The sequence below is a fragment of the Styela clava genome, chromosome 12 (genome assembly GCF_964204865.1).
Source record: "Styela clava chromosome 12, kaStyClav1.hap1.2, whole genome shotgun sequence".
In the NCBI taxonomy this organism is placed as follows: Eukaryota; Metazoa; Chordata; class Ascidiacea; order Stolidobranchia; family Styelidae; genus Styela; species Styela clava.
The window spans coordinates 10,915,164-11,059,342 of record NC_135261.1 but is presented as its reverse complement, the minus strand read 5'-3'; the positions used below and the strand labels follow the sequence as shown (position 1 = coordinate 11,059,342).

General features: G+C 34.3%; 11 protein-coding genes and 1 long non-coding RNA gene across 18 annotated transcripts in view; 8 read left to right on the top strand and 4 right to left on the bottom strand.

The window, feature by feature from the left end:
* The window catches only part of LOC144430474 (uncharacterized), a 1,602-nt gene extending 575 nt beyond the window's left edge, over positions 1-1,027 (top strand). The window contains exon 1 of the mRNA XM_078118418.1: positions 1-1,027. This exon is cut by the window's left edge and continues 575 nt beyond it. Within this exon, the coding sequence (XP_077974544.1) occupies positions 1-1,027 (1,027 nt within the window).
* Positions 1,028-2,883: 1,856 nt separating this feature from the next.
* On the bottom strand, positions 2,884-15,081 carry LOC120329224 (aquaporin-8-like). 2 transcript variants are annotated; one of them, XM_039395766.2, is made up of 7 exons: positions 14,776-15,081; positions 6,649-6,856; positions 6,039-6,149; positions 5,460-5,586; positions 4,941-5,134; positions 3,420-3,560; positions 2,884-3,085 (listed from the first exon to the last, which is right to left on the bottom strand). In XM_039395766.2, the coding sequence occupies exons 2-7, from the start codon at positions 6,822-6,824 to the stop codon at positions 2,956-2,958; spliced, it is 879 nt and encodes a 292-aa protein (XP_039251700.1). In that variant the 5' UTR covers positions 6,825-6,856; positions 14,776-15,081; the 3' UTR covers positions 2,884-2,955. The 2 variants fall into 2 exon arrangements, with proteins under 2 accessions (XP_039251700.1, XP_077974842.1); XM_078118716.1 differs by lacking the exon at positions 14,776-15,081 and adding an exon at positions 7,371-7,391.
* Positions 15,082-21,656: 6,575 nt separating this feature from the next.
* LOC120329223 (uncharacterized) lies at positions 21,657-31,099 on the top strand. 2 transcript variants are annotated; one of them, XM_039395765.2, is made up of 5 exons: positions 21,657-21,932; positions 22,121-22,381; positions 25,175-25,333; positions 29,543-29,753; positions 30,232-31,099. In XM_039395765.2, exons 2-5 carry the CDS (start codon positions 22,143-22,145, stop codon positions 30,883-30,885), a joined length of 1,263 nt encoding a protein of 420 aa, XP_039251699.2. In that variant the 5' UTR covers positions 21,657-21,932; positions 22,121-22,142; the 3' UTR covers positions 30,886-31,099. The 2 variants fall into 2 exon arrangements, with proteins under 2 accessions (XP_039251699.2, XP_077974643.1); XM_078118517.1 differs by lacking the exon at positions 21,657-21,932 and having other exon boundaries at positions 21,985-22,381.
* Positions 31,100-31,565: 466 nt separating this feature from the next.
* On the bottom strand, positions 31,566-44,088 carry LOC120329222 (uncharacterized). Of its 3 annotated transcripts, none has more exons than XM_039395761.2 (17): positions 43,474-44,088; positions 40,850-41,001; positions 40,646-40,776; positions 39,251-39,416; positions 38,993-39,161; positions 38,294-38,365; positions 37,617-37,802; positions 37,261-37,390; positions 36,968-37,080; positions 36,421-36,599; positions 35,361-35,570; positions 35,025-35,225; positions 34,632-34,743; positions 34,232-34,428; positions 33,337-33,540; positions 32,585-32,710; positions 31,566-32,360 (listed from the first exon to the last, which is right to left on the bottom strand). In XM_039395761.2, the coding sequence occupies exons 1-17, from the start codon at positions 43,703-43,705 to the stop codon at positions 32,193-32,195; spliced, it is 2,748 nt and encodes a 915-aa protein (XP_039251695.2). In that variant the 5' UTR covers positions 43,706-44,088; the 3' UTR covers positions 31,566-32,192. The 3 variants fall into 3 exon arrangements, with proteins under 3 accessions (XP_039251695.2, XP_039251697.2, XP_039251698.2); XM_039395763.2 differs by having other exon boundaries at positions 37,617-37,799; XM_039395764.2 differs by having other exon boundaries at positions 39,251-39,413.
* A 5,011-nt stretch (positions 44,089-49,099) lies between these two features.
* Positions 49,100-54,229, top strand: LOC120330058 (uncharacterized). Its single transcript, XM_039396872.2, has 12 exons — positions 49,100-49,282; positions 50,251-50,304; positions 50,573-50,725; positions 50,884-50,967; positions 51,197-51,247; positions 51,639-51,692; positions 52,229-52,393; positions 52,588-52,665; positions 53,085-53,147; positions 53,345-53,440; positions 53,710-53,796; positions 54,016-54,229. Exons 1-12 carry the CDS (start codon positions 49,187-49,189, stop codon positions 54,088-54,090), a joined length of 1,056 nt encoding a protein of 351 aa, XP_039252806.2. The 5' UTR covers positions 49,100-49,186; the 3' UTR covers positions 54,091-54,229.
* A 1,544-nt stretch (positions 54,230-55,773) lies between these two features.
* LOC120329580 (kelch-like protein 5) lies at positions 55,774-67,007 on the top strand. Its single transcript, XM_039396237.2, has 11 exons — positions 55,774-56,051; positions 56,621-56,785; positions 57,555-57,751; positions 58,605-58,661; positions 58,838-58,993; positions 59,521-59,698; positions 62,250-62,474; positions 63,196-63,358; positions 64,180-64,392; positions 64,611-64,723; positions 65,323-67,007. The coding sequence occupies exons 1-11, from the start codon at positions 55,958-55,960 to the stop codon at positions 65,442-65,444; spliced, it is 1,683 nt and encodes a 560-aa protein (XP_039252171.1). The 5' UTR covers positions 55,774-55,957; the 3' UTR covers positions 65,445-67,007.
* Positions 67,008-69,131: 2,124 nt separating this feature from the next.
* LOC120330388 (uncharacterized) lies at positions 69,132-78,341 on the bottom strand. The gene is made up of 8 exons (XM_078118417.1): positions 78,296-78,341; positions 77,750-77,878; positions 77,620-77,645; positions 76,512-76,656; positions 76,231-76,395; positions 75,634-75,813; positions 75,210-75,421; positions 69,132-71,461 (listed from the first exon to the last, which is right to left on the bottom strand). The coding sequence occupies exons 1-8, from the start codon at positions 78,339-78,341 to the stop codon at positions 71,261-71,263; spliced, it is 1,104 nt and encodes a 367-aa protein (XP_077974543.1). The 3' UTR covers positions 69,132-71,260.
* A 205-nt stretch (positions 78,342-78,546) lies between these two features.
* LOC144430660 (uncharacterized) lies at positions 78,547-98,696 on the top strand. 2 transcript variants are annotated; one of them, XR_013479651.1, is made up of 4 exons: positions 78,547-78,663; positions 79,148-79,285; positions 79,513-79,580; positions 98,538-98,696. It is a non-coding gene; the product is annotated as an uncharacterized LOC144430660 (long non-coding RNA). The 2 variants fall into 2 exon arrangements; XR_013479652.1 differs by having other exon boundaries at positions 78,548-78,610.
* A 2,548-nt stretch (positions 98,697-101,244) lies between these two features.
* On the top strand, positions 101,245-104,469 carry LOC120329670 (uncharacterized). The gene is made up of 6 exons (XM_039396401.2): positions 101,245-101,313; positions 101,743-101,779; positions 102,031-102,138; positions 102,396-102,545; positions 102,773-102,984; positions 103,734-104,469. The coding sequence occupies exons 1-6, from the start codon at positions 101,254-101,256 to the stop codon at positions 103,938-103,940; spliced, it is 774 nt and encodes a 257-aa protein (XP_039252335.2). The 5' UTR covers positions 101,245-101,253; the 3' UTR covers positions 103,941-104,469.
* Positions 104,470-108,749: 4,280 nt separating this feature from the next.
* LOC120330387 (uncharacterized) lies at positions 108,750-112,268 on the top strand. Its single transcript, XM_039397352.2, has 7 exons — positions 108,750-108,896; positions 109,361-109,552; positions 109,812-109,927; positions 110,478-110,620; positions 111,099-111,182; positions 111,362-111,491; positions 111,795-112,268. Exons 1-7 carry the CDS (start codon positions 108,804-108,806, stop codon positions 111,913-111,915), a joined length of 879 nt encoding a protein of 292 aa, XP_039253286.2. The 5' UTR covers positions 108,750-108,803; the 3' UTR covers positions 111,916-112,268.
* A 151-nt stretch (positions 112,269-112,419) lies between these two features.
* On the bottom strand, positions 112,420-120,027 carry LOC120329893 (uncharacterized). Its single transcript, XM_078118927.1, has 9 exons — positions 119,937-120,027; positions 119,136-119,195; positions 118,743-118,910; positions 118,016-118,180; positions 116,748-116,829; positions 116,297-116,442; positions 115,383-115,595; positions 114,569-114,683; positions 112,420-114,294 (listed from the first exon to the last, which is right to left on the bottom strand). The coding sequence occupies exons 2-9, from the start codon at positions 119,176-119,178 to the stop codon at positions 114,201-114,203; spliced, it is 1,026 nt and encodes a 341-aa protein (XP_077975053.1). The 5' UTR covers positions 119,179-119,195; positions 119,937-120,027; the 3' UTR covers positions 112,420-114,200.
* Positions 120,028-122,729: 2,702 nt separating this feature from the next.
* Positions 122,730-134,564, top strand: LOC120329922 (TBC1 domain family member 5-like). Of its 2 annotated transcripts, none has more exons than XM_039396715.2 (14): positions 122,730-122,964; positions 124,764-124,928; positions 125,362-125,429; positions 126,300-126,506; positions 127,284-127,334; positions 128,055-128,217; positions 129,038-129,317; positions 129,710-129,816; positions 130,263-130,426; positions 130,794-130,861; positions 131,229-131,359; positions 131,759-131,872; positions 132,200-132,349; positions 133,621-134,564. In XM_039396715.2, the coding sequence occupies exons 1-14, from the start codon at positions 122,809-122,811 to the stop codon at positions 133,801-133,803; spliced, it is 2,007 nt and encodes a 668-aa protein (XP_039252649.2). In that variant the 5' UTR covers positions 122,730-122,808; the 3' UTR covers positions 133,804-134,564. The 2 variants fall into 2 exon arrangements, with proteins under 2 accessions (XP_039252649.2, XP_039252650.2); XM_039396716.2 differs by having other exon boundaries at positions 122,732-122,964; positions 126,312-126,506.
* The last annotated feature ends 9,615 nt before the right edge of the window (positions 134,565-144,179 follow it).

Genomic DNA, 144,179 nt, shown 5'->3' with positions numbered 1-144,179 from the left:
AAAGGCATGGGAAGGGAAAGCTGTGAGGATCAAGAATGATACTGGTAAAAAGGCTCAGATATGGGACTTGGCTGATTTCATAGAAAAAGAAGCTGATATTGCAGGTTCAAATACTGCGAAATCGTTAAACATCAGAAGACGTGAAAATAAGCCACAACTAAAACGGCAATCAACACGAAAGTCTACAACTTATACTGTTAAAACTGAGGATGTCAAAGCAACTTCTCATGTCCAGAGTCCTACTATTTTGAAATGTAAGTGTTGTTCCTTTTCCCATCTTTTGTCAAAATGTGAAAAGTTTAATGCGAAGTCGATTGAAGAACGAGTGAAGTTCCCTAAAGAATTTGGTTTCTGCTTCAATTGTCTACGTGGAGGTCACTTGGTAAAGGACTACAAGTCACAATATACATGCACCTTTAAAGGGTGTGGCCGAAGACATCATACTTTGTTGCATTTGAATACTAAGAAATCTGAAAATGAAGAAAATGCAAACTTCGAAGGGAAGGATGATAAACAAAGCCCAATTCAGAAGAATGTGACTTCTGCAGTTCAAGCTAATTCAAATGCATGTAAGAGCTCCATGTATACCTACAGGAATATTTTGCCTGTCAGGATTCGAGCAAACAAAGTGGAAGTGGAAACATATGCTCTGGTCGATATTGGGTCTGATACAACATTTTGTGAAACAAGCTTAATTGAAGAACTCAGTTTGACTGGAAAACAAAGTACTGTTGAAATCAACACATTAGGACAACGACCAGTCATGCATGATGGTGTTGTAGTAAATCTCACTGTTGCATCAATAGACGATACAGAAGAAATATTCATCGAAAATGTGATGTCTATTGACAAGATTCCAGTTCAACCAAATCCTATTCCATCTGAAGAAGAACTCAAGCTACTTCCTCATCTGCAAGAAATTTATCTACCTAAGACCTTTCTGCAAATACCCAAGATAACTATGATTGAATGCTTTCACAGCCTGCAAACACACACACAATTCACACACAATTCGGGTGTCTCTTGATGAACTTATAAACGCGTCATTTAGAAAATTAGCAATCGATTGATTTTTACTGTCACCTTTTTCAGAATAGGGTTGCAGGCTGTAAAAGCATTCAATCCGAGTTATCTTGAGTATTTGCAGAAAGGTGCCTACGAAGCTGCTTTGACTGATGAAGTAATAGCATCAAGCTTGCCCAAGTTAGGTTTGATATGTTTCAAAAGCAAATTGCTCATTTCGACTCAATTTAAAGCTCCCGCACATCTAAATGAGATGTTATCCGTCAACGGTCATCTACTTCCTAGCAATTGAAATTCTTGCTTTGAAATGCTTTCTCTTGTAGGGGGAAAGTAATTATAAAAGCATTAGAATTAGATGAATAGTTAAAGCAGCGACAGAATGTAAGTACGAAATTTGCATATCTGTTATAATATCTTGATTTTATCATCCCGACAATAATAAATTTCCAACTGTGCATATGTTTTGTGCGAACATTCATTAATGATATCGGCATATATCCGATGTGGAATAGACAAATAGAATTGTTTTCAAATCAAAGATTATACCTTCGTCGGGGGCATAACCGCGGCCCCGAGGCACAGTTTATTAACGTTTGAAAGTGAACGAACCTAAATAAGCTATAATCTCGTAACTATAGAATTTTATCTGCGGGAAGTAAAGTCATATTTATTTTACCAATCAAATCGGCGCACAAATAGAGATTTTTTAATGTCTCTTCATCAACGTTGGCGTTGAGAGGCCGGATTACGAGTCAGAGTCGGTTAACGAGTTTATCAAACTCCGGTCATGCAATCCTTGGTGCACTGAGCAGTCATTCATTAAAGAATAATTTTATATAATATTTTAGGCTTTTATTGTTAAGCTGTGTTAGTTTCATAGCTAAGCTACTCACCATGCTGCACAGCGGTCAAGCGCTGGGATACGGAAAATACTATAGCAATAAGTCGAGTATATATAAAGAAAATCCGGTTTATTCAATTATTAGTATGTAAATCGTGTGGATAGCAAAAGTAAATGAAATATAAAGTCGTTTTAAAAATGGCGTGATTATAAACTTTCAGAGAGGTAAAAATTTTGCCTCGTACTAGAACGCTAAGCATCAGTATTAATGTGTTAGAGCTTGAATTTGTATTATCAAACTCAAATCTATTCAAAGCTGTGGAATCGGAGAGTTTGGCATGTTTACTTGGAATTGGAGTCGTATTTTCAAATTATCCGGTAATTCTAAATTCTCCGAAGTCTGAATTTTAGACTTTCAGTGATAATTACAGAAGTAAAAATTTGAAACAAATGATAAACTGGAGGTGTACGAAGTGTTCTGAACAGTGTAAAGTCCATATATATGCGTCAAAGTAAATCTGATTTTTGCGGACTCCAAAGTTAGATTTCAAGTTAAAATTTTGCCTAACCCAGGGATTGGAGTCGGTATCGAAGATTTTTTCTAACCGAATTTAATTGTAAACTGCCCCGATTCCACAGCCATGTTTTTTAATAATCGATTTTGTTGTTAAAAGATAATCGATTTGTTGTATGGTGCGTAATAGGATGAGACCATATAATCAGTTCGATTAATTTAGCCTCAGATGATAAATTTGGTTGTATGTATAATATTAACAATATCAAATCAAATTACCATTCAATGTCAGAATCAATTTTAACATTATTGCTATAAATTATACTGATGTTAGGGCTGAGTAATGCGATTAAAATTACGAAATGACAATGCAATAACTCGACCAAACGGAAAAATTTGATCTTTTAAATTCGCTAAATATAGGCAGCTCGTAGTTAGAAACTGATTTAAACATAGATTCCCGCATTCCAACATTTTTTTTCTTATGAATATATTGAGTCTTGCGTCCTATTTTCGCAATTTATTTATAAAGAATTGACTGGAATGGACGGCAACTTCGGTGGATACGTTAAAAGAGTCATATTTTATCCTCGCCGATAGTAACTTCTTCTCTGCTTGTCCGTCTATGACCGCCTGCTTTGTTTGACTTACAGAAAAATTTTCCGATTTGAACGATCCACACTTTATCTGGCGGTGCAAAGAAAGCCCTGGAAAATGAAACATGTATTATACTTTCAACCTGAGTTCAACCTCAAGAGTTGACCTTTTGTCTTTATTACTTAGACTTATCTTTTTACGAACTAAAGTACAGATCAACGATCACAAAATAGAGTTTTATTTAAAAGCAGCATTTTTTCGTTTAAGTGCGACTCGAATTTTTTCTCGTGATTTGGCGTCGCACGAACAAAAAACCATGGCCCTAATCGGTTTGGTTTACCGTCAAACCCCTGATGCATCAACCCACAATCAACAAATCTTGCGTCGTTATTACTTAACGATCGCAGAAAAATTAATCTAGGTTTTAGGCGATACATTACTTACCTGTATATGAGCGCAAATACGACGCCTCCGAGGATATCACCAACCCACCAAACCCAATGATGTTTCCAAACATATCCACCCATTACAATTGCAGGTCCGACTGCTCTCGCTGCATTGAGACAACCAGCGCCAATCCATCGCCTTGTAAAAAAACAACAATAATTAGAAAAAAAATTAGAGAGTGACTCTCCATAACATAGTTCAGTAGATTCCAACAACAGATTATAACCGTCAAATTCATATATTTATTTGCGTCATACATGAATCAATATGAAGCAAAAAAACAACATATAGTAAAACTGAAATCATTGACGTATTGCAGTTGGTATGAGGTCGCAAGAGACTCACTGAGTCATCCAGTCAGCGACACTTTGATGCTGAATTACAGCAGCAAATTTAGCGACGAAGTAATCCGATGAAAAATTATTTCAAAAATACACAATCATGGGAAAACAACAATAGATTCAAATAAATGCAATCAAAGAGTAGAAAAAACATTTTGGCTTAAATATAAAATATTTGATAAATGTATTGCATAAAATGCTGCGTATTGCTGCGTAGCCCAATGTGTAGAAACCTAGCTAAATCGCTTAAAAACAGTGAAAATGTAGCCTATCATCACTTTTTTTTATTTGACAAGCCCCTTTTATTAAAATTCGAAATCGCATTATCCACACATGCAGTTGTGAAAAAGGAAGTTGTTGGAGGCATTTTTCGCAGTATTTGAAGCGTTCGTGGATATTCTCGCTAAAATCCGGTTACACCAAACTGCATAAAACTATACTAAACTACAACTGCCAACAAATGCGAAATATATAGATATATTTTCAAATTATATGTGTATAATGTGACCCTTTGCGTTTTATTAATGTCTCAAAAGAAAGTACATGCGTTGAAAGCACTTATCTCTCTCTCATCACAAAATAGTAGGCGTCGACTATGCTCCATTTATTTGATTGGCAGGAAATGCGATAGAAAGAGCGTGAACGATGCAAAATATATCGCAGAAAAATGCAACCTTGGATTAGCGCCAAATATGCGAAGTTCCCTGACTAAACGCCCTCTTTCAACGTAAGATTGCGGTTCAAATATTTTAGTGTAAAGCTTGAAACAACACACACGATTAACTCATAGGAATGTGATTTTAAAAATGGTCAGGTCCTTGAAAAAGTTAATTGATATATTATTTTTATTCATTTACGCGTAACGAGTTCCAGCAAAAATTAAAAAATATATAATAAATTTATTCCACCATTAAACCGGAAGGGCATGAAATATTTTAGGCTGTGGTAAAACAACATATTACCTTGGTAGTGAAAAACATCATGTATGCAGTTTCTGTTTTGTAAAGATTTCATGTTTGTATTGCCTATATCGAGTAACATTACAACCGGGTTGAGGTAGCTGTTTATGGGGTTTGAAATCAAGATCGACACAAAATAAAATAGCTATTCCAAAACTTCAATGTGGAGTATTTAACACATTTCGCAAATATTCAAAGGCGAAAAGAAATGTACTAACCCTCCTATTATGCCTTGAAAAACAGTCATTCCAATCGCAAAAGCTCCGGTCGCTTGATCGTATGATTTGTCCCCTACCATAACGTTGGTGAAAAAGCACATAATACCGGTAGCCATGATTTCATATGCAATAATCGCTGATATATTCGCATCGTCAGAAATCAAAAATGGACCGGGATCGTCATTCTTTATCGCCTGAAATTAGATAAAATATTTTCGGTATATTGAACCGAATTTGACACATACGCGACGTATTAGATTGGGTATTAAAAGTGTACATGCGTTTCTGTTATATTTTTTAAAACTTTTATGGCTATACGAATAAATCTGGACACAACGATACGTAGGAAAACAAACAGTATTGTAAAAAAAAAACAGAATCTTTTTCTTATAAAAACCTGATGAGTCATCGAACTCAGTTGAACGTATAATTATGAATGTCATTCATATATATATATCTCAAGTTATACATTTGATTTATGAAAAAAATTTGCAACAGTAAATATCGAATGCTTTAAACCTGAGCGATTACTGCCCCAAGAGCTGATCCGATTATTTGCATGATAATGTACGGAAGGTAGAGCCACGGATTTAAGTCCCCGGATATAAGGAGACATGTTGAAATAGCTGGGTTGAAGTTGATGACGCTGAAATTATTAGACAATGATATTATTGCATCGTAATGAATGTGGATAGCATGCAGATTCTGTGGTTGCAATAGATACTAAAAGTCGCATTACTTACAAATAAACATACTATTTTATCTACAGAGCAAAAGCACATCCTGCCCCAAAGTATAGGTACTATCGGCCAATGGTGTGTACTTTTATTAACTGGAAAGATTTAAAAAAAGATTCAATTCATTTGGTAACTTTAACATCAAAATACGATATTTTAAATGTTGTAATTAATGCTGGTCAATCTACGCTAGATCTACATGTTAAGGTTAAAATTGTATCAAATAATATATATATATATTATTTCCATTTAACCGAAATGCAACAATATTGTCAGCAAATATTGCGGATTTTTAGCGAATGAATAAATGATCATAAAACTATACTACTTGAGACAGACCTCTAAAAAAGTTAACACCCACCAGATTTTCCAAAATAGCACTATAAACATCCACACTGCAAAGCCTGCTTGAAAAGCGGGGACAAGAGTTGACGTCAGATATTCCACCTTCCATTCGTCGGGATGAATTGTCCTAAAATGATAAAAGTTTAAATGTTATATAATACAATTACATTCCAAATTTAATACTTGTTGACACAGTTAGTCTTTAAATAAATTTGACTTACAATTACTTAAACAAAGCAAAATATGAATAAATTCAGTTTAACCATGACGAGAGTTGGTATCTATAGTTAATCAAAAGTCTGCTTTTCACAGGGACGCCAATGTTTATTCGTTGGGTATGTCATTTGACTTACTGAATTGTTACGTTTTGTTTGCTTTGCAATCATATTACACACTTTGTAAATGTCCACAGGTTCAATATTTTATTTAATAAGGAGTTACCAATATCTGAATTTTGCAAAGCAAAATTTCTCAAATATATTTGAATAAGGCAAATAATATCTGACATGTTCTCGGTCTGGTGAATTGATGGTCAGATAAAATCCGAAGCAGATGAACAAAGTATGATTAAAGCCTAGTCATCAGTAAAATATTTTCTGCTTCGCTAAACTCTCTACAAAATTTACCTGTTTAAAGAAGCTACTGTTATGGTTTTCGTCGTTGACGTATACATTGATCCCCAGAAGGTGTGGAGAACCATCGCAAAAAATTCAGCAAGAAGCGGAATGATAACGTGCACAGCAATATCTCTGTAAGATGATTTTCTGTATTTTTGGAGCATGTCTTTAGGCGAATTCCCCATTTTGATTTCGTATATTGTTTAGTAGAGGTAGACTAGAAATACAAGAAAATTTCGAAGTTTAAGCAAGATATCCAAAACGTTCCGATTCTAAAAATATAGATGGAAAATGAATTTTTGTTGTATTGGTGCCTGATGAGCTTGCAATATTGCCCTCAATATTCAGCTCATTTTGAACTCAAACTTCTCATATTTATCCAACTTTTAAAATCTGTTTTGAACATTCCATCATAATGGTTAGGATATAAAATCCAATTACAAAGCTCCGATTATCTATACCCGAAGGATAGAACAAGGATTTGCAGAATATCAATCGGGTGGATGGTACCAACTCTTTTACATTAGCTTTATACGCTTTTCGTAATTTTTCTTTTTTCCTTTGACATCAATAAAACCACTGTGCGTGCTTCAACCTTCTTTTTAAAGAGATTAAGTATGTAATTATAAGATTGACAATAAAATATGACGCGTTTACGAATAACATTTACACAATAAACTGAAATAAACAGGACTTAGTCCCAATCTTATCTCATCAAAACTGAACAGTACGTGTATAGTGAATATGCAGGCATTCAGTGTTGTTAACCATCCAAATTTTGCAACTCATCTCGAAATCTCTTGCATAATCCGAAAGAAAGGGAATTTCAGCCAAACATGTTCACAAACAATGATAAATACTGTGGTCTTAATGCGTCAGGGTAATCTCTCTGATTACGTGTAGTCGATTATGATATGAACTTATATATTTAATTATGTAGATGTTATTAACGCCGTTGGCTATAGGAAAATAAGATATTAAGCATTTTTACACTGTATAATATTGTTCAATATTGTGGTAGATCTTTTATGTGAATTAAATCTTTTTTATTGATCCGTACCATTCAAGTCCGTATCGGCAGCACAATATCCGATATATTAAGACTCGATAACGGAATTCCTCAAGATAGCGTTTTATCTCCACATCTTTTTAATGTTATGACAAACGATTTGCCCCAGTGTGTTTCTTCAAACATAGCGCTCTTTGCGGACGACTGCAGTATTTGGGAAGTTGAGTTACGTATTGATCATCTTTTTACAAAGGTCCAAACTAATCTAGAGTCTAGACAATATTTATTGCTGGTGCAATGATTGGGGGTTTCGCCTCTCGAAAACAAAATCAAAAGCCATACTTTTCACGAGACGAAGAAAAGAAAAACCTACAATATTGAAAATAGAAAGATCTAGTCTTAAAATTGAGAAAGACTGCAAATACCTGGAAGTCATATTCGATTCACGATTGACATACAGAAAATACATTGAATACATAGAAAAAAGATGCAGTAAAAGCGTGAATTTGTTACGTGCATTATCGGGTACGAAGTGGGGTGCAAATAAGAATACCTTGCTCACAGTATATAGGGCAATATTAAAACCAGTCATCGAGTACGGCATGGAAGCAATTTATTTTACATCTCCGACTATATTGCGGAAACTGGCTGTAATCCAATCACAATGTTTACGCATTTGCTTGAGTGCATTAAAAAGTACTCATATTATAGCTTTACAATCCCAATGTAACGGAATGTCTTTACATATTATACATTATAGAAAATGTCTACATTACAAATGCAGAATGATTCCTCATGACAGCGAAATTACAGCACAATTATTCAAACAGTCGTGGGAAGAATATTTTCCGGACAAACCATCATTTGCAACGTTTAATATGAAAATAACCAACGGCTTTTTTACCGACTTCTTTGTTGCAAAAGATGTCAATTTTGAGATTCTTCCCTGAATAATGAAGCCACCGCAAATTGATACATCGTTAACGATTTATGGTACAACATGTTCAACAACAATACTTCAAACGTCATTTCTTGATCATATACACGAAAACTATCGAGGCTGTGTACAAATATTTACTGACGGTTCGAAAAATCCATTTTGGCGTAGGTGCTGCATATGATTTGCCTCAATCGAAAGTGGAGAAAAACTGAAATTACATCGTTTTGTCACTTCACATACATCGAAGCTATATGCAATACTGGGTTGTCTCAAATGGATCGCAACAACAAGACCGGAACGTGTATTGACAATAACGGATTGTCCCAATGCCCTTTCAGCTCTTCTTAATTATTCAGCAATCAAAAGCATATTAATTGCGAAAATAGATACAATAAACTCGATGTTAATAAAACAAGGAATACAAATTACATTCCTATGGTCACTAGCTCACGTAGGAATTATCGGAAACGAAATAGTGGATAACCTGGCAAAAGGAGCAATCAACAAACTTTTCCTTGATGCAACCCTGCCACTTTCCGTCTCAGAAGCAAAATCATATTTTGATACATTGGCTCGAGGAAAATGGCATACGGAATATGTTAATAGCGAATCAGCAAGCCATTATAAAATATTTCATCTTACCACGATGTCACGACTAGAAAACAAAACTTTATCACGTAAAGTCAAGCTCTTTTATTCCGACTGCAAACTGGTCATTAAGCCCTGAATGCACATTTACATAAAATTGGCTGTCATTCTGACGGATTTTGCGCACAGTGTTTCGTACCCGAGACCGTAGCCCACTACCTATTGCATTGTCAACGATATAACCATCAAAGAAGACCAGTCATTAACAAAGCCAGAAAACTTAAATTGGAAATGACTTTGGAAGAAGTGCTTAGTGATATGGACATCATTGACACTGTTATCGAATTTGTCTTGTCTACGGGCAGAAATGTTTAGAAATAATTACTTATTGTAATTGATTCAATTGTATAATTATATATTCGTAAATATTGTATTATATGTTAGTACAGTATTTTTTAAATTTGAATTGATCAAAGGCGCAAAAGACCACTGAAGTTATAAGCGCCATAAAACATATAACAACAACAACAACAACTGTATATGATCATTGTATCTGTCAGCTAATATGAGAAACAATATTTTCTAAAAACAGATTTTACATTTCGAGTGGAGTAGTCAAAGCCAACCGTGTACCCGAGGTCAAACAATAACCATTTCGAACAGACAAATAAAGGCATTAGTGTAAACCCAAAGCTTGTTACTTGCTGTCTGGGTAAATCTAGCCTCACTTTGTTAAATTCGAATTGATTTATTGGCGTAAAAGACCACTGATATTATACACTCGTTTAAACATCTTAACATATACCTTATGTGGCACTTGCCGCAACTATCCCGCGGAACAACTGAGACATACTGTAGACTCTGATCAAGTCGAGTTCCATGGTTGCACAAGGACAGGTGAAGTATGTGAACACCATACAAAAGGGTGCTAATTGATTGACCACGGAATTATTGTTTTAACGATACAGCCATTGATTGGAGTGTTCAGTATGATTCGCCATCTTCTGTCCATAGCCCAGTAGTCGCATTTGTAGACTGTCGCCATGGCTGCCCAAAAAGCCGGAGGAACTATAGGTGTAAGGAGTCTATTTCTAAAGTACCCGGTACTTTAACTTTACCAACCTTGGTGCAACCTCTACACTAAAATGCCAAAATTCGTTATATTTTAATTTATTGAGCAAGCATATGCCTACCATTCTTTCGTAAATTTTATGCCCACTTACTGTGGAGCGTATTGTATATATATATATATATATATATATACATATCAACGTTTTATGATTTATTAGAGCTTACCAACTTCTATTCAATTAGTCACTTACAATTTTGTCTTTGGTCTAACCATTTTCCCCTCGCTTGTCGTTTGTCTTTTATGTAACTTATATACATTTATTCAAATATGCCTTTTTTATAAATTTATAGTTGAGTTGTTTTTCTTGTTTTCTCTCTATTATATGATTTTAGTAAAGTTGCGTTTGCTGCGAATTTTTTCAATGATTCAAAATATTTTCATCATAACGACTATTACATAGTCAATGTTTGTAGCAAATGTAGTTATTTTTTTACACTGAACCAGTAACAGCGCTTTAGGTGTCGCTGCTTGAAGACCTAATATGGTCCCTCGCGACTCCTGTCGCACAAATATCATTATTATTATATTTATTTATTGTACCAATTTTTTGTGCATTTGATGTTTTTGTGACGACGAATAAATGATTGATTGATTGATTGATTGATAACGATACTCATTTTTTTAATTATTAATATATGCCTTTGGCATTATTATAATTACACCACCAGGTGCTATAGTTTGTAAAACTTGTCAGAGTGGTAAACTTGTCACTTGGTAAAACTTGTCAGAGTGGTTTGTTGTGATCGTCTTTATTGCTGGATAACCATCTTTTTATTCCTTGACAAATTTGTTAATAAAAACTGTGGAGGCAGAAATATTTGTATATAAGCTTGTGAAAAGAATCCATTATGAAGGCATATATCGTGTATTATTTATTGGACACTTTAGTGGACATAACGATCGTTTCAATATTATGTTGTTGTTGTTATTATTCTTCTCCTTCGTCATGATAAAAATCGCTTTTCTCTTCGAATACTGGACCAGTTGCTTCGAAATTTTCAGTGGTTGAAGTTTGATTATTTCTCCAGAAGGCTATTACTTTTATTTATTCTTAAATTTCCTATGAATCCTATGAGATCTGATATTTCATTCAAAATTTCGCTGTTCTAAAATTTACTCATGGGAACAGTGTTTTGAAACTTATTTCAAGCGGTTGCGTGATCGAGCCTGCAGGTACGGTACTGCTCAGTTACCGTACCACAGTGAAATTGACTTATTGGACACGTAGTGGACATAACGATCGTTTCAATATTATGTTGTTGTTGTTGTTCTTGTTCTTTGACATGTTTTTAAAAAGTCGCTTTTCTGTTCGAATACTGGACCAATTGCTTTGAAATTTTCAGTGGTTAAAGATTATTTTTTTCGCTAGAAGGCTATTACTTTTATTTATTTCAAAATTTTGCGTGAATTCTATGAAATTTGATATTTCGTTTAAAATTTTGCTGTATTATTTTTTATCCATGGGAACACGGATGTTAGTCAGTGTCGTGACTGGCTGTACGTTTTGATTCTGCAAAATTCTTGCTACTGGAAATTCAGAACTTTTTTGAGGGTACCGGTAGCGTCAAAGGTACCGGTAAGGACTGATTCGCTCTGGTCTAACGTTTCCATATATTTGTGCGTAGCTCTCTTGTTCCTTTCGCGATCTTACTATTGTAGTAATTCCTTAGGCTTACCATAAATCTGGAACAAAAAACCGGGACGGTGCGATTTGGCAAACATGAGATGAGTTTTTATATGCCAGAGAAGAACCGTTCCACGATCGAATAGCAGGCCTACAGTACAGCAACAGGTAGGCCTACTGGTACGGTACCTCTGTGAATTACGATCTCATCTTTTCGTTACAGTTCTGATGTAAACAACATAAATTTTGCATTCTATCTTTTTTTTTTTCATTTGATATGAGAAAATGAATTGAGTTCTTATATGACAAGGAAGAACCGTTCCGCGAACGAATATCAGATACTGGTAAGTGACCGTGCCGCATATGGTTATCGGCGAATCAATATTTTCTTCTTATTTTGGCCTGGTACCGTAATGGAGAAGTGACTCGGATCACTTGGTATATCAATTCACGTTGAAATTGAATGGAGAAGAATAGATCATTACCAAGGACATGGAAGAGCTATGACAGTCCCTGTACCGTTATTTGTACCCATGTACTAGTAAGTCAGTTACCATAGCCATGTAGCTGTTTTACTGTTCAGATTCGTGCAGGATACCGTACCGAAGGCGTAGGGTACCCTATGGTTTTCGACGAAGTGATGATAATATATTTCGTATTATTCTAAGTGTCCATATATTCGACCATAGCTCTCTTGTTTATAGAACTGAGGCTAATGAAGAAATTTATTCATAATTGAAATATTAGGTTGTCCCGGTCCAACGTCATTGGATATTTTCGCGTGCCCAAGAAATAGCGAGAAATAATTATTCTACTATGTTGATACTGTTTGTTTGCTGTCAAATTTCAAATTTGGTCACTGTCATGATAAGACAGTAAGTCGCTTTACATTAATCCATCATCAAGTACGAATTGGACTGTTTTGCTGATCTGGTATGGAATGCAACGGTGACTTAAGATTACCGACATTTGATAAAACAACAAGTTACATAAATCTTGGACACGCGGAGTGCACGTCACTACTTTGACGTTGTATTGGTCTCACAATATGTATGCGGCGACAATGCATCAAAAACAACACTTTCGGCACCTGTTTACGATCTTGCCTTTTTATAAGCCTGAACAGCAAGTTCAATTGGAATTTGCCATATTTTATATAAATATTTACCACGAACGCAAAAAGATGGCAAATGTATCTGATCGAATTGTTACAGCTGGATATTGTTGTATCATGATTTACAGACTTGTTTACGTTGACATCCATTAAAGTGATTATGACGCAATAATTGAGAAGTGACGTGGAGACTGAATATGTGGGTCACTGGCTTCTTTGTCTAGGGCTGCTGTCTATTTAGCTGTGTAATTATATCGTACTGAATCTTACTGTATACTGTTTAATAAAGGCCGTTCGTCCGGCTGATGAATATTTGGATCAAGTTTATTGTGTGCATAGAACCTCGGTCTAATCCTGACAACAATAAATCTTGACAGATATCATAAAACAAATTTATATTGCTCTTTGCATCAGAGATTCCTCGTGACTTTCTTGTCAGTGATCTATTAGCAATACCAATAATACACGCTATGAATAGAATATTATTTCCATTTGTTCAACAATAATCCAAATTTTTTGTGTTCAACTTTTCAGTAACTTTTGATATTTTAATCCAGTATTTTTGACATGAATCTGTCCGAAAATTATAAATGACTAAATATGGGGAACTACTTCTCGTTAAATGTCTTTTGTTTCTGAATTTACAAAAATGTTAAAATCTGTTGGCTGTTGCCGCGCATTACGCTTATTAGGAAAATAAAACGATATCACAGTAACTGGAGGTAAAACTCAATGTACATACAAGTAAATATGTCGACTGATCGACGTCGAAGAATTCGGCTTTTCGCGAGAGCCATGTGCAAATTCTTGCAGGTTTATCCGATGTCGATGAGAATCATGTGTTCGATTCCGCACTCGCGATTGCCGTGTTCAAGTCCAATGACAATATTATTTACCGCTTAAGCGACATGGAGCAATGCTCACAATCTTTATTGTTTATGATACAAGTAATCTTTTATTTTATTAGCAAATAAAAGACACAAGTACTGCTTCGAATTTCTGTAACATCCATGCGCCATCCCCCTCGCTTCCCTTATCAGAACAACATTCTGGGCCATTGAGATCTATACAAGTTGATGATGTCACAAAGATTTAAAAAAAATAGGCGATTAGGTCAACTACGCCACAAGTAATTGCCGGAATTCTATACGATTTTTATCATTTTTTATTTACTTATACAATGTATTCTTGCGGTGAATTTACAGTCAAAACACACACCAGCACGGCCGCAGATTTAGACTTCGACGACCGCAGGTTGTGCGCCGTATACAATTTTGATAAATGTGTAGTATTCGCCGAACTGTTTTCTGTTAACTATCTTTTATTTTTTTAGAAAAAAAAGGAAAGACCATTTACAAGCTTCTCCTGCAACAGGTAAGTATAAAAAGGTAAGTATCGGTTGGTTGAGGCCTACTATTTAAAAAAAAAAAAAATATATACAATTTTCGCCGACATGTACAAATATATACTTTTAAGTACAAGTTTCTAACAATGTATGTTGTGTACAACGTTAAAACTTATTCTGAGCCTGCGTACCACGTGAACTTGATGAGTACGTTCTGATCATAAAATCCTTAAAATAAATCACTATAAAAATTTAAACACAATAACAAAGACATGTAATATAAGCAAATTCGCAAAATAACATGCAAAAGTAATTTTAACTGATTTGCACTTATTCATAAATAATACAGGAATAACTTTAACGTATTGACCAATAATTACTCACGATCCAATGTGTTGTATGTGCTTGCTTTCCTTCGACTAGTTTCTTTCAGCGTGTATAACTTCCCGGCGAGACTAAAGCCCCTGTGAGGTCATTCCTGCATAAGCTTCTGAACGTAACACGATAGCTTGAATAGTCGATCGCGTCCAGCTTGCTGTTGACGTATATGTTACAGAAAAAGGGCGCGAAGATAACTATCTAGACAGATAACAATCTGCTATATTACACATATATTCACATGCATTGCAGTTTAAAAGCAAAAGAAGAAAACTTGAAGTCAACTTTACATTACTAAATTTCTTCATGTGGCAATTTCTGTGAAAACAAGTAGTAGTATTGGTATATCAGTTATGGTATGTGGTCTTTTTATAAAAAGTAATACTGGTAAACGTCAGAAATTGGCTACGTGTTAGCTGAAGTTGTCATTTCACGATTGGGGCACTTAAAACTCTATTAGCACCTCCTACTCTTCTGCAGTTTGGTTCTTAAGACGTTCATGATCAGATGGAATATATTTGTGCCTGGAACCGTGGCGAGCCACCATTACTAGGGCTGGGAATTTCAGGGAAAACACTTTAACCGTTGACCGGATGAAATTAACCGGTTTACCGCAGCGTTACGTTTAACGTAATAAATTATAATTTTGGCTTGTTACGTCACAATGGTTACAAAGCGTGATCTTATGACGGTGTCGCTCTATATTATTCACGAATCGAGATAGTTTTATGATCGCTCTGCTGCAAGATATATGCAGCGTGCTTCGGACATATGGAAGTCTTTTAGTAAAACCCGATTCCGTTATTAAATGTTCGACGTGCAAATTCTACCCTGAGATATCATAATGAAAAAAAGAATCAACTGCTGCGCACATGTTGGATGACATTGAATACACGATTTTCCAATAAAATGGTGAATAATATGTTTTGACCGAAAACTGATCTTGGATTTATCATTGTCAAATTTTATAATCAGCAATGTTTTTACTTCAATTATTTTTCTTATTCATTGGGTCCTTACCGATACAGTGGGTGATATTCTTCTGCATCAAACGCCACAAGAGATAAATTTGCGATGACGTATTCGTTTTTTAAAAAAAATTATACAATATAAAGATATTTGTACCTGAGATGTCAGTTAACGATTAAAATAAATTGTAACCGTCAACCATCTAAAATCGATTAACCGGTTAATCTTTCCCAGTCATAACCATTACTGATACCTGCTGTGTAAATCACTTGCCAATCGTTATGTCTAGACTTGTCCCTTGTTGCCATATTGCCATAGGCAATACTTTGCTACGCTTAGTGTAATATATGTTATAAGGAAATGATCACCCTAAGCCAAACGGAATTCGTATAATCCGCTGCTCATATTACACTCAATTACGATTGCACATTGCAGATTAAAATCCCATGCCCTCCGCCTTACCCAGCGTGTAAAAAAATGAGGAAGGCAAACTCTTGCGGAAAGATTCAGTCTTTTTTGGTATCTTCTGACATACCGTTAGATATCAGTGGTTTCAGGTACAGTCTTTTCTAGAGCGGAAGGAGCGATTAAGTGATTTATAAAACAACAACAAGGAGAACGAGAAGTTAGCGGAACGATCAACCCGAACATTTCGTGCCCAATAATACTGACCAACCTAGAAATAGTTTAAACATAACCACAAGTTTGCTTGAATGACTGTGGGACATAATAGCAAGTTCCGCTGCAATGACATATGGATTTTCCAACATTTGGGAAATTCTTCTAAAAAGCTGCTTAATTAACACTGTCACGATCCTCCATTACATAATTCTGTATAAATCATTTGTGAAACATTCTGACTTAACTATTCCCGAATCACTCTGTGTTATTGGACACGTAGTGGACATAACGATCGTTTCAATATTATGTTGTTGTTGTTGTTCTTGTTCTTTGACACGTTTTTAAAAAGTCGCTTTTCTCTTCGAATACTGGACCAATTGCTTTGAAATTTTCAGTGGTTAAAGATTAATTTTTTCGCTAGAAGGCTATTACTTTTATTTATTTCAAAATTTTGCGTGAATTCTATGAAATTTGATATTTCGTCTAAAATTTTGCTGTATTATTTTTTATCCATGGGAACACGGATTTTAGTCAGTGTCATGACTGGCTGTACGTTTTGATTCTGCAAAATTCTTGCTACTGGAAATTCAGAACTTTTTTGAGGGTACCGGTAGCGTCAAAGGTACCGGTAAGGACTGATTCGCTCTGGTCTAACGTGTCCATATATTTGTGCGTAGCTCTCTTGTTATCTATAAGCCATGTTACCAAAGAAATGCAAAGCTACATTTGATATAGGAAGATGCCATAACATATTTCAAAGGGGAAATGATAATCCTAAGCCGAACGGAAGTCGCACAATGCGCGCTCAGATTACATTTATCGAGATGATAAGTCGTTGAAAACAGTCATTATTATTGAAAGCTATCATTACTCTCCCAGAAGAAGTCATTCGAGCAATACAAATTTTAAATCAGAAATGAAAAACTTTCCAAACTTTAGTGGCTGACGTAAGTATGATTGCCGACGCTAAAGTTTAATAATCGTATAATAGCAAGCAAGAATTCTTTGTGCTTGATTGGGAGTTGTGTTGCCACATTTTTCTTCTAATACCTTTGTACTAAGTATCAAATCCTGTGTTCTCACGTTTTCATCAACTTGTAAAAATGGTGTTTTAGCATGATGCTTAAATACCTGTATTTTGTGTTTGTTACTATTTTTATCTATTGATAATAATAAATTAGTGATCGTTCATTACCATGCCAATTTTTTCTTGTCGTAATCACTGTATAAATAAGATAACTCAATGATTATTTTAATTTCTGGAGAGTTTTAATTTTGTTTCAGTAATAAAGGCATTTTTATGCCTTTGGGCCTAATAGAGGGTCAGCCGCTAATTATCAATAATTCCTTCAAGTTTTAACGTTATTTTTTAACGAAAGAACACACCGACGGTTATTATAGCTAAAATACGTACTGAGTAATGCTCAATTTTATTTACGGAATTACGCAAATTCAGCTGCCCAAATGCTTCAAAATTTAACAATTGTAATCATTTGCGATGATAATAAGCGCAACAATTATTGAACGAGTCAGTGTGCATTGTTACAACGAAATTTACGATTGATTTTACGTTCTACTGTTGACTCAATGGCCATGCATGGTCGAGTGAAATGTTTACATATATATTCGAAAAACAACATGGCCAAGAATGGAAGTGGTCACTAAAGAGCTCATAGAAAGTGCTTTGAAGGGTGTAGGACATGACATTTCTTATATGGTTACAACTTATTGAGTGTTTAATGCAAGTAACTCATACCAGCTTTTGGAAAACCTTTGACTGGTCATTTTTAAATCCATGCTATTTATATAACTCGAATTTTCTGACGACCTAAAATCGCCTTTTTCACAATGAAACGCCGAAAAGTCATTTTAACATTCGATTTTAATCAATTTTATGTTCGGGTCATGCAAGAAATCGCTAATGACTAGGGCTGGGAATTTTAGGGAAAACACTTTGACCGTTAACCGGGTGAAATTAACCGGTTAACCGCCGCGTGACGTTTCACGTAATAATTATAATTTCAGCTTGTTACGTCACAATGGTTATAGAGCAATTTCACGTGTTCTTATCCCGGTATCGCTCAAAATTATTCACGAATCGAGATAGTTTCATGATTCCTATGCCGAAAAAAATAGGCAGCGTGGTTCGGGCATGTGGAAATATTTTAGAAAACCCGATTCCGTTGTTAAACATCATTTATGTGACAAATGTTGAGTGTTCTATGTGCAAATTCTACTTCGAGATATATATCATAAAGAAAAACGGCATCAACTGCACACTTATTGTATGACATTGATTATCCGATTTTGCAATGAAATCGTGAACAATATATTTCGAAATCGACTAAAAGCTGATTCTGAATTCATCATTGTAAATTTTCATTATTAGCAACCTTGGTACTTCGATTATTTTTTACTTTTATTGATTCCTTACCCACACAGTTAGTAATATTTTTTTGAATTAAACGCCGCAAAATATAAATTTGCGGTGACGTAATCATATTTGACGAAATTGTACGGTATAAAGATGATTTGTACCTGAGATGTCAGTTAACGATTAAAATAAATTATAACCGTTAACCATATGAAATCGGTTAACCGGTTAACCATTCCCAGCCCTACTAATGACATAGAGTTTAAAATCTGGGAAATTTAATTTATATAGCTTATCTGGTTTGACGTTCCTAAATTTACGGAACGGTCGGTATGTTTTTTTGCAAAATATAGAATTGAAGCAATACGTTACAAAAAAAGCATATAACACCATAACGTAAAGACAACGACTTTTCAAATTTGTCGCTTTTTTTTTGGTAGCTAGCGCCGTGGGGAAATCTCACACAATTCACGATTGAGTTGGAGACACTCGAATTCTGTGTCCAAGCAAAGCGACGCAGGTCCCGTGGTACCGGATAATCGAATAGTAAAATGCCATTCGAATATTTTATTATTCGATTAGTTATTCGAATATTTTGCCCAGCCCTAGTTGTTACGTGTGTTGTTGTTACGATGACTTGGTATTTTAGAATACGTGCTTAAGTTTTGTTGCTATTTTAACTTGTGTTGTTTGTGTGCGCCTCTTCACAACTTTGAGGTTTCAAATTTGGCTCTGGGACTGAAAATGTTTGAGAACCACTGCATTAGAGACCCTGTGATTTTGTGAGCGTTTCATTTTCAAATTGGGTGACATTGAAGTTGCAACGTGTCTGAATTTGTCAAAAAAAGGGGAACAAGGTATAGTAAAATGATACTGTTGGAAGACGAAACCAAACCAGTACCAATCGTGGCTCCGGTAAATAAATTTGAATCCGGGAGCCAACTGAAAAAGTGGTCACTGTGGGCTGTGGCGATTATAAAGATTCTGTTTCTTCCCATCCCCGCAGTGTTCGAAATCAGAAAGGCCACATAGATAACAATGGACTAAGCATACTATGTCTGGAGATTTTCATGTCTGATCCAGTATAAAGTAAACTGGAAAGTGAGTCAGTTGGAAGATTGCCATTAGACATCAAACGACCCTATGATTGTTCAAATATGTGGATAAATTTATAACAATGACCAAACCAGAAAAATAAGAATATATTCAGTTTAACAAAACAATGCATAGGTCAATTCCGTGTCCAATAACAGTACATATATATTACTTGTAAGTGATTCGTTAAAAATGTATTCTTATCACTCATTGAATTGATGAATTTGCCGTAGGCTTATCGCTAACATCCTCAAACAGGCAGCAGAGAGCCATGGACAGACTCTTGTAAAGACAGTTGGCACCGCGAAAGGTCTGTGGAATAATTTACAAGCGACTCCCGAAACCGAGTTGAAAAAGGTCATAATCTGATTACGGTTTAATTGAGGAGGATTTGGGATTTCAGCTCCGAATTCCAAGAAAATATAATTTTGATAACAAAAACTTTGGCATAATCAAGCTTTTGTTTACAGACTGTTAAGGATTAGTAAACTTGGTGCTTTTTGAGTCTATGTGAAAAATTCTGACTTCTTTTATCATTAGGTGTCAAATTTAGAAAGACCAGGGAGTTTACAATCAATTGAAAATACAATTCTGAATCCAATGAAAATATGCCACAGTTCGACTCGAACAAAACATCCCTGCAACATATATATTTCCGAATTTCCAAGGTTTCTCACAACATCTATACTACGAACAACATTATGTCGTTACAACAGACTTTTTGGATTCTAGATATTAAATTATATTAGTTCTGGAAGCCGATCTTTTCATTATTTTGGATTTTGTTCTCGCGATGAGCATATATTTGCTCATTTAATTGGTTCCTGCAACTTCCCTTCTAAGAAAATTGTGTAAACACCTTTTTCCTTGAAATTTGTATTTGATTGATTTTTACTTGTTTGAAAAATTAAACTTGACTTTATCACAAGTTGATTTTGTGATATAAGTTCAGCCACGTGCACCACTGGTATGTTATGATTTTTATGTTTTTCGTTATTGATAATACTGTACTGAGAGTCTGAGATATAATAATTTTTCAAGGATAAGCAGTGGAAAAGTGGTTAGTTTGAAACAGAATATTATTTCTAATAAAATAAATATCAAAATCCAATATCAATCAAAATAAACACCTGGAATTTCGTAGTCTGAAAATGAAGGAGAAATATTTCCGAGGTCAAAGGTTATATGAACAGCTATTGATCTAAAAGTCGTGAGTCTTCAGCGCCCATTTATCTTCGGTCGGTAATCAGTCCACGATTTTGAAGCAAACGTAAGTCAATATCAAATTCGAACATTGATTCCAGAATAAAATCTAGAGTAAGTTACAGGCTACACTCCTCAATTATATTTGTAGGTTATGGTCTGTAAGTTCATTTAAAATATCCTTTTCGTTTATTAGAATGTTTATAAGTCATTTCAGACTATTCGTTATTATATCAATTAGACATGTTATATTAGACATTCTACTAGCGTGTTGCTGTTAATAAGGGAAGTCTGAATAACGAACCTATAGTCTGTTATGTGCGGAACACATGTGCAGTGACATCCTCACTTTCAGCACTCGATTTGTATTTATTGACGTGGGCCAAACTCGGCGGTATGTTGATCTTCAATGCGTCATATTTTCACACGAAATAATCGACGCGAATTACAATAACATAATGACTTGATTATCGTCATAATATAAGTCAGGTCTGCTACCAAACGATAAAGATAAGCCGCGTTTAGCCTGAGGCCAACAACACAGTGATGAGCTTGGCAGAGATGGAACTGAAGGTTTTCGTAACTTTCAAGACTTATTACCCTGCGGGTGTTTGATGTTTCAAGCTTGAGTGAAAAGCACTAGGTATATGAAAGGGATTAAAACTAAATTCCTTCAAGGAATGACTGATGGGCAGGTCGAGTCGGTACATACAGTGGCGAGGTTCTAGGCATAATGTAATTGTGCAGTTTCGTGTGAAGTGCTAGCTTAAGTCAAAATACCTATTATGAGTACAGGATAATTTCTGAAACTGTTCAGAATATAGAAAATCACCAAGAGAACATCTTTATGTTTCAAACTTATCGCGTGAAACGGACCGTAGTCTACTGAGCTAGAGTACAGGTAACGTTAAATTAATTCGAAACATGATTTGCCATATACAAATTTTGTGTACACGAAAATCTATATAATTAGAATAACAGCGTCATCGTGTAAAACTGAGAAGATATACTGAGCAAAATAAATTAAGCTATTTATATATATATCAGCTTTAAGCTTAAATGTGATCAATTATATAACTTTTGACGCAGTGAGAGCAGAGGTTGAATAACCATGACGCACCGTGACAGTTACTGCACATTGCTTTACCTTGTCATTGCATGTTCGCTATTTGCTCGGTATGAATCGGCAATTGAACGGGTTCCGAACAGCTCAGATCCTGGGGAAGCTATAGGTAGCTGCATCGGCGATACCGGGAATTGTAATGAGAGGAATTTGGAGATCAAAGAGAATGGTGGAGGCTGGCAACCCTTCCGTGTATCGACACAAGGCAAATGGATATCTTTTGAAAAGTAAGTGTATTTCAAGATACTGTAATTGTTGGTAAAAAACAAAGACAAAGCCAAAACTGCTCATATCTAGATTGCAGGGACCAAGGTACATGGATTTGACACTACTTTGATATTGTTTTGGTTCGAAATAGCGTTTCTACGTCAATTTGTGGTGTCTGGTGACTCACCTAATGACAGAATTGATAGATATGTCATGGGTGGTCTGAGTTACCTGCGCTAGAACTGTTGTGTTCATTCCCAAATCATGCTCGCTAAACACACAAATTCATACCAAATGCCACCGATAATACAACAATACTTTTATTAAACCGTATTCTCCTTAATATTGAACTTGAAATCGTCGCGTTGCGGTTAAACCTTTTGATCGGAGAATACACATTATCTCAAGAACAGGCACTTAACGGAAGACAGCACACATAGTCAAACACAAGTACATCTTTTTACGCAAGTACGCTTTCTAAGACAGATGTTCCTAATATGTCAATTCTTTGTGTCATCAGACAAAACTGGGGCTCGTTCTTCGTAATAATGAACAATGAATAGTAATTTGTTACTTTCGTGTTCAAAGTACCAAAATGTTTGCTTAGGTATCAGACTGTCTAAAATATACGACTTTACAATCGTTTTAATCGTATGACAAACATATATCTTTAATGTCGTTAACCACAAATTTTGGTCCGACTTGACGGCAGCCACGTACGCAATGTCAATTTACTGGGTATTGTCTCATCTGGAAATAAAATTGTAAATTATTATTTGCTAAAAGTAACCACAAGACAAATGAAGTGTCTGTATTGTAAAACGCATGATTACGTCGCAATTTTTTTCGAGTAAAGTAACAAACACAAATTGATTTGAAAAATAATTCGCATTGGGAACAATGTGAATTGTTAACGGTAGGTTTACTAGCTTTCGATTTTCGAAGACTAGACCAAGCACGGTTGCAAAAATCAGCTCCAAAATCTGAAATAACTCGTGTTTGCTATTGTTATATGGCCAATGCGATATAATTTTTGAGATTAAATACTTAGAATGAGATTTTGAATAACATTTTCAACTCAGCCTTGCTCGAACCGGGAATCGAATATTTATTGAAGACCTGAAGAAGATCCAACTGCTTTGGCAGCACAAAATCAAATATAGCCTGTCATCTTTTACGTGTTTTAAATTTCTATGTTCTGGCTAGCTCAATCCCGCAAACTCAAAAAAAAAATTACGTTTTCTTAAATTACTCCGATTGCTTCGAAATTTCGTTGGTCAAAGCTTGTTATTGTCGCTAGAAGGCTTTTACTTTCGTTTGTATTTGAAAAATTTTAGTGGGCTCTTTGGTATCCGTTTTCTGTGTATAATGAAATCATCAAAATTAAAAACTGCGGACATTGTAGCGGTTCCGCGTTCGCGATCTTCGCTATTTGGTGGTCAGTCGAAGTCAGGATCGTTACGTACCGTACCTGTATTGTGGATGATTAAATACCCATACTATTGTAGTACAGCACTTTGTGATGCTCTTCATCTCCATGTATTTGAGCATTGGTCTTTTATTTGAAGATAACAATTCCTAATAAACATAGTATTATGCTGTACGTACTTTATAGCATGTTGTATCTATTTTAAGCATCAATTTTATGTTTCTCCGATTTTCCATTTTTTATTCCTATTTACATTTTCACAACTAATTTCCTTAACCATTAACGTGACTGAATGTAGTTAACTATGTGGATATTTTCATGACGCAAAATTGAAATCACCATATCTTTCAATATATCATTAGCTACCGTGCAAACAGAAGTGGATTATTACTTGAGATGTTCAAACCCTTTTGGTCGGGTATTCTAAAATTTCGCGTTGTACTTTATTTGCTTTATATACATTTTGAATAGTTTAATACGGTCTTTTAAATTTTACTTGATAGCGTATAAGTACTACATAGAACTGATAGATCTCTTCAAATTTTTCTAAAAATGTGTTTTAATTGACAATTAGAATTACATGATATTTCAACTTTTGAGAAATTAAAGCATAATTTATGTTTTTGAAGTTCGTGTACACTTTATAGATTAATGTTTCATGTCACCGCATATATATATGTAAATGTATATGCGGAATTCTGTTTATACTTTATATTCTTGCAGAATACGTGTAAAGTTTTGCTGCCGAGTAATTTACGACGACCCCAGCACAATCAATTTTACATGTTTGCATATAATAGATATATAGTGTAATTTTCCCAAACAAAAAAAAATCGTGCTGTGCCGAACTTGTCTACAGCGGCGGAGCAGACCAGCCAATGGTAATAAATGCTGTGAATCACTCGATTCTTTAGTGGTCTTATTAGTATTTATATAATGAGATCACCTAATAATCAGTTATATTTGGGGTATTCAACAGTTGCAACGGAATTCTGAATTTATCATATTTAGTAATTGTTTAAATCAAAAAATGAAACATTCAGATTTTCGGATTATGTAAAAATCGAAATTTTGATCACTTCATGAAATATCGACAATCACCTGTCGAATATAATTATGACCAATAATAAAATTAGTTTTATTTTGTCCATCAGCATTGGCACAAAGTGCGAAGTATATTCGTTTGCACGCAACATTGATACGCAAATACCGAAGTCTCAGTGATAAAAACAATATAACTGGTCATTGCAATGCCATTGATCGGCCTCGTGATATAGTATTGTAATAATATACGATTGAATAGAGTTTTGTTTGCTTAGTTTTATTAAAGCGTGACGGTGTAAGTGCAACGTACCTGAACCCTAACTGATATTTATTTTTACAGTCTTGCTGGAAAGTATGCTGCATGGCACGAACGAGCTCTTAAAAATGAAGAGATACAATGCTCCGAAAGAAAAATATTAGTATTCACGCCCAATGCGGGACTTGGGGACAGTATTGGCGCATTGACGTCAGCGTATATGTACGCAATGCGAACAAGCAGGTACATGATATTTTGGTAATTTTTCAATTTTCTCCCAAGTAATAATACATGGGTGGAACATGCAATTGATTTATCAAATATATGCTGGGCATGGACCAAGACTGAGAGATGAGATGAGGTTTCTTTCATATCACAAACCAATAGCGATTCCTACAATATCTGCCCAACGGGACGCAAAAATATTTCTTTAATCACTTTTTGCATTAGCATGACAAAAACTGCCTTTATTGTATTGCATTACTTAGTTATGTACGTTACAACGTAGCAAGCGCCGGAAGTATTTCGAAAGCGTTCTTGCGGAATCTCAGTTATTATTACTGTCAAAGAAGGTTGTAAAAATTGTGATACATAAATGCTTGTTATATGGGATGGATTTATGATGCCAATCGCCGCACGACGCTACGTTGATATGTTCAATCCATTGTCGAACCCTGTTCCCTTCTGAGGTATAAATATGTGAAGGACCATGGAAAACTCATCAGGTCCATTTTAATATGTGTGGATGTGGTTTGCGAGGACAATTCATTTGCGAACAACCAATTATGTCATGAATCTGACGTTCAATACTTACTCCAACCGCATATCTCCAATTTAAAGTTTATGTCTACCATTACCCAAAACTTGTTATCAAATTTAGTATCTCAATAACCATGCTTCAAATCTGGTGTTCGTTCATAAGATTTACACGCAAAATGATATGATAACCGGAAAGCCCTTCATAGAAGAGGCCATAAATCCACTACAATCCCGAAATCCTTTCGATGAAGCTCTTGACAACTATATTATCCCTAAAACAGAGTTAACTCGCTGTATATTCTCATTCGTGCGTGCTTCGCTGTGTGTATGTACGTGTAGTGAACTTTGTAATTCATAAATATGTCCATTAGTCACGTGTGATAAATCAATTGAAATCGTGATAGTTATACATGATATTTCTTAGTGGTCGTTAATATATGTGTTAACTTTTTTCTTGAATAGTTTATATAATCGTAATTTTGAGAGTGATTCAACTAACGCTGTTAATAGCGATTGTTCTGTTTAATAGTATAATTGTGGAAAACTTTGTTAATATTAGTATTTCTGGTACTTTTTATACTTTTAATTACGAGGGAAATTATGGACATTATGACATTTAGATTTCCTGTTGGGTTTCCTGATTTTTAAATGTGCCGTTTAACTAAATTTAGGTTTGCCCGCCATATTATATTATCCAAATTTTCGTAAATCACTCAAAGTGAAGTAATGGAGATTTGTTTTTTAATACCTTTCGTCCGGGGATGTCAAAACTGATTCGAATATATAAATATTGTTTATATTCAATACAAAATTCTTGATGCGGAAATGCTTTAAAATATCTCAATTTCAGAATTTATCATTGTAAATATTGAACATTTGGCGGTCAGACAAAAATCGAAAATAAACCTACTTGAACTTCTGACACTGTGAAAAAGAGATCAATAATCGAACTGATGATAACTTTGTACATTCTGCACAATGCCAGATTCAATTTTCACAAATTAGTTTGTGTGAAAGTTTTCGTTGAAATTGACCAATATCCCTATTTTAGAATATATATCATATTTCAAAAATAATATTTCAGAATGTGTTCGATATAATTAATTATTTGGTATTGGCCATCCTCGAACTACTGTGCTTATAGGTTAGTTTTCCGCGTTAAAAAGTCGACTTTCCAATTTCATACTTTTTCACACATGAAACATATATGATCCGTATTCTATAATCACATTTTGTATGTGATTCTGTCGACATAAAAATACAAACTTCAGAGTGGACAAGGCTTCAAAATCTTCAAATTCAAAATCTTGTTGAATATGCTAGATAGGACGTATTCGCCGTTGCATATCTTTGTTTTGGCTCTGATGTTCAACGTTAAGTACGTTCGACATGTTGCATCCGAATCCACTTGCCAAAATCACTGTTTCGGAATGTTAATTGGCGCTGTTTCTGTTTACATATCGTCTAGCCAGCGTGATAAAAGGGTCTGACCTTAGTTTCATAAAGTTATCTATGCCAAGCTTGTGCCGTTCATATGGCTTTCTTTTTATTCGCGATCGCTCTATTGCCCAGCCCAATGAAGTATACCTTATTATAATCATTGAAAGTGAATTTAAAACATGTTTTGTGCGAAAGTACCATAACACGATTAACCGTGTTTTGTAATCACGATTTTCGCTTGAAATCTGAACAACTTTTTTCAATTTCTAATGGTTTTCTACTTATTCTGATAATTAAAGAGTTTTAGATTCGAATTTGGACATTAAAACAATAACTATTCTATTTCTGAAATCTGGTCCTGGCAAAATTTATAATCCTATATTTTGACGCATGCTCAGAGTTATATGGATGGTTTGACATTTTACTGTTTCGCGCAGCAAAATCATGATATACGCGGAATTTTCACTTGCATATTTGTCATTTTTAGTAATAAATACGTGATTCAGATTATCAAATTCTTGAAATTCGATTCTTCTAATTTTAATAAATAAAACGTTCCGCTAAATTTTATTTGAATTATTCAAGAACTTACTCACTTCTGAAATTTGCAACCCATAGTGCATTTAATTGATCGAGTATGAACTTAGACTGCCGTCTGAATTGGAACCTTTTTATACCATAAGGTGTCGGATCGCATAGAAGAGTGGCTAAGAAAGATTCAATTAAAGTTCATTGTCGAAAGGGCGTACTTCACATGTACGACTTGATACTACGTCCTTGTATAAAGTATTGCTTCCATATCTACACCGGTGCTCCCGCGACTGTTGGTAATACTCTTGTACAAAATTGTGAAAGGGATTTAAATATCTAATTGAGCTCAACTAGCCCAAAGCTGGCAAAATCTTCCTGATTGCCCAAATGCTTTTAGCAAAACTTGTATAAAATCAAAAAGTATAGAATTTCATGTTTGAGTTGTCTGAGTCTTCATTTTCATTCAATGGGCCATATATCGACAACGCTTCTGTGGAATCTGTGATAGTGAATGTAAAGATATATATCATTTTCATACATATATGTAACGCCATAACATTCAATCTTTTACTCATAACGCTTTTTAAATTCGGAAATCACACATGCGTGCATTATGCGTGTGTGGGTTGCACGAATTCTTTTTAAAATATGCCAAAGAATATTCCTACTTAAGCTTACGAATTCTTACAAAATCAAAACCTACCATGGGATATTATCGAGCATATGATTCTTTCGTTATTCCATTTGCTGATTATAGCGTTTCCTTTTCGCAGTCGTGCGCTATTCAGTTTGATTCCTGTTTTAATACTCCCGGATATCCCGTTTGCTGGTATGAATTGGCTCAATCATTTTTTTTTTTGCTATAATTAAAATTTGGAAATATATATGGTACTATCTTGGTATGTCCCACTAATTATTTTCTGGTCTGTTTCTTCGACTACGTTCATATCATGTTTGATTAGGTGGCAAGTTATCTCGATACTGGGACGATAACTTGATACGTAACTTAGCCTAAGATGGGAAGAATGTAATAAAACACTCTACCAAATTAGTGACGAGACAATAACAGGATAGTATGGAATATATTCATTAATTCCGATAGCAGCGGTTCCCATAGGGGGTGCCGCAGCGATTTGCTAAGTGCGCCCCGAAAATTAACAGAATTGTGTTATTTATAACTTATATATAATTGAATATTTTACACTCTAAGTGATTCAATAGTTTCGCTATTGCACTCTAACACAAATTTATTACTGTAACGTCTCGTCTGACCAAGGTCAGACTTCCCCAGACATACATAATTCAACTTTCTATGTTGGTTACTTTCTGTTACGTAGTGTCTGTCTCTATTGTTACGTAACAATTAAGGTAGTCACTACCTTCTGCCATCTCGACGGCTGCAGTTTATATATCTGGTGAACTGAGTTTAGCGAACATTTTTTAGTATTTCAAAGGAAAATCAGGCAGAGATGAGGAAGAAGAGTTGACATTGCTTTCATTTTATTAGGCCTACATGTTTTCAAACTTTAATGGCAAAAATTACACATTGACGATTACAAAATTGAGTGTTGTTTAACGGCTGCACATTTTCTCGCCCAAGTGCGCTTTAAGTTTTTTCCCTAATAAATTGGCGCGCACGAACAAAAAGTTTTGGAACCCATGTCCTGGAGCATTTAAACTGCCATGGATAACAACAATATTATTTTTTGATTTGCTGTACAGGTTGTTCTTCATAAACTGGCAACCCTTTCCCTGGACAGTGACATTTTCAGAACTCCCGTTTTTCTACGATTATCAGAAGGCTTTGAAACTCAAGATCGGATCTACCGAAGACCCAGTTTTATGCCCAGATCAGAACGACGAGGCATCTTTTATGTATGGCCACATCACGCATGAACATCCATTAGTTAAAGAAGCTGATAAACAAGATTATGTTAGTAATATTTTTCTAATTTTTAGCAATATGCTTGTTTTTTTTATATATTGCCTCTAATGAGTCGATATTATAATTGACATTGTTAAAATTAAAATCGTAAAACGAGCGCCTCAAGGCGTGATACATCTTTCACAATAACAGGAAATGTTTCTTATCTATTGATGACTGCGCGGAATTAGTTATTTTAAATGGTCTAAATACGGATACACGTTTCCAAACAATATAGCCATTGTGCGATATAGATTTAAGGCTAAAAATCTCAGGTAATGTGAGTTCAAATCCCTAAAATTTTGAGGGGAAAACAGTATTCCCGTTTACATCCTATTTTGAAACACCGTTTGCAATATTGTTTATTTTAAATTCCACATTCAACGACCATTGCTAAATCACACAACAGGTAGTAGGACATTAACTAATGACTAATTTTCCGTTTGCATCAAAATTTCGAGTAAAAAAGTTTTTATATTTTTTTTAGTACACAGATTATAACGCGGTTACAGAATATTTTATGAAGCCATCTACAAAAGTTCAAGAAGTTATGGATACAATTACAGAAGGGCCATTCAAAAACCAAGATAAAAACCAAAATATACATAAGGTTGCAATTGTTATGCGAACAGGAATAGGAGAATATAATCAGTTTTTATCCATTGGAGACGAGAAAAACTTTATCACGTGTTTTTTGAATTATGCGCGTAAAATTTCGCGGGAAGCTCCCAACGATGGCAAAGAAATCAAATTTGTTGTCTTTGTGACGTCAGACAACACTGACGCGAAACAGAACGCTATTGGTGCCTTAAAAAAAGAACAGGAAAAAATTAATATTGAAATAGTCACGCTTGAAGACTCTGCTATTCACGTGATGCATATGACGTCAGAAGAATCAAAATTAAAACGCGTTCGCACTAAGTTACGAAAAACTGTAGCTGAGTTTTTTATTATTGGAATGTGTGATGCAAAATTTTTGACCCACGGTAGCTTGTTCGGTCGTACTGCTGCCGAAAGAGGAGGAGGTCCAGAGCAAAACAATTTTTTCATTAGCGATAGTCATTGTGACGGAAAAAGAGTAAAGCATTCTTATTTATCTTGTCATAAACCAAAATATCCCTCTGTGTGTGAATTAGATTAGTTAGTTAATTTGTCTTGTCACATGCTTTTCCATAATAGATAAGCGAAGTTTTCATTTATGCCATATGAATAATAGTTGACCAAATTTTCTAAATTTTTTCTATATGTACAGTGCCTTTTTCTATACCAGTATCTTGCCTTACACTTTGACTATTTATGACAAAACACTGTGTTTATGTTAGTCAAGAAATATAAACATCGTACTATTATGGCAATTTGTTAAAGTTATTGAACATTGCTTTGATTTGAAGACGGGTGTTTTGAAATTGTATTAATTGTTGACAATTTGCGACTTACAAATAGAAGAACTTAAGATAGGACAACACTCCCTGCACTGATTTCACAAGCAACCGGAAAAGATTATGATTTTGTCTAAGTATATTAAACCTAAATATTCTATTGATTATTTGCAGTTGTAACTCCTGTAAACCAATTTAATACGATGACAACAAATTCGAAGTTTCCAAAACAAACTCAGCAACTCAAGTTTATAATCGATTGTTTGGCCAAGGCGTGTTTTTTAATAATTCAAATAATTACAGTAGACCTTTTTGCTAGAGTCTTGCTGATTACCAAACCCCTCTTCAAGTTCTGTCGTAGTTGCTAGTTATTACCTCATTATTCATATATTCCGTACCCAGTTGCGCAACAAGAAGATCAATAAAGGATGTATGCCTATCATATATAATCTACTCACTCATTCCTCCTTTTCAACGATTGCACCAACTTTAACATGTTATTACATTCTTCTGTTGGGTTGGGCAAATATCAAGTTTATTCATCTTTTGCTTCAGCCCTGACCACGTCGCTCTCCTCTCTTCAGTAACTATCAAAACCCTTTTGTTATAACAGAAGTAAACTGCGAAATAAACTCAGACACGAGTAGTAATTGTATTATGTGGAGGTGTTCACAGGACACGAATTAACTGAACTGTGCGTACATAAATTGCTTCTTCTTAGTTGCATCCTGCCTTTTCAACTCTTAACTATAAACGACGCACAACTATGCGTTGGATTGGACAATATGCTCGATATATACTATGCAACGTCGCCGACCACAGGCTTCATACACAGGTGAAAGTTTTAAAATATTCTTTAAGAAACAGCAAAGATAACAAGGAAAAATTCAAAATAAAACACGACGAGAAAAACAGTAATTCACGGGAACTGTAAATAAGAAATATGCTGAAAATTAAACTTGTGTACATCTTCATGCTTTTATCTTAAGCATCAATCCTCCTGGCAATCATATATTCACATAGACATTGAGCCTTTCAACTAAATTTTTTTCGGGTATTGCATATCTTTTTAAAGGGGTAGCCATAATATTGATAGAGTGCTCCATTCACCGTAGGACATATCATCGATTCTTCCTCGCACGCAAGTCATTGTGACGTAACAACGAGAACCCGCCTCAACAGTATGTGAACCACCTAGTGAAATACCGTCCCAATGACCTGCAGTATCTCCCAAAACCTATAAAAAGAGTCGGTTAATATCTTATAGCAATTGCTGTTTATATATAGGTATATCCTTGCTCCTTAGTTAAAGTACGTAGGACTTGCATTCTACAACAAATATTGATTGGATCTTCAAGGCATAATAGCACTTTCAAATTTGTTTTAATTCCATTGTTTGTGTGTTGTTTGCACAGTCACTTACTAAGACAAACCATGAAGATAAGAATAAAAGCGAAATACCTGATGTACAATTTCCACGGGTTTTAGCGACGGAGAACTGTTACCGATATAATGCACCGATACTTTTAGATAATCACACGAGTGTATTGTTCTTGTAACGTAGTTTATATAAACACGACCGGCTTCCTAAGAATAAAATAAAAACAATATATGTACTACAAATAATTTTAAATGCAGTACACGTATACAAAATACATAAAACGGATATATAATCAAATTTCTATATCGGATTTTGTATGGAATAAGTGTGGTGTAGTTTCTAAAACAAGTACTCGCAAAGTATGTGTACCAGGTTAGGCTTAGGCCATAATTTCATTCCAATTTTCCTTATTTTAGTTCTATTACGAGTTCGGGGACTAGGCAAGTGACTCCCGTAGTATTTGTACCTGATATTATGGCCTAACCTTAACCTGGTACAGTGGCACACATACTACGTTCCGGCGTACGCCTTCTTGATTCACCTCCTTTGAGAGTACACTAAAAAGTGTCTTCGAGTTGATTTTAATCAGATGTAGCCTACTGTTATAATTTGGGTTAAGCTACACACTACACCCCAGAGTAGCCGGCCGCTACGGTCGCCGCTGCTCTGCTTCACTGCAATTTTTACTTAAGGGAAACATCCCAACTCCTAATGTTTCAAATCAGTTCTAAACAATGGTTTCAACAGACTACAATCTCTCTCTATATATATACATATTGGTTAGTTTTCGAATATACAGTATGGAGCAAATTTACAACATAGCAAATTATACCTTGAATTCGAAATATGATGTTGCAACTAGATTTAACTTTGCAGGATTCGTGTTTTGCGTTTCCACAAATTTTAAAGCTTTGGATTTTACACTTCCCTGTATTTCATCTCTATGATCGAGTCGAGCGATCAAACTTGCACTCGAGTGCCGAGGTATCCATAGCAGGTTGACGACCCCTAAGTTGAGGTCACTCATATGGCGCACCTGATTCAAACACAGAATATTTTAACTAGATGAATTGTAATGATAATATTACGTTGGTTTTTAAATATTAAAAGAATCGGGTTTTTGGTACAGTGTCAACAAAATATGCTGTTGTTACTAATAAATAAACTGAGATTCGATTCCCCCAGTCCGGGTATCCCAAATATAGTTAGGAAAATCAATAAAAGTGGCGATATTTAACGAAAATGAAACAGTTTTAAATGGTAAAAAACACGAGTACCTCCATGCAAAACCTTTGAAGCGTTTTCATACGGCAACACAGAATATATATACATTCAGTGGTGGGATTCAAATTTTCCGTCAACCGGTTCCATCACAAAAGTCATATTTTTCAGCCTGTTCTCAAAATTTGATGTCTTGGATAAGATGCAAATATCCATTGACAATACAGCAGTAACCAGTGATGTTAACCGGTTCGCTGATTTCATAAAATTCCGTGAGACGGTTCTATAGAACCGGTGCAAACCGGCTGAATCCAACCACTGTATACATTTGCCGTTGATGAACTGAACTAGCTAGGCATGCAAGTACAAATTTTGTCATGTTTTGAGGTTACTTGCTATCGGATAAGATAACTTTCTTGAATAAAGAACAATCACGGAAGCAACAGTACGCGGTTGTGATTGATAAACAGATCACTATCGATTGCTTGGGAATTTTTTGCTCTCACCTGGCATCTAGCGGGAGATATTAAATCTAGCGAAATGCGATCACCATCGGCAACTGCCGTCAACAGCGTCAATGACATGGCATTGTCAGTATATGATACTCCTGCTTTATGAGATTTGACAAGAGTTTCGCCTGATTCACCATCTCGACGTTCAATGTTTGCGACCATGGAATAACCGTGTTCGGTACAAGAATCACCTGCGACAAAGTAAAATGACATAAGAAAATCAAATCTTTTAAATTTTCCCTGCCACGTCTGTGTTATGCCACGAGTGAAACTATGAATCCTTTGCTCATTTGTTATGCATGTTGGAGTATTTTTGGTTGTTTTGTTTGTTGGTAAATACACAGAAATATATCAAACGAACCATATATATATACTAGTATAATAATAATTTTACCTATCGTATAAAGTGCCTGGTGATATTTGGCAAGAACAACGCCATCTTCGTTGAAAACGAAGTATCTTCCGTCTTGATCGAGGTTGACAACATGCAAATCTGATGCATAATCCTGAATGAAAGATAATAGTAAAAGATGCAATTTGAAATTTATATATATACTATATATACTAAAAACGCAGTGTTTTACGAGGTTAGTTTCACAAATTTTCGGTTTTTAATTAAGATTGCAGGATAGATACAACAAAATCAAATCTTCCATGTCGAAAAAATCAATCGAAAATGAAATCTCATCCAAGAAAACAATGAAGGCAATAGAATACATTTAAAAATATTGGCGATAGGGCAAGCGCTTTCACCGACTACTTGTTTTTACAAGGTTTCACTCCTTACCTGAGAAAACTGAGCATAGAGCGTTGAGAAAGCCGAATTAGTTTTCATGGTTGCCCTGAAGGCCACTGCTCCAGTATCGTGTGACAACCATAGCACTGAAAACGGCCCAGATCTTTGGGACGGTGCAATTGAACGAAGAGCATATTGATCATGCTTTGACGGGAATGCTGCACATCCTTGATGGGCACTGTGAAGAGTAACCTGGAAAACGAACATTTTATATTAAACGGAGATGGAGATGAATGAAGTGGATAAAGTGCGGTTCATTGTTTACTTTATTTACTTGTCAATGCGAGTCAATACAATGTCAATCACTGCATTAAATTACTCAATTACCCAAATATTTTGACCAGGTTCCACTTCCGCCACCGCGCCAAGATCAATGAATTTGTATCGATCTCCGGAGGAATGTTCAATTCTTGTAGCAGCCAATGACTTCTGTGACTTATCTTGTTCTACCTTTCCTCCCGCACTACGATCAAGAACTGCTGTTTCTTTACCATTTGATGATACAGATTCAGCACCATTTGAAATATGATACGTAACCTGTGAAGAAAAATAATTGAATTTGCATTTGTTGGACAAAATCTCGAGGACTTTAACTCAAGTTCATTTTTTCTCATTCATTCATCAGTCACATTCCTGAGTTATTTGAATTTTCAAATTGAAAGACATAGACTCGTTCTATAATCTTAACCAGTTTTGAAATCAACAAATTGAATATTATTGTTACAGTAACCAGGACCGCATCATGACCTTTAGAGGCCCTGAGCCCATGAAATTTAATGAAACCGGTGTTCTATGTTATATGAAATTGAAAAAGTAAGTTTCAGTATTCAATACTAACTTAGGGCCAAGTTACAATAATTTGCGTGACTTTTTCACAAACACTCCTTACACTCACAAACATCTATGAAGAGATTTAAGATGATACTTGAGAACTATATTTCTACCGGGCCAATATTGAGGTCTGTGTCGTCTGACAAATTCGAAATGTTTCATTAAACACTGAGATACCATTGAATAATAGTCTATGGAAAATTCTGTAATGCCCGTTTTCCCTTGGTGCCCTAAGCAACTTCTTTTTTTGCTTAATGGGTAATCCAGCACTGACAGTAAATAATATTATTTCACGCAATCTTGTATTCAACTATTTTGCCTTCTGCACGCTCCAATCACCCAAATCAAGGTAATGTGACTGGTTGTGTCACAAAGAGCAGTGACAGTTTCGTGTTTTAGGTTTCTCGCTTTAAAGTTATGTTGTTTATTATGACTTTAGGCATTACGGAAGAATCATTTGAAAAGTAATTATCCTTATAATCCATCCCATGTATAATTATGTTTAAAGGACTCAGATGTTAATAAAAAGCCCGTTCGCTCAATTAAAATTTCCAACCTGAACATAACTTCTACAAGAATGTCGTATCGCCATATTCAATTCCATCCATATTATTCCATGCTTTGATAAGTTTAATACGTTTTTGAAATCTTTCTTATAAGTATTTGTAGGATTTCGTGAAGCTTTTCGTCGATGCTTCGTTATTTCAATAATCGTTTGATTATTTTCCGAGATGTCTAAAAATACATTTGGTTCTCAAACCTCAATTTGGAAGAATCAATACACACAGACAAGAAATATACAGGCCTGTGAGTATTTGTTCAATAAATCTTTCCTTTAAATCTATCTAAGAAGATAAATATACTTTATAAATTATTGGATTGCTGTAATTGAAGCTATTTCATTGTTTAGTTTGAAAGTGTAAACTGAATGTATTGACTAACAGAAACAATTTGAGCATATCAATAACGTCATTCTGTTAGAATTTGAGAAGAACATGCGATAAAAATCACTTTATGTCTGTTACATCTGATATATACTCGTTATTATTCATTCATATCTGTGAAAATCCCTATATTAGAATGTAAAGCCAGTTAACAAATACCTGAATATACTAAGGAAAATCCAGCGTTAAGATCTTCAACGTTTTTGAGATATTTATTTGGTTTCTTGAGTCCTCCTTTCCATACATCCGTCTGTTGTTCCATGTCTTCTGTCCTAACATAAATAACAAACATATAATTGACCTACCTTATTGAGTATGTTCAGTGCTGTGTTTACCACATTCATACCGAGCTTGTATAATTATTAAATCTTTTAGTGTGACAAATTACAACCATGACTCGTGTTTGCATATGATTTCTCTTTAGGAAAAACACCTAGATTCAAATAGCCTACCTGCATATGACGTCGCTAAATTTTGAACATGGTACGATAATATGTTGTAGGGTAGTACATGTAGAACACTGCTCACATTGGGAAGAACGTCTATTGAAATAATAGTTGTCTATACATGAAGCATCACCACCTGAAATATTATATTTTGATTATTTGTAGTGTTTCGTCTAAGTTAAAAATTTGATTAGTAACACTGTATTTTACAAAGTGTTTTTGCACGATTTAAAGTTGACATTGAACTGTTGTCTTTGTGAACAAGTAACTGTTTCAATAGAGACTCGAGAACCACAAAGTGTAACAATTCGTAAATAAATATCAATTTTGTTTTATTTGAAGAACAATGCATCAATATATACCTACGCACAAATATCCTCCAGGCGTATTGACGCAGAGAGCTCCTGCTTCCTTGCAAGTTTCCTCCTGACCGAATGTCGAACATTCATTGATGTCTTCACAAATGATATCTTGATCACGTGTACAAGGTGTTGTCATTTGGTATCCTTGACTGCACTCAGTGCAAGGATAACATTGATAATCTTCTACTGATAGAAGACAAGGAAGTTAAATTTAAATATTACACGTATGTACGTGAATCGCACATGAAGCACCCTCGAATAGGAGGAACTCTTTTTGCGTCGCATCAAAGTATTTCTATTGTTGTAATTATTTCTATATGTATTGATGTAATATGCAAAAACATTTATACATTTATTGTAATATTTCTGGTGTTCAACGCCTAAAATGACCCAGTGACTTGATCAGTAATAATTTTTCAAAACAAAAATAAACTGAATAGGTCTTATTGGCCGCGTCATTTTTATCTTTAAAAATTGTGAAAATTGTTTGTTTGTGACACCTCCTCAAATGATCTACCTTTTATTTATTCCTATTGTGCTTACTACTCGGATTAATTTGACTTCTATTTACAGAAAAGCTTCATATTCTAATTTGAATACTATATATATATATATATAACAGGAATCAATCATGGATACAAAATCCAGATTGAATTTGTGAAAATCGAGCAACAAACCTTCAATGACACAAAATTCTCCATCGTCGCAATGTTGACATAAGATATCTGGTAGTTCGGTTGATTTGATTTCTAAAAGTAAAAATGAAACATTATACCCAGCGATAGTACCGGTACTGTACTAAGTTGTGTGCACAGATTGTACAATTTCATTGTGTTAATAAAAACAAGGTATTTTTAGGTCTTTTGTCAATTGATATTCTGCAAGACCACAGTCTATTTCTTTATAATTTCTGCTTAGATGGATACTATTGAGTTCGCTCTTATGCATGGATACGGCTGCAAAAATAAAATGCCTATTAAAGATAAATTACGAACCTCACAGCAGATTTTCTCAAATGTATATTCGTAACGTTTCTCAGAATTCAGTGCCTAATGTTTATTCTTCATCGTGCTTAATTGTACATTATATTCAGAAACGACGGTTATACGCGTTTCACTCCGAACTATGTACAAGCAACCACGGCGACGTTGGCAACTAATACTATTGAGGCGAGAGATTGTCCACTCAATTCATTACACACTACGTGAGGTGTTGGATATATGATTTGAATTCGAGATTTCTAACCCGAGTCCAACCTAGTTGAGTCCATCATATTAACCGCTATGTCATGTTTTCATGCGCGTTTCTGAGTAACCAACTGCAAAAAGAAAAACGTGAACTGGACTTATTTCTGAACTGTTGCATCATTAACATACCGGGAATCAAAATATTTCCATTTTGTACAATGAGTGAAGTGGATACATCATTGGAATCTACATTGGCGTCCGCCGTAACATCGTCATCGGGGAAGATTTCCTGTTCAACGATCGTGGTTTCAATGTTTCCGGAATAGACCGATCTCATTAGGATTTCCTCTGGGAAAATCTAAAATACGAGTTTCAATGTATATCAAGAGCCAGACGCTTGAATTCAAAAGTTTTGTTTAAATAAATATTATTTATATATATATATACTTCTTCTTGATTGGTTTCATTCAGAAATTCGACGACTTCAGGGTGGCCTTGATCCTGTAAAAATACATCTCTTTTTGGCGGCGCAGGCGTGGTAACGTTATTTGGTCTGACATCCTTTTTCGATTTTTCGGTTGCTTTCATAACATGAAGATTCCGCTCTTTGCTGCTGAAATAAAATTGCAACGACAATAAACTATCTACACACGAATTATTGAAAATCTTTATTTTGGTGAATATTTATATGTTGCACCACAGGACCTTTTATCAATAAATTTGACGCCTGTTTTAGTGAGTTAATCTGACTATGTTTACATATAGAGAGCTGTGATCTCATCTCAGGTCAAAATTTTTGATAATTCACCAATATTATTTTAGTTGCTTTTCATACTATAGGATAGATTCAAAAGTTTTCTAGCGACTTGAATTACCTTCAGGACTGAAAACTTGGAATATATTATTTGCGAAGAATAACGATTTTTTCCAGGCAAGATTGAGAAAAACAACATCGTTCACAAAGATTCTAGCAAAACGATTCATTAGTCGACATCGTGTCCAATAGTATAGTTATTTTGGAATCGTTAATCTGAGAAATTACATTTCTTCGTTTCTGCCGATTATAAGAGTATACTATTATGCAAAATCGGATTTTTGTCTATTTTTGAATGTCGAAAATTTAACTAAAAAATAATGATAAAAAACAAGCTAATGTTTACCACCATTTATAAAAATGTATCCAAACGGCCGCTAAGTTTTTACGCCATCATTGACATCTGGCTGATTAACCAACACTAGTGCAGTAAACAAGTGGGTCGATGATTTGAGAAACTTTTATTGCTATGACAATTTATACCTCAGTGGTTTAGCGAAAAATGCATTACGATTACGAAATATCAAAAAACGATGCATTCGAAATCAAGAATCAGCTTCGGTACAAATTTAATACTCGGGATTCGGACCGCGGTCCGCCAGATGAGTAGCCCTGCTGTAGGGTATAAATAAATGTAACCCTAAGTAATAAGAAATATCGCAAGATATGGGTTATAGGAAAATGGAGCCAGGAAGCTCATTTCGTCTGTGTCGATTCTAGTATAGTCTTCACACAGAAAGTGGATTATATATAAATTAAACCAATACGAGACCAAACAAAACTTTTGACAGGGCAACCAATTCCAGAAGTCAAAGTATGATCAATAGTTTGCGGTAATAAGTGCCACACAAATACGAGTACTTCCATTCTAAAAATACTGATTATTTTTTACAACATTTTTTGCTTAACATTAGCCTAAGCCCTAAAACAATGAGATAATCATTGTGCTCTGGCAAAATCATTATTTTTTCTTTTGTTTTTATATGCCTTGCCAAATATGCAAACCAAAAGTAAACTTGTCATCATACCTCATGTCAAACAAATTTTCCACAAATCCTGGCGATTTAGCGTCGAAATTACTTTTGACAGCATTACTAAATAAAGCCATCATTTGAGCATTTTGTTGACGAAGGGCGGTTTGAAGCTGAATCAATTTGGCCTGTTTCAAAAATAGAAATATTTTAAAATCTTTGTTTTGACGATGTCAAAATATTTTGAAAAGTTGTTGCTACTTGCTCTCTGTGTGTTTCCTTGAACAACTCCCAAATCTCACTGATTTGACTTTTTATTTCCGTTTGTTGATCTTTGAGAGACTGTAAAACTGTTCCCGAATCGTCAGCAAAACGGAGATTTAACACCAACGCATCTTCTTGATTGAATCCAGCTGTGATGCACAACATTTTTCAAACGGATTTTTATACTATTACTGTTTGTATTGATACTTTTAATGTACAATTTTACTCAAAGAGAAGAAGTTAGGTTTTATTTTGAAATTATGAACACATAAAGTTAAATCTAATTTACACTACTTCGACGTTATTCTAGATCAGGGGTGCACAACCTTTTTGGTATTGGCGGCCACATTGCATTGATTTTTATACAATACGGCCGCCAGGAGGTTAATAGCGCGCCGAAGGCGCGTATTTGACCCGTGCGAGGTGCACTCTGCCCAATTATGAAGTATGTAGGACTACTTGGAAGTATAATATTCGCATTTTAAAAGGATTTTTTTTCGTTGGACCTATTCTAGAGCAGATATATTCTGCAAGTTGCATAATGGTTGCACAATTTTGAAAAAAATCGAAAGTCGGGGAGGGGCGGTTACCCCCATTTTCTTGTCCCTAAAAGTATAATAAAATGTCAAATATTTTTATGAATTTATTCTATAAAAGTTTGCAAAGAATTGTAGCAATTTAATGACTCCTTTGGTCTTGCATGTGGGCAGATAAACTTGCAAAGTCAGGTAACTGGCAGCAAATACACCATATAGATTGTGACACATCGTGTCGTCTGACTTTTTTGCAGTGCTTCTGTTTTGCTTGGACGGCCGCATTTTTTTTTCGCGACGGCCGCAGGTTGTGCACCGTTGTTCTAGATCTAGAAGATCAAAATTTCAAGCGTGATTTTAATATTGTAACCAAAGATTTCGCGGGCAAGGACAATTACACCATGCAAAAAATTTATATTAAGCCAAACGAATAAAAACATGTTTGCTATTGTTTTAATTATGTTTATAATTAAAAACAATATGTAATATTAGTATGAATTTCGTGTATTTAATCGTCCCAACTTGTCTATACGGGGCAAATATCACGCGACAACGTGGCGCACATCGTGAAATTAATGTAAAATTCTTCATTCGATTTTATAGACCGATCACGGTAGGAAACCGTATACGAGATGGGCGGTAACAATAATTCCTCCTTATGACCTTTGATATTATTTACGTCCTCCAGGATAGCCGGGTCATCATTCCAAAGAATAATTTGATTCATGTTAAGATATTATGTGAGTCTTACGACCATTTTGCTGTAATTGAAATGTCGATTAACATCGCCGATGTTGGCTGGACCGAGCTTAGAACAAGAATTCTATTTTATACGAAATTCCAAAATTCTAATTTTCTCACGCATATTGATAATATAAACATATAATATTGTTTATTTCACAGAAATATTGATCAATAAAATCATTTATTTTGTTATCGAAATCATTTTATGGCGGAATTTACGGAATTCGAATAATTCAGACGCTGGTGGTCGCAATACACAGCGGTGTCCTTACTCCCAGTCGTCAAAATTTCTTAGAAAATACACTATAAAAAACTGAAAAATTATCACATATTTTACTACAATTTATATTGGCGATATTAAAATAAATCTGAAAAAATTTATGCGGACCTATTCGATAATACTATTTTGTTACTATCATATTTGTTACATTTGATATCACTTAAAATATGTTTAGTTTTGTCTTTTTTTCTGACCATTGTTCGTACGATAGACGTGCGGTCTCCCTGGATTGGTAAACACTGGACGAAATACCGAATTATTCATCGACCAGTTGTCCACACAAGCGATTTTGATAATTTTACTACAATGGACTCAGCGATTTAGTCACAGATTAAGCTTGCTCGTGCCCAAATCATATATATAGCAATATCGCCACTTCAAAATATTACATTTGTTTGACAGGAAGAAAATAAAACGTAAAATTAAACAAAACTAAAGCATGAGTTCTATTTTAAAGGTTAACTTTACAATTGAAAATTGAAATGTGATTTTATCTGCAATGGTTGAAGTAATAGTGAACGAAATGACTCTATTTGAACTGTATTTGATCGGGAAACTCCAAAATATTTCGACATGTAAAGCTCGTGTTCCGCATGCAAGTCAAGCTAATAAAACATAGCGGGGTGGAAATGATGAGTTTTAATTTTATTTAGATCCTCACCCAAAACGATGAACTGAAATCCATGTTCTACGGAAGTAACGGACGGCTTTAGAAATAATTTTTGGTAAAATAGTTTTCGTTTACTACTGTTTGTTGTGTAGGCAAAGTAAAGCGTAAACACCAGGGAACTAAAGAACGTTTTCTTGGGAATTAAACTTATTTAATGTGAAATTTCATTTATTTTACCAAATTAAAATGTAATCAAACGGTGGGGGCACTTCGGAATCACATTGTTGATGTACATCGCGTCGAATGCTCAATGTGTGAGAGGTGGAGATTGCTGCAATTTCTTTTCTATGAAAAACGATAGCTGCGTGCCCTCATGTAAAGTTTTTACAGAGCTAGACGCTAAGAAACTCATTTATAAAATCAATAAATCAAATCACCCAAAATTTTTATTCACCTTCGTTAAGATCACATGTCATCACAAGTTCTGGTTGAGGTCCATCGGAAGATCCAGCCGCGTGGTGTGTGAATGCTGATAACTGCCTCTTAGCCCTAGCTGACTTGTTCTTTTGATGTTGACTATCAGTTCTCTCGGCACCTGTCGAAGCTTGACTACAGGAGCTACAAAGTATTAACAGTATCGTACATTTTGCAAAGTACAGAATATAATGTGTTGCCGATTTGTTCATGACTATCTATTGAAATGAGATTTATAAAAACAAAATATATTAAAATGAATATTCAAAGGGAATCCAACCGAAGACTTGATGGGCGAATAAATGTTCACGAAACAAATATAGGATAAAAAAGAGTTATGATAATAAGAAAACTCGCATGGGTCCGATACTGCTTCTAAAACTAACGATTATTCACAATATACATAAAATTTTCCCACATTTTCCATTTTAAATGAGTTACTGTTGGAAACTGAAACTCATACCTCTTGACAGTATAAACAAATTACTCATAAGTTTCTCAGCTCTATGCTAAAATGTACTCCAACTGAGGCATGCCTGACATTCAAACACTTCTGGAGCAGAAAAAGAGATACTCACCTGATATATCATTTGAAAAATTCGCTGCGACAAGACGAGCCTGCTTGATTTTGAATTAATTTTAGGTATAGTAGATTCAGATTCTTAGTGCTTCTAAATTTCTTTAAGACGATTTCTAAGATTAACCCGTTTATAGGATAACTTTCGAGAAAAAGTGGCAATCTTTACTACAATATACTTATTGGCTTGGAAATTTGAGACAAAGAAAGCTTAGGTATGCCATTTCACTGACGTAAGCTCCCCGTTATCATTGTGCGACTATTTTAGAAATGCCCTCCTACCGTTTTTCTGCCACCTGGTTAAATACTCAGTCATTTGTCATTCACGCCGAATCCTAAATTAGCAAAGGCGTCTCAAGTAAGCCCACATTTCAAATGCCTTATTATAATATGAGTATTCGGGAATGTAAATAGAATATTTCAGTGTTTTTTTTAAAACGAATGAAGAGGCATAATTACGGCGTGCTAATAGCACAATCATTTGGTTACCCACTAATTGGATAGCCTGAATTGAGAATTTACCATTCGTTTAAGTACAAATTGGGTTTGAGTGCCAGTAAGTTGCCGCGGTTAATGCAATCCTGAGATATTTTCGGAAGGATCGAAGCTATACTCTCATAAAAGCCAAGAGCACTGAAAGAAATGTCACATTTAAAAGTAATAAAATAGCTGAATATTCGGTATAACACAATGAAATTTTTGACAAAAAGTAATTCAGTGACACATTTTTTCCTAGAAATTTTTACGTGGCTTTTAATTTCAGCAGTTTTTTTTTTCGAAAAAGGGCATTGTCCTATTCAGCAATCACAATGTATGGTAAATTTGATATCAGTAAAGCCCTAATCTATCTGACACTTAAGTAAATGGAACTATATGAAATGGTAAAAGAAGCTACAAACAGTTTAAATAAACATCTAAATGTGATGAACTGTTTCTGTAGGTAATACCAGATTACGAATCATTACCATCAGATTGTAAATTTTACGATTAAGCATTTTAATCGCTTGAGTAAACATAAAGCTATTTACCACAGACTAATACTTTGAACATCCTATACATTTTCTGCAATTTTATAATTACAATGTACACCTCTGACAGTATATCTCCATCATAGTATATTAAACAAAAATAGCCGAACATCGATCATTAAAAACCTCTATTATCTGTTATCACTCCGTTGGCGTTGACAGACTAAAATATCAGTTTTCTGACTCAAAACCTACATCGGAAACTAACTAACTATCAATTTCAACGACCGTTTAACACCCGACTCTTTGATCCAATTATGGGAGAAAAAGGCTTAATTTAGACGTTTGACGTCTGACGTAGTACGATGTTGGCGCTGGTTGTCGACACTGTTGAAAATAAAGAAAATTAAATGATATATTACATAGATGGAATTACCCGACTTCCAAAATGAGCACCACTAGTCATTCCTTTTTGAAATTTCTCTGCGACTCGATCTCCATTGACACAAATAGACGTAAATGCAGCGAATTGTGGCTTTTTAGTAACTATTATAGATTTATGCAATATTTGAAGCATTCGCGGTAATATTATCGTTTCAACCCCAAAAATCGCACCTTTTTTGTCGCTTTTGAAGCACCTTCTTTGCTGAAAATGACAAAATTCTACGTGGCGATAAACGTTGTGAATGATATTCTTGTTCGCGAATTATAACTTTAACCTTCCTGCCCTGCGAAAAAAATAGGGTCAATTTTCAAATCGGGGTTCGTAAAATAATAGAATATCAATTAATCATACTTTTAATAACACACTGTGGACTAAAATATCTGAATACATATAGATAGGGGAAACATTTCGTGTTATCAGAAGTAAGGACATAGGGAAACCAGATTTAATGGTGGTCTGAATGGATAATCTGATCTTTATGACAGTTCATATTCTTTGTTTAACATCGGCCAAAAATAATTCAATGTTTAACTTAGGTTCAGAAAAAAATGTCGCCCAGACGTACCGCAAATATAAAACATCTTATATTTACTTTGATTTGACAGAGTTTGCTAACATACATACCAATGGATAATAATAAAACAGTTCATCATTTTAGGATTAGCAACGACGTAACCCACGTGTGGGGTTGAGGTTAAAATATTTGAAGAATTTTCATCCGCTTTATATCATTTAATCAATAAACATTCCACATACAAATAATTGAAACCAGACATTATATTATATCCCGCGGCTCTGGAAACAACAAAAATACCATCCATTCATATGAAAAAAAGCGCAGAAAATTTACATTTTTACGGGTGACTCAAATCTAGACAAGTAAACAGTTTCGACTTAAAATTCCGCATAGGTTATCCAGTTAAACATAGACTAATGCCTCGATAATAACAATTAGGCGGGCAACGATGCACAACAGCTGATTTCGTGTTTTACGCAATTTCGCCCGAAAATTTAAATAGATTATTATTGCGTCACAAAGAGAAAAAAACATCTTCCGTCCATGCCCCTCACTAATCCCATTGTCTTTACAATGCACAATTACCACGGATTGACGAAAATAGTTTGTAGCAACATTGAGCTTGTATACTAATTATATATTTTTTGCTAAAAAATATGATTATGACAAAATTAGTTCAAGAATAACACGTAGTTTGTTCACAAACAAAAATTATAATCAACTAGAAGCATGTCGTTATATTTCAAGTTCTCACGATTCGAATCAGGGTGTCCTCTTACCACAAATTCAAGTATCCTGCTCGACCATTCCTTTATTTTGAACGAACAATACAATATCAATAAACACCAATATTTGCGGCGAAGGTGAAGCTTCTAATCTGAGCTGCACGTGATTGTTGCGCGCTGATATCAGATTGTACGTCTCGGTCTGTATTGGTGGGGCACAAAATCACACAATTTTGTATGATTATTTCGTAGCGTTCTTCTTACAAATTAAATGTTTTTAGCTGAAATTTAAAACCCTAGTAGTTTAAGATCAAACGAGAAAATGATGTTCTGTCATTCCATATTCACTTCATGGTAACGTTTTCTCTAGTTTGCCTTGTTCAATGTGGGTGGCATTCAGTTCTTTTTTATTGCAGCCGTCTATTCCATTAATTGAACGCCGACCATTTTCATCGTACAAATACTATCTACTGTCGTGCGTCACAGGGGGGTCACCCAAAGGTCCATCGCGCGATAAATCCCTTAAGTAGTTAATCTTGCCATAATAAGTCACGCTTTTTACATTTTTATAAGTAGGCTAGCACATACAATGCTTTTCACCTGCTTTCGTACAAAAAGGGAGAAAAACGAAACCCAAGTCTCAAAACCAGACGGAGCAAATTTTTAAGAGGGAAACATAGTTGTATACAAAAATTTCTGATTAAAAATAGGAAATAGGCACCCGATTTATGCCAAACGCAGATATAAGACACTGCATCAATTTTTTTAACAACTTGTCGGTGACGCAATTAGCGACCTTGAAATTCCGTTGGAAACTCTACACTTTACTCCAAAATAAAAAGACAAAAATTGCCGCCAAATCAGGAAAAGATTTGTCGAGACCTCCATTGATAATACGTGAACCCAAGCGCCTCGTCTTCCGCTGATAGAGTAAACAAAACGATTACTCATTCTCCTAGGAGGTTGTGGGGTTAGGAAAACAGTCCAAACAACCGTTTAACCTTCATGGGAAGTCTTGTACCAATCCTAAATCTTTGTGATTTATCCCAAAATAAAGTGATAGTCTACATCAGTGTGCGACAGCTGATGATAGGAATCGAATATGCTTCATCATTCCGATAATGAGCAAACTGGACGTTTTGTGATAAATGTGGTCGAACATCATGTAAAAATACATTTTGAGCGAGTTTTGCAACTTCTTAATTTTATTCGAAAATTGATTGTTTCTCGTCGACCGAATGTTACTAGTGCGTAAGGCCTCACCCAAACTTTATATAGTTTCACTAGCTTGTGGCATTATAATTTTGCTCAGAGTGAGCCTATAGACTAGCCTGAAAAGGTTAGAATCTATTATTATATCACTTTTTCCCTGATCAAACTCAATAATCTGAAAAGTTATCAATATTCGCCAAAAAAGAACTAACTTCACGGAATATGTCATGAAAACATGCTTATACGAATATAATTAGTCATCACGTTTCAGAGAAGACTTTTATTCAAAAGGATAACGCTTGACAAAGGTACACCACGACACTACAATATTCCGAATAAATGTCCTTAAGGAGTACATCTAATGTATCATGGAGCCGATAAAAGTAATGTTTCAAAGCAGCATCGCTCACTTCTCCGATTCCAAAATTGTCTCGATATTTAGGCATAAGAAACAAGCGCACAAGATGTGTCTGTGACGTAGTTGTCTGTCTGTCCGTAGTTGTTACCTATCGATCTTAAGATCGGTGAGTATGTTGATAGGTATTTGTATGTCTGTTTGTGTGTATGTCTGTGTGTTAGATGCACGCGATATCTCACGGAAGCGAGGTTAAATCTGCTCCAAATTTTGCATGTGCATTCATCATAGCTCGGATCAGAAGCCTAGCGATTTTGGATGGATTATGTCTTATAATTAGCGAGTTATTAATTAATTAGTGATGGGACACACGGTGTCACTATGGAGTAGAACCACTGTTTTGGGGGATCCCCTAACCTTCGATCGATAAGTCTTCGGTTTCTAACCGATATTCTAGTTTGACCTTTGTACCTTTGTATTTGAGCATTGCTCTCATTTTCAAATACGGGCATCTCTGTCCCGTTATCACATATTATTTCATTAATATTTTTAATTATCAGTCACGCGCAGTAGGATATACTTTTGCGAAGTGCTATGTATACACAATCTCCACTTCCATTATTGCGTCATATATGACGTCATATATAAAGATTTGTATGTTATCGATGTTCTGATCTGCCGGCGTTAGGGAAATCACACACAGTTATATTAATAATATTATGAAGTAACAGTTGATTATTACGTCACAGAGAATTTTACAAATAACAAAATAGCTTTAGATCTCAAATTATTCGTTTCGAGATATCATGAACAATTACGGTTGTTTTATTGAGATAATCGAATACCGAAATGTTCAATAATTGAGCAAAGAAATTTGATTTAGAGTAAAAGAAGATGGGAGTAGGAGAAAGATTGAAAAGATGGATCTTTTGTAGAAAAAGATCGAAGGATTATGAAGTTGATTCACCGCCAAGTTCAGAAAGGAAGAAGGTTGGCATCTTTTGAATAATAAAAGTTTAATCTGCAATAATAAGTTACAGATTTCAAATAAAGGCTTTCACTGAAAACTATTTAGAGTCGGAGAATGTATAAAATTGTTGTGAACGACTTCTCTCGCTATCCTCGTACATGATGTAGTGGGAAAGAAGTTTTAACCCAATACATTGCTGATATATTCTATCTCAGACCGAGATAAAATAGGCTTTGTAAATTTTCAAATGACAACATCCTTGGCTCTGAATATCAGCGTCGTTGGGATGGGTGCAGTTTGAACATATAGGCCTACTTGTTTAATTTCTGTCGATTTTGAAGACTTTAATGAAATTTCATTTTAGGTCTACTCTAGTACGTGTCTTTGCTGTGTTCTCATCTTAATCGAAATTGAAATGCATCTTTGTGACGTCACACAAATAAAATAGTCATACTTCCCTAGATAGAGCAAGATTGATTTTGTGAAGCGTCGGGACCGACACGTTAATTTATAGCAGGGGAGTGCAACTTGCAGCGCGCGGGCCAAATAGGGTACGAAAGAAAAAATTGTCCGGCCCGCAGAAAAGTGCCAATTTCGAATGGTGTGCGGCCCGCGAGTTTTCAATTTAGTTCAATCTGGTATAGGTGCGAGTAATTCCATCATTTTGCGTTCTGAAGCCTATATCCGAGTTCAATTTACTATCTATGCTAATGGAGTTACAATACCCTAACAGCTAGCTTGTGGGAAGCGAACAACGCTTGTCAACAACCAAAATGCAACATGCAGCCCCTATGAAGCCTATTTTAACATAAAATTGCGGCCCTCGGTTTCACGCAGTTATTTATATCTGGTTCTTCCGTTTTAAAGGTCACACACTTCTGATTTAAAATATTTAAACAATTTCACTCAAGTACAATTTTACTAATTAAGAAATTATTTGTAAAATATTATTTGCTACTCAACTTAACGAATCGTTATTTTTATACAGAAACGGAATGCGCGGCTTCAACGGTGGATGTGGCTGGCAACACAAGTTCTGCTGGTTCGTAACTGCCATCAGTAATATACCACACGGGCGATTGTCCGACTGGTTTCTTGAATTTGAATATTGACTTTAAGTTCTCAAATTCCGAGTCGGCCGTCTTGGGCACACCACAAAATCTATTTAAATTTGACAAGCCTAAATTTATTTCTCTTTAGAATAAAGTTTTTATTAAATTGGCGATGCAATTTTCAGACTTAATTTTACTTTGATGTTAAAAACTGGGATCATAATGATGATGTCTCCACATTTTAATTATACTTTTTAGTCGCCCTTTTTCTGCATTGGAGGACAAAAGCGTCCAAAGGATGATTTTGATCCGATTGTTCTGAATTTTGATCTCGGTGACAATGAAATATGGATAGATCCAATGACGTATAACAATGAAAGAAATCAGGATAAAACAGCTGCTGGGGACAATGTAAGGATGATTTTGTGATGTGTTTGTGACAATTTTCCCAAATAAGGAACGGTAAGACGACTAACAGTTATTTTAGAGCAGCGCATGGTTTTATGAAAATGAGTGAATGACCACAGCTGTTCATGTAAACGATTTCAACATAATAATAATAATTTCAGATCAGTGTTTTATCGAGTGATTCTCTTGTGGTTCTGTTTGGTCAGAAGAAAAAAGAGGAAAAGTTGTTGAACAAAGAATCGTTGGTATGGTATATGATTTCCTCTGAATGCTACAATATCAAGCTAAAATAGTATGTGATGCCCATATCATATCAGATGTAAATTAGACCGTAACACTAACAAAATATTCTCATTATGCATTATTTTTCACTTTGATAAAACTCCTGTGAACTCTTTGTAAACTAGGGAGTGTATTGAGCAATGGACAGTTCCCATATCGCCGGCCATTGAATACGTTTCTCTTTTATTCCAGGACATCGGGAGTATAAAAGTAAAACTTCTTGAAAGAACGAATTCATTCGAGGTTAGGTTTGTAGAAAGTCTTTAAACAAATTTGTGATATTTGATTTATATATGATGAAATATTATTGTATTTCTGTAAAGGCCTAACTATAGGTCTGTCGATTATCATACATAACAACTGACAAGCAAAGTGAAAGGTAGCTACCTTTAATAAGGCTTCTATCTACGATTACAGAAGAGTTCGATTTTATAAGGTCCAGCATTTCAAATCCAACTCATCTATACGTCAAATGTATGGTGCCTTGCCTGTTTTGTTTGTCCAAAATCGAGATCCAACCCATTGTTGAAATTCTGTTGTATCATTGTCCACTCCCAATTAATCTTTCAATATTTACAACACTAACCTTTCTTATAAGAAAATATTAATATACAGTATTGAATTTATTATATAGAATCTTCCAGGAATGGTGTTTGATGAAAATGAACTCGTTTTAGAAAATTCGAAGGTAACAAAAGTTAAGTTTAAATTCAGAAGGTGAAAAATTACTTTAAATAATGAACAATAATACTTTAACTATGATTAATGCTATGAGTTTAAAAAAGCTATGCTATATAGAACAAGATGAATATGCAACGTTCTTCATATATATTCATGTAATCCAACTAATGATGCAAGACCTCTAGGCCAGGGGTGCACAACACGGGGCACGCGTGTCAAATTTGGCATGCCATATGCTCAAACGTGGCACGCGAATGGTTTTGTAAAAGTAAAAATTGTATTTATGATATGCATTAAAATATCACGTTTCTATCAAAATCAGCATTTTTTATAGGACATTAAATTGTTTCAATAAATAGATATTCGTTATTATGTATTATTATTATTGAAATTTGTTTGATGTGTGTTTTACGGAAGGAAATTTACAAAACCAACGATTGTGCATGGTACGCGACAAGATTATTTTGAAAAATTTGGCACGTGTCCTCATTTGAGTTGTGCACCCCTGCTCTAGGCTATACGTTTAAAAAGTCTCATGAACAGGGTAAAGTAACATACCGGCGTCCAAAGACCGCACCCCCAACCCGAGCTGCAGCTCGTTACTCACCCGCCGAAGCATTTTGGACACCGCTTGATGACACTGGTATTGGTCTTCGTCAAATTAATCAGGAGCTTCCAAGTCTTCAACAATATGTGAAAGCGCGTGAGGTGAATAAATTAACCGAAATAACAATGAAAGGCGTTGAATTGACATAAATCACTGCACCATGATACACAAAACAAAATAATCGAGAAATAAGGCAATAACAACTTTAAAACACTACGAATTTCAGTATTCAATATTTCTGAAGTGCATAATATATTCTTCGAACAAAATCTCAGTACTGCGACTGTATTTGCAGAAAAAGAGACAAAGAAGACCAATCACTGCCAAACCAGTTCAAAGTAAAAACAAAGAATTCAGCTTGGAAGACTTGCAGGTTACTGAGTGAGATGTATACTACCATTATAAAATAGATTAACACCTTTCAAATTAAAATAAAATGTTGTTCTGTGGTGGCTTTTGTTCAGTTATAGATTAATCATATAATAATGAGAGTAAGTGCTAGTTGGATTTATTATTCTACTTTTTAAATAATGTTGAAAGTTAAAATTAGTAAGGTTTTTGTAAATTAGAGAGAGAATCTGCTCTCTGGTGATTGTAAAATTTGAATACTTGTACAATGTATGATACAAATCATTTAACTAGGTCTAAAACCTTTTTCAATGTTTCTTAGCCTAGAATCTTTTTTATCCAAACGAAGGTAAAAAGCCACAAAAGTGATCAGTTAAAATCTTAGTTTTATCACAAAAATTAGTTTAATTATTTATTCGATCGTGATCGTATGTTTTTATACAGATTATGAAAGATGTGAAGTTGGCGCTTGATCATGTATTGGATAAAGTTTCAATTTTACGAGAGGTTGATTATAATTTTCTTATTTTTTGTGGTTACTTTATATATATTGCGTATACCTTTAAAGAAAAAAAAAATATATATACTTGTTTTGCAATGTATTTGTAGAACAGTTAATACTTGTACGTTATTCTTTCTTATTATTTCTTTAGTCAACAGACACTTGATGGAAATAGATATAATTTATTTTTTATAATTCATAGGTTGAAAAAGAAGCGAAAGACTTTATCAACATGATAGTTGACAGAGTGTTGGAGATTGAAGACATTAAAGAAATTCTACAATCTCCTTCAAACTCAGTGAGTGGTAAATTGTTTGCAGAATAGTGTATTTGCCTATTGCAGTTATACCGTTTTCATTATATTTACCCAAGTTTTTAGCCCACCCTTCTGATAATGAGTCTATTTTTATTCTTTTAAATAAATAGCTAGCTCGATCACGCCGTAGTTCAGAGATCAATCACTTTCCAGGCTACACAACCTATTGCTGCCTGTGGCGTTTGTGGACTAAATTAATATGAAGCAATTTTTTGCAATCTCGTCATTTTTTTACGTCTATTCAATTTCAGGAGATAGATACGTTTTCATCAATGTCTTCTGACTTTGATAGTCTTGATATAACCGACTTGTTGTTCGACATTGACGAAATTGAGCAGGTAAGAAAATACGGTTTTTAATTTTTCATTGGGCATACCGTACTAATTTCGGGAATAATCTAACGAATATTATTTCTTAATTTTAACGCGTTTCAATTCAGAGAGATCAATAGCTGACTGCTGGTTTTTGGTTATACAGATAAACTAATTAAACTCCAGACAAAGCTCTTGTCGATAAGTAGTTACAATATTTCAGTGATACTTTTTGTCACCTTGCAGAAAAGTAATTTTCAGCCACCAGCCGACGATAAAGAGATTGGACAGTGTGATGTTGCTGAAGATAACCAACTCTAATAAAGGAGATGAATATCGGATTCAATTTATGTTTGTCTTATTATCTCTTTTAATATGCTTATGTATTCAAATACATTTTATTTTGTCTCACGTTGTTTCAAGAAGACTCTGATTTTGGGTAATGTGTAATGCATGATCATCACCTAAACTGATCCTCCTGGCATTGCTGGTCTTGTCCAGTATCGTTTTGACGAGCCAATTTAGTGCTTTTAAGTTTTCTTATTTGATAAAAAGTTACTACTTATTAACCATTTAAAAGTTAGCACCAAATTGAACAGAAGCGTTGGCATGCTTTATCATTCATATTCCCAATGTTTATTTTAGGAAAACGCCAGGGGTCACTAGGGCATTTTTTAACGTAGATTAACTCTTAATTAGGATTAATATACGACAAGGAAATATATAACGAGAAATTCACATAAACAGAATTATAATTCGATGACTCCGATGTTCATTCCAGAAAAACTTTCATCAGAAAGATTACGACTTACTTTGAGTTAACTTTCTTCAATGATTAATCAGTATTGATCAGTAGTCTGCTTCACGTAGAATTCCAAGACCATTTATAATGTACAATGGCAGTTTGGTCTCTCACACGGCTTGCAGTATTGAAAAGATTTTATGCTGTAATATGAACAAAACAGTCATCACACGTTACGTTGTAATATTTCTGTATTATTTAGTGAATCGTATATAATTTCTGGACTGGAATCTTTGAGATGCTGATCGAGTTATTTCAAAGCTCGTGCGCCATTTCACGATTAATTTGAAATTTCACGTACAGAATTGATGTTTCTCGACACTTGATGCCAATGAAAATCTTCCTATACCTAACTTTTGCAAAATGCTCTATGCATATTTTGGGAATTTTTTAGTTGGCGTTCACAGACTGGTTTACATGTTCATAACTACCAATTCAATTCAATGGACCTTTCCCCGACCTTTAACCCCCGGAAAATTCTCCCTATACTTTACCTTTGCAAAATTTTCGAGGCTATTTTAGGAGTGTATTTGCGAGTTGGTGCTTGTAAAATGGAGTATGTGTTTCGGACCATCATTATGATTCATCGCATACAACGATTTGTTTTTTAAAAGTACCGGTAAAGAATTTCAGACTAGTCTATCACAGCTATTTCTAAACTAATTTTTATTACTGCAATTTAATTAAAACTCTTAGGAAGACAGAGTGATCATTGAATTATCTGATTTATATTTAAGTTTCCGAAACACAACTGAAAACTAACGAATAGAGTTCGAAAACGCGAAAACGAGGTCATGTTTACAACCACACTTGAAAATCTGTCTGAGTGAGAAAAGTGTCTGAGCGAATGCTAAAAGGGGGCATTGTTACGTCACTTTTTGCATCTTGCTGATTGGCCAATGTCACAAGGTAAACAAGAAAGTCGATGCTCGGGGAAAGGTCCATACTCAACCAACTTCTAACTCAAAGTGCTAATAGCAATTAATCTTAGCTTAGTCTATTGTAGGCTTTCTGGTAATAATTTTTGAATATCCTAATTAATTTTAATCTAAAACTACTCTGAGGATAAATTAAACTTTGAGTTATCTGAATAATCTATTAATATTTATTTCGGGCCACCAATCGGCTAATATTTTGCTGATTAGTCAATGATGCGGAAGTAAACAGGGAAGTCGGTGCTCCGGAAAACATAGGTACTTCTTTGCTCGCGAGGAGTTTTCGAGTGCATTGTTGTCGTAGGTTTGGCTAGAACTGGGGGTTGATTGGTTTGTTGATGTGCGCTGCCGAAATAAGCGAATTTCATCGTATTTGATCGCAACTACCAGATTCGCCCACAATTAAGTTGCAAATCCACTTTGGAATAACTAAGCGAAGTGTTTAAGAAAAATGGCATTTTCTCATGGAACACATTCAGTTGTAACGTTATCAAGGATGGAAGATCATCTAGATAAGCAGCAACTTTGCGATGTAACTTTAATCGGTGAGTGCAAATACTCTAGATTAATATCTTTCCTGGGTGGCACAAATCTGCGAATGGTAGTCTACCGGTACTTCTATAACCTAAAAATAGAAATAGAACAAAGAGTTTAAATCTGCATACTGACATACCGGTACCGGTAACAGACAGTCAGATCTGCAGATTATGTTGAGATATGAAATTGCAGCATTCGATTCAATTTTTCTGGTAAATTTGAAATGATTCACATAGTTTAATGTAGTCCTACTTTAATACAGTAATATTCAAATTACGGTACGGTACATCTGTAATCTTTTAACATTCTGACACTGCATCTTTAAAACTCTAAAATTTGTTTGACGTGTTTAATTTAGTATATTGGCCTGCGAGTACAAGACTAGTACAGAAATATATGGACAATAATATCCTTTTCCACTGCACTTTCAGCAGCGAAGACCTTTACTAGTTAGCAGTTTTCATGACTGAAGGCTGATTGGACTACGCTATATTAATTTTAAGAAATTAGCCGCAATTTGTTTGATTTTCTCGACTGTAATATAAAGTCCTTTACTAATTATATAAATTTTTCATAGTTGGTTCAAAACGAATTCCTGCTCACAAGCTTGTTCTGTCATCAACGTCAGATTATTTTCATGCAATGTTTAATCATGATCTACTGGAGTCAACACAATCAGAAATTGAATTGAATGATATTGATCCAGAAGCTTTAGATGAACTTGTTAAATATATGTATTCTGGTATGTATACTAGAATTTTATATCTTTGCAGGATGAAATGAAGTAGGAAAAATTTATTGAATCAATGTAATTCCTATTATTTGCTGATCAATACAATTCTTAAATTGTCTGATTTGATAGCGGTTCGATTTGGTTAGTTATCGGTGGAATATTGGACCAGCGGATCCAGAAAAATTCACTCAAAAAAGTCCAAAACTAGACTAAAAACTATGTTACCATATATTGAACTGCAGGTTTTTTCCTCTTGCCTAATTTCTATGTCAGATCCGTGGATGTCAGATGTGGCCATTGCCACGAGGATGTTTGACTGAGATAGTATTGAGGTGACAACAAGAATAACATGGAGAGAGATGTGTCATTAACCAAATAATTTATTTAAAAAACTTTTAATGAAAATTAGGGTTGAATTATGTCTGATGGAATGTTCTTTTGATTAAATTTTCCATGAGTGAAACTTCCAGTGGGAAAATGCTTTTGCTTGGCAGCTGGCGCATTGTACTAAGAGTTAGGAATACACTTGCCGTCACATCTCTGATTGCTTTGTGTGTGTTCACAGGTTCAAATTTTGTCACAAGGGATAATCACATCCGAGAATTGCTGGACTTCTTTACATAGCCTGTCACAAAATAACATTACTAAAATTTGTGAGGTGTCTATATTGCACAGCAATTTTAGGGTGTTGATCCTTTATGTCATTACATTTTTTGTTATTGATTTGTAGTGACAAAAATATGATTCATTCTGGTTTAACTATACAAGTTTATCACAGGGAAACTGGAACTTAGAGAAGACAATGTGGAACGTCTGCTTTCAACAGCAAATATTTTACAATTGATGGTAGTAGTAAATGCTGCTTGTGATTTTTTAAAAAATCAACTCCATCCATCTAATTGCCTTGGAATACATGCTTTTGCAGACACACAAGGATGTGTTCAGTTGCAACAGGCTGCTCGTGAATATACTATGGTAATTTTTAGCCATTTTCAAAATCATTGAATAGTCAATATTATTGAGCAGAGCATTAAAATCTGTAGCAGATTTGTTCTATACAAGGGTGTGGAGGTGGGTAGAGCTGGGCATTTCGAATCGAATTATAAATTATCCCAATCGATTCAGACAGAAATTTTGAATTACCACCATCTTGTTTTTTTTCTTTTGCCAAAGATTGAGGTGAATATGTCATTTTTTGACATGAGACTCTTTTTTTCGGATTGAGTATTGATGATACATGTTTTTCATTGTGTGTGAAGTGAACACTTAGTAAACTGTCTGAGTGATGGATTCTATGTTTTCAGTAATTGATAAAAATAAAAAAGTCACCTACATTGCCAATCTTTCAAGTATTTTAAATTCAATTTGGGAAGAATATTCGATTCAAAAAACAATATTCGATTCGATTCTAAAATCACCAGATATTCAAAAATGCCTAGCCCTAGTTGGAAGTAGTTTTTCGTGTTTCATTGGAGTCAGAGACGAATATTCAAGATCAGAAATCAGAGACAAATTGTGAATTCTCTCGAGTTGGAGTTGAAATTTCAGACATTTAATTTTCTACATGATCTTAAAAAATGCATGTGCCAAAGTTTCATTATTTATTAGGGAGTTTGCAACTGGAGTTAGTCAAAATTTCCAGCAATTTAAGAGTCTTTTTAATTTGTTGGAGTTTTGTCAGTCCGAAGTGTAACTTTTCTCTGACGTCGCATGCATGGTTTTATAGTGATTTTTCAGTAGATCACACATCAAACGATGCAGATGAATGTTGCTGCTACAATGTCCTAAATATTGCGATATGAATTTAATACTAATTTATTATTTTCAGGAACATTTCATTGAGGTGACACAGAACCGTGAATTTTTGCTTCTACCTCAAGAAGAAGTAGGTTTTCAAGATGGTTATTATTTAGAAAATTATTTATGTTTTAATATTCATAATAAACACAACAAGATTTTAAAATCAAGTATTTCAACTTTTCTATATTCTTGTGTTTTCTCTGCGTCTTGCTTGCTGCCTTAGTATTCAGAATATTTTCAATAGCTATTATCGTTTTATAGGTTGTCAAACTATTTTCGAGTGACGAGGTCAATGTACCTAAAGAGGAGGATATGTTTTCAGCTGTATTGTTGTGGATACAACATGACATAGAACAACGGAAGTCTTTGATACCAGAATTGTTGAGTAATATCAGATTGACGCATGTGTCTAAGGAAGTGAGTCGGTCAAAATATATAAATATGGTTGGCACAAGTATTATTAACGGGTCTATTTCATGCTTGGAGCATGTTTATTTATATACTCTCAACTTATGGCCCATCTTTGGTCATCTATGGTATTTTTGTACTTATGCAAGATAATATATTGTTATACTAGCCTGTCTGAGCACAATATGATAGAGAAGTAAAAAAATTTTAAATAATATTTTTCTGTTTGGTGCTGGTGAATACATCTGACATAGCACATTTGGTTTATAAAAATACCAACATCTGACATATCACATTTGGTTTATAAAAATACCAAAATGAATAAACAAGCTCAATTGGAAATACTTCTTTCATCAGATTTAACAGTTTTTGTAAAACAATGCATCTGTTTGCTTTGTGACAAAACCAAGATTTTTCTCATATTTTATCATACCCTATTGGGAAAATTTACTTTTGCTCGTTCTAAAATTGAATTAAGCTCCCAGTGCATTTGATAGACCTTTTTTAGTTAAATTTTGTCTCATTTTAATATTTAGTTTTTGGCGGACCAAGTACAATCAAATCCACACATTTACGAGTCATTGGAATGTCAACGTCAAGTAGTAGATTCCCTCATGCATCACTTGTTACCAGAAAGACATCCTTCATTACAATCTCCCCGTAAGTCCACCACTGGTCAGTTATTTGCAATAGGTGGCATGGACAGTGGAAAAGGTAAAATCGAGAATAGGACACAATATTTTATAGGCTATGTGTATTCTGTATTTTATTACAGGTAGGTTTTATCGGCAGAAATGAAGATTTACAAAGTAACTTGATCTGGATATATTTTCTAATTCTTTAAGTTGTTTATCTTACTAGGGGTAAAGTGAATATTCTTTCTACATGGTGAATTAAATTTCTGATAATTGACATTGATTTATTCTCAACAAATTTATTGTTTTTATTTTTTTAAAGTTACTTTGATCACAATTTTAATTTAGGGGTTTGCCCAAAAATGTATTCTTTTAAAAATCAGTAAAAAATTTAAATATCGCTACGCATACGTGACGTTCAATTATTGGGTCGATATATTATATTCTCGTATGGCTTCTTGTACATAGGCCTTGTTGAGAGTGATAAGCTTGTAAAAACGTATCATAAATGGTGGATATCATCTAAAATGGACAGTGTGCACCTTGAGGGTTAATATACTGTACACATCTGCACATTATTATTCTCTTTACCTACCTTGTAATAATGAATTTGTCTTTTGTTTTGCATTTCCGAAGGATTTTCAAGTGAGTCAGTGTAATGTAATACATTGTCATTATATGTGTTCCATTCTTATTCACCACTGATCATTAGCTTGCAAATTGCATGATAGTGGTTCAACTATTGAATTAGCCAAGTGGATGGGTCATGAAAAATATATAATTTATCTCAATGTGACCGTGTGTAATGTAGGAATGTTCGCTAAAATCTGACTTCATTAGTAAGACATCTCTGATTCTGAGCAAAATTTCACCACCTGACTCAAGGTTTATCAAATTGAATAAGGATTCCTCATGTTAGCGTATTGCTTATAAGTAGGTAGTTCGTAAAATTTTATAGTAAACGAAAAATGAGGCCTAAAACTGAGTTCCAAATATTTGTACCGTTTTCTGCCCAGAGAATTCGCAATTGTACAAAAATACCGTTAATTTATTGGCATTTTGGTTATGATGCTGTATGCGTGAAGGTTTGCAAGCTCAATGCCAAACGAATCTGTATGTATGTATTGAAATGCCCAAGAATCAATAGGACAGCTTCTTGGGTATTTCAGCGGTGGATAAATGGGTGCAATGAAGATATGCTAATTTCAATGTAGTCTGTATTGTTTTGTTGTAGACCAATTCATTAGTACTATTACATTCAATTTATATTTCATATATATGAGAGTATAATGTAGGCCTATTTATTGTATTCTGTAAGTCATCAACATGCTGTATTAGAATCGTTTTGCTACATTCTTGATGTTGTTGTAGAAAAATTGCTGTGAAAAATATTTTTACCTATTATGAAAGATGGCTGTAGCTGCTAAAAGGCTTTCACTTTAGTCTATTTTTTTTTCAAATTTCCTAGTCCAAATTTCACCCAAAATTTTGCGTTTCATTTTTAATTTACGGGAAAGCTTTTTTATAAAACGACATATGCGGTAAATTTTTGCCCATATAATTATTATCAGTAATCAGTAGTGTATTTTTCTACCATGCTGAAAATTCGCATTACATACTAGACATATAAATTGCAGTAAATTAGAACGACATTAGAACGACAACGACACGCATTTCAGGGTGAAAGGAGACACGGAAAACCAATACTGGTTATCAAGCAGCAACACCCTTAAATATTTGTGCATTGCTCTCTCGTATTAGCCCAATTCAAAATCAATCAGCACTGTATTCATATTAATATGAGTTGTTATAATCATGCCTCATGCAATGCTACTTATTAGATCATGTAGGCTTCTTTAAATAATTGTAGCATCAAGTCAATCAGATTGTTTCTGAAATTTAATATGGTTGACCATTCCAACAATGGTCAGTTCGATATTGAAATACCAATCAGACAGCTGTCCTGCGATGCAGCCGATGCAGCCGTTCTAGTCTTGGATGCAATCTGTTGCCAAGAAAAACCCAGCAATATTGTTCTGTTTGTGCTATTTCCAGTCAAGTATGGCGGAACATATCCTCAGCTTCATGTCATATGTTAGTGGTATTTGTTTGATATTGGGGACAGATCATCTATGTCCCTTACCTGATTGGTTTTCTAGAAATAGTATGAATTATTGATTATGTTTGAAATATGTGGTATCCCTGAACAGAAGTTTATCTAATCTAATGTCAAGGTGTTATTAATGTAAGGACCCGTCCATGGGCTGTTGTTCAAAGTTGAATCCATGTTTGAATTCTTTAAATTCTTCAAATTCCGATTAATATCGTTTGAGGGACAAATACTACTCAATCTTATATTGCATTCTTATTCAAATTGTTTTGGTGTTGTTAAGTGAATAATTGATGTTGTTTGACATTCAGGATTATAATAAATGTCTCCTATCTTATCTATCACTTATTATCTAGTTATCTATTATATTCTATGAAGATATTAGCAGTTTTTGACACAAGTTACTCCATTTGCTGAGACATTTACCACAATGGTGAAAATATCGTTTCAATTTTTCTGAGAAGTTTACAAAACATGTAGTAATTTGCTGAACTTTAATATATCGTAATCCTATTTTTAGGTGCTGCGACTATTGAATGTTTCGATCCGAGGCGAAACACATGGGCAGTTTTTGCCTCTATGACTGGTCGTAGACTGCAATTTGGCGTCGCAGTTCTTGATGAAAAATTGTATCTCGTTGGTGGAAGAGATGGACTAAAAACCTTAAATTCAGTTGAATGTTTTAATCCAAGAACTAAAACTTGGAATGCATTGCCTCCTGTCGCAACTCATCGTCATGGACTAGGTTCGTCAAATTTTTTTATGCATAGTTTTCTCTTATTTTCAATTGACTGGAAAATATAGCTAATATAAAGTATTGTGTTCTATGCTAAATTTGCTATTATTGTAGTACTGCCACAATTTATAGAAGTTAGAGATAATTTATATAGGCCTACATCTTAATTTTTTGAAAATACTGTTTGAAATGGTGTGTTCAACTTTAATAGGTCATTTTACAAATTATTGAGGAACGCTCAGCTCCGCGGTTGGCACATGATGCCCAGCGTTAGGAATACATCCTAATTACCCTATACACCACAGGTTTCAAATCCTGTGTGGAATAAATTGTGTAGCCTACTTGACGACCCTTAGCTGTCATGGAGTGGTTGATGCAACCGCTGATCAGTTACGACTTCTTCTTCCATCCAAGTTCACACATCTCAAACAATAACTGGTTAATTATTCCCTATTTTCATATTGGACATGGACTGGTAATTGAGCGAGAGGTCATGGTTCGCCATTATGATTGAGTCGTTTGATTGGCCTTCCTTTTCTCCGGAATGAATATATAAATCTTATCCTTAATGCTTTATCCCAATGCTTGTCACTTAAGTTATTTTCTTCACAGCTATTGGCACTTTCCAGTTTCAACCATTTTACCAGTTTAATGAATAAGTTGCTTATATCAGAAATTGGTAATAGGAAACTCTGTATTGATTCACCATTACTATCTATTATATCCTCAGGAGTTGCTGTTTTAAATGGACCAATGTATGCAGTTGGTGGCCACGATGGGTGGAGTTACCTTAACACGGTAGAAAGATGGGATCCACAAACCAGAACTTGGAATTATGTTGCCCCTATGTGGCTCTCACGAAGCACATTAGGTGTTGCTGTGCTCAATGATAAGTAAGTGGGAGTAAAAGTCTAACAAGGTTCATTTGTATTAATTTATGAATAAGAGGCTTCATGACTTAATCACTCGACTGAGTAAATACAAACAAACTGGTGGAAAATAATTTCAATTGTGTCGCTGATGGCGATGAATTGAAAAAGCTGGTTGTTTTTGAAACTAAGCTATATTATAAGTAGCCACTGATATCTAATGATGGGTTCCCGTACATTTGAACCCACGTACATTTGAACCCACGACAATTGCACCTGCATACTATTGCACCTATGGAAATTTTTTTGTTTTGCGGATATTTGAACCCATACTAACCTAACCCATGGGTTTTAGCACCCGCATATAGATTGAACCCGTGGATATACACATGGGTTCAAATGTACGTGGGTTCAAATGTACGGTCACCCTAATGATGTATATGGAGATATTAGTTTGGTAGCGGCTACACCCAATTTTTTGCACCTTGGTAGCATCTAGCGCTTCCTGCCCACTGAATGTTTATGATAATTGTTCTTATTGGACTCGCGATGGACCTGTGGATCGTTTTGTTATTATGTTGTATTTGGTCTCGTTGGTATTTTTTTCTTTTACTGGACCAATTGCTTTGAAATTTTCAACGGTTGACAATTGTATTTTTTGTTAGAAGTTCATTACTTTTATTTATTCCAAAAATAAATGTGGACTGTAGAGGTTTCGATTCTTCTGTGCGATGATGTCATAAAAATGAAAAATTATTGAAAATGAAATCCTACTGACTAGAACATACAGATTTGAAAATGTTACTTAACAAAAAAGAATTGTTATATCTTCTGGTATGTCTTAGGTTATATGCAGTTGGTGGTCGTGACGGTAGTTCTTGCTTAAGATCTGTAGAATATTTTGACCCACATACGAACAAATGGACGAACTGTGCTCCTATGCTAAAAAGAAGAGGTGGTGTTGGAGTAGGGGTCTGTGGTGGATGCATGTATGCCATAGGGGGCCATGATGCTCCAGCAAGCAGTCAGATGTCGAGGCTTCAGGAGACTGTTGAAAGGTTTGAACTATAAATCGTTTTATATTATATTGTGCAAAGTAATTTTTATTTGTATAAATATGAATAAGACAATACTCAATATTCTTCGCTCTTATTGAGCAGCTTCTATTTTTAGCATTTCTATAAGATCTTTATGAATATTTTAATATTTCTTCATGCTTGTTCGATATAGTGAAAACATTAATTTCAAAAAATTCTTATCACATTTGATTTTCTAGGTATGACCCATCCACAGACCAATGGACAATTGTTGCACCTATGAGCGTGCCAAGAGATGCAGTTGGCATCTGTGTTTTGGGTGGACGATTATATGCATGTGGAGGATATGATGGTAATTTGGATTTTTCAGTATTCTTTATACTCTAGTTTATAAGTATTGATTACTTGTGAAACTCTTTAATTTCACTAGGTGTTTTCTACTGCAAATCTAAATATATTTATCACATACGCTGTTCATGCCTTAGCAACTCTGTCAATGGATGTTTTCCCAGAGCATCGTCTATTTTGCTAACATCAACAAAATGTCCACGGTAACATACCAGTGATGCTTATTACTCGGTCTGAAGGCATTAGCTTGTCTTAAGAGGTTTTGCTATCAGTTTTAGTTATGTTTTCTAATCTTGGAAATTAATCAAATAACCAGATGATCATTCTGTCTTCAAAAGAATTTTAAATTTGCGATAGAGGAGATTGAAAATTAGCCATCAATACATTTAAATGGCATATGAATTTAATATTTTGAATCAAAATGGAGATTATGAAATGTAAATTGGTGGGGTAAAATATCTAAGTTGTTAAAAAACTCAAAATAAGCGAGATTAGGTTCAATGGGTAAGATATAAGAAGAATATTCAGAGGATAACTGTAAAGGAAATTGCCATTGGGGTGGCACATTGAAGCAACTTTTACATTTATGCCCTTTTGTTCTAGGTCAGTCATACCTTGTTACATGTGAATCATACTCGCCTGAAAAAAATGAATGGAGCTTTGAAGCATGCTTGAATACTGGTAGAGCAGGGACTGTAGTTGTTCACATGAAAAACTCATCTTAATTTGCCTTGATCAGCATTCATTGTGATGAGCATGCATACTGGCTCAACAGCTGTTGATGGTAGAATTTGGGTTTTACACTATACTGAAACCTTTCCATAGTGAGTCATTGGTTGGCAAGGATGACCAAAATTAAATGAATATTCTAATTCAATCGAAATTTAAATACTGCATATTCGAAATATTCAATTTAGGATTCCAATTTTATTTGAGAAATTGTCATTTTGAGCCACTGAAGCTTCACAGTATGACCAAAAAAGCCTTCATTTAATTTCTGAAAACTGTACAAAATAGAAAAAAAAATTTTTCAACCTTTCCATCCTGAACTATATATATTTTAAATGGTATTTGTTAAGTACAACTCAATATATCCAATACTCTATTTTGAAAATAATATTTCAGAATGTATTTGGATTAGTGGATTATTCAATCCTGTCTATCCTGTGTGAAAGTTAATCACAGCTATACCACCTTAATCTTGTGAATCAATTTACATTGACAGCTTTATAATAAATCCCTACTTCATAACTGAATATAACAAAGTAATCAATTAATCTCATCTTATCTATGGTTTTGTATTGATCAATGAATTTGTGAAGTTGATTTGATATCTGCGTGCTGGATTCATTGAAAATTTATTACTGGTATGTATATATATATTTAATGAACGATTTTTTGCTAATCGACATATCTGAAATAGAAAATTGTAATTTTATTCTACGAAACTTTTAGATTTATTCGTTCTCAATTTGTCCTTTAGAATATTCTCACTATACTGGCTAAACATTCTTTATGATTATTCCCCATTGTGTATTGACTATATAACCTATTTCCACTTTATTTGAGGGCATAAATTTGCAATATATTGAGAAAGTTTTGACTTTCTGTAAATTTTAATTGAAAAGCAATCAATATGCTAGCTTATTTTTACTGACGTTTCACCCACATTATACGAGAAATGTCTGGAACAAAGCTTATCTTGATAATATGAAAAATCGTTTGCACCTGACGTCCAAAACTTTTGGTATATGCTGCATTCATTTCAAACATATGGTATTGTATATATACGCATAAATATATCATGGCAATCAAATAGATCATACTTTCCACTGAAAAAGACTGGGAAAACAGACAGATGAGTAGGCTACAGGAACTCTTCCATGTTTTGGTGGGATTGGAATTATTCCTGCTTAGTAAAGTTCATCCAATTTTGTACATGTCGCATAAGGGGGTGAAAGCGTCTATATAAAATATAAGACTGTTTCACTTATATTCAGTGAAATCTTCAGAATCTTATCCCGTAATCAATTCCTGATTTTGTTTCAACTTGTGTGCAATTTTTCTACAGTATTATGGGTATATCAAGCTAAGTATTTTAAAATAACATGTTGAACTGCTTGCAAAATTATGTTATTTTCTGTTCGTCCAACCTTGTCAAGGTAATGCTAATGTTGTTGTTCACTGACGAAATATTTCGCGTTATTAAATATTTTGATATTTACTAAGCTAGATATTCATTTGTGTTTTTGTTTCAAACGTATAAATAAATGTTATTCCACCAACCACAGGTATTAGCTGTGTTGCTTTTTTAGCGTAAACAGAACACTAAAAAAGGATCGGGCCACTCGCAATAAGAAATGGGAATTTTTCAATACCAGATAGGATAGGATTTACATATTTATCCCGGGGGAGAGGAAAGCCGATAGGACGGCTTATCCATATGGCGAACCACGGCCTCTCGTCCGGTTACCATTCCAAGTCGGGTATGGGATTAGTTTTACTGTATTGTTTTTTTTTTCGGAAGCATGGACTTGGTGGTGGAGGAAGCCGTAAGCGACCAGCGGTTACGTGAACCACCCAACGACGGCGAGGAGTCCAGCAATCCTCTCGCACATAACCATCCCTGCATGGGATTCGAACCTGCGAACCCACGCAGAGTAATTAGAAGTGCGGGGGCGAGCGTATTCCTAACGCTTAGCCCGTTGAGCCACACCGCCGCGCCCGCAGATTCTTGAATCTAAAATTTTTTTTTGGATTAAATCTCGAATAGTTGGAAGACATTTCAATTGATGCGAGGGCGTGATTGTATGTGTCTATATGACTTATTATAATTGCTCTTCACAGACAAATAAATGACCGAATACATAGAATCGGTTCAGTCGGTTCAGATCAAGATGTTACGCCCAATAGGCATATTTCATTAATAACTCGCAAACAGGAAATTTTTTTTATGTTATGGTGACATTTCGAAAGTTTTAAACATGTGCTAGTCTTGCGAATTCGCCACAGAAAAAGTGGTCGAAACATTGCGACGGCAAATAACTTTACAAAAGAGTTGCAGTTCATCTCTACCTTTGTCGAAAAAAAGAAAAGGACTGGAGTTCGTAACTTTGGTCCGAATCGAATACTTTACTATTCGATTCGAAATGCCTAGTGCAATTCTCATAAAGATGAAGGAAATTCTTAAACGAATTTAAGGCCCTAATGATGTCGCTAACACATGTTTCCTTCGTCCCAAGAGTATTATTCTTGTACTTTACTATTGCAAAATTCTGTACGCTCATATTGAAAGTTTCTCACCACCTGTGCTCAGAATGGGGTTAATTTAGCAAGTGCAGTCTGAAGTATTTTGTGGCGTCTGAGCTGCCGCAAAACCATGGCGGGATTTCCAAACCATGGTCAAATCATGGCGGCCGACTTTCAGCTGCCACGAACCAATGGCGAGAGACGAGTACCCACTACCCATTGAGGTGTATATAACCTCAATGGTACGACGGCAGCAAATTGAAAACCAATGACGGGTGAAATTTTGCTGTTGTAACCACGCCATGTCGGCCGTAATGGCAGGACTGCCACTGATGATGAAAATTGTTGGGTAAGTTGAAACATTTTTCCCGTGGTTACAGTTTTGATGAATTTGGGGTAAGGTTTCAGGTTTAAGTAGATATAATTCTGCATGATAAACTAAAATATGGTACATGACTTGATGAATATATATACCGGTAATAGCGCCATAACACATCTTCTTGTTTTTCTTTGTCACGGAAAAAAAAAACTTTTCTCTTTGATTACCGGACCAATCGCTTTAAAATTTTTAGTGCTCAAAGATTAAAATGTTCGCTAGAAGGCTATTACTTTTATTTATTTTAAATATTCCGGGGAGCTGTATGGGATTCGTTTTTTGTGTGCTATGATATAGTCCGAATTCGCCACTAGGTTGCGCTATGTACCCATATATTTGAGCATAGCTCTCTTGTTTTTTTGTTTTTTTAAAAACAAAGGCATTATGAGGGTAAAAACTGCTTAAATAATTTACAAGTTATTAAGTCGTTTTAAAGACTAAAATGGTAGATTTCATTTTAGACAAATTCATTTATTCGACTGTAATTAAAATTTCACCCTTTTATACGAGAAATGTCTGGAACAAAACTTATCTTGATAAAAAATGGAACAAATATCAATTTTATAACATTTCAAACCGATCGGATTCTGAAGCATGCCTTTAAAATTCGGAAATGAATGATAGTTTAAGATTGAATGTCGTGGTCCCTGTAAATTTTGAGACCCCTGATTTTGGCCTGCCTTGCCAATCCGGCTCCTTTTTCTTGTTCACTTCTCCTTTTTGTAAAAAAAAGTGAAGTACGCTTAATTTTCTAATAATTTTTTTGTTCGAATTAAAAAATTTTCGATCTTGTGAGAAAAATCTTCTAAAATCAAAATGTTCACAAAAATAGGAGAAAAACATTTTACATTGATTCACACGAAAATAATATACAAAGATATAAAATTTCATGAACATATCCAAGCTTTTGATAGAAACGTGCTTTTCAGGGAATCTGGTTTTAAACTGGGTAATATCTTAAAGTGATGAATTTATTTTTTGCAATAAATTAAATTCTAATGGAATCTTACACATACACTTATATACTGTAGGGTTAATTTACTTCATCTTACTTAGAATTTGTCGTTGGGGTTCCCATGCACAACCTACAAATATAAATAATTACTTCTCCATAAAATATATATATCACTCTCCTTAACTTAAAAAATATAAAATCACTCTTTATTGGGTTGTTCAGGTGCAAAATGAAGTCAAAAGTGCGTGATTACAATAATAGTTCACGACCCTGACAGCTATTTTGTTTTTAACGTGTCAAATCGAGCCGAAAAAATTGAGTCATTCGATGTCAAACAAAGCCAAATAATTGTGTAAAGAAATATGAGAATATAAAAAATATACTATGCTAACTACAAACTAATAAATCGTTATGAAAATCATCATAAATTATCTCGGCATTGGTATTCGGTATTTTTATAATGCTCACAATATATATATTATTGGTTTTTACAACACCCGATTTTATGCATCACCCGATTGATAAAAATAGCTGCTTTTTTATCTTTCTTGATATTCTAAATGCCATATATAAAGCTCGTTTTAAAAAGACAACTTAGGTGCTATCTGTTTGGACCAGAAGTTTTCTTATAGAAGTAGGTGATGAACATTGATCTGAGGTTTGGAAACTCAAAAAAGGATTCGAAATTTTGTTATGTGCAGTCAAAAGCAGAGTTGAAATTAATCCAAAACAACTAGAGAATGATTCACTTTTGAGATTTGCATAGAACCCGAATCAATGAATACGATCCGGATCAATTTTGTCTATTTGATTTTTAGCTTCATTTTTAATCCGACAGTTATCGAAAGATTTTTTTGTGTGAATTGTATTTACAGACGAATGTCACCCCAAAATTTTTTTTCGTTAAAATCAAAGAATTTTCGATCTTGTAAAAAAAACTTCTAAAATCATAATATTGAATTTGTTTTAAATTAAGTGATTCTATTGCATTCAATTTTCTATTTATACTTTCTTCGCAACACGGTGAAATTTTAGTTTTAACGAATTACGGGTTTCACATAAGTTCAAATTTGTGTATTTTTTACGGGACGTGATGTGTGATATAAGTATTTAGTAATGAAATATAGATGAGTCTTCAGTTGGAAAATAAGAAATATGCGCTGGTATAAACAACAAGAGACCCTTCACTGTTAAAAATAAAAAATATGAAAAATCATAAACTCATAAAGGAATATTAAATGCTATTGATATTAGTCGAGTCATGTAATGACTCATTGAGAAAAATATTTATATCTACCTTAAGTTTGTTAGAGCAATAAAATGAGCAATACCAACATAAATCGATCCTTCTATTCTGAAGACATTCAAAATATTTTTGGATATGAATTATATATATAGTCTGAGAATCACATTATAATCAGCAGCGTGAATTTTACAGACCTTGGCATATCGATTAAATGATAGATGGATCCGAAATATCTTTTTAAACGTAGTACCTTCCTCCGTGTCAGTGGCCGCCTTGTTCAGATTAAACCTATGGAACTATTTCTAACATAGAAACTCTACAGCAGGAATTCAACAAATAAAAATGTCAATAATTTATATGATGAGAATTGTAATTATGTAACTCATATTCCAGGTATAACATTTATTACCAGTAATCATCATTCAAGTGTACACTATACATAACACAGATGTATATGGCAGGGTGTATGCACTGTCTAGTCTATACTTTCCAGGTTTGGACAATGAATACAGGGAGAATGCTATAGGCTTTAAATGAGGCTACCCGGTCAACAATATTAAGTAGCAACGTTACCGGTTCATAGACATACCGGTAGTTTTAAAGCTACACGGGTCAACATCAACATCGGTGAGCAATTAAGAATAATTCTGTCAAAATCCAGTCATTTTACCGCTTTTTTTGCTTCAATAACAATGAATCTATAAACAAATTCATGTTAAAATTTGTATTCACAGATGGCGCCATATTGCTTCCCGTTTGGAGAATGATTCTGAATCCCTTGATGCTTACTATTAGGGTTTCGATCGACATTAATAGCAATGTTTGTGTACGAGCCTGCGGAGTTCGGATAACCATCCTGCCACACGCTAGAAGGCAGGGTTACAGGTTCTCCGTTCGACAATTCAAATTCACCTCTCTGTTGAAACAAAACATACATTTTTAGAAAATGTGGATATTAAACTAGACATTGAATTGCTGGGTCATTTGACTTTCTGACGTAAGCTGAACATCAAATCAAACTTATCTGAATACTATGTTCCATACTCGATTGCGTACAAATAAACAAATGCATTTAATTTTGATGCCATCTAGAATTTTTGAAAAATTTCACTTATTGCTTTACATCACAATAACACATTTTTCTATATTATCATTTATTTTCCTGGCATATTCTGATTGAATCGTTTTGATTGGGTGAGTTGTTTTAGGGCCCTGTACGCGTGAAAAGCGCAGAATAAAAAAATTTAAAAATAAAAAAAAAACTAGTTTTGCTGCTCTATTAGCGCCGTGTTTAGAGTTAATGTTTAAAATGCCCAATAAAAAACAATAGCATAGCAGTGCTCAAAAATAGGGAGACGAAAGCTAAAATGCTTTCCTGTATTCACAATTCCCCATAAAATCATATCCTGAATGGATCTGGAAGTGTGGAACGGGTAGGGCTACTTACCAGTACCATTACCAGGGTATCGGTACCCGAACTGTCCTATATTTTCCAAGTCCTATCACATTAATGACTCATGCTTCCAGTCGCAACGTGAAACGAAACACCCAATTATTTGAGTCACAACTTTTTTTATAAAATGTTTTACAGTCCCCGCACCGTAGTTTACCTTACCCACTAAAATGTTTCCGAGACTGCTAAGAACGAGATATGTGACATGAGGTCGCGTAACCCAGGGGTTCTCAAACTTTTGGTGTTGCGGAGCCCTTGAAAAGATTAACTATTATTCACGGAGCCCCAAATGAAATGTTAAAATTGTTACTTTTCTATTAATATTCCTGAGTAAAATTAAAAGTACTTTACTTAATTTGAATGCTAAACCTTTTTTAATAGGGTTAATACAAGTCATAAAGAAATCTAAATTTCAAAGATAAATTATGTATACTAAAACTGTAAATTTGACACTTGATAAACATATTAATAAATTATGGACCGAATCTTTTCCCTTTTGACATTTTCAGAAGACTTACAAAGCCGCTGTATTTTGTTACATTCGCCGATGGTTCTCCTCAGCATGGCATGTTTTTACCATCTTTACGTCGGTGTTTATTCTCCCTAAATCAAAAATTTCCGTCGGCACGTACATGTATTGTTTCACAATGACGACGATAATTGCTTTTTTGTTCTCGTGGGGAATTATGAGTTCAATGTGAAAAACATGTTACCATATCGTCACGCTAATAACCGAATTGCGTAAGTCATTTTTGGCGATTTTGAGTTTTTTTTTATAAAATAGGTATTTATGTGATGCTGCGCACCTGTCTGTTAACTCAGATTTTATATTAAGAATTCCGAAACCCATAAAAATGAAGATTTAGTATGACATGCACATTTGTGCAATTGTTTCGTCATAATGAATTATCATTGTTACCGCAGGACTATTGTGACGTCACGAAGGCAAAATAACCTCGGCGAAGTATTTACGAGTTTTTGCATCTCGGATTCTAGCTTAGCGCGTATTAATTTGAATTTATACTACAGTATAGGAAGGCGTGCACTTGTGATATTTACTGTCCGAGTCCAATTCACCTTGGTTGGCTTATATATTGGGTGTATTGCTGTTTTATTCTTTATATTTAATCTTAGTCTTTTTTCGGTGGGTGTGCGGAACGTGTTATATTGATGAAATATATATTTTTAAACATAAAAAATATTGTAATTAAAACTGATTAGCTATTTTGGGGATTAGACATTGAAGATACTGAGAATTACATTCGTTTTTGGAATGTTTAGTTTTCAGGACTGGTGCACATAGTAAAATTGCGTATGTGCCCAAGTCATAAACACATTTCTGCCTAAGTCACAGTGCGCCATTATGACGTCACTTAACTGTGTCATACAAATTAACTTAAATCCGGCTACGATCAAAAAAAACCATGGCAAATTATTGACTCTCAATGGCATAACAATATCATTAGGAGGTTTTTTACGTTTTTCTCAAAACTGCTAAAAATGGCTTACGCAATTCGGTTATTAGCGTGATGATATTATAGTCATCGGCGACAAAACGCTAAAAATAATTTAATAAAGAGGTAAATTCGAAACTCAAATTTCTTGATTGAAAAACGACATTCTGAAATAATAAAACTTAAAATGAAAGATCACACTATAAATTTTGTTTCAGCAGTCTCACGTCAGATCAAAAACGCTTTTATATAGGCATTGGAAATCACAAAATTTGGTGTTATGTTAGGTTTTCTCTGGTGATTCATCGTAGTAACTGCGAAATCGTAACACAGTCAATTGTGCGCGCGATGTACCTTTTTTTCATTCTGAAACCACCGACGGAGCCGCATGCAATAAATTAATTTCAATCGTTCGTATTTTGCCGAGACCTTGTGATTTTTTAAACGACGATTAAAATATCAATTATTATCTTGCTTAAAAATAATCTCGAGTGCAAAAGAACAAATGAAGTTTGACAAATCCCAAGATCGCAAAAATACGACTCCAATTTATTTATAGTTGGCAGTTTATCACGTATTTTATGTTATTTTAGAATAGTAATCCTTTATTTCAGTAATCCTAATAGTAATCTCGAATCAAACGTGAGTAACGACGAGCACAATTATATTATTAGAACAAGACACTTTAATTAAATGCTCGCATCGGTCATGGATTGAATATTTACGCAACAGAAATCTCGCAATCCCTTTTTTTTTTTTCAAATCGCGAAGAATGTCGCGCGGAAGTTTCCGATTCCATTCCCACCCCCTCCTCAGAAGCCTGGCTGCGCTCCAGCTTATAAATAATTTCATTTTTTAATTTCTCCTCTTTGCCATATTTCGAGGCTATATATTGTTTCAGATATTATCAAAGCTGTTATTGCTTCTTTGAACTGTTACAAAATTAGCCAAGTCAGTATTTTGAAAAGTAATCGAATAGCTCGCGGAGCCCCTGGGTTTCTCTCGCGGAGCCCTGGGGCTCCGTACGGAGCACTTTGAGAACCTATGGCGTAACCTGTACAAATATTTTTAATTCTGTTGACGTCATTACACAAACCGTCAAATGGAAAAAGAGAATCCCACAGAGAGCACAGGGAATTCTAAAATATTTGAAAGCAATGGCCACAACAACAATCTTTAACCCCTGAAAAATTCATAGCACGTTGGAAATAACAACAACGAGAAAATTACGAAATGACAAAACGATCCATAGGTTCATTTTGTGTTCCATAAATCTTATCATTATTCTGGATAATTATGCTTTACTGTTGACAGAATCGGTCGACATATTCATGTAGCAAAATTTACATGTTTGGTCATATTTGGCAAATATTGAACTCCCAAGTTCCGAACGACCGCGTTTAACTGAAAATAAGACCTAGTCAATAGAGCGAAATTTATTTTGACATAGTTCATGGCAAAAAATTCCTTATACACGTATTAAATGAATAATATTCAATGTTTACATGAAGCTTGAAACATTTCGAATAGCATACTATAAAAGAACACAAAATACGTATTTATTCAACGAATAAGCTCAAAGCAAGCACTCGCGTACTCATTCAGTAACAATCAACACTCATCTCAAGGTTACGCGCAACCAGTAAACCGGCAAATGCCGATTGGCGCAAAGTTTTGAAGCAGTTCAAGTTAATGAGATTACCGGTAAGTCAATTTATAATATTAACAAGATAGGTTCCTATGAATATTTGATTCACCTTATAGTACATTCCAGTGTGAACTGCAAGCGCAGTTGAGTCGTTTGTAATCAATGTGCGCATGTATTGTAGCAACATATCAAATTGTGTGACGTCATAGATGTTAGCCAGTCTGAGATTACACATATTTTCAGCATCGCTGAAGGCGAGGTTCCCAGCATACTGCACGATAGCTTTATAGCATTTTGAATTGTAAATGACGCCGCAAATTCCTGACAACAAAATAACGATAATTAGGGTGTGCGGATCGAGAGTCGAATAGATTCAGGTCGATGCAACTATTGTAACCTGATTACCATGGCTTCTGGGAATTGTATGAAATACTCCAATCCGCGACACCAACAAAATATATACATTCCGCTAAAACAACAATGAATTGATCCATTTCATATACTGACACTAGAAAGATATATGACATACATACTCTGGGTTGTGGTCAATTCAAGTTTTTCAGAACGTGTAGTCTCCGCGACTGCAGTCTCGGCGATTGTAGTTTCGGCGATTGTAGTCAGAAGTGATAGATCTGTAGTTGACAATAGATTGGTCTGACTAATTGTTGCGATAGCAGTAGAAGTTGTGACTCGAGAATTCTCGCTTTCGTATTCTAGGTTGAATTATATATAAAAGATTTAGGTAAAAAGATCCGTAGTGGACATTCAAATCAGTGATTGAATCATTTCATATGCTGACTTAAAAAATGTTAGCCAGTCTGAGATTACACATATTTTCAGCATCGCTGAAGGCGAGGTTCCCAGCATACTGCATGATAGCTTTATAGCATTTTGAATTGTAAATGACGCCGCAAATTCTTGACAACAAAATTACGATAATTAGGGTGTGCGGATCGAGAGTCGAATAGATTCAGGTCGCTGCAACTATTGTAACCTGATTACCATGGCTTCTGGGAATTGTATGAAATACTCCAATCCGCGACACCAACAAAATATATACATCCCGCTAAAACAACAATGAATTGATCCAGTTCATATACTGACACTAGAAAGATATATGGCATACATACTCTGGGTTGTGGTCAATTCAAGTTTTTCAGAACGTGTAGTCTCCGCGACTGCAGTCTCGGCGATTGTAGTCAGAAGTGATAGATCTGTAGTTGACAATAGATTGGTCTGACTAATTGTTGCGATAGCAGTAGAAGTTGTGACTGGAGAATTCTCGCTTTCGTATTCTAGGTTGAATTATATATAAATGATTTAGGTAAAAAGATCCGTAGTGGACATTCAAATCAGTGATTGAATCATTTCATATGCTGACTTAAAAAAGATATATATATGGTATACTTACTCTGGGTTGTGCTCAATTCCACTTTTTCGTAACGTGTAGTGTCGGCAATTGTAGTCAGATGTGATAGGCTCGTAGTTGATAATAGATTGGTCTGACTAATTGTTGCGATAGCATTAGAAGTTGTGACAGGAGAATTATCGCTCTCCTATTCTAGGTTAATATATATATAAATGATTTAGGTCAGGGTGGTCCAAACCCAGGCCCACATGTGGCCCGTAGCTTCATTATCTGTGGCCCGAGTTGCATTCGGATAGTAGTCGCGGTTGGTGCTCCTCATGAAAAATAAAACCAGAAAAATTGTTTGATATATTTTGTTACGGCTAGCTGAGTCAACTAGAGAAGTTGAAGGATGTGCTTGGCAGTCTAAATTGTTGTCTGGCTTTCTATCTTCTTGGTCGGGAATATATGCTAGCAATTTTCTCATCATAGAAAAACTAAAAATTGCACCGAAATCAGATTCTAATAGCCTAGGTTAACTAGGCCTGATAATTGAACATCAATGTTATGGCCTAACAATAACAATATAATTCATGCCGGTTGTTTTTTGCAAACAGCCTAAATAGTATTATAAAAACGCTGCCTATATGCCAGAAAATTTAGTAGTTAGCCTCCTGTACCTCATATTTGATAATCAATCAATCTGCAGTTAATTGAAAGTTATTTTGTAAACATGAGTTTGAAAAGAAAGCTGACGAATTCAAAGAGATTTTTAACTGGATATGAGAGGGTAAATAGTAAATACCACAATGCTTGCTTGATATATCGGCAAGTTGTGTTGCTGACAAAAGAATATAATTCAAAACGTCATTTTAGAATCTTGAGATCAATGAGCATTTTCGAAAGTTAAGAATTTGCTTTAATAGTCTTATCGATGTTCAAAAGCAATTACATTTGCGGAAGCACTTTTTCCGTTATGAAGACTTTGAAATCTTACACTAAATATAGATATAGGAAGTTTTTTGATGTTTTTTTTCCATGTTTTAGCTTGATAAATTACAAATGTTGATCAATGTGTTTTCACAATAAAAGTTTTTTTTTTGTATTGCACTAGTTACCTATTCTTGGCAATAATGTGGCCCGAGAACAATGCAAAAATAATTTTGTGTACCTCGAAGTCGGCAACTTTGAACCACCCTGATTTAGGTAAAAAGATCAATAGTGGGCATTCAAAGTCTTGATTGATCCATTTCATATGCTGACCTAAAAAATATATATGCTCTGGGTTGTGCTCAATTCACCTTTTGCATGATGTGAAGTCTCGGCAATAGTAGTCAGAAGTGATAGGTTCGTAGTTGACAATAGATTTGTCTGACTAATTGTTGCGAGAGCAGTAGAAGTGGTGACTGGAGAATGCTTGCTTTGGTATTCTAGGATTAAATTGCATATATATAAATGATTTTAGATAAAAAGATCAGTAGTGGGCATTCAAAGCCGTAATTGGTTCATGCTTGTGCAAGATGTAAACAGAATCTTTATATTCTGGCATAGTCTGATAATTGTATAGCATATTGTTTTAGCTCGACCGAGAAACCAATCCAGTTCAAATACTAACAACATAGCAATATCAAGCGCGCCAGGCATAAGCACTTAGCCATAAATTTTCATCAAATTTATTTAATTTTAAAAGCTTTTTATTGAATTTATTTTTCTTAGTTCAATCCATTTATCTATTTTTGTCAATCAATACATTCTTGAATTGCTTATATGAACCATTTGTAAAAATATATATGGTGGCATGTCATGGGGTCACCACTTGAAGGCAATATGAGAATAGGCGTTCCTACCGTGTGGTTGAGTTGTAATCTCGGCATCTTCTTTTACTGTCGACATGTTTGCATTACTCAATTGTCTTTGCAAAGAATAAATTATGCTAGACAATTGATTCACTCGATCTGTGGATTAGAATTTTAAAATGAATCCAATTTTAAAATTATATATGTATTTAGTTTAACTGTAAAATTCTTCCAGTTTTCGAATGGAGGTTGTATCTGCAAATTCATAACTAACTTTTACTATTTTATTAATTTCACATTTCAGATACTAGGTTTGCAGCTACGCAGTTGATGTTGCAGTCACACTTTATAACCTAATGAAACAAGGTATTACTGATTCATATTACCGACCTTCCAATGTTTTTTGCTTCATAGAACAGGTATTATTCTGTAAACAATACGATTATATAGCCATGAGTATGTTAGAAACACAATTTAAATATATTACAACTTTACCCTATTCATGTCACGGCTGATGTGTCCCAGGTATAAATATACATACCAGTATTTGACTCAATAATTTTGAGCTGTAAACGATATCATTAAACTCTATAATCAAATAAAAATTATTTATTATTTTGTTTTACTCATCATTAAATGTTATTGTTAATTTTTTTGGAATGACGCTATATCTACATTGCTCTTGGGCTAGTGATGTGAGAGGGTAATAAGTGCCCAGTGTCTTTGACTTTCAGGATTGTTTTAGTAAAATTGTGGGGAATGACGATATATTTACATTGCCCTTGGGTTAGTGATAAGGAGATGATGGGTGCCAGGCGTCTTTGACTTTAAAAATCTTCAAAATAATATGAAACCACTAATTTAAGTTCATTACTTACATTCAAACCGTTTCCCGTCGTTTAGTTACTTTATTTGCGGATACAATCCTACAAGTGATTCGAGTATTTGAAGAAACCATCACTGATCAGATGCCCGCAAAAGTTTTTTTTTAGCAATTATTGTCAAAATCACCTCAGATTTGGCGTGCAGTTTGTTTTTCATGTAAGTTTATAGACTTTCAATTTTTAAGTTGTTAGGGATGAAAAGGGTTATTAAAAATAAATAAACGTATTACTAGCAGCCACGTGTGGTTTTTGTATCTTTTTGTTTAAAGTGAGACACAGGCAATTTTCGAATATAGGAGATTTGGAGCATTTATAATAAACCAAAATTAAAATCGCACCTTTGATGCAACTGGAGCTTTCTTCCATACCATTCTATTTTTGCAGGTCATTGGTAGCATACATTCATCTCCTGGTGAAACAGAAAGAAGACGTTAAGAAAAAAGGAAAGAAAGGTAACAAAAACAATCCCAGGTGACAGATGCTTCATCACAAACTTTATCATGTATTTATGCTAGAAAAAAGCAAATTATGTTGTAATTTGTTGGACATCTCTATTTCCTTGTTGCGACCAGCAGTGACGTAGTGCACGTTCAAACCAGTTTGATTTGTGTGTTTAGTCATCTATAACGAAGAAAGGCTTCGAATCAACGATTGATTGAATCAAATTATAATAACTATCTTCCATTTGAGGGCTTTGTGACAGAAATTTTGACAGATGGTCAAGATGAGAGCCTCTAACTATTTTAATATTTGAAAGCATTCAGATATGAACCTAGAATAAATATTTGTTCAGAGTAATGTTGCACTTATTTTTTTTTTCTCTCTAACGTTAAAATCAATGATTCTCATACAATGAAAACAAAAGAAAACTTCAGGATCACAGTTCATTCAAAATTACTTCCGGGCCTGAGACACGCATACAAAACTTCCAATTCTCCAGTCGAAAATTGAGTTTATACTAAATTAAAAATTTGTGCTATTCGAATAAAATCTATTTTAGGAATCTAAACTTGCCACTTTTGCAGCAAAATGATTTATGTCAACCTGTCATGAAAAAAATTTTATCATAATTTTTTGTTTTGTTTTTGAGTTTGTAAAATGGATTCATTAGAACATGGCGGTCCAAAGTTGCGAGGTTGAAGGGCCACAAACACTTTTGAGGAGGTCTCGCGGGCCGCAGTCGGAGAAAACCTTGAAGTGATCAAAATATCGAGAGTTTACACACTTTAAATATATTAAAGAATGAGAGTTTACCGTTCAAATCAGTCTTTTATCATGAATGCGGCCCGCATGTCAGGGTATGGACCAACTTAATTTAGAATATTCGAATTGTAAAAATAGCGATATAGGAAGCCTACTAATTTGCATACGAATATATTCTCTAGTCATACCTCAATGATAACAATTTAAATTATAATAAAATATTAACACCACATAAATTAAAGAACATATTCTTTATAGTACTAACTGTTTGAAAAATAACGAACTCAACCAATTCAACAATCAATAAATTGATATAAAAAAAAACCATTTTAGACATTACTGTAATTTCTGTAAGTTGCCTATTCCTACCTACTTTTGTCACTTTTACCATGACTCAATGGTATAGCGGCAATGATAACGAGGCATAGACAAAAACAATTTTTGAAACTGATTGTCGTACATTATACTTACCTTTGATTAATGTGATCATGAGAAGTTTGATGAAAACGATCCGCATACAAATCTTCATTTTGACATCAATATCGTCAACAATCACGAAGCTCGTTTTACTTTTGGAATCTCGGCGTCCGAATTAAGTCTAACTATGAAGAATCTTTGCTGCTGAAAGTCGATTCTGAACGGCAGAAAAAATAATGGTACTTAACAATATATATGCATCGTCTGATATTCGATACGTGCGTGCTCCATATTATAGAAGAGCAGAGATTATTTGTTTTGTCTCTTTTTTAAATTTTCAAATATAAAACGACGCATTTTGTTACAACACAAAAAATGAAGGTATAGGTTATTGCGGGTTTTTTTCTATTTTATATGGGTGACGACAATGGCTACGTGTGAATATATGTGACAGACTCTTATTGGCAAATTATTGGCTCTCATTGACAAATTATTGGCTCATGGAAATAGAACATTAAAATAATTCTATTAATATCTTCAATCCCCGCCACAATATCCACGATTACGTGATTTTTTGGAATGTAATTGCATAGTTTCATTAGATTGTATCGGCTAAACTTGTCATGTTGGCGGAATGCTCTGGGTAAGCTGATGATTAGTGCGCTGAAGCAAACTATGTTGACATTGCAGCTGCAGAGAACATGGGTGAAACTCGGAATATTCTAAAACAAAATTTCCTTTTTACGTGTATCATTTGGTTTTTGCGTTGAGCCTTGCTTGAAGTAAAACAAAATTGTCAAGCCAATGTCAAGGTCTGTAATTTGACTAAAAGTGGCTAAATTACCTGTTGAAATGCCCAAAAGAAAATGTAAATCAACAAATGACTTAAAACGAGAATACCCATATTTAAAAGAAAACGTTAATGACAGAGATAGAGTGCACTTCATTCATTGTATGGCTAATTTCGAGTTATTTTGTATCGACAACGTCAATTATTTTCTATTTTTTGAACCGAAACCAATATTTAGGCAGAGTATATGCGCATGAACTCTCGATGACAATATAGTCAATGAAGACAGCCGGGATGACTTTATATGTGGGCCTATGTAGTAAATTCGGGAAATGCAAAGTTAAAAAAAAAATCACAGCTTGGGTCTTGGTCCTTGAAACTTATTTTCAATTTCAGATAACACGGAACACTAGTTACATTCCTCTTATTATATTTTGTAAAAAGGGCACCAAAGTCTTGAGTGCTTAGGGCAGGGTCGTCCAACCTTTTTGGCCGAAGGGCCACATGTAGTTTACTAATAATCGCGCGGGCCACTTAACATGATAGTTATGTTCAAGTTTGGCTACACTGACTACAGGTTAATAGAAAAAATTTTATAACAGCCCCCAACAAATCAATGCCTCTAGTCGTACCCTTAATAGGGACAATGGCTGCGAGCTCTTCGGTAATTTCAAATCATCATTAACTTCCCGCAAGAAGATCGCCAAGTCGCAAACTAATCAGTAAACTTAATGTCAGCGCTTTCCTCAAGCTCCAAGGAATATGATGAAACTTTCCCCCGTTTTTGCAATTAAAGTTTCCACTGCAGAGTTCCCAAGCTCCTCAACACGACGCGTTGTGGTCTGATATTTTTGCAAACACCTCTTTTATTTCCGGACGTAAAACATTGGCAACCCGAACAATCCATAATATACATCAACGAATTCTCATTCTCAAATATTTTATTCTATTCTGAAAAATACAGCGCGGGCCACTCGAAATGCTTCCGCGGCCACATATGACCCGCGGTCCACGATTTGGGCGACTCTGGCTTATGGCCTCCAAAGGCCATGAACAGGCACTGGCATCGGCGAAATATTGCGCCGTTGTGCTTAGTTTCACAGGTACTACAATGGACTGTGTTTTTCTAAACTTTTGAAACTTGTCCCTCCAGAATAGTTTTCAGCAGTCAAACTCGGTTGGGTGTGAACTCTCACCCGATTACAGTTAGTCTACCTAGCAGGCCAAAAAAATGTTTGTTTGTTTTTCATTTGTTTCAGTTCTGTGTGATTCAATACCTCGTAACTGTTTTCCTGACCGAATTGTCGCGAACTGCTTCAAGTCTCGCGTCAAATGGTAATAGCTTCGCTCAGAGATCATTCTCTTTAATTTCTGAGCTTTTATTGTGACCTTGCTTCTAATTCTGATTAAAATCGATGTAATGATGTGCCATACTGTTATTACTTTGATAAACAGATTGAAAATTAGGCACAAGTTTTTATCAACATGATAGTTAGAGATCGAACCATTAAAAGAAATTCTAAAATCTTCTTCAAATTCAGTGAGTGATAAAACATTTTAAAGAATATTTTAAATTGACATTATTTACTTTCTCTTTGATATACAACTATTTTAATAAAGTTTGAATATTCAAATAGCCAAGTAATTTGTCACTTCCTTCTCTACTTTATTTTGATAATAAATATTCTATCAGCATTCACAACTTTTGGCCCTTCGTGTTACCGTGAAATATTTCAATTTGAATCATATGAAGCAAATGTCTTACAAAGTTTTATTTTTTAACAGCAGACAGATCTGTTTTCATCAATGTCTCATCAATGGGGGGGGGGGGGGGGGGGGGGGGGGTCTGGGGGGGATATATATACATATAACGAAGTATTTTCTCCATCAATCTCCCCTTACAGTATATACTTACAACACTAATTTAGTTTTATACGCCGCATGTAGAAGTCCATCATGTTTGTAATTGAATATTCGAAAGTTGTTGAATCCATGCATGAGAATGGTTCTATTGGTAGTGACATACAAATGAAAAAAAAAGCTTGTGAAGAATGAAAAATTTGCTGTACTCCTATTTATATACATATAATATATATACATATAACGAAGTTTTTTCTCCATCAATCTCCTCTTACAGTATATACTTACAACACTAAGTTATTTTTATACGCCGCATGTAGAAATCCATCATGTTTGTAATTGAATATTCGAAAGTTGTTGAATCCATGCATGAGAATGGCTCTATTGATGAATGAAAAATTTGCTGTACTCCGCAATTTGTTAACTACCACTATCGATATTTTCAACAGTTTTATTAGTCACTCAGTATCGATATTTTTACAACTTGATTGCTCCACGTTGCAGGAAAGTAATTTTCAACAATCACTTGTGGATAAAAAGATAGAACAATGTGATGATACTGATGCTACTCAGCTCTAACAAACGAGAAGGTTATCGGATGTTTCGTATCAATATCTATTTCATTTGAAAATTATATTTAATAAATTTCATTTTGTTTCTCGTTTCTCGATAAACTCTGCTTCAAGGTGACACTGATGAGCATAGGGTCAAAACATTAAAGTTTAGCAGTTCCGTTCCGTTTCCATATCGATAGGAAAACTGGCTGCGCAAGCAGATATAAGTAATAAAGTTGACTCAACCGCAGCAACACTTTGCAGCACGAACCTAACGTTTGTGAACGAAATTACCTTCTTGGTAATACTGCTTTTGGCGTAGGGGAAGGTGGGGTACGTTGGGACATGGGGCACAGTGGAAAATCAGCTATCACACTGATACTATATCCGCAATCCTGTCCGCGGCTCGATGTTCCAATCCGCCCTTCGGTGAGTTACAACGTCCCCGCGAACGGACAACGGACGGGTAGAGCGGCGCAAGCTATGGGGTGAAATTGGTTTTGGGAGGTGGAAAAAAAATTTCACCGTTCCAGTTTTTTCTTTTTTTTAGTTTAGCCTTTCCAACGAGACAAACCATCGTCTGATATTCTTTAGCGTCAGTCCACTGTAAAATATTCCTAACGTTAGCGATTGGCTGTGCCTTCCGAATTTTGCCGTGGGATGGTCTGAAAGTATTTGTTTCCTATAGGGAACAATGGACCGGTGTTCAGTGGGACATGCTCTACAGGGCACAATTCGACAGTGTTTGATACAATAAGTGCTTAGAAACTTAGAGATGCGTTATATTTTGTGTAATATAATGGTTTCTTTCGACCCATGGCCCAATATGGAATATATTCGAGAATCAATAATATTTCCAGATTTAGATTCGAGGAAGGAAATAATCAAATTTTTTTGCAAAATGTTTTGTCGAAATATATGAACTATTTCAGTTGAACATTGATTTTAAAAATATTAAATCTTCAAATTCGAAGTCTCCCCGTACTTTAGACGATTATGCTGATTAACTGCTTATTTTTAAGGGCATACTTCGTTGAATTTTGACAGACTGACCCATTGTGCCCCAGGGTCTGTCCGATTGTGCCCCACAAGTGGGGTACAGTGGGACACTTGACAGACGTTTTTCAAAGCATTTTGGTAGTAAGATGTGTGTCGCAAGGGAATTTCTTTGTTGCTGAATAAAAACTATCCCCTCTATGCATTAGTCCCGCAAACTTAAGAGAATATGCAGAATTAACGGCTCAAAATATGCAAAAGAAAAAAAGTGTCCCAACCTTCCCCACTTTCCCCACTTAATACAGCTTCTTGAAGTTCTGTAAAAGATCAAGGGCAATGAGAAATGTCGATGGTTTAGCTTGTCTACTTTCGACAAAATTTACGGAATATTGTATGAATTGTATAAACCAACGCGTTGCATCTAACAAAACTTCCGAAATCATCTATAAAATTTAGAGGTGGACAGGTGGTGCATCGTTAGAATCCATCTGGTAATTGCCAATGTAACAAACAACCTGATGCGACTGACTTACTAGAGTTTTCGGTTGTGCTGTGGCGCTTCGCACAACTTTATAACTATGTATGTTGTGCATTTTACAAACGTGTATGTTTTTAATGATTCTAGACAAGAGTTGAGAGTGATAATTTGTGATGAATTTGGACGGGGTTATATTTCTAAATCATAGAATCTCTTTGTAATCCTGAATTGACAGGTTGGAGTTTGTTTTGATGGCCCTGTATCCTTAGTTCTCATTGTTTAAGATTATTCTCATAATACTTGAGCAATGACAGTATATTGAATACATTTATTTGCACCTTTTTAACAGTAAATCATAATTTGAACATCATTTTTTTCTGATTTTGTGACATTAGTAGAGCGCTATATAGGAATGCAGAAAATGTTGTACGACTCTGCAGAACTTATTTATGGTTTAGTCTAAATTTTAAACAAAAGTAAAGTTTTTCATTTTATTCCAAATATCTTTTTGTTTTGAACTCTCAACCGAAATTTTTTTTTTCTAAATCAAATTCGATATATGTTAGTATTTCCAAATATCTAATGATTAAAAGCGACAAATGAACAATATTGATTCTAGGTATTAGAATTTTCTTCCCTGCAGTCAGATAATGGTGGAGAAGACTTTATGAACGAAAGTCGCTTCGAATGGAAATGGAACGCATTTTGCCGTCTATTTTTATGAAAAACAGCACGGTAGCGTGACGACAAGGGAAGTGTGTAAATTATCTGGTGGACGATTGTTAGCAAGCGAAACAAATCTTTGGCTCATGGAAACAGAACATTCTGTTTATATCACCCACTTTCTTTTTTTTCCACCACTATACCCACGCAAACTCTTTAATCTTTGAAACATAACTAAGGACTTTTACTTAATCACACAATGCAAACGTATAATATTAGCTAAATGTCCTGATAATTTAATGGATGGTACGATGAACTAAGCTATGTTAAGATTGTAGCTTCAAACAGGGGTTTGAATCGGAATTCTCTAAAACCAATAGAATTATACATATCGGTGGTAAGCATCGTTCAATTAAACTTAAACGATACATGATGCAGGTAGGCATATGTGCCTACACTTATTCCTTTATCAACAACATAAGCGAATGTAGAAATATATATTCCTACATCATAATATTCATTGCCCGAAATTGATAAAAATATTTATTTAATTTTGAACATTATTTGTTAAAATTGAATTTTCATATTTTCTGAACAGCGCAAAATATTTTTCATAGCTGTGACTTGATTTGACATCGAACGCCTCCATTTGGTCGATTTGATTTGACACGTAAAAATGAATTAGTTTGGCGATTACACAAACTTTTAACCTCATCCTAAACCTAGGCAACCTAGGCCAACGGGAAGTACATTTAAGTTTAATAGATTAATATATTTATGAAAAGTGTTGAAATATAATATCGTAGTAGTTTGCTCCTAAATTTACAACATCAAATTATGGCACATGACATGAAACTATTTCATAAACAAACTACTTTATTAATAGCCGCATAGGAATCAACAACTGTTTCGTAATTTTCAATTAATAGCATTCAAATTACAACAAGTAGGGTAGATTGATTTATAAATTTTGGGCGCTCGCTTTAAGCCTTGCTTGAAGCAAACAAAAATGTCAAGCCAATCACCCTATTAAAAACATGATCCAATTCAAAATCTTGAATTGCTCGGACAAATCATTATACAGGTAAGCAGACTTTTTTTTAACAATTATTAACAACATAAGCGAATTAAGTAAAAATACGAACGCGGGAATTACACATCCAACTATAACTTAATTTTCGTTTTCGGTAATAAAAATATTTCATGTTCCTATTTAACATTACACATTGTATTAACAGAGCCAAATATGTGACAAATCTATGACATGGTTTGGCATCAGATGAATCATTTTGATGAAAACGATCCGCATACAAATCTTCATTTTGACATCAATATCGTCAACAATCACGAAGCTCGTTTTACTTTTGGAATCTCGGCGTCCGAATTAAGTCTAACTATGAAGAATCTTTGCTGCTGAAAGTCGATTCTGAACGGCAGAAAAAATAATGCTACTTAACAATATATATGCATCGTCTGATATTCGATACGTGCGTGCTCCATATTATAGAAGAGCAGAGATTATTTGTTTTGTCTCTTTTTTAAATTTTCAAATATAAAACGACGCATTTTGTTACAACACAAAAAATGAAGGTATAGGTTATTGCGGTTTTTTTTCTATTTTATATGGGTGACGACAATGGCTACGTGTGAATATATGTGACAGACTCTTATTGGCAAATTATTGGCTCTCATTGACAAATTATTGGCTCATGGAAATAGAACATTAAAATAATTCTATTAATATCTTCAATCCCCGCCACAATATCCACGATTACGTGATTTTTTGGAATGTAATTGCATAGTTTCATTAGATTGTATCGGCTAAACTTGTCATGTTGGCGGAATGCTCTGGGTAAGCTGATGATTAGTGCGCTGAAGCAAACTATGTTGACATTGCAGCTGCAGAGAACATGGGTGAAACTCGGAATATTCTAAAACAAAATTTCCTTTTTACGTGTATCATTTGGTTTTTGCGTTGAGCCTTGCTTGAAGTAAAACAAAATAGTCAAGCCAATGTCAAGGTCTGTAATTTGACTAAAAGTGGCTAAATTACCTGTTGAAATGCCCAAAAGAAAATGTAAATCAACAAATGACTTAAAACGAGAATACCCATATTTAAAAGAAAACGTTAATGACAGAGATAGAGTGCACTTCATTCATTGTATGGCTAATTTCGAGTTATTTTGTATCGACAACGTCAATTATTTTCTATTTTTTGAACCGAAACCAATATTTAGGCAGAGTATATGCGCATGAACTCTCGATGACAATATAGTCAATGAAGACAGCCGGGATGACTTTATATGTGGGCCTATGTAGTAAATTCGGGAAATGCAAAGTTAAAAAAAAAAATCACAGCTTGGGTCTTGGTCCTTGAAACTTATTTTCAATTTCAGATAACACGGAACACTAGTTACATTCCTCTTATTATATTTTGTAAAAAGGGCACCAAAGTCTTGAGTGCTTAGGGCAGGGTCGTCCAACCTTTTTGGCCGAAGGGCCACATGTAGTTTACTAATAATCGCGCGGGCCACTTAACATGATAGTTATGTTCAAGTTTGGCTACACTGACTACAGGTTAATAGAAAAAATTTTATAACAGCCCCCAACAAATCAATGCCTCTAGTCGTACCCTTAATAGGGACAATGGCTGCGAGCTCTTCGGTAATTTCAAATCATCATTAACTTCCCGCAAGAAGATCGCCAAGTCGCAAACTAATCAGTAAACTTAATGTCAGCGCTTTCCTCAAGCTCCAAGGAATATGATGAAACTTTCCCCCGTTTTTGCAATTAAAGTTTCCACTGCAGAGTTCCCAAGCTCCTCAACACGACGCGTTGTGGTCTGATATTTTTGCAAACACCTCTTTTATTTCCGGACGTAAAACATTGGCAACCCGAACAATCCATAATATACATCAACGAATTCTCATTCTCAAATATTTTATTCTATTCTGAAAAATACAGCGCGGGCCACTCGAAATGCTTCCGCGGCCACATATGACCCGCGGTCCACGATTTGGGCGACTCTGGCTTATGGCCTCCAAAGGCCATGAACAGGCACTGGCATCGGCGAAATATTGCGCCGTTGTGCTTAGTTTCACAGGTACTACAATGGACTGTGTTTTTCTAAACTTTTGAAACTTGTCCCTCCAGAATAGTTTTCAGCAGTCAAACTCGGTTGGGTGTGAACTCTCACCCGATTACAGTTAGTCTACCTAGCAGGCCAAAAAAATGTTTGTTTGTTTTTCATTTGTTTCAGTTCTGTGTGATTCAATACCTCGTAACTGTTTTCCTGACCGAATTGTCGCGAACTGCTTCAAGTCTCGCGTCAAATGGTAATAGCTTCGCTCAGAGATCATTCTCTTTAATTTCTGAGCTTTTATTGTGACCTTGCTTCTAATTCTGATTAAAATCGATGTAATGATGTGCCATACTGTTATTACTTTGATAAACAGATTGAAAATTAAGCACAAGTTTTTATCAACATGATAGTCAGAGATCGAACCATTAAAAGAAATTCTAAAATCTTCTTCAAATTCAGTGAGTGATAAAACATTTTAAAGAATATTTTAAATTGACATTATTTACTTTCTCTTTGATATACAACTATTTTAATAAAGTTTGAATATTCAAATAGCCAAGTAATTTGTCACTTCCTTCTCTACTTTATTTTGATAATAAATATTCTATCAGCATTCACAACTTTTGGCCCTTCGTGTTACCGTGAAATATTTCAATTTGAATCATATGAAGCAAATGTCTTACAAAGTTTTATTTTTTAACAGCAGACAGATCTGTTTTCATCAATGTCTCATCAATGGGGGGGGTCTGGGGGGGATATATATACATATAACGAAGTATTTTCTCCATCAATCTCCCCTTACAGTATATACTTACAACACTAATTTAGTTTTATACGCCGCATGTAGAAGTCCATCATGTTTGTAATTGAATATTCGAAAGTTGTTGAATCCATGCATGAGAATGGTTCTATTGGTAGTGACATACAAATGAAAAAAAAAGCTTGTGAAGAATGAAAAATTTGCTGTACTCCTATTTATATACATATAATATATATACATATAACGAAGTTTTTTCTCCATCAATCTCCTCTTACAGTATATACTTACAACACTAAGTTATTTTTATACGCCGCATGTAGAAATCCATCATGTTTGTAATTGAATATTCGAAAGTTGTTGAATCCATGCATGAGAATGGCTCTATTGATGAATGAAAAATTTGCTGTACTCCGCAATTTGTTAACTACCACTATCGATATTTTCAACAGTTTTATTAGTCACTCAGTATCGATATTTTTACAACTTGATTGCTCCACGTTGCAGGAAAGTAATTTTCAACAATCACTTGTGGATAAAAAGATAGAACAATGTGATGATACTGATGCTACTCAGCTCTAACAAACGAGAAGGTTATCGGATGTTTCGTATCAATATCTATTTCATTTGAAAATTATATTTAATAAATTTCATTTTGTTTCTCGTTTCTCGATAAACTCTGCTTCAAGGTGACACTGATGAGCATAGGGTCAAAACATTAAAGTTTAGCAGTTCCGTTCCGTTTCCATATCGATAGGAAAACTGGCTGCGCAAGCAGATATAAGTAATAAAGTTGACTCAACCGCAGCAACACTTTGCAGCACGAACCTAACGTTTGTGAACGAAATTACCTTCTTGGTAATACTGCTTTTGGCGTAGGGGAAGGTGGGGTACGTTGGGACATGGGGCACAGTGGAAAATCAGCTATCACACTGATACTATATCCGCAATCCTGTCCGCGGCTCGATGTTCCAATCCGCCCTTCGGTGAGTTACAACGTCCCCGCGAACGGACAACGGACGGGTAGAGCGGCGCAAGCTATGGGGTGAAATTGGTTTTGGGAGGTGGAAAAAAAATTTCACCGTTCCAGTTTTTTCTTTTTTTTAGTTTAGCCTTTCCAACGAGACAAACCATCGTCTGATATTCTTTAGCGTCAGTCCACTGTAAAATATTCCTAACGTTAGCGATTGGCTGTGCCTTCCAAATTTTGCCGTGGGATGGTCTGAAAGTATTTGTTTCCTATAGGGAACAATGGACCGGTGTTCAGTGGGACATGCTCTACAGGGCACAATTCGACAGTGTTTGATACAATAAGTGCTTAGAAACTTAGAGATGCGTTATATTTTGTGTAATATAATGGTTTCTTTCGACCCATGGCCCAATATGGAATATATTCGAGAATCAATAATATTTCCAGATTTAGATTCGAGGAAGGAAATAATCAAATTTTTTTGCAAAATGTTTTGTCGAAATATATGAACTATTTCAGTTGAACATTGATTTTAAAAATATTAAATCTTCAAATTCGAAGTCTCCCCGTACTTTAGACGATTATGCTGATTAACTGCTTATTTTTAAGGGCATACTTCGTTGAATTTTGACAGACTGACCCATTGTGCCCCAGGGTCTGTCCGATTGTGCCCCACAAGTGGGGTACAGTGGGACACTTGACAGACGTTTTTCAAAGCATTTTGGTAGTAAGATGTGTGTCGCAAGGGAATTTCTTTGTTGCTGAATAAAAACTATCCCCTCTATGCATTAGTCCCGCAAACTTAAGAGAATATGCAGAATTAACGGCTCAAAATATGCAAAAGAAAAAAAGTGTCCCAACCTTCCCCACTTTCCCCACTTAATAAAGCTTCTTGAAGTTCTGTAAATGATCAAGGGCAATGAGAAATGTCGATGGTTTAGCTTGTCTACTTTCGACAAAATTTACGGAATATTGTATGAATTGTATAAACCAACGCGTTGCATCTAACAAAACTTCCGAAATCATCTATAAAATTTAGAGGTGGACGGGTGGTGCATCGTTAGAATCCATCTGGTAATTGCCAATGTAACAAACAACCTGATGCGACTGACTTACTAGAGTTTTCGGTTGTGCTGTGGCGCTTCGCACAACTTTTTAACTATGTATGTTGTGCATTTTACAAACGTGTATGTTTTTAATGATTCTAGACAAGAGTTGAGAGTGATAATTTGTGATGAATTTGGACGGGGTTATATTTCTAAATCATAGAATCTCTTTGTAATCCTGAATTGACAGGTTGGAGTTTGTTTTGATGGCTCTGTATCCTTAGTTCTCATTGTTTAAGATTATTCTCATAATACTTGAGCAATGACAGTATATTGAATACATTTATTTGCACCTTTTTAACAGTAAATCATAATTTGAACATCATTTTTTTCTGATTTTGTGACATTAGTAGAGCGCTATATAGGAATGCAGAAAATGTTGTACGACTCTGCAGAACTTATTTATGGTTTAGTCTAAATTTTAAACAAAAGTAAAGTTTTTCATTTTATTCCAAATATCTTTTTGTTTTGAACTCTCAACCGAAATTTTTTTTTTCTAAATCAAATTCGATATATGTTAGTATTTCCAAATATCTAATGATTAAAAGCGACAAATGAACAATATTGATTCTAGGTATTAGAATTTTCTTCCCTGCAGTCAGATAATGGTGGAGAAGACTTTATGAACGAAAGTCGCTTCGAATGGAAATGGAACGCATTTTGCCGTCTATTTTTATGAAAAACAGCACGGTAGCGTGACGACAAGGGAAGTGTGTAAATTATCTGGTGGACGATTGTTAGCAAGCGAAACAAATCTTTGGCTCATGGAAACAGAACATTCTGTTTATATCACCCACTTTCTTTTTTTTCCACCACTATACCCACGCAAACTCTTTAATCTTTGAAACATAACTAAGGACTTTTACTTAATCACACAATGCAAACGTATAATATTAGCTAAATGTCCTGATAATTTAATGGATGGTACGATGAACTAAGCTATGTTAAGATTGTAGCTTCAAACAGGGGTTTGAATCGGAATTCTCTAAAACCAATAGAATTATACATATCGGTGGTAAGCATCGTTCAATTAAACTTAAACGATACATGATGCAGGTAGGCATATGTGCCTACACTTATTCCTTTATCAACAACATAAGCGAATGTAGAAATATATATTCCTACATCATAATATTCATTGCCCGAAATTGATAAAAATATTTATTTAATTTTGAACATTATTTGTTAAAATTGAATTTTCATATTTTCTGAACAGCGCAAAATATTTTTCATAGCTGTGACTTGATTTGACATCGAACGCCTCCATTTGGTCGATTTGATTTGACACGTAAAAATGAATTAGTTTGGCGATTACACAAACTTTTATCCTCATCCTAAACCTAGGCAACCTAGGCCAACGGGAAGTACATTTAAGTTTAATAGATTAATATATTTATGAAAAGTGTTGAAATATAATATCGTAGTAGTTTGCTCCTAAATTTACAACATCAAATTATGGCACATGACATGAAACTATTTCATAAACAAACTACTTTATTAATAGCCGCATAGGAATCAACAACTGTTTCGTAATTTTCAATTAATAGCATTCAAATTACAACAAGTAGGGTAGATTGATTTATAAATTTTGGGCGCTCGCTTTAAGCCTTGCTTGAAGCAAACAAAAATGTCAAGCCAATCACCCTATTAAAAACATGATCCAATTCAAAATCTTGAATTGCTCGGACAAATCATTATACAGGTAAGCAGACTTTTTTTTAACAATTATTAACAACATAAGCGAATTAAGTAAAAATACGAACGCGGGAATTACACATCCAACTATAACTTAATTTTCGTTTTCGGTAATAAAAATATTTCATGTTCCTATTTAACATTACACATTGTATTAACAGAGCCAAATATGTGACAAATCTATGACATGGTTTGGCATCAGATGAATCATTTTCGTCAACTTGATTAGACAATTATAATATGAATAAGCTGCGATGGCGATCACATAAGCATTTGACTTCATTCAAGATCGAGATAACCCAATAGCAGGTACACTTAAGCTTGATAAAGTAATCTATTTTATGAAGAAATGTATTTCTGGAGTTTCTCAGGGTTCAATGCTTAGACCCACAATGTAGTTGAAATGTTAAACATTACATGTACGACTGAGCGATTGGGTGTTTGGTCAAATTTACCATTTCATTATACTTATATATCATCTGAATGCATACTAATTTTGTCCAAGTTAATGATAAGCCCTTACATGAATGTTGCAGCTATAACTGCACTGTTTTTTCATGGCTGTTGCTAACTATGCTAGGCAAATTTGAGAGTTGTGAATATAACTATAATGAATAATGAATATTTTTGATCATCTGATTTTAAAATTGCTATTTCGAAGTGATGATTTCATTTTTTGGAAAAAATTACATTCTATTGGGACCACACAAATTTACATGCCGTAGAAAGATATGATGATATTGTATTTTACTTATAATATGTCATTGATTTATTGTTTTGATGAATACCATCTAAAAATAATTCTACCATACTTGTTGCAATTTGAATGCGATTAATTAACTACAAATTATAAAACTGTTGTTGATTCCTGTGCGGCAATGAATAAAGTAGTTTTTCCTCTCATAGGGTTGCCTGGGTTTGATACGATGTCAAAAGTTTGTGTAATCGCCAACCAATTCATTTTTTAGGAATCAAATCAAATCGACCAAATGAAGTCATTTGATGTCAAACCAAGTCATAGCTCTGTAAAATAATTTGCACTGCTGTTCAGAAAATATAAATATTCAACTTTAATAAATAATTTCCAAACTAAACATATATTCTTATCATTTTTGGGCAATAGATATTATAATGTTAGTATATTTCTACATTCGATTATGTTGTAAATAAAAAAATAAAATTAGGCAAATATACCTACTTGTATAATGTATCGTGCGGTCAATTCGAGATTTTATAGGACGATGCTCAAATGCATGTCTTGTGCCATAATTTGCTGTTGTAAATTTAGCAGTTAACTACTACAGTATTATATTTCAACACTCTTTTATAGATATATTACTCTATTAAAATTAAATGTACTCACCATAGGGTTGCCTAGGTTTAATAGGAAGTCAAAGGTTTGTGTATTGTGATCGCAAAACCAATTCATTTTCGACGTTTCAAATCAAATTGACCAAATGAAGTCATTTGATGCCAAACCAAGTCATAGCTTTGTAAAATGTTTTGCGCTGCTGTTCAGAAAATCTGAAAGTTCAACTTCTTTAAAAATGATTTTCAAAACTAAATATATATTATTATCAATGGATATTAAAATGTATGTATATTTCTACATTCGCTCATGTTGTTAAAAAAAAAAAGTTTAGGCAAATATTCCTACTTGTATAATGGATCGTGCGGGCAATTCGAGATTTATTCCGACAATGCTTACCACTGACATGTAAGGAGCTATTGGTTTCAGAGAATTCCGATTTAAACCCCTGTTCTTTGAAGCTACAATGTCAACATAGTTTAGTTCATCGCACCAGTCATTAAATTATCAGGACATTCAGCCAACCTAGTTAGTTTACATGATGTGATTTTGTAAAAGTACATATTATGTTTCAAAGATTAAGTAGTTTGCGTGGGTATAGTAGGGGAAAAAAGATCATAGGTAATATAAATAGAACTACTAGAATGTTCTATTGTTATGAGCCAAAGAACCAACATTGTTCAGTTGTCGCTTTTCATCATTAGGTATATATTTGAGAATCCTTACATATATTAAATTCAATTTAAAAGAGACCATAAAATTTCAGCTCGGATGAGAAATTTAAAACAAAAGAACTTTTGAAACAAAATAAAAAATTTTGATGTTGATGTTAAATTTAGAGTAAACCTAAAATTAAGTTCTGTACAAAAATCTTGCAAATTTTTCAGCAATCCTATACATCCTTATATAATATATAATCCTTTTCCATCCTTATTTTTATATTCTTGACTTCACAAAATCAGAGTTTAATTTAAATTCACTTTAAAAAAGATGCAAATAATTGTATTTTCTGTCATTCATGTTTTCGAAGAATGCGTATCGTTTTGGCAAATATGCATAAATACCGGAACTCACCGGAAAAGAATATGATATCGATAGAAAAACTAACAAAGCATCTACCAAAGCTTCTAACAGCACCTATAAAATTTAGCGATGATCTGGCGTTAGATTCGATCTGGCAATTGTCAATATAACAACCTGATCGACAAAGTGTGGGATTTTAGATGAAGCTGTGGCGCTTCGCACACGTTTTAATTATGTTCGATTTTCAATTCAAAAACCTGTGACTTTTCAAATGATCCTAATCAGGAGTTGAGAGTGATAATTTGAAGGGGTTGTATTTTCTAAGTGTTAGGGACTCTTTGTAATCCCGAATTGACAAGTTGGGGTCTGTTTTAATGGCCCTGGAACTTTTGTTCTAATTATTTAAGATTATTTTCATAATACTTAAGCAATGACAGAAAATTGAATAAAATTATTTGCACTTATTTTGAAGTAAATTATAATAAAACATCAAATTTTAAGACTTTAGTAAAGCGTATAATGATGTACGACTCTGCAGAACTCAACTTGAGATTTACTTTAAATTTGACATCAACATGAATTTTTTTTTAGCTCGTTCCAAAAGTCTTTTGTTTTGAATTTCTCATCCGAGCTTAAATTATCTGGTGTACGCATGTTGGCGAGTAAAACAAATCTTTGGCTCGCGGAAATGAAACATTCTAGTAGTTCTATTTATATAACTCTTTGAAACATAATTATGATTATATATTTAGTGTTGAAAATAATTTATTATTTATTCTGATCAGCGCAAATTATTTTTCAAAGCTATGACTTGGTTTGGCATCAAATGACTTCATTTGTTCGATTTGATATGACACGTCAAAAATGAATTAGTTTTGCGATTACACAAACTTTTAACCTCATTCTAAACCTAGGTAACCCAATGGGAAGTGCATTTGAGTTCAGTTCATAGAGTAATATATTTATGAAGAGTGTTGAAATATAATATCGTAGTAGTTTGATCCTAAATTTACAACATCAAATTATGGCACATGACATGCGATTATTTCATATACAAACTACCTTATTTATAGCCGCATATGAATCAACAACTGTTTCGTAATTTGCAATTAATAGCATTCAAATTACAATAAGTAGGGTAGAATTATTTATAAATGTTATTAATCAAAACAATAAATCAATGACATATTATAAGTAGGATAAATTAGCATCATCTCTTTCCGCGGTATGTTCATTTTTGTGATTCCATTGGAATGTAATTTCTTCCAATAAATAAAATCATCACTTGGAAATGGCAATTTTAAAATCAGATGATCCAAAACAATCTTCATTCATTAGTCATATTCATAACTCTCAAATTTGGATAGGATAATTAGTAACAGCCACAAAAAACAGGGCAGTTATTGCTGCAATATTCATGTAAGTGATTGTCATTGATTTGGACAGAATTAGTATGCGTTCAGATGATATAAAAATATAAAGAAAGGGTAAATCTGACTAAACATCTATTATCTCATTCGCACGTGTAATTTTTAACATTTTAATATCAATAACTACATTGTAGGTCCAAGCATTGACACCAGAAAAACACTTCCTCATAAAATATGTTACTGTATTGAGCTTAAGTGTACCTTTCATTGCGTTGAATGAAGTCAAAAGTGTGTGTGATCACAATGGCAGCTAATTCATATTCAAAGTGTCAAATCAAGCTGACGAAAAAGATTTATCTGATGTCAAACAAGGCCCAACCAAAAGAATCGCTTTGTCGCATATTTAGAAAATGTAAAAATTTAACTATATTCAATGATTTTAAAGGCTGAATATATATACCGGTATATTTTATCAACTACGCATAACCCAAATTAGGTTTCAGTTGTATCTGTAATTTCCGCATTTGTATTTTTCTACATTCGCTTATGTTGTTAATAAACAAAATAAATTTGTACAAAGTCTGCTTACCTGTATAATGATTTATCCGGGCAATGCAAGATTTTAAATTGGACCATATTTTTATTGTGGTGGTTGTCATGGTATTTTTATTTTGTTTCAAAGCAGCCCTCAAGGCAAGCGCCCAATGATACAGTACCGTTTAACGCACTATTCATTAGATTACCAGAGCATTCCGCCAATATGACAAGTTTAGCCGATGCAATCTAACAAAAGTCTGCAGTTATATTTCGAAAAATAGGCGGTTCACGTGGATATTGTGGCGGAAATGAAAGATTTTGCTTGATATAGTAGAACTATTTTAATGTGCTATTTCCATAATTCAAAAATTTGTTTTATTCGCAATAACAAATAAGAGTCCGTCAGATATTTTAACACGTGACCATTGTAGTCACGCCACTATGCTGCTACGTAAAAATAGGAGAAAACCCGTGATAACCAAAAATTTAAAGAAGAGAAAAACAAACTCTCTCCGCCTCCCTATAGTACGGAGTATGCAAGTATATAATATCAGACAATGCATATAGTGTTGAGTTTCATTATATTTTCTGCCGTTTAGAATCGACCTTCAGCGGGAAAGTTTCTCCTATACTTAGAATCAATTTGGAGACCAAGATTCTAAAAGTAAAACGAGCTTCGTGATTGTTGAAGATATTGATGTCAAAATGAAGATTTGTATGCGGATCGTTTTCATCAAACTTCTCATGATCACACGGGTTAAAGGTAAGTCTAACGTACAACGAGCAGTTTCGAAAATTCTTTTCGTGTATTCTTTGTTATCATTGGCGCAACCATTAGGACATGGTGAATATAACAAAGGTAGTTAGGAATGAGCATATTGCCGAAAAATTAGAATAATGTCTAAAATATTTTTTTTTTTATTAATTTTTTGACTGTTTTATTTTCTATTTAGTTGAATTTGTTATTTTTCAAACAGTTTGTACTGTGCAAAACCATGTGCATTGATTTATTTGGTGGTAAACCATGATTTCATTTTAATTAAAATTGTTATCATTGAGATATAGAGATTATTCGTTTACGAATGATGAAGTATCCTATCTCGTTTTTGACCATGGAGGATTAGAATACAGATAGTGGCCCATTGTTGTCACGCGTAAAATTGAAATAATTTTGTCAAAAGAAAGTGCAAAAAAAATTGAAAAAAAAAAACACGATTAAAATGAAAATAAAAAAGGCTGACAACGATGGCCGGCCCATTGTTGTCAAGCATTTTTCATTTTAAATTTTTTTACCTCTACTTGGGACCAACGTTGTCATGTACAATCATTGTTCCCAACGGTTTTTATGGTGTCAAATACCTATTTTACTACAAATATATATTGTTACTTCTCTGCGCATGGAGTGTTGTAATTGACGTACCATGTATGTGCGCTGGGCTACGGTATGGTACCTAAAGGCCGCTTTCCGCACAGTGCAGTGCGGAACATCTAACCTATAATTTATTTATCCCCAAAAATTAATTTTGAAGTTAGGTGTAAAGGAGCATCATTTTCAACAAAAAAGCCACTGGCTGTACCGGTAACAGGGTAGGCAATTACAATTTACAATAATGTAACGGTACTATGCTGGTAATAAATACTGTAATATTACGTACAACCTGTTACTGGCTGCGGTAAACAGTAAAATAACTGCAGAAGTGAGTCAGAAAGCCCACACAGCGGAACAATCATGTGCGGATTATGCTTCTTTGGTGCCCTAAGCACTGAAGACTTTGGTGGTTCCCCCTTATGTGAATTTAATTATAAAAACAGTAAACCAAATAAGTGTATTATCCATTACAAATAATCACAACCAACAGTAAATAAAACAACTTTTACGAACATTTTCAGTTTTCAACTGTAATATATAACCGATATATATCGGCCGCTTACTGCCGTCAATACAAACAAGAATAAAATAATAACAGCCGCTACTGCAACTCTTGTCTCAGAATATTCCTACCGAAGCTACTGGTACCGGCCAGCCTGTAGACTACTGAAACACTACCCCTGCTGTGCCTGCCCCATACAGCCGTTACGTAGCCTACCGATCCATGCAAATGATAAAGCGCGCGTGCTCAAACATTTATTTCAATCCACCCCTCGATTCACTGCATTCTACCGTGTCTCCCATTCGTTTCATGGGTGATTGCATGGGTACCGGTACCGCACGAGTGGCTGGACAACTGAGCAGAGAAGCATCATTCTCCAATTCAATTAACTTCTACACAAAAACAAATTTCCCGAACTTTTGTATTCAATTCTATATTCTCGTATCATTATTATAAATATATTACTTCTGGTTGAACTTGTAGTATAGAGAATATAACATAGATAATATAACATTTTCATATTGAATTTATTGAAGATTGCTAAAGAAAATCAGGAGTGAGTTAGAAACCCAGGGAACATGGTTTGTGCGCGTAGGATTACGATTGGCAATGTTGGTCCCAAGCAGAAGCAAATTTTCTCAAAATAAAAACTCGTTTTATTTCTTTTTATTCGCGTTTTTTTTCAAATTATTATTTTTTTATTCCGTTTTTATTTTATTTTCCCTTTTTATTTTTTTTTTTTTGCATTTAAATTTTTTTTCACGTTTGTTTTTATATTTTTTATGTTTTTTTAAAACTATTTATTTTATTTTATTTTTTTTTCAATTATACGCTTGACAACGATGGGCCACCATAAATATCTGAATGTTTTCAAATATTAAAATTGTTTGAGACGCTTATCTTGGCCGCTGTCAAAATGGCTAACACAAAATCCTTAAGTGAAAGGTAGTTATTCTAATTTAATTCAATCAGTCGTCGATTCGCAGACTTTCGTTTGATATAGAATTGACTAACCTCACAAATTGAACTTGTTTGAACGTATCATATACGTCACAGCTGGTCGCAACAAGGAAATAGAGATGTCAAAAATACAATATAATTTGCTTTTTCCTACCTTAAATACACTACTACACACCACTTAAAGTTTGTGTACCAATGTGAAGGTAACTAATTTTGTTCGCCTATTTTACATCAAGTTGTGTGAAGGGACGGAAGCTTATGGGCAGGGGCTATATTCACTTGGCTAACGCAAACAGTCCCCGAACTCGAAATAGAACTAAAATAAAGAAAATCGGAAAAAAATTATGACCTAACCCCAATCTGGTACAGATACTACGGGAGTACCAAAGTTTGTGATAAATCATCGTTTGACTGGGATTGTTTTCGTTACTTTTCCTCCTTTTCTACCTCAGTTTTTATGTTTGTTTTACCAAGAGAAGACTGTATGCTACCAATGACCTGTGAAAATAGAATGGTGTGGAAGAAAGCTCCAGTTGTATCAAATGTGCGAATTCCATCTTAGTTTGTTTTAAATATTTGAAAGCGCATATATTCAAAAATTATAAGTAAAAGAATATATTAGAGTATTGGGTATAGTAACGTGCGGCTCATATGCGACAAATATAAACACACTATAAAAAGTCATACGTGGCTGCTAGTGGTACGTTCCTAATTTTTTCAATAAATTTCCCTTCCTAAAAACTTAAAGTCTACAAACTTACATCAACAACAAACTGCACGCCAAATATCTGGGGTGATTTTATTATCCTTTATTATCGTTTACAGCTCAAATGAATTTAGTCAGATACTTGTATGTATATTTATACCCGGGAAACAGCAGCCGTGACACGAATATACGTTAACGTTAATATATATTTAAATTGTGTTAATAACATATTCATGACAATAGATCTAGTAACTGTATCGTTTTCAGGATGATGCCTGTTCCATGAACTACAAAACATTGGAAGGTTGGTAATATGAATCAGTTATACCTTGTTTCATTATGTTTTAAAATGTGACTGCAACATCAAATGCGTAAGTGAAAATCTAGTATATATATGAAATGTGAAATTAATAAAATAGTGAAAGTTCGTCAATTATTATAATAGGAATTTTCAGCTAAAAACCCTCACCCTCAAAAACTGAAAGAATTTTACCGTTAAAGCTAAATAGATAAATAATTTCAAAATTGGATTTATTTTAAAATTTTATTTCACAGATCGAGTGAATCAATTGTCCAGCATAATTTATTCTTTGCAAAGACAATTGGATAATGCAAACATGTCAACAGTAGAAGATGATGCCGAGATTACAACTCAACCACACGGTAGGAAGCCTCTTCCCTTATTTCGTCTAAGTGGTTTTCATGACATGCCGCCATATATATTTATATCAATGGTTCATATAAGCAATTCAAGAATGTACTGATTAACAAAAATAGATTGATAGATTGAACTAAGATAAATAAATTCAATTTGAAGCTTTGGAAATTGACACATATTGCACATGCATAAACCAATCACGACTTTGAATGCATACTACAGATCTTTTTACCTAAAATTATTTACGTATAATTCAACCTAGAATACGAAAACGAGAATTCTCCAGTCACCACTTATACTGCTCCGGCAACAATTAGTCAGACCAATATATTGTCAACTACAAACCTGTCACTTCTGACTACAATCGCCGAGACTACACGTAATGAAAAAGTTGAGCTGAGCACAAACCAGAGTATGTATACAATATCCCTTTTAAGTCAGATTTGAAATAGATCAGTTCATTGTTGCTTTAATAAGGGGTTGCTTTAATAAGGGGATGCTTACATTATGTTGGTGTCGCGGATTGGAGTATTTTATCCAATTCACAGAAGATAGCGAGCCGGGTTACAATAGTTGCAGCGGTCTGAAGGTATTCGACGTTCGACCCTCATACTCTGCTAATCGTAATTTTGTTGTCAGGAAGTTGCGGATTCACTTACAATTCAAAATGCTTTCAAGCCATCATGCAATATGCCGGGAACATCACTTTCAGCGATGCTGAATATATTTGCGAAAACAAACTGGCTAACATCTATGACGTCACACAATTCAACATGATGCTAAGTTACATGCGCACAAAGACTACAGACTACTGGACTTCGCTTGCAGTTCACACTGGAATGATTTATCAGGTGAATCAAATATTCATAGGCACCTTAATTTTATTAATATTATAAATTTTCTTGATCTCATCAACTTGAACTGCTTCACGTTTTGTGACAATCGGCATTTACTGACGTACCGGTAAATATTTACTGGTTTTTCGTAGCTTTGAGTGTTCTATCTTTCTGAAAGAGAACGCGAGGGTTGCTTTGAGCATATTCTTAAAAAAAATGCTTGTTCTACTCTCCAAGATTCGTTCAGGATATGATTTGGGAGTACTTGTGAATAAAAAAATCTTTCTTAACTTCGTGTTCATATATTTGAGCATTGCTCTCTTGTTTTTTTTAATGGACGTTTTCACACATGAGCTCCGAACAAGGCACTAGTGAAGCAGCACAACTAGTTTTATAAGAAACCTTGACAGTTAAGTCATTGTCATCCTAATTTATCAACCTGAAATTTTTATTCCGCCTGGCCCTAAAAAAAAAACTCACTAAATTAAAACGTTTTAATGAGAATATGCCAGGAAACTACATGGGAATATAGAAAAAATATGTTTTCTGTGATAAAAGGCAATAAATGAAATTTTTCAAAAAATCTACACGACATCCAAATCAAATATATTTGTTCATTTAAATGCTATCGAGTACGTAACATAGCATCCAGAAATGTTTTCTTTGCTGTTCAGGTTAGGTCACTCAGTTACGTGACCCAGCAATCCAATTGCCAGTTTAATATTCACACTTTCTGTAAATATATATATGTATTGTTTCAACAGGGCGGTCAATTGAAATTGTCGACCGGAGAATCTGTATCCCTGCCGACAAATGTGTGGCAGCCTGGTTATCCTAACAAAATAGGATCACACACAAACGTTGCTATCAATGTCAATCGAAACCCAGATAGAACGAATACGCATCAAGGGTTTCTGAATCATGACTCAAACGTGAATTATTATGGCGCCATCTGCGAATATGAATTGTAACTGAAATTTGTCTATAGATTCGTTGATATTGAAGCAGAAAAGGTGGTAAAATGACTTGATTTTGACTGAATTATTGTTATTTGCTTGCCGATGTTGTTGTGGACTCATGTATCTTTAAGACTTTGTTTTGTCATATTGTTGATTATATTGATTAATTGATCACAGTGTTGACCAGGTAGCCTTATTGACACTTATGTTTGCTGCGTTTATTCTCCACACTTGAAAAGTATAGGTAGTACATACACAATGCCCTATGCATCTGTGTTATGTATAGTATACACTTGAAAATGATATAACTGGAAATAAATAATATAACTGGAAGATGCGTTACATAATTACAATTCCCGATATATAACGGCTAACCTTATTATGCCTAATCCGCCTAATTGTTGAACTGATAAATCTGCATTTTCCCTTCTAAGTCACATAGTGCAGCCTATTTGCAAAAAAAAATATATATATATATTAAAGTGTTTATCAAACCTCTTGTAAAATTGAAACTTTATTCAATAAATGATCAAGCGTTTACTTTACGTCGTCCATAATCTGTATAAAACACACTAGGAAAAAGATTCAACTAATTTTTGATACAAGCATTAATTCTCTGCTATATGATTTTTTACATTCTTTTCCGATAAAGAGGATTTAAGGATCGGAATTATTCAACCAGGTTTTAAATTCAACCAATAGAAATGAATCATGAATGTGAATTGTAAAAATAAAAAAAATATATTGAAATGATGTTTCTAACGACGAAACAGATCTTTTTTTAGGTTCATAATTAGAAAACAAAAACTTCCGGAATATAAATAGGCTTTATGTCGGGCAACTGCAAATCCAATTTTTCTCTCTTTATTTTATTATCATTTGATTATCGTATATGAAGGAACGACCATCATAGATGAGTGATTATATTCCTTAAACAAATCCGCACCACTTGATTGTGTTTTACAATGTTATCATATATCTCACTAATTAACTTAGAAGTCTTCCCAGTTGGGTCCTTTGTTGCTCTTTAATAGTATAGATGTAGTCGTCCTTTTTCATTTCTTTTCAGCCAATCACGTTTGGAGTGAAGAGATAGAATTTTAAAAATATCTTAACTTTTAGAATATTAAAATGTGAAATTCTAATGCATGTTTGGTATGTTTATGTCAATAGCACATCGAGATTTTATGCATAAACATAAACGTTAGAGCTAGCAGGTATATTGATGAGACGGAATCAAAAAGGGCGATAGACAGAGAAAAAGAGTTCACATTTCAGCATAAATTATTGTGATCATATTGTGCATCACGTTTTAGTCGTTAGGGACAATTCAACGCGTTTTATTGTAGTTCAAGTGATTTATTTGACGAAGACCAATAGCCGTGTCATCTAGTGAAGTCCAAAATGACCCCCCGAGGCAAGTAACGAGACTGCTCGCGTTGGTGATGCTGTCTTCGGACGTCGGTAGCCTACGTTGTTTTACCCTGTTTCGTGAAAATTTTTAAATATGCAAAGTAAATATTTTTACGGTATCAGATACACTATTCAATATAGATATGAATAAATCCTTGTTGAAAATTAGGTTTGTTAGTTTTTGTGTAGGCCTATATTTATAAAGTATCGCCAATATTGGTGTAACTTACCTTCCTATTTTCAATATCGATTTTATTTTCATCAAGCACCATTCCCGGAAGATTCTATACATAAGAAATGTAACAGAATATACAGTATTAATGGAAAATATATAATATATATATATATATATATATATTTACTTTTCCCTCGGTAGTCCTCTTCAAAAATACAATATTATTTGCAATATTCTCTCAGATTTGACTCAAATGTCCCAATTTAGTTTAAAATATCTATACAGGGTGGTCGCTAGAAAAGCAGAAAATATGAAGGTCAGATGACATCACAAATAAAATGCGTGCTTACCCTTTTTTTTCGATACGTTTTTATTTCTTTTAGGTTCTACGTTATGTTAGGTTGATAGCTTTGAGGTTTTTTTTTCATTTCTATGTTGACACCCACATCATGGAAGAAGGCAGGAAACAGCTTTCAGACTTTGAAATGACCATTCATTCCAAAAGTGAATTCCTTTTTGGGGATTGAAAAATTTTCTGTTTTTTTTTGTAGCAACCAATATTTCTCAAACCCCAAACGATTTCGTTTGTTTAATAATTTTCATTTTTATATTCGCGGCATCCTGGAATAAAAAGCGAGGATGAACCAAATTAATCAAAAAAAAAGATTTTTTATTGCGTTATATATCTGTTTTCACACGCCTATTATAATATAGTATTTTTTCCTGTCATATATTGCACCGAAAGTATATGTAAGAAATGAACATCCCATACCAAAGAATCCTTGTTCAGCAACTTTTCCTTTTTTCCGACCAAATAGAAATTCGAGAGAATCACTCGATAAAACACTGACCTGAAATTAATATTATTAGATTGAAAAACATTTAAAGTTGTGATCATTCACTAATTTTGATTAAAGCATGATTTTGTGATGGTTACCACAATGTCTAAACACAAATATGTAGGCAATGCTTTGTTCTGTGTTTAATAATATTATATTAAACTACTGAAAACAACTAGAAGGGGGACTTGCACGACGACAGACCATATATATACATAATTTTTGGTTTGTTTTATGCTCGATGAGCTACACTAAAATCGCGCTTAAGCGTCATACATTTCTCTACCCAAGGATGTCGTTACAGAATCATTTGAACATTGTCCCCGGCAGCTGTTTTATCTTGACTTCTTCCATTTTCATACGTCATTGGTTCTTTCCGTGTTTCATTGTCACCGAGATCAAAATCATCCTTTGGAATAGTTTTCGGCCTCCGATGCAAAAAAAATAGCGACTGGAACAATTGTTGAAAAAAAGTCAATGAATAAATATTGACATTCTCTTACATGAGATTAAATATAGGATTAAGTCGAAAAATATACCTCGTTCTATTCCAAAGTATCATAAATTGAACTTTGCCAAATTCTGATATATCTTGCGGTAACGCAAGGCCGCGGACACTGAAAAGCGCAACTCGAATTATATATCTAAAACCCTGATCAAATAACAATCAGAACCAGACAATAGCCTGCATATATTGATAGTGATGACTGATGAGAGTTACCAATCCGCATAAGTTGGGTTGCAAACCACATCCAACGGTGACGCCTTTCTGCAACAATAATATCGAGTCGGTAACTTCAGTCATGTCTACAATCTTTGAAAATATTTATTATTCGACAACGTATCTCTTAATTGTGCCAATACTAGTCGCTCCCCATCTGAGTCTATATCGGGATTCTGTTTATTTCATTGAAACTCGAAGAAATTCATTGAAAACACTGTTTGGCCAGCGACCATAAACCACTTACACAATTTTTCAGTAATGTATGATGTATAAAATATTATAGCTAATTAAAAAAAAATCTCAAATTAAACCAACTTTTTTTCTTTCCGAGCTTAGTAGTGAGTCCACTTCATAATCCCTATTCCTTCTTCTGCAAAAGGTCCATCTCTTCAATCTTTCATCTATTTCCATCTTTAACACACTATAACAATTTTCCTTGCTCGACTGTTGAATATTTTTGATTTCGTAAAGCTCAATAAAACAACGGTAATTGTCCACCATTATGCGAAACAAATAGTTTCTGAATTGAAGATATTTCGGTGGGTATACCATGCTCTGTGATGTAAGAATGACCGCATACTTCATAATATTGCTGATGTACCAATTTGTGATTTATCTACCATTTATTGATCACAATAAAGATAACCTTGTCATTTCGTACATGACGTCATGTATGACGCAATATTAGATCTTGAGTTTGTATACAGGTGAGGAATTTGTACCTATTCAGGATTAGGTTATTTGGGTGAATCAATGTGAAAGTCAATAATAAATTTCCAAAGTCTCAACAAATTTATCAGTAGATTCATACCACATGTTATTTATTCCTTCAGCTCAGTGCACTTGTACACAATATTATCTACTTGTTTACCATACGGAAGTGTTGGCGATGGCACAGTATACTGCCCTTCTTCTTCACCTACCTAATTTTCTCAATGTTTTGCAATAAATTATAAAACCAGTGATATCAAGATTACTAGAGACAGAGGATGATGCACTTTGAACGCGTGAATTTTAATAAGCAAGTATGTATGGATGAATATTTGAAATGTAATCATAATGGACCGAGCTAGTGAATTTGAACAAACATTTGTTGAGAGTTTTAAAATGTCTTTGAATCTATTAATGAACGGGCTTGAGGCTTTTAACGGAAGCCTCTATAATGACGGATGCGCCAAAACCCTTTATGAGCGCCATATGGACAATGTGGAATTTCCTGTTTATACCTCGTCATTGTTTTAGGGAAGATGCGGCGTTTCCATATTGTTATTAATATAATAAAAGAAAGTGGGCCGATTAGACTAATCTTTGGTCGTTGTCAGCCTAAGAGTAACTGACTAGAATTTTCCTATTATCACATAGGAGAGTGTCAGTACATACTTGTTGGTGAGCGAGTGTTTTCTCAAGATTATTAAGAATTAGTAAAACTTTGAACAAAATATTATTATTCGCATGTCCAATGATCGCCCTTGAATATTACTGATCTGAAAAGTTTTGCTTCTAGTTTGTAATTTGAAGTAACTTCTCAAAATCTCAAGGAATATTCAATCAAACCACTTTCAATATTTTGATATATGTTGATAGAATGCGACGCATAGAAAATGTCTACAATAAAGCCCGTATCTTCTATTTATGCCTTGGCTTACAGTTTGGGATTGAAATTACTTCTATTTTGAGTAACACTATATTGTATCTTGAATTTTTAATGTAGCAATAATTACAAAATGTTTATCTTACTTCTGATAACTTCATTTGTCTTGGCTAATGCAAGAGAAGAAACGTACGATGACTTGATACAAAGCATCCAATCTATAGTGGTAAGTGATTTCAACCAAAATACTTTTTTTAGGATTTTTTTTAATAATGACCAACGATGTTGAAATGAAAACATAAATGTAATAATTTGACATGAAGAAGTTTACCATGTAAAATCATTTTATAAAGACTAAGTCTGGAGACGGGGTTTTGTGCTATTATCGAGTCAGGAAACACAGCCTACATAAAAATAAAAAAAAGAATTTCAAACACAGAAGCTTCCATTGTAACAACTGAACAACTGTGTTATGCTTAAGGGTAGATAGGGTAAAATTTTGTCCACGTACACAATACTTCACTTGGCTACCCAGTGCCCCGCAACAAAAGCGGTTCTGATAACTGTTATAACATTAAGAGACTGAAAGGTAGAATAAAATCGGACAATCTCTGAAATAATTTGCTTGGAAATAAACCTCATAGACTTATGACTACTTCACTTTTTTATATGAAATGTTTCTTATTACAGGAGAGGAAAGACCAAGTTGATGATGACGCAATACTGCAAGAATTAAGAAATCTTTTTGAGGATCAAGGAATCGACTTCAACAAAGTTATGACAGATATTTCATTTATATCTGGCATTCCTGGAATCTTTACAAACGGCGACGCAAGACGATGGTCCAGCTTAAATTTTGCTCGTCAAACTGCTTGTTATCAGGTACTTATATAAAATTAGGGATCCTGTTGTACAACCTATTGACCTTCGATTGTAGCGTGAATTTTAATTGAATAACTTTCAAGTATATTTTTAAATAAGGTAAGTGCGATCTGCCTGATTTTTTTTAGGAGCATCGTCATTTTAATGTTCAGTTTTTTACAAGTCGCTATCTGTTTATGGGTTAGCCATAACCCTTGGTTACAATCTACTGTATCATTTGTTGATCAGAACTAATTTTCCAATGTCATTTTTCATGGAGGGCAAGACTGGCAGTTTAATAAATGAGCTTATATTCTCGTACACAACATATGTGGGATATGGATGTTACTGTGGTGGTGGACATTATCGAGGAAATTACTTGGATCAAACAGATCTGTAAGACTTTTTTCAGTTTAATTTATTATTTTTGATTTTAAATTTTTATATTTATTTTGTTATTGTTGGTTTTGTTCCTTTTCATTGATATTATTTTATTTCTTATATTGCCACTTCAAACGAATATACCTTGATCGCATCATATCGTATCAAATAAGAATGTGTATAATTAATTCTTATTATTTTTGAAATTTTTCTGTTGTAATCTTTTGAGTTCATCATACACAAATCAATTCTATAAAAAGTTCGTATTCATGACCTGATATTTATTGTCTTTTTTTTTATTTTAATTAATAATAGAGGCATATGAAAACAAATGAAATACATCTATGGCAGCCATATTTTTTATTAAAAAAAAAATACCAAACTTTTTTCAATTTTTGAATGTTTTAAAAAATGATTGCGTATGCTTTATTGATTCTCATTATAGTTGAAATTAAGTAGAGTCCACCCAAGTTGGTTAAGATATATGAGATCTCATGCGTACGGTATAGTTCGGTGTTATGAGGTTATTTCACACCGTTATATCGAAAAATACAAAATTTAACAGTTGCTGCAAACATCACGATCTATGCTACGGACAAGTATCACAGAAGTACGGACTGAAACAAGGATGTCACACTTACACTACTTCTTACAGCATGTCCTGTTGCGAGGATAAGAAGATAACGAAATGCACCGATACCGGACCCAGTGAGTTTATAAATTGTTTGAACCTGAGATGTTGTCTGCTTTATTTCTAATATAAAAATTGGATTCGCAAGTGACCAAGACTTTGAACACTGCTACAAATAATGAAAGCTAAAAATGTATATATTCCCAACATTGAAATGGTAGAAATAAATTATAATGTCGTACTAGTCTAGTATATAAAAGAAACATCAGTTATATGTTCGATGGAAGATTTACCAGCATCTTGGTACGTTGGAATATTTATCAATGAAAAACATTTCGTTAGAATTGAACCATATTATTGAAAATTACATGTATCTGAATGTATTTTAAAACTGTGGGTATATAATTATACCTTTAATTTCGTCATTTTCTATGAAGTGAAATATTTTGTTATTGATATTTAATGCAGAATTCGACAAAACTGAATGTTAAATAAATCTTTTATTCTGTGGAGCAAGGAAAAATTCTCATTTAATTTTATTTTCTGTATTTCTAGGTGCAAGTAGAGCATTGTGTGATTGTGATCAGGAAGCAGCAAAATGTCTTGCCAGTAAAGCAGCTAAAAGCTCTTACAATGCAGGTATAGTTGAACACAAGACTCTGCATGATATCATACCATTTCCACACAGCTAGAGGGCTAGAAATCAAGACCATAAATTAATTACTATGGTTTATTTTCATTTTCTTGATTTTGCTGATCGTTTAATTATCCTCCAGTAATGTTTAATTTTCTATAAGGAGTTTATTCTTTTGGTCTAGCATATATGAAGAATAGAAGCCAATGCCAAGATCACCCAGAAATAGATACGAAAGTACTAAGTGCGATGGATATATTAAAAACATGCAAACACATCTTGAAACCTACCAAGACTTTTTATCAGACAATTAGGTATGTTTAAATGTCGTTCCATGCAAAGAAGAAAGTAGCAAAGTGACATTGATATGCTCTGATCAAAGGAAATCGTTGGATGAATATTCAACAATTGCTCCTGTAAAGATTTCCTATTTTACTTCACATGCATCGTATATTTCTTGCCTTGCAGACATAATGTCTGATGCTTGCTAAAATAGTAATGGATCACGGTACTTTGATTTCTAATTAGGAATTTAAATGTCAGTTGTTTTAGCAGTATTTCAGATACTCTTATCTCCAATTCTAACATACAATTAAATTCGGATATTTTATATTAAGATCACAAGGAAAATGTCCCAAAACGAAGACGTCATCATGGTTTTGGGCAGGAAACCTGCAGACATCCGGGGGTAAAGACAATATGGAGGAAAAACTAAATTATGATATGGACACTATCTGAAATAAGCATTGAATTGTTCTATTAGATATAACTAAGCATATAGACGGAAATTTACTATATATATCAATAAACAAGAAAGTTACATGTAAGTCCGACCACCTCTAAATGATTACAAAATCTTACTCCAGCCTAAAATTAAACCACTTTTTCAACTTGGCCATCTCGGATTCGGATAGAAACAATTTGATTCAATCAATTTCTTCGTAAACTGGTGAAAAGGAAAATTTGAATACAATTTTGGAATTAGCAAACCCTTAGATTCAAGTTTTGTTCCTTTCAAAAACATAATAGGTACTACAGCTTGTCTATAATCTTGTTTGATTGAAGTTGTGAAAACAGCATATAAAATATGAGTTTTGTATCTTTCTTCGGACTCAACGCCTGCCTGCGAAGAGTTCGAAAGTATCAATTTGGACCTGATTCCAGATATTCACATTTTAAGTCGCGTATTCCTCAGCTAGGAACGCTTTAAAAAAATCCAATTCTGTGGATGGGGCAATCCAATACAAATAATAATCAATATGAAACCTACTGACAAAATAGTAGGTATTGTTCATATATTTCAAGAAAACGATGATGAAGTATTAGTATTATGATCGTTTCGCTAGTAGGGTAAATATACAGAATATGAAAACAAATAAATGATTGTCTGATAAAACAAACCGAGGGTTATATGATGTCATATCTTTGTACCTACTTTATAATATCGAACCCGTAATATTCGCGGTAATTCTGAAAAAATGAATTAAAACAATGACTTTCTAGCTGCTCCAAACATTTTTCAGTACTAAAATTTAAAATCGATTGGTTCATTAGTTGCAGCAAAAGGTCTGTTCTTTCGAAATCAACAATAACAGCAAGATAAACCCAATAATGACAACAACAAGAATGCAGCAAAATAATCATTTTTTTGTCTAATAATCCAGGAAACCAAAATAAGAACGCGACAATCTAGTGCAGGGTGGTCCAAGGTTGTGGGCTCCGCGGGCCACAAAATTATTTTGGCATTGGTCGCGGGCCACAATAGTATCAAGAATAGGTAAACAGTGCAATACAAAACAAGCACTTTTGTGTAAACACATAGTTATCAGGCATTGCCAACCTAGGCTAATGGAATCCGTATCCGATGTTTAGTTTTCTATCATGCCCATATTGTTAGCATATATTCCCGATCAAAACGATAGAAATCCAGGTAAAAATTTGACTGCCCATCACATCTTCAACTTCGCTAGTTGCTTCAGCTAGCCATCATACTAGTCAATTCAGTCACAGTAGTGATATAACAACAATATGTAAAACGATTTTTTTGATTTATTTTATGAGGAGCAATTTGAAATATCATATTTTGATTACTCTCCGAATGCGCGGCGGGTCACAGATAATGAAGCGGCGGGCCACATGTGGCCCGCGGGCCTGGGTTTGGACCACCCTGATCTAGTGGTTCAAGAAATAGCTGAAACTGTCTTGGAATTGCAGATCACCCGTGTAATAAGTTGGGTGAACAATGCTTTCCTTTCAATTAATAGCAGCTTTTCACATATCGTTAGATGTCAATTCCTGCCTATATACGTCTTTGTTCGAAGCGAAAGACGTGAATAAGCTTCGTATAGAATAGCACGAAAGGAAATTACATAATATTAGACTGGACATTGTGAGAGAGCAAAAAAAAGCGGAAATGGGTATACCAATTCAATGTGTAAAACGTCACAATGTATGAAACATATATTGACAAAAACATCAAGAATATAATATGTCTTATAATTTAGACAAACTTCTACACAAAATTTGAGTTCGGTAATCGCAGTTTGGCATGTTTTCATTAATAGGAAAGTCGGAGCCAGAGTCATATTCTTAAACTCTCCAGTGTCAGACATTTTGGAATTGTTGTGTAGAAATTTTGAACAAAGAAAAAGAGTTTCTTTCATAAAAATTTTCTGAACTTGAGTCCGAGCGCAGTCGCTTTTTAACATGCTCAGTTTGCATCCGGGGTAAGGAGTGAAAATTCCCCAGCTTCAAAGCTCTACACGAATTGCCCAATTATAATATTGAAAAAATTACAATACCGTTATGAGATAGACCTGGGTGATATTATAGGCTTATCTCAAAAGATTCATTCAAAGTAAAAGCGTAAATAAATATTCCACAGAAAAATGGACCCAAATCATTTTTGAATATAAAAACTGTCGAAATTGACCAAAACAAAAATGTAAGAAAGCTAACAAATAAAGCATTTAATATAACTGACTTCAGATATAATATCTACATAATACAATGTTGTAACCGGACTACCACCATCCATATATGTGACCGAGTTCTTCCGTATCCGCCGGCTGGACGTCCTCGGCTAACACGACACTTTTTTTATTTCCATGAAGTAGCCTAAAAGTTTATCTTTATTATGAGGAAATAGGTGAAAAAGTATAAGACTAATGTCATGCCTTTAATATGACAACGTTTGTAGGATTACATAAACTAGCAGACGCAAATAAACGATATATTCTGTTGCTGTTGGCTTTCAGAATTTAGTGAAAATCCAGTTATGTTGCTTTTGCTATTTTAATTTTTATTCACTAATAAATATAGTTTTGACAAAAAAGGCTTTCTTTTACTGAAGCCGACAACAACGACAATAGCTGATGAAATAAATACCTACTTCGATAACGAGCACACTAAAGTGAAGGTTACAATAACGAGGACGATTGCAAGAGAGGTCACCGTTGTTTCTTTTTCTTTATATATTTTTTGCACAAAATCTTTACATGGTGGCACTAAAAATTTCAGAAAATATATAATTTTTTTCAGTACCAAATAACATAGAAATATAAATTTGAAGAAATATTTTAAATAAAAAGATGATAAAAGTTTGTTTACACAAGTAAGTACGCTAGGTTCGTTCTATCTGAAATTGTTCTGTACAATTTCAACTGAGCTACATTTCAATATTTGTTTTTCTAATTTAGTTTCGTGGAATGTGTTTTTCCCGATTTTGTAGATATAGTTTGAACAAAGTAACAAGTGTCTACACAACACAATTAAACGATAAATAAATAATAATTATCACATTCTAGTTTACGCAAGAAGTTGACTTTCCGAGATTAGCAAAAAAGGCAAAAAGAGAAACATTTCAAAATTCATATGGCAACTGGGAAAATGACATTTCAGAAAATATTAAGTTTGCCGAATGCAAGGCTGAAAATTCCAAGTTACTCATAGAGCAGTTGTTAGCGAGATGATAGATACATTCAACCATTCAACTATGTTGTTGATGCAGAATTCGTGATGAAAGGATACACTTTCCTCTATTTACCTTATTGAATTGCACAATTTGCATCCATTTTCGACAGAGAAAGTGATAATGAACATAACAAGGGCCCATTACAGGGACATCTTATTTTAAAATTGAATATTTTAAACTATAATGTGTCTTCCATATTTAGCAACACCGAAATAGATATAGAATTTCTTACCGGGATAAGCTGCTTCCAGACACTTGATGAAACTGTATTTTATTTGGAATGTCATGTTACGGAAATTTTTGAGTTTGATTGGCGATATATTATTACCCATGTCCGACAGCCAAATTTCTTTCGAGCATGTGTCGACGTTTATATTAAGGCAGGATGATTTGTGCCTTTGAAGTATTATACAAGTCGAAGGCTGGATGTTCCGTAAATGTATACCTGTTATCATTTAAAAAAAGGAATATCACACTATTTGGCTAGATAAATATATATGTAGCACTGGAAGTCATACTTTGCACGGTTGTGTGAAAACTGATCATTTCATATGCCTAACTGTACTACCGAACCCTGTTGCTATATCATTAGTCTTTTCAACACGAGGCGTTTTCGATATTTCGAGCATTTTGAAGTAAATTTATTCATACTTCTAAATTTGAAATCATTGCAAAATAATATTCATGAGATAGAGGCGAATGATACTTATATATATTTTATAATCTTTTCTCTTGTCAGTTGCAGGGAATTCCCCTTCTGTTATCTGAAATTTGCAGTTTATGTTGTTTTGTTTACTTTGCGCACATCTGAGCATGATGTTAATAAGATAAACTCACTTATATAATCACTAATCTTCTGACTCTCTCGATTTGATTTGTTTTTGCCAAATTCTATTTTCAATTTTGTTGAAAAATAATTTTATTTGACGTTTGTTTGAGGTCATCTGCTGCTGAACTCGAAAAACACGGTGTCGCTGACACGATGACAATTTCGCGCCCCGCGTCAGTTGCGGAAATATTGCATGTCTCTTTATTTCAATTGATCTTTTTGTTATCATTTTTTTATTACTTGTGTGATACAATAATTCAGGCACGACGGAAAAAAAATATCTGAATCTGAATTTATCATATTCAATAATTACTTACCAAATATTTCTATCACTGGCATTCTACTTTTAGTATAATTTGCCGTTAAGCTGCTATCATCGCCGATTATATGTAGAAAAAGCGAATATTCATTCAGTTCGGTGAAAGGAGGCGTCCATTCAATTATATCGCATGATTTATCATTGCTGAAAAAAATTCAAAGTAAATAAAAAATTGATCATTTCGATTGAAAAGTATTTTGAGATTAGAACACTGATCAGGTTTTTAGACGGCGCTTGCATGGGCAAGGCCTTTCCATTTCTCAAAACAGCAAAACTAATCAAAACCCGAAATTGCTTTTTCCCTTGATTTACACAAAAGATTGGACGAGAGAGATACGCAAAATTGTGAACAATTTAAAAAACAAAATTTAATTTATTTACAAAAATTATATTTTTACTATTAAAAGCGATTCTATATTGACTTATATTTTAATTATATTAGTATACACCTTTTCCTAGCATCAATGGGTTTCAGAATTCCATCTATTTCTTCTCTCATTTCTGGAATTTGTGACTTCATGGTGCATACAGCTGAAAAATGTTGATGAAAAATCGGATATTAGATATATTTTCTAATATACTGAATTATGCATGTACATGCAAATAATATATGCCTCTTTTGCATTTTAAAATCGAAATAGAGTAATAAACAACATTTGTAGAATGTAGTCTATATACCTCTGAACCTAATGATCTCGGGTGTCCCTGGGTCATTTTGACACCCCTCTATAATTTTTTTAATATTTCACCAACCAAAAATGCCAAAAACATCATTAATGTGTCCTTAAAAAGCTTATTTTCGTCGCTTTCCACTAAAACGCGCCCAAATTACGTAGCGCAAATGTGTACGGCCGTACGGCGGTAAGAGCTTTCAACTAGTTTTTCCTCCTTTTTCAAATGTCACAAATATATTCACATACCCATGCATGAGCAAGCCATTTTTAAGAGTGACTGTCGAAATCTATCAGCCAAAATTCACGTGTAGGTGCAATTTTTTAAGAGCGGCACAAGTTTATGCCTGAGATGACCAGGAAAATACACAGAGAAATAGTGTGTTGGAAAACTTCTTTCATCACATACTTCAAATTTGATTGATTTAGTAGGTTAAGAGAATTACCATTTTTATTAACATTATTTTTTATATTTATATTCACATAGGCCCATTCAATATTTGAAGGGTCGTTAGGCACATAAAGTTTATATGAGTATAAAATACAACGTCCACCTTTCTCGTTTGGTAGATTACAATACTAATATAATTTTAGAGAAGATGTTATAAAGACTATTGGGTAGCGTTACTAATACCATTACAACCTAAAATATGTCATATATAGGAGTGGGCATTTTCAAAACACTGGTGCATTGGTGCACAAATAGAGACACCATGAGCTTTTTCAGATGACGTTGAGGTTGCAAGAACGGATAAATATTTTGGAGCAAACTGTGGCGAATTAGGATAGCACGTCTATTATCGCGCCACCATATAAGTTTAGTATATATCATAGAATCTCATTTACTACTTTATCCAAACAGGAGTCATACGCATCTGAAAGCGATATTGCATTTTATATTAAGTCGAAGCGTGGTTCTTTGACGAATTTCAATTTGTTTGCTATGACGTCATAATACCAGTTACGAAAAGTTTAATAATAAAAGTGCCATTCCTACATATATCAGCGTTTCGACACGCCCAGCCCTAGTCATATACTAGAATTACATGTGTTTGTAGGCTCTTCATATTCATCTTCTTCGTTAACACAGGTTGTTCCATTCCATGCATGTCCAGCCTCAATACAAATGCAATCGAAAAAGGATGGCGTATCTGAGCAAACTGAAGTAGAATCACAGTTGTCATCGCCGAGTAAGCATTCGTCCACTAGAACTGAGGTCGTTAAAACATAAAAATTCTCATAGAAGAATTATAAAAAAATGGAATTGATTAGGCAGTAGCTATTTTATAACAAATGTAATCTTTAAAATCTATTTTACAATTATCAGATATCTTCAAGTGATAATTGACTTCAGTAAAATATTGATTGACCAAAAAAACTGCAGAAACTAATTTATAAACAAAGCTAGGAATTATATAAAAATGGTATGTCAGCATCTAAAATTTTCTCAGTAACAAAATCGAAGTTAAAAACTGTAATTCTAACATTTACATTCGTGACATTTTAGGATTCAATGTTTCTGAATCGTATATTTGGAAAAAATATTTGAGATAACTTTTAGGTATATGTCACTGAGTAGATATTGGAATTTTTTCATTAAATTAGAGACTATTAGACAATCAGCGATTCTGAGGTGAAAACAGACAAACAATTATAACACTTTGGCAAACCAGTTGTTACACGAACATAAGTTGATCAGCTTAACTGCTTTAATTTTTCTGCACTTACCTGTTGTTGTAATAATTGACGTTAAAGAATTTGATATTTCTTTACCTTCTGTTGTGGTTGAGGGCTCTCCTGCAGTTTTGAGAGTTGATGGTGCTGGAGGTTTGGGTGGTGTAGGAGTTGTTGCAACAGTCGGCGGTGTTGGTGGTACCATATCCGGTTCCGATTCGACGTCGATTGGAGAATCACCGTTTACGTCATAGTAACCCAATAATGCTGCAAATATAAGTAGAACAAAAATCAGAAAAAAATAAAGAAATTCTCGGAAGTAATAGCAAGTTTTACAAGTGTGTTTTTATAAGCATTTCTTTTCATTATCTATTCCATAAATACATGAGAGTGTATACTTTGCAGTTTGCTTCATCGGTGGAGAGTTAACTTGGAGAGTTAAGTCCAATACATTTTAACGAAGCAATCTATAATGTTTTAATATTGACTTACCGATTGCGAACAAAAGTTGGAGGGAGATTACTGCCGATTTCATATCTTCGGTATGCCGAACTGCTCAAATTATGGAATTAAAAAAGAAATGCTCAAATTTATGAACACAATACTGCTACGGTTAGGCTTGAGGTCGATAAGTTTTCAAAAAAAAAAAAAAACGAACAAGAGATACTGTTCGAAGAACCTACTCTGCCTAAGCTATTTTACCAAGTGAAACTAGTCAGTCAGAATTGAACAAAATCATCAATGCGGGTGGACTGTAAAGACTTTCACTTGCGTAATTTTGAAACATGTACGTATTATAGGATGTTTGACACAAATTGCACATCATTAGTTTTCTCATAATATTACAGTTTCAATGGCATATTACGATATATTTATATATATATCTGTATATTTTATATATTATACAATTCCGTATAAATAAATTGGGTCTTCCTTAGTCGTACCTAAATTGTGAAACTGGTTCGAAAGAATATACCTCACCCAATGTGTAATACAAGTGTATACATCAGCTATGCATCTTGGACCTTAAACTAATATTGTTTATTTTGTGGTATTTATGATGGTTAAGAGAGCCATTCTCGAAATTTTTGTGGTACCTAGCTCGTGTGTTGACCAAACGCGTTTGAACATTGAAAATAAACTACTATTAGGTATTTCTCTCATTTTTCTTTAGGCATAGTATTCATATTATATTATTATATTCATATGATATAGCAACCAAAATGATCTACGTATTTATTTCATTTTACATTCATAGGATGCCTTTAACACACATAATACTGTATTACGAACCTCATTAGAGAATTTGTCCGTTCTCCAGATTTTCTCCCCCTTTACTCGTTACGCTTTATTCATAATATAACGTCATATATACCAAAAAAAACAGCATTTATACATGGTTATACCATTCCCTGATTCCCAAATTGTCTGCCAAAGTGCGATCGAGTATACATGTACCGAGTAGCCATTCTAAATCATAACTACGAGATTCAAGTGCCATATATGCCCCTCAAATAACTAGTACGACTAATATTTTATATTTCACGCATTTTTTTTCTTCTGACGAATGATACTTGCATTGGGCATCAGATTACAGCATTTAAAAGCCGTAACAAAATGACTTAAGCATTGTCACAAGAAATCATATCGGTTTTGCAAGCGTTTAAAATTCATTGAAGCGGTGTTAAAGTCCTTGAGAAAAAACGCTCCAAGTGAAGAGAGCCTATACTTCATCAATCTCCAATAGAATTTTATTGAAGTTGGAAACTGGAATGGATATAAAATATCCAAATCAGCTGATAAATTTTGCACGAATATGTGTGGCACCCAAGTGTCATAAAAAGATGGTACCAAAAGCTCCCAGCTGAGTATGGTTTTACAATATTGTCTTTGATTTGATTAGTGTAATTTTGAAAAAACGTTTTATATATCATCGTGATGGCCGTAACCGAATACTTAATCATCCAGAATAGGCGCTAAAAAGACATTTATGAATATGAAATATATTCTAAACTGGAAACAACTATATTTAAAAATCGCAATATTCTGTATACCTTAGATTTGATCATATTTGAAATAGCACAAATATTAGGATCGTTGTTTTCACGTTTCATTTGCATTGCCCTGATCGGTTGATGCCAACTTTAGGTCCCAAAATCGACAATTTGTTAATTCAGATATTTTAAAAATTTTCTAAAATCAAAGAATCTATTACGTATATCGAATATAATAAAGTTCTGAAATGTTTGGATATTCAACTCTCTATGGACATTCTGATTTTAGGCTTTCTTTTTCACCAACTGTTTTATACTATACAATGAACCTTTCCCCGACCTTTGACCGCCGAAAAATTCTTCCTATACTTTACCATTGCGAAATTTTCGAGGCTATGTCAAGAGGGCTTTTGCGAGTTGGCGCCTGTAAAATAGGGTATGTGTTTAAACCATCATTATGATTCATCGCGAACAACAATCTGTTTTTTGAAAGTACCGGCAAAGAATGTTAGCCTTGTTTATCACAGCTATTTCTACACTAATTTTTTATTACTACAATTAGGGGCTCCCGAAGTATGCGAACCAAGATGGCGGACATCGGAATGTAATATGTGTACTAATATGTGTTAGGCCATAATTTTAGGTATAAATACTACAGGAGGCTCTTGGCTAGTCTTCGAACTGATAATAGGACTAAAATAAGGAAAATTGGAAAAAAATTATCGCCTAACCCTAACCTCTTACCCATGTTACGTTCCGATGTCCGCCATCTTGGTTCGCATACTTCGGGAGCACCTACAATTAAATTAAAACTTCTAGGAAGACAGAGAGAGAGAGAGAGAAAGAGTTTATTTCGTTTTGTCAAACCAAAAAAACAATATATACATACATATATAAATATCAAATAAACAGATGTTTTGGGTATATGACTGGGAAGCAACGATACGACGCGAAAACGAAGTAATGTTTACGTTTACGACCACGCTTGAAAATCTGTCTGAGGTAGTAGTATATATTTACGGTCTGAGTGAGAAAAGTCCATAGGGAAAGGTCCATAGCAGTGTGCTTGTCAGCTTTACATACAAGTACCGGTATCTAACGTCGCACAAACACTCTCGGCTCGGCGTTGTGGCACATCGTGCTAAGCGTTAGGAATACGCTCGCCGCCGCATCTCTGATTACCGTGGGTTCGCAGGTTCGAATCCCATCCGGGGATGATCACGTGCGAGAGGATTGCTAGTCTCCTCGCCGCCGTAGGGTGGTTCACGTAACCGCTGGTCGGTTACGGCTTCCCTACCGTCAAGGCCACGCTTCCGAAAACAAATAACTGGCTAACTGATTCCATACCCGACCTGGACCGGTAACCGGACGAGAGGCCGTGGTTCGCCATACGATTAAATCGTCTTATCGGCTTTCCTCTCCCCCGTATAAATATGTAAATCCTTCCTTCCTTCCGATAGTAATGACCAAAATGACTATAAACTTTGGTAATGAAAAAGCCTTGGGGTCAAAGGTCAAACGTCCATTTTGGCTGTGATTGAACGTATGAGATATATTGTACAGTATCTAAAGTCAAAGTCAGTTGCACGCGGGCGCAGTCGTTTTGCACGCCGTGTGCTATAATTGCACGCCAGGAATTCTGATTTGCATGCGGGAATTTCTGATTGCACGCCCGATTTCTCGCTCAAAAAGGCCATGAAATCCAGACTGGGGCAGAGAGGGCTGGTGAGTTGTCCTGTTATTTTCTATGGCGACTTTTTTAAAATTGTTATGGTGTAATTTCGATCTTTTCATGGCTCCAATGGCAAGCAAAGCACATTAATATTCTACATTTGGACATTTTTATATGCCTAAGTGACATATTTGTCCCGACCATCAACCCTATTCATTTCTGCATTCATTGGAATTGAAAGGCTGAATGGGAAAATATTACTTTGATTTCTGTTTTTACAGTTTTAGCTTGGGCAGTTGGACAATATAGAAATCCAGCAATCACTGAATCCATTGGCCAATTGTCTGGTTGTGGAGACCTATATAGCCTATTTTGGCTATTGTCTGGTTGTCCACTGATTGACTGTAATACAGTAATATATCCATATTTTTTGAAGTCACAGAGTTACTAATACAGTAATACAGTAATAGACCTATATAAACTGCATGGAATATAACGGATGAAAATGTCAGAACATACTGCAACGCTAAATAGCTACCTGAATCAGTGGGCGAAATATTTTGAGGAAAATGGTGATGAGCTTTTAACAAGATTGAGGAATTTTGCTTTCGAGGGAGAACTTCGAAGCTGCAAATTTCGAAGCATTTGCTGGAGAGTAAGTAGTACAGTAGTAACAATACTGCAATTGTACAATACCTGAATACAGGTATCTGGGTACCAGACTGGATTCCATGGCAGATGCACGCCCGAGGGCGCTAGCGCTCCACAAAAATGCACGCGAGCGAATTCAATTTTGCACGCCGAAAATTTGCAATTGCTCACCAATGTAAATCGGTTTAAATAGTTTTTAAATCAATAATCTAGTAATATAAAGATGCCAAAAAATTATAACTTTACAATTGTCGACTAATACTTGCTTGCAAGATTTGGCCTGATCGAAAAATGCGAAGCAAAAATCACCATATCGTGTTGAATGATAGGAATCCCGTGAGAAAAATCGCCTCCTCACCGACGCTGGCCTGTTATGGCTCTGATTCAGCGTATTTTTAATACAATAATTTTACACCGATGTACTGAACAGTACCGGTATCTAAAGTCGCACAAACACTCTCAAAATTAGTGACAAAATATAGAAATGATGTTTTGGGGGTCAACGGTCAAACGTCCATTTTTGCTATGATCCAACTTATTTTTACGCGGATGTATTGAGAGGTATCTTAGTTCGAAATCAGTTTAGCGGGCGCAGTTGTTTTGCACGCCGTGAGCTATAATTGCACGCCAGAAATTCTTATTTGCAAGCGGGAATTTCTGATTGCACGCCCGATTTCTCGTTCGAAAAGGCCATGAAATCCAGACTGGTCTGGGTATAGAGCTAGGCGTTCATATTGATTTGGCATTTTGTCAACTCCTAATGTTTACTTCGCTAGACCCTACATAGCTAGTCAATTGTGACTCCTACAATAATATCCACATATTTTGAATTACAAATGGGTAAATGGGCGTCCTATTTAAAATATACTTTTACTCAAAGCAAGATCTTGTAGCTATCAATCGTAATTTGAAAAAATACTAATTATATCACATTTTTAGTTGTCGTTATTCCTGTATTCAATCCAGTCATAGCGTTTATTTGGCTAGACCCATTATGTAAACCACCCTTTAATACTGACAAGCACTTAGGCGCATGTTCACTAAAGGCCGTAAGTACTTCTATTCTAGTTGGTGGCACAAACAGTTTCGGATATGTTATTTCTAACCCCAACCTGACCCCGCCATCCAAAAATCATGTCACTTCGACATCACCATCACGTCATAGAGCTTGCTAAAGAAAAGCTTCGATCACCCGAAATGACACCTCAGTCGATGATAACGAACTCGCTAGCGCCAGCGATCTCTCTCATATCGGGATTGTTACAACAAGAAATACCTTGCTTGATTTCTGCTGATTGTCTGCACGTTTTGGACGACATCTGTAGAGAACTAGCCCAGCATTTTTATCCTACACACTTTGTTCCATTGGAATTCGAAAATGCGCTTCCCAATCATTTATATTCAGCATTACAAATGGAAAACATACTTACTAGCCTCTACTTATCATGATGTAGCAAACCCCAAGTCCACTACTAATGTACATGACATTTATTGTCAGAATAGGATAGTATTTAGATATTTATCCAGAGAGAGAGAATGCCAATAAGACGGCTTAATCATATGGCGAACCACAGCTACTCGTCCGGTTACCAGTCCATGTCGGGTATGGCATTAGTTAGCCTGTTATTTGTTTTCAGATATATGTAGGCCCTACTTGATTATAATCAAAATATTTATATTTTAGCTTAATTATATAATAGCTTATATTTCAACCCCAAACTGCCAATTGCAAATTGGTTGAGAGTGAGACTTATTTCTCTGTTTTGCTTCAATAAATTTTATGAAATATTATATTTCTCACAGATATTCCTAAATTGTCTTCCTTCTGATATCGAAAAATGGAAGAATACAATTGAAATTTCAAGACAACATTATGTTGATATAAAAAATAAACATGTTACCATTCCCTCTCATGAAGCAGAAGAAAAAGATCTAGATGTGGAAAATCCATTGTCTCAAAACGACCAGGTAGATATTTGGATATATAGACTCTAAATTATTAATAAATGAATTATCTTCAAGTTGATTTCAACTTATAATTAAGATTTTTTGTAAACAACTGTGAAAAATATCCACAGTAAATGTCAAATGTAATTCAGAATATTTCACAGAAATGTAATATTCTAATGGGGATGAGTATTCGAATTTTGTTGATGATGTATATCTGCTTGACGAATTAATTATAACTTTGTAGGCGTTGTTTTTAACGTGAAGTTTCTACTAGAATAATGTTAGTCACATTTTACCAAACTTTTGCCATACTGTCTGTGACCCCTTGGCATACTCCAAATTTTACTGGTAAAGATAAAAGTTCTGCTCCCAAAAGTGTTTTAAAGTGTGTTAACACTTTAGCTATTCATTATCATATTGGCTATTAATTTTATTTTTCTAATTTTTGCAGAGTTCATGGATGAAGTTTTTTAGAAACAGTGACTTGAAGAAGACAATTGAACGTGATGTTAAAAGAACGTAAGATTGATAAATTTTTTACTCATTGTTAAATACAGCACAGCCATCACACTGCGAACATTTTTTTAGACACATCCCGACTCTATTTTGGAGAGAGAATTTCTTTTATAAAAATTTGTTTATAGCATATCCCAAGCCTTTAACCAGAAGTGCAAAAAGCTCTTTTGGAATAGTTACAAGATCCTTCGATATGCTATCAGATAGTGGTTGATTGATCTAAGACTTCAAACAGTCAAGTTAGTGCGGTCATGAATAACAGCAACATGAGAGGGAGTTTCACAAATAATTTTTTAGAAATTTCATGAAATATAAGCCCTAGGGTCTAATCTAGTGGAATGATAAGAATCACCTTTAAAAATATGTATTCAAATATAATGAATTCAAGTAGATTTTCATATTTATTGCAATTTTTAGTCATAAGGATTTATGGATGTAAATAATGTAGACTATATCTTATTGTCATTATTTTGGCTAATTATTCCTGCTATGTCCTGATTATGGAGTTTGCATTTTGTGGCATGACTTTTAAATAGGTTTCGCCTAAACATCTTATCCGACCCGTATAATGGTAATATTTTGTGTATTGAGTACAATAATGCAAGTCTGTTCTTTGCTGTGTCTGTTTTAGTGTCTTGGTTATGTACCGAATTACTTTGAAATTTTAAACTTACCTGATTGGGTTATTGGATTCTGTATTTTAATATCTTGTGGTTATGACTCAAGACTTCCGTTTTCGAGCTGTAAATTACTAAAATGATTTTTCACTGATATGAACTAATTTTATTCTGAATTTTCCTTATTTTAGTGATTTTTTTAATTATCTCCAATTTTGTGTCAGCCTCATTTATTTAAGTAGAAAATTATTAACAGATATTTTCTTAGATTTCCTGAGATGGAATATTTTCACAATGAAGCCGTTCACGAACTTCTTGTCAACGTACTTTTCTGCTATGCTCAAGAACACAGCGATCTGTCATATAGACAGGGAATGCATGAACTGCTTGCACCACTCGTTTTCATCATCCACTGTGACCTACAAGCTGCTTGTCATGCTAGGGAAATTGGGCATATAAATAAGTAAGTGATATTATAAAGAAAATTTGACAATTCATCTGAAATATTACTTAGGGAGATGCAAGTGAATAATGTGTTTATTACTGTTTTTAATATTTGTACAAATGCGAAGCAGGTTGTAACTGTACAAGCCACCGTTTATATGTTTATCTTCCATGATTTTAAAATTTTATTGCTTTGGCGTAGCTTACCTATTTAATTACACCTTGGCTTCTGCCGGGGTAAGAATCTCCGATGGTGCCTGTTTATTCGAGTCCTTAGATTAGACTATAAGTTATCATTGTGACAGATTTGTTTCATGTGGTTCCGTTACCATATTAATTGGGCGTTTACTGATATTAGGTATATGTATATTATATGTGTTGAGTAGTTATACAACACATCTTTAAAAGTATCCCTATACAATAGTGTGAGATTGTGACTTACTGTTATGTTAGTTCAGTATCACTTTCCTTTACTGACACATTTAAACTCATGAAAAGCAAGATTTCACTTGCCCATGAAATGCGTAATTATAGGATTCTATATAATATTTAATATACCTGAAATATGTGGTAGCATCATACATGAAAATGAGTTTCGTTAGTCATTCAGAAAACTACAAATTTTTTTTATTATGACACATTAAAGGAAACAACACCTCTATGAGTAAATGTTTATGCAAAAATTGGTTAGAATTGTGGATCAACTGCCTCTTATTTTTATTATGCTTCATTACCGCTTTCATGTGTTATAACAGAAAGTTTGGTTGCCATTTCTTTACTTAGATGTTTATTTCAGAGATTTGATTGATGTCATTTTAAATGAAGAATATTTGGAACATGATTCATAGTAAGAAAAATCTATTTATTTGTTGGACATTGGATTTTCATTGAATCTCAAAGAGTTGACTCAAATCTGATATTAATTCTGAAACGAATAGAACATCGAGATACAATGTCCCTAATAGAGATAATTTGTAAATAATTTCTTTCAGAATTTACTTTGGAATTACTTACACTTTCATTTATATATATTACACCTCCTAAAGAAAAAGCTTTTTTGTCACACCCATAATTATGATTCTTATGTACTTACTCCACTGGACATCATCTGGTTAAAACATAAAATCAGCCCGAATATTTAAAAATCTGTAAAAAAATATTATTAATTTTTTGGGGGTTTTCCCATCAAAATTGCAACAAAAATGAAAAGTTATAAGGAATATCCATCAAGCTATGATTATACTTAGTCTCGTTCGTCTTATTGCAATTTTTTGTCAAAATGATGGACACATCTTAAAAATGAGCTTGATTTTATTAAAATTAGGACGCACGCACAATGCAAAGCATCACAAAATCAAATGTAACATAAGAACACATAGCAAATTATATTTGTACTAAGCTTTGTACATCTGTGACTGTTATGCAGAATTTATTCATGGCATATTTTCATTTCCAAAATGTTGTGTATGGGAAACTTTACTTACAAAAAGTATTTGTGCTCTCATTTTCCTCCAAAAAAGTGGAATCAGCCAGTTTTCTTTGTACATTTATTCATTTTCTGTTTCAGTGACATGTTTTGTAAGTTAATGGAAAGCACTAATGCCTGGTATTCCATTACTGAGAGAGTGAGTAAGGAGAAAATCAAGGATGACGGTATTTCAGAAGAGGATAAATCCACTAAATCCGATACGGGTAATCCAATACCTAAAAGACCATTTCAACCCCAGGAGGTTAGTATTACAGAACACGTTAATTATTAATAGTTTGAGCTTGGTCGAGAATAGAATATCATGCATATTGTTTGAATGTTGATGCCAAGGCACCATTACTGCTATCTATGATCAATATTGATATAACGATATACACTGTGCAGCCGAAGTTCTTGACTGATTGTACATAATGATTTGATTAGTAAATCTGGTGTCTGCTTTAATTCAAAAGTAAAATTTGTTTTGTTCCCTAAGCAACTTCATTTAAAGTATTTTTTATATTTTTGAAATATTTCAGTTCTTACAAAAGTTAGTATTATCTAATACCCAAGTTATTTCCCATAATGAGCAGCGAGTAAGGCATAGCTTCATTTTTAGAGTTCACGAGGTCACGAGTGGCCATTGGAATGCCAAGAGCTTCTGAAACATTAGAGAAATATGGTGGAGCATTAAAAATATTTATTCATTGGGCACAAAGTGTCTTATAATGGATTTTTTATCTAAATTGTTAGTGTTGGTTTTTTTGTTGTTGATGTTAGTAGGAAAGAATTGCTTTTCTCCGCAACTAATTTATCAATAGATTTCCCTTCATTTCAGATCTTCATTTACCCATAATTTTGCTTTTTTGTTTCAAATCATGGGAATACTTTTTCATTAAACGTTTTTTTCTATTGTGTCTCTGATGTTTTCAGGAAAAGCTGTGCTCTTATTAAGGCTGTATCGATACCGATGAACGATTTTTGTGTTCATGTATTTGAGGAAGGCTCTCTAATAGTGCTATGCTGATGAGATGGATGAATGCTTTGGTGGCATACTTTATGCAATTTTTTTATCCTTTCAGATTGCCACCAGCGGAGGACCAACATTGGCAATAACAAACAAATTGAACCATATTCATAATACCCTGCTTGTTCAACATGATCTACAGCTTCATACCCATTTAAATAGATTGGAAATTATTCCGCAAGTTTTTGGACTTCGTTGGATAAGACTACTTTTTGGGAGAGAGTTTTCACTCCAGGACCTACTTGTATTATGGGATGCTATGTTCGCTGATAGTTCCACATTAGATCTTGTTGATTATTTATTCGTGGCAATGTTGATTCATATCAGAAATCATTGTGAGTGTTATATTTTTTGCATTTTGATAGGATGCTGATGTGAGCCAATTGCCTTGTTATTGAAGCGTTAGACTTATTAATCTTACCCAGGGTGTGGTAAATTGGGTATGTGGTGTCAAAACAGGAAAATTCCGGATCATCCAAAACTAAAGTAGTTTTGTAACTGGCATTGACTTGTGCAGAACCTTGTTCCGAGAGGCATATGAATATGTTGTATAAAAAAGGGATCTGACAATGTGAAATTTTGTGTAAATATCAGATGATTCACGAATAAGCATAATGTATTATTATCGCAGTTATTAAATTATGGCCTAAAATATAATTGATTTTGTATATTTCTATAAAATTGTGACAGTGTGTTGTGTATATCTTTTGATTTGCCTTTTTATCAGTGCTCACTGCAGACTACAGTTCATGTATGCAATTGTTAATGAGATATCCACCAGTTGATGATATAAATGATATAGTGAAAGCTGCTAAAGATATAAGGCAACTGAAGGTACATTTTAACACTGTATATCACCAAAGTTTTTTTTTGTTTCAACGTTTTTACTCACCTGTGACGGTCTAGTATAATATGCCAGCTAAAACCGAAATGTACTTTATTTAAAACGTTTTTAAAATCTAATATATGATTTAGAATTTACCTTTTTGCTTAGTTCACACTGTGGATTTTCTGAAACATAGGAGATTTAAAGTTATAAATCCAGTAACTTTATTTTGACCTGTAACTGTCCCGAGCTGGAAATTATTCAAGTCAAAAACACAGAAATATGAACTGCATTTTTGGTACATGATATACATGGTTGCAATGAAAGTTCACCGTAACAATGTCGTGATGTGAACCAACTAAGTGATGAAAACCTGGGATAAAGCATTTTATGTAGAAGCCCATTTTATGTGAATAAGATCTTTAAATACAGTTTATTCTAAATTTATATTCAGACAAGAAGCTTTTCGGACAGTCTTATTGAAGCAAGTGCTGATGCATCAGTCAATAAAATCCAAAGAGGACCCAAGAAAAATGTCACACAACCTCTCACAGCTTCGCAACGTCAGAATTCTAATAAACAAAACAGTCTCAGCAGAATGTTTAAGGATTTCACGAGGTATGAGCTTGCTTGTAGTTGTACTTAGAATTCTCAATTTCATTGGTTCAGATGTAATTCAAAATCCATGGTCTTTGAGATTTTTTAGGTATATAGATTTTCTGTTTTTTCACCAAGCTTTTTGCCATGAGGCTCAACTTTATATTGGCGTTGTAGAATGAAGATATCTGCTAAAAACATTATTTCTTCAACCTAGCATAAAAACTTGGATAAGTTGTTTTGAACATAATGATTCCTATAACAGTGTCAGCTCAGGAAAATCTATGATTGATAGTAAATTTTACACATTCATTTTAGCGAGTACAAAGCTATTTAGATATGTGTTTTAATTAATAAATACCTTCTTAATGCTGATTCTTTGTTTTAGGAAAGTGATTCCTGAAAATAAACCCATCGTTCCAACTCATAGTAGTTTGAATGATCCAACTTATGCAGGTTAGTGTTGTTGCTCGATTGCATTTGTGAAAGTTAAAATTTAAAAATCGATCGAGGTAACGGGGATTGTCATAGTATTTCCAAGTCCTGTGACAATGATACATTCTTCATAATTCAGTTTTAACGTGAATTGAAATACCACAGGATCAGAGTCACTAAATTTCAGTGAAGCATCGCGGGCTGTAGGTTGCCTATTCCTGTCTTGTTCTCATGTAATATACATGGCTGGTTTACCAGCTGTCACGTCTAGCCTAATCTCAGCATTTGTGGAATTATTCCTGCTCGAAATTATAACCTTTTTAATATTATTTTCATTTTGTTATGTTAAATGATATGGCCGGATTGTCATAAAAATCTTTTTTGCTAGGTGATGTGAGATCTCCAGCTCAGGCAAAGACACGAACTTCACCACAATGGAATATGAATGGGAATCCTCCATTTTTTAAAAACTCTTCAACTATTACTGAGGCTCCCAGGGCAGAGGAAATGCATAGAAAGGTATATATTTTTTATTCATCATTCATCGTGAGTGTTCATATTTAAAGTATATATCTCTCTTTGCACAGTTAGATGTGTAATTCCATGTTGAGCCTAATTTCACAGTGAGAGAGGCCGGGCATATATGGAGAAAGTCTAATTTAAAGTATCTTTATTTATAATTCAAAAATACATTTGCATACAATTCCTTTTTAAACTGAATTGGACAACAAAATTATCTATGAAGCAATGCGACATTTATCACTGATTAACCTTTATTTGTTATTTATTATTGTCAATCTTCCAACAATTCTTGGACAGAGTATGAGTTTACGATAAACAGCCCAGCACTTGAAGTTACAAATGTCATTTACCAGAAAACTCATTTTATTTCAAACTCTGCTAAAACTTCAATTTCAGCATCCTGCACAATTGGAGGAAGAAGTTATTTATTTACATAAAGAACTTGAAAAAATGAAACAGATGTGCTTGTATTGCTCGGATAAAATTGATGCAAGTGTCACAGTTTTACAGGTAGAAATTTGAAGCCCTAGTTTTTTTTTTTTTAAGTAAAAAGTGAAGACAACAAAAGTGAAATAACAGTTACTGATGACTGTAAATTATAATCACTCTAAGTGGTTGAGTGCTGTTTTGTCTAATTGAATATACCTTTTGATCATTTAGATTCAGTAAAAAAAGCTTTCAACACTTGTAGACATTTACAATCGGTCATTGATTCTCACAGTCACAGAATACTGTTTTTCATGAAATTTGTTGATATTGTATTTTGGTATCACGGGAAAACGGGTGATATTGTATAAGCACTGAATACCTGCAAGTTTATTTTTCTTGTCTCACCAGTCAAGTGTGAATTTGACTACGGATGAAGATGACAATAATGAAAATGGACAACAAAATTCTAATGATTCTATGCAAAAAAATTCAACCGCTAGTCAACAACAGAAGTTTGAAAAAGAACAAATTTTAGTCACTGTAGCTAGTTTGAAACAAGTGAGTTAGTATTATATATGGTGTGTTAGTTACTTATCGATCTCGATTGGTAAGTATGTTGATAGGTATTTGTCTGTTTGTTTGTTACTTATCGATCTCGATCGGTAAGTATGTTGATAGGTATTTGTCTGTTTGTTTGTTTGTCTGTTGGACACTTTCGTATGTTACGCGATATCTCACGCAAGCAAGGTTGAATCATATTTCAGAAGCTTATTGATTTTAGATGAATTATGTCGTATAATTAGCAAGTTATTAATTAATTAGTGATGGGACAAGCAGCGTCGCTATTGAGTCGGAGCGAAGGAATCTAAACTGCAGATCGATATTTCTGCTGTTTCCGCTTGCTATCTAGTTTGCCCCATTAGGTTGTATAATATATGAGTTGTGCTATCTGTTCAATATGATTGCTAATGGTGCCAATATTTTCATCAGAGTTTTACATGGACGCCCTATTGCCCTGAAATGGGACAATTCAGTATATTTGATATCATTTTGCCAAGGCTAAGAGCCATGCTTGGAGAATCTTTCTCCAATTTCCTCATGAATGGCTATGTGTGGGAAAATTCTGGATTTTCTGTCGCAGTGTAGTTTTATGTATGAAACATCTGCATAGCTAGCTCAACTATCATGCTCAACTCTGAATAGTAACTAGATATATTTTATTGGCTATGTGATGTCATATACATATGGAATTTCAACTTGATCATTGTACATCATATGGGACTATTTTAAATTCTCAGAAAATAAGGGAAGTCGCTAGAAGGCTATAACTTTAATTTATATCTCGAGTCTTACGGGACACAATTTTTCGATTCTAGGAAAATTCGCCCAGCATTTTGAAGTATGGTACCTTTTTATTTGAAAAAGATTATTTATTTGAGAGCATACCCTAACCTTAATGTATAAACCTAACTGTTTTTATCACAAATACTTGTTTCACAGCAAAATGCCCTTGCTGCAAATTTTTCTATGCGGCGAAATGTCCTGCGGCGAATTTTCCGGGCATGCAATTTTTTACTTCTAATTTTGCTGTTTCATTTTAAGCTGTGGGAACTGGGAACACTATATTTCGTCACGCTTTCTCGTCGACCTTTCCAGCAATTACTTTGCTTAGCTAAGTGCTCACAGATGCCGAAGTACCGATCATGACTCTTATGTTCTTATACATCACAATACTTTTGTGGAGTCATTCGTATGTAGGCTATTGGATGGTTAATTCTAACTTTTCAAAATATGCTCCAAACTTTCACCTTTCACGGTTTTATTTTTAGATTCGAGATTTACTTCAAGGATCTTTGACCTTCAACCCCAATTTAAAAGAGTACAAAAATAAGAAGAAAACAAACAATATCAACAACTCTGAACCAAAAATCGAAAATGGAAACGATCCAGAGGTGCAGCAGGCTGTTCCACAGTCAATTGTTAATACAAATGCTGATGCGGGTGACGCTTAAATTTGGTAATTCAGGATCTTGTTCTTTTGATTTCGTTTGCGTCCTTCAATTCTATATTTGATTGAAAATCGCACTTTGGGTCTACTTGATAGTTTTGCTTGATATATATCATATTTTTCCTCCCTAAAGCTAATTATATAATAATAGTGATGCTGTTATGTTAGTCTACAAAGTCCTTGAAGACCTTATTTTACATTGTATATATCCTTTTCATTTGTTATTAGCAATTGATTTAACATTATAACCAGTATTTGATCTACTGTACAATATTTGAACAACTGACTTAAATTATTTTTTAAACTTTGTCCTGGACCAAATCATGTTTTCTGTGCAATATGTTAAATGCATTCAAAATATTTCCGGTAGTATACTTGGTACAACTGAACATAACATCAAATTGCCGTCCGTTTTACTATAGTGCTGTAAAGGACGAAGCAATCTTAGTGTCTTCAGTCTGTATCCATCACCATGAATGTTACCATTCCACGGTTTGACAAATGCATAATCAGTTGTTTTTCTTGCACTTACACTCGTTATCATTTATTTTCTCTATGAAATCGTTATATTTCTGGGTGTGGCCATTTTTAGCTAAAAATCAATTCTACAGTGCCATATATATGTCAAACTCCTTGCATTGCTTAGGCCTTTGCCTAACTAGGTGAATCCTCTGATATTGGTTTGTAGTTTATATATCTACTGTTTATGTTGTTATTCTATAACTAAGAGGTTTAACTTACAATGAAAACGGAAGAAAGCCTGCTTTTTGTTGGTGGAACTTGTTAATCATTGGTGCTATTGAAGGATGGGGACAAATCTGTCTAGATTCAGGAACCGTGCTTTCAATTGGTGAAGAAAAAAGATGCAACTTGGTTCTTAGCTCCAATAGAGCAAATGAGTTTTTGCTGATAGCAAGTCTATTGTCCATTGTATCAGCGTCTGTTTTTTGAGCTTCAGTTATAGGTATAGGTAGGGTTACCATATTTTTTTGACTTTAAAGCGGGACGCCTCCAAAGACACGACCCCTTAGCTGTGATCCTGTACTTTACAGTTTCCAATTTCACTACATGGGCCGGAATTTAAATCCATCCCGGCTGTCTTCATTGACCATATTGTCATCGAGAGTTCAGGCGCATATTCTCTGTCTAAATATCGGGTTCAGTTCGAAAAATAGGAAGGAATAGACGCTAACGATACAAATGATCCTAATTTAGGTTTTTTATGTACAGAAAAAGGAATAAAGAATAATGAAATAGTCTGATGTTTTCAAGCATTGAGAATTTACTTATTCGCCCAAGCATGCTTTTCTGTGGATAACACCTTCAAAAAGACGTTGTTCTATAGCAACTAACCCCCTTCAATCGTTCATTCAATTCGCATTAACGTCCGAACAGGACCAATTAGAAATGATTTTACATGTGATACGAAAACAAGGAAACAAACAAAATAGCGCATTCACCTTCAGTAAGTGAGCTAGCGTTGCGCTACACAGCAACAGCGGTAACGAGAACATGTTCGTGTATTATGCTGGATGACTGAACTTCAAAGCGGGACTTTTGGCTGACTTTTCGAGACAAAACGCTAAAAAGCGGGACAGCGGGACAAAACACTTAAAAGCGGGACTGTCCCGCCTAAAGCGGGACGTATCCACCTCAATGGACGTATGGTGAGCCTAGGTATGTGGTCTTGGAAAACCTTGACAATGCAGATATTGATTGATTTTAAGAGTTAGTGTTGTGCATAGCTGCTAGTAAACGGGATGATAATACATACCCACCCTAATACTTTTTGACTCCGATTTCTTATGAATATAGAATACTAATCTTTATTTTAGTCATATTTGCTGGAGGTCTTTTAAATTGAATCACGCTGGTTGGTTCACACAAGTTTATTTACATTGGAATAAAAAATGAAATTAGTTATACATTTTACTAAATACAACAGATGAATAATATCTTATCCGAGATGTGATATGTACGAGTAAATATGCCCCTTCAATAAAAATATATATCGGTAATAAAATTAAATAAGTCTCATCAGGTTTCAAATAAACTGGACTTTGGCAATTTTTGTTATCAGGTTTTTCAAAAAGAAGAGACCTTTATGTTTTTGATAGGAGCGAAGTCATTCCAGTCTATCGAAGCTCACAAAATTGATTGCGCCTTAGGTGATCCGATGGACGAGGTGGTATATACAGAGGTCTTTAACATGCGATGTGAAAGTAAAATCCATACAAAGTAAACTACATACAATTATACATTAATAAAGAGAAATTTCCATGTTTTCCTCTGTAAACAATTAAACATTTAATAACTTCTGGAATGCGGCAGCCTCGTTATCTATGTTGTATCATATTGCAATAGCATTGTTAATGAATCAATCCTGAGAAAACTATAATAAACAGCAATGTGTTTCAATACAACAAATGGCATAAAAAGTGCTGTATAGGATTGATCAATTGAGGCTAAAAATGAAATTGTCCCTAAAGACATATTTTCCGTTTACAATTACTCTAATCAAAAGCCATTGAGAGTATATGCCAGTTTTCTAAAAAACAGACAAACCATGCTTATCAATTGTGGATCGTTATACTAAACCCATTTTCCAGGTTCACCTCGTACGTGTAAAGATCCCCCGAGTCTATTATTTGATTTAACACATATTGGGTGACGGTTACGGTTCAAATCATAACAACACTGGTCACGGCAAGAAACCTAACGCAGAAAAAAATTTCGTAGTTTATTTCATCGCAAACGTAGCAGATTTCGTTATTATTACCCTCAATCGAACTGTAAATTAGGAATTTTTGTCGTTGGATAATTAACTAATGATAATAGATAAATATTCAGTGAAATTACAGCTTACAAACACTGTTTTCAGATCTATTATCGTTTAATTGCATTTGTTAAATATTTGAATTTAAACCAACGAGGTAGTTCCGAAACAACAAAAAGCGCCGATTGAATAACAGAATATTATTCTGATGGGTGTTTTCCCGGTCCTTGACTACCCTTCCTATGCTCCATTTTTGGAAGTTTATTTTGACATTTTTTTCTCGAATTGGCAAAACTTGCTCAGTCATAGCTAACAAACTTTACCTATTTGTAATTTTAAAGTCCTGATAGCTAATTATAGTCAAGCAGGCTAGGCTATATCGCCATTTTTCGAAGTCCTATTTTTGATTAATGTACTAAACTAAAACTCCGAGGACAAATGACTATTGAGTTATTTGATTTTTGCCTAAATTTCAAAAACAACTTAAAACTGACGGGTAGTTTTGCAAAACTTTGAAATGAGGTCGATTTATACGCAGAAAAGGCGCACTTTACATTATTTGAAACTCCTTCAGTCCATTCCAGCGAAGTGCTGAAATTCCAAGCCTACGACGCGTTTTTGTGATATTTCGAATGCGGCATTACGATAACACACCAAGAGCCAATACATTTTCAAGAAATTTCGCAAATAAGGGGTTGCCGTTGTTCTCAACGCAATTGTTGCAGGTGCAAAGTTGTTAAATCAGTAAGCCTACTTTTGACTTTCATTAGTTGTTTTTACAATATACAGGGGGTCTCAAAAGTAGGTATACACTTTTAGTTTGGTTTTCTTTTCAGGTAATCATCACAGATCGTTCATTTTTTCAGAAAACATAGTATGGATAACTAGTAAAATTTAGGTATTGTTTGCATTTTTCAACAACCCACAGAAAAACAAGGAAATAAACCCCAAAAATGTGGATCAAAATTGTTGTTTGGCAAAAAGCATTTAAATCAGTAAGGCAAACTTAACGCCTCTTTAACAGAGGACTCGAACTTAATTCAGCTTTAAATGTTTTCCTCCGAGCGTCCCCTCCTTGGTCCTCCTGATCTTTGTGCATCAACTATATATATACAGATCCGGTTCCCATGAATATTTGAAAATTTCCGTAATTCTTCGTCGTAAAAGTGCCGAATGCCTTACTGTGATATATCCTTTTTGCCAAACAGCAATTTTTCACCTCATTTCTAAGGGTATTCTCCTTGACATTCTGTGGGTTGTTGAAAAATGCAAACAATAAATCAATTTTACTACTTATCCATACTATGTTTCATGAAGAAATGAACGCTCTATGATGAGTACCTGAAAAGCAAATAAAAATAAAAAGTGTATAGCCTACTTACTTTTGAGACACCCTGTATATTACAAATTGCAAGACGTAATAGCATTCCTACAAAGCCGATCATTAAAGTTTTCAATTGAAGTATTGCGATTATACAATTTTCGATACACAACTTTGGTTGAAATGGCAAAATTAGATAGGTGAAAGATAAACTGTAGTGCTACACTTGAAGTTATATACTGTCACAAATATCTGGTGGTGGAACCACATGTAATTGTATTTTATATTTAAAAGGCGCAAAAAAGATAATTACGTGGTGTGGTTGGGGATAGCATTGTTTGCGCGCTATTTGCCAATAGAGATGGGCGCTTGCGAGTCGAACGGTTGGAAGTAGCAGAGGCAGGAAGCAAAGTTGAGACGGAGATGCTTACATGTGATCAGGCGTAAGAGACGACGATAATATCGAGATGCCGATTTGGATAAGATCGAAGGATACATTTGACGATGAAAAGGCTGGATGGACAATACCGGTTGGCCGGGAATGATGTGTAGAACATTAGTAACGGCTATGCAGCGCACTCAAAGCACAACTTAACTAACTCACTACTCTCTACTAGGGCAAACCACTCCAACTAAACATTTGCTATGAAACATTAGGAGTAGGAGAAAGGCAATAACTTGACATTACTACACAAGCACAAGAGTACATGCAATGGGCATGGGTTGACTGGTTCAGGGTTAATTCGAATTAGAGGCATACACTCATGCTTGAATGTGTGAATGAAGATTCTTCAGTCTCATGTTAGCCCAGAGAAATTTTGTTCATATATATAACAAAAGTTATATATAACAACAAAAGTTATAAAGTTTTGTGGAACATGATTAATTGGGAACAAAAGAAAGTTGTTTTAAATATTATAACGCACACTGAATCTTCATTCGCAACAATCCTGCATTTTTATATGCTAGTGACATCTTGTAATAACATCATTATTATTGTTTGTCAATTTCGAATAAGTGTATATGCACTACTTGAGTGTATATGTATCGAGAATATTTATTTTATAATTTTGGTTAAACACTTGCCAAGATTTGATGTATATATATATCATTATTCCTGTACAAATCTATAATTTTAATTTTCAGGCCAATTTATTTATTTTACTACAATTACTCATCATAGAAAATTTATAACGTTACTTACGACAATAATCAATTACATTTTTGATGTGACTAATACATTTAGTACGTGCTAAATATTATTTATAAAAATTTTGAGAAGGTAAGGTAATTTTAGAATGTTTGATATATATATAAATTTTTAGTGGAATTTAAATTTTACCTATTCATTAATCAATCACTTTTGTCAAGATAGGAAAACCTTTATTTTTTTTAGCGAAGTACACATTGAAAAATGCTATACTTTAAAATATGGCAAATGTTCAACAAAATTTCAAATGTTGAAACACACGATGTTGAAATGGGTTGTAGCTCTCTATCAGGAAATTGCCTTTCTCCCACCCAGACTACGACTTAATATCTCGGAACACCAATAAATAAAACAAATCGCACAGTTAAGGTGAAGGGATGAGCAGTTTACATACGAAAAATCTATATATATGCTAAAGGTTTTGATTATTAAGAAAATATTTGATTGTAAAGGTCGTAAAATTAGGTGTTTAATAGAATAGCTATTGCCAAAGGTCGTAAAGTTTATTTTTTCCACGAGAAATTTGATCACGATCTCACCATGTTTTGGTCAAGGATAATACTAATCAATTTGAGTTTTGAAAAGCTTAAACTGAAAGATGAGATTTTATTACGCAGTTTTCAAATCTGATAATTTGCTTACATAAATGTTGTAACCACAAACTTGAAAAAATAATTCAACTCAGAGAAATAAATTGAATGAAACAGAATGGTAACTTGGTTTTTCTATTTTGTAAAGTAAAATTATGGTTGAATAAAATAAATCTAGATGTATTAATTGAATGCCAAAAGCGTTATGACAATGCGTTATCATGTAGTCAATTTCGAGTTATCCAATCAAATAATTATTGTGAAGAAGAACTCATTCACGATCGCTGGGCTATTTCTTATCGCCCAGAAAATATTTTATCATTTTCGTATTAATTCGGAATTTTGATGTTCTAAGTTTTCAAAACAAATGTGGTTGGATGTAACAGAAATAATAGGGAAAGAGTCAATTGAATGGGTAAAATCACAAAAGTATATGTATTTTTTGAAAGATTTGAAACAAGGTGGAAATTGACAGAAAAAATGGGAACAATTTACTGTACAATACTTGTTTGTATTTACTGGTGTTCCGAGAATTGAGTTTCTCTACGTAAAGATTTTTTTATGCAGTTATGTAGGTGCTTCACCATATTACCTCCTTACCTCAACATCAATTTTCAAATACAGAATCTCATCTCAATCCTAAATCTCTTTAGCCTACCTTTCCCACCTTTATTCTACCGGTTTTTAAATTGCTGCCATGTAATACTGATTTCACTTTGCTAATATTTCTCCGACTTCATCTGGAATTTATTGCTAACCGTTTATTGATTTCGTGCCCTATACTTCATCACTATCCAACAACACTGCATGCCAATTTATCAACATAATCAAAATTTGTCAATAACTCACTTCGTTTATGGTTGCGATACAACATATATATTACAATTCGATAATAATGGGTTAGTGAATACTTAGACTCCATTGTCTGAATCATGAGGTCGTGCATCATTTACATATACATAAAATGACCTTGAGGAGAGGTCGTGGTTCACGGTGAAAAATAAAACATTTATAGGTTTAAGAACTTATATATTTCAATATTAATGTATGAATATTAAGTTTGACTTGAGTTTGTAATACGAAAAGAGGTTGAACAATGGGTACGCAACGTGTGAAACCGACAAGATTGATTCACTTTAAAAATAGTAAGTCTATGCGTCTCAGTGGCATATGTTTAGAGCGTAATTGGGAATTAATGTGCAAAACACGTTGTTAGGGTTAGAAAACTTTTATATTTAGAGTTTATAATCAAACTAATATCCAAACACGACTCCTCACTGTGTAATTCTAGATACACTCGATTGGGTACTCCTGAAGATTGCCCATCAAGATGTCGCACAACCTGAATCCTGACCTGGTACACAACCTGAGTTCAGGTTGTGCGCCATCCTGGTGCGCGTACTTCCTGAGGTTCCTCGATTGTCACTCATCAGCTCTAGCTCAGTCGTTATCGGTCAAGGTATAGCGGTAGATTTACTTGAATTTTGATAATATTAGGAGTCTATAAAATATTTTACAAAAAAAATAATTTAAATTTATGCTAAATTTAATAGCGGCAGTAATACCAAAAATTGCAATATTTTAAATAAAACTTATAAAGTATTTAATTTGATATAATCGAAAAATTTATTTTGAAAGGTTAGGAAAGTTATCTTTTATAGTATTTCGCCACACTTAAATTTTTCTCGTTTGTTACTTAACAATAACAGAAGAAGATTTATCTATTGGCGCCATTCACTTGACTGGGAACGTCTGTTCTAAAGTTGTCTGACTTCAACAATGTACCATATGCTCACTTCTGCACTATTTGACTATACTATGACTTAAACTATGAACTGTGCTATTTACATTTCTTGGTAATCACTGAAAAGAGTTAAAAAAAGATCCGTCCAGTCAGTCGAGAAAAATATAAAGGGAGCTGAGGAAGTGGTTACTAAGACTACAACCGTGATGTATGATAGCCCATTGTTACCAAGAAAAAATTGAAAATTAAAGCCAGAATAACTGAAATTCAGAATTGTATCAATAAATGTAAATAGAAGATAAGTTATTAATTATTTATAATTAAAATTTGAAAAATCTATTTTAGAAATGAAAATGAATAATAAATTTATCATACCTAGCCTGGTGAATTACTGTTATTGTTACAAACACTGAGAAAATGATATATTATATAAAATAATATTTTAACAAAGGTTATCTCAATAGTTGCCAATTTTCTCCCTGGTAACAATGAATTCAAGGCTGCGGAGTCTTAAAAAATGTTATTCGATTTTGAAAAAAAGGCGACCTATTTAAAAAACTAACTCCGAGGTGACTAAAATTTAGAATTCGAATCCGCTAACGGATTTTAAAATTTTCATTCGAAATATAACTGCCGAAACCCGATTTTAACCATGAAAGTTTTGACTATGCAAGCGTGGGTACTGTGAAAAATTGATTACTCGATGACTTTTTTAATTTAAGCTGACAACTGTTACTCCAAATACCACTTTAAGAAATATGAAAACCCTCTTCAATATCCGTATAGTTCAAAATTCCCATCCGGCTTCGATCCCGGAAAGTTTATTTTGTACCAATGCGGGATGGTATACACGAAATGGTAAACTCCGTCTCCTCAGCCCTGAATGGAACATCATAGCGTTTCAGAGCCAAAAAAAGACAGAGGATTGACTTGGGGATAGGTAAAAGTTAATGCCGATGCTTTGATAAGAGTGTTTTAATCCCCAAAAACACAGCCATATTTTTATCGAATGTTTGACGTCTCTTTTCACTGAATACCAAGCTCATTTTTGAGTATCTTCCTGTATTATATCCTATCTTGTATTCGTCTAACTATTAGTATTGCGTCATAACAATTACCATGTTCTTCCTCTCTGACTAACCGTGTACATACATGCATCCTTTTTACTGTCATATAAGCTGCCTTCACTCTCACCCATAATCGAATTTCGACACCAGCCTCGTTCCTCATGCCCGGTCTTGTGCAGGCGCTCACGTTCACAACCTCGCTTCCTAACCGCTACCACCGACAGCCGTCCAACTCATTCACGTCCATCGGAATGACAGATTGCGTGTAGAACAAAGCGAACCCCCAACTCAAGAATATTTGAGAATACTAGCGCCTCCGTTAAAAACTAATGTTAGTATTCCACCATAATTAGACATTTATCATAGTGAAATTGCCAAACATTGCCAAACATATCAGAAAAGTTGCTCTTTGAGATTTTATCTACATTTCACCTATGCTAAAATGCCAAATCATTAAACCATGGTTGTGTATATTCGCCAATGACCATATTATTATCAAGTTAAAAAATTAACGTCATTCGGAGTTTTACAAAATCAAAAAGTAGACTTCATCACTTGTTTTGAATAAACATTTTTGTTTGCTACAACATTTGCATTGAGAACTCCGACATCATTCATTTATATATATCATTTATATTTTCCGTCTCGAAATTGTGTAAACGTGTTCAATCGCACGGTATGCTCCGATATGATCATGAAAGACCGCAGCGCATATTGAAAAAAAGTAAACAATACTTTTTTGTTACCTAGAATACCCCAAACCTGTTGAGTGGCGTAATCGAGCCGGCGCAGAAATAGACCTAAGAACTCATTTTAGACATACTTGATTGGTTGGTAGTCATAGCACGTTTTAACGTGGAGTTTTTATAAAGAGTGCCAAAAGTTACCAAGGACCACTCGGTGAATAAAAGTTCAACGTGTTGAATCACCATAAAAAACCGCCGCGCATATTAAATGTATTTCTAATAACTAATAACAAGAGAGCTATGCTCAAATATATGAACACGTCACAAGGTGTCGCTGTTTTTCATTCTGACACATGAAAAACGAATTTCTTGAAGTCCACAGAAATTTTTGAAATAAGTAAAAATAATAGCCTTCTGGCAAAAAAATCAATCTTTAACCACTGAAAATTTCAAAGCAATTGGTCCCGTGTTTGAAGAGAAAAGCGAATTCACCATGACGAAAGAGAAGAATAATACCAATACTAACAAGAACAACAACATAATATTGAAACGATCGTTATGTACACTGACGTGTCCAATTACAAAACCTATTGTGTGGCGTAATCGAACCGACAAAGACTTTGATTTTCGATTTTGATTTTAAATACTTCGCAATGAATTATTCAAAACAGCAAAAGATTGTATGAATATTAATATAATAGATAATAAGACAAAGCTGCAGCTTGAATTGTTCGTCACCGTCAGCCAATAAATGTTAAACCAGTGAATAGATAAGTCAACAATTTCAACATGGTTCGTTCTGCAAGGATATATAATTAGACTTACCATTTCGATAAACCCCGCTCAACGAAGACTGCCGCATTCGCATTAGAAAATAAGAGCTAATATAAAATAAAATCATAACAACAAAACAAAAAACTCCATCCAATTGAATAGTTTCGTACCCATGCCGTGTTTTACGTGAATGTAAATAACGTGATCAAGTA

Bases quoted from the DNA above. Each gene is read 5' to 3' on its own strand.
- LOC120330388 (XM_078118417.1), bottom strand. From the start codon at position 78,341: ATGTCGACAGTAAAAGAAGATGCCGAGATTACAACTCAACCACACG. The intron at 76,657-77,619 runs GTACACAAAATT...AACCTAGAATAG, and splicing joins TCAAAGTTGCCGACTTCGAG to GAGAGCGATAATTCTCCTGT. The intron at 76,396-76,511 runs GTAAGTATACCA...AATTCAACCTAG, and splicing joins GGAATTGAGCACAACCCAGA to AATACGAAAGCGAGAATTCT.
- LOC120329670 (XM_039396401.2), top strand. From the start codon at position 101,254: ATGCTACCAATGACCTGTGAAAATAGAATGGTGTGGAAGAAAGCTCCA. The intron at 102,546-102,772 runs GTATGTATACAA...TTTTGTTGTCAG, and splicing joins TGAGCTGAGCACAAACCAGA to GAAGTTGCGGATTCACTTAC. The intron at 102,985-103,733 runs GTGAATCAAATA...TTGTTTCAACAG, and splicing joins ACACTGGAATGATTTATCAG to GGCGGTCAATTGAAATTGTC.
- LOC120329224 (XM_039395766.2), bottom strand. From the start codon at position 6,824: ATGGGGAATTCGCCTAAAGACATGCTCCAAAAATACAGAAAATCATCT. The intron at 6,150-6,648 runs GTAAATTTTGTA...TTATCATTTTAG, and splicing joins ACAGTAGCTTCTTTAAACAG to GACAATTCATCCCGACGAAT. The intron at 5,135-5,459 runs GTTTAAAGCATT...ATCTAATTTCAG, and splicing joins TTGGGGCAGTAATCGCTCAG to GCGATAAAGAATGACGATCC.
- LOC120329223 (XM_039395765.2), top strand. From the start codon at position 22,143: ATGACGCACCGTGACAGTTACTGCACATTGCTTTACCTTGTCATTGCA. The intron at 25,334-29,542 runs GTACATGATATT...TTTGCTGTACAG, and splicing joins TACGCAATGCGAACAAGCAG to GTTGTTCTTCATAAACTGGC. The intron at 29,754-30,231 runs GTTAGTAATATT...TATTTTTTTTAG, and splicing joins AAGCTGATAAACAAGATTAT to TACACAGATTATAACGCGGT.
- LOC120329222 (XM_039395761.2), bottom strand. From the start codon at position 43,705: ATGAACAAATCGGCAACACATTATATTCTGTACTTTGCAAAATGTACG. The intron at 40,777-40,849 runs GTAGCAACAACT...TTTTTGAAACAG, and splicing joins AGGAAACACACAGAGAGCAA to GCCAAATTGATTCAGCTTCA. The intron at 34,429-34,631 runs GTAAAATTATTA...ACTTTGTCGCAG, and splicing joins CCAGGCACTTTATACGATAG to GTGATTCTTGTACCGAACAC.
- LOC120329580 (XM_039396237.2), top strand. From the start codon at position 55,958: ATGGCATTTTCTCATGGAACACATTCAGTTGTAACGTTATCAAGGATG. The intron at 58,662-58,837 runs GTAGGTTTTCAA...ATCGTTTTATAG, and splicing joins TGCTTCTACCTCAAGAAGAA to GTTGTCAAACTATTTTCGAG. The intron at 59,699-62,249 runs GTAAAATCGAGA...TCCTATTTTTAG, and splicing joins TGGCATGGACAGTGGAAAAG to GTGCTGCGACTATTGAATGT.
- LOC120329922 (XM_039396715.2), top strand. From the start codon at position 122,809: ATGAAAATGTCAGAACATACTGCAACGCTAAATAGCTACCTGAATCAG. The intron at 130,862-131,228 runs GTTAGTGTTGTT...CTTTTTTGCTAG, and splicing joins GAATGATCCAACTTATGCAG to GTGATGTGAGATCTCCAGCT. The intron at 131,873-132,199 runs GTAGAAATTTGA...TTGTCTCACCAG, and splicing joins CAAGTGTCACAGTTTTACAG to TCAAGTGTGAATTTGACTAC.
- LOC120329893 (XM_078118927.1), bottom strand. From the start codon at position 119,178: ATGAAATCGGCAGTAATCTCCCTCCAACTTTTGTTCGCAATCG. The intron at 116,830-118,015 runs GTAATTCTAGTA...AACATTTTTCAG, and splicing joins TGAAGAGCCTACAAACACAT to CTGTATGCACCATGAAGTCA. The intron at 116,443-116,747 runs GTGTATACTAAT...AATTTTTTTCAG, and splicing joins CCCATTGATGCTAGGAAAAG to CAATGATAAATCATGCGATA.
- LOC120330058 (XM_039396872.2), top strand. From the start codon at position 49,187: ATGGGAGTAGGAGAAAGATTGAAAAGATGGATCTTTTGTAGAAAAAGA. The intron at 52,666-53,084 runs GTTACTGAGTGA...GTTTTTATACAG, and splicing joins TCAGCTTGGAAGACTTGCAG to ATTATGAAAGATGTGAAGTT. The intron at 53,148-53,344 runs GTTGATTATAAT...TATAATTCATAG, and splicing joins AAGTTTCAATTTTACGAGAG to GTTGAAAAAGAAGCGAAAGA.
- LOC120330387 (XM_039397352.2), top strand. From the start codon at position 108,804: ATGTTTATCTTACTTCTGATAACTTCATTTGTCTTGGCTAATGCAAGA. The intron at 108,897-109,360 runs GTAAGTGATTTC...TTCTTATTACAG, and splicing joins AAAGCATCCAATCTATAGTG to GAGAGGAAAGACCAAGTTGA. The intron at 109,928-110,477 runs GTAAGACTTTTT...AAAATTTAACAG, and splicing joins TACTTGGATCAAACAGATCT to TTGCTGCAAACATCACGATC.